Source organism: Lissotriton vulgaris, chromosome 4_1 (assembly GCF_964263255.1).
Source record: "Lissotriton vulgaris chromosome 4_1, aLisVul1.2, whole genome shotgun sequence".
Lineage (NCBI taxonomy): Eukaryota > Metazoa > Chordata > Amphibia > Caudata > Salamandridae > Lissotriton > Lissotriton vulgaris.
Genome location: NC_141691.1, coordinates 2,069,299,800 through 2,069,443,978, shown reverse-complemented (window position 1 = coordinate 2,069,443,978; position 144,179 = coordinate 2,069,299,800). Strand labels below are relative to the sequence as shown.

At 45.0% G+C, this 144,179-nt stretch overlaps 1 pseudogene; it reads left to right on the top strand.

The window, feature by feature from the left end:
- The first annotated feature begins 35,748 nt into the window (after positions 1–35,748).
- On the top strand, positions 35,749–95,678 carry LOC147725026 (uncharacterized; annotated as a pseudogene).
- The last annotated feature ends 48,501 nt before the right edge of the window (positions 95,679–144,179 follow it).

Below are 144,179 nucleotides of genomic sequence, written 5' to 3'. Positions count from 1 at the left end.
AGGCAGGTAGAACGTTTCATAAAAGTTCAGAAATGCCTCTTGAAAGACCTGGATGGGTTTTTCGACATTGTGGTCCCTGTAGACCTATGGACCGAATGTAAAATAGAAATTGATTGGCCTAATGATGAATATCCCAGAGATGAGAAAACCGGAGCTCCCTCACCTGATGTAATGAGGAAATATGACCAGGTCATACAGTACCTTAAGAAAAAGGTGCCTGCAAAGGAAACAGATTGGACCAGAATAGATAGAACCACCCAAGAACGCGATGAAACTGTCCATTCCTTTTATGAAAGGTTACTGCAGGTATTCAAAACTTACAGTGGTATTGATAATGTGGACATGAAAGACATGACCCATTTCAGTTATAGATTTGTGCTAGGATTAAGACCTGAAATATCACAATGGATTCGAGATAATAAAATCAGTTGGCAGGGAAAACCCATAGATGATGTCCTGAAGTATGCAAAATACTGCGAAGATGAGATCGAAAATAAAAAGAAGGCTCTCAAAGAAAAGGTAATGTGGGCACAGGTGAAATTAGCTGAGCAGCAGGAAAAACAGTTAAGTAAATTGACTTCTAGTAATAATGCTCAGAATACCACTGCTGGGGGAGGAGGAAAGCCCCGAGCTAAAATGAGTCGGGAAGAGGCCATGAAAAAGTTTCCGTGCCATGGGTGCGGCCAGATAGGGCATTGGCGAGACGAGTGTCCACACCTGCAGGCCGGTAATACCCCTGTAAATGGTTTGAATCCACAGGTGCCGAAAGAGGGGACAAGAAAGAACCAGCAACAGGTAAAATTACCTCCAGTACCTCGCGCTCCTAGACAGAATTTTAAGAATCAGGGTCAGCAGAATGAGAGGGCGGAAGTATGGGAATTCGAGAATGAAAGAGATGCAATCATTCCACAGTATTTGTTAAATGATACCTTCCTCTGTGAAAATCAAGATTGACGGGGCCTGAGAGGGGAGGATGAGGAGTGCGTACTTGGCGCCTCCTTACCGGTAGACCAGACTGGACCATACATTGAAGGAAAGGTTGAAGGAAGAGACGTCACCTTTCTGTTGGACACTGGTGCTACCAGATCTACTGTAAGAACAGTGGATGTTCCTAACCTACCCCTCTCGGGAGAAGCGATCCAAGTAGTGGGTGTCTCCAATCAAATAATAAGTACTCCAGTAACTGAACCAATGGAAATTTCTATAGGAAATTTTAAAGAAATGCACAGATTTGTGGTCTGTGATTCCAGTCCTGTGAATCTGCTAGGACGTGATTTGTTGTGCAAGATGAATTGTACCATCTATTGCACACCAAAGGGCGTCGAGATTCAGACCCCCGATGAAGATGGTCTGTACAAACTGATGTTGGTAAGACAAGATTCTGATATCAAACCTTTAACAATTGAAGATTTACCTGAAGAGCTCCAGTTAAGAGTAGTTCCAGAAGTGTGGGATTTCACAGGAAAAGATGTAGGCTTAATGGCAAATGTGGACCCAGTTAAAATAGCAATAAAAACAAATGCTGTATACCCCAAAACAAGACAGTACAAAATGAGTGCAGAAGTAAAAGCAGGGGTAGCGACTGAGATTACCAGGCTGCTCGAAGCTGAAATAATAGAGGAAGTGATGAGCAGTCCCTGTAATTCGCCTATCATTGGGATCAAAAAGCCTAGTGGAAAATACCGGGTAGTGCAGGATTTGCGCAAGGTAAACCAAATTGTTGTGCCTTGCTGTCCTGTGGGGCCTAACCCTGCAGTGATACTGTATCAGATTCCCTGGAATGCAGAATGGTTCACTGTCATCGACCTGTGCCATGCATTCTTTTCCATCCCATTGCATCCAGAAAGCAAGTTCGTTTTCAGTTTTGAATTTGACAGTCATATCTATGTCTGGAATCGTGTCCCCCAGGGGTACACCGAAAGTCCATCGATTTTCAACCAGATACTAAAAAAGTGCCTTGAAACCCTAGTGCTGCCAAGAGAGTCTGTTTTGGTACAATACATAGATGACCTGTTAGTGGCATCTAAAACCCAGACGGACTGTGTCACTGACACAATTGCCTTGCTGAATCACCTAGGAAAAGGAGGACATAAAGTGTCACCTGACAAGTTACAATTTTGTAAAAACTCAGTGAAGTATCTGGGGCACCAGATAGAAAAAGGAATCAGGAAAGTTACTACAGAAAGAATCAAAATAATTAAAGCAATGGAACTGCCCAGAACACAGAAAGAGGTGAGAATGTTCCTAGGAGTGGTGGGTTACTGCAGACAATGGATTGTAGGATTTGCGGCTCTAGCAAGACCCCTGATAAAAATGACAAAGAAAGGAGTAGAAGACCCCGTAAGTTGGGACAGTGAAAGCATGAACGCTTGGGTAACTTTGAGAAACTGTCTATGTACCGCTCCTGCATTGGGTATGCCTGATTACTCTAAGCCCTTTGAGCTATTCTGTGACACGAGAGAGAATTGTGCTCTTTCAGTCCTGACCCAGGAGCACGGATTGATTAGACGACCGGTGGCCTATTTTTCAGCCACCCTAGATCCGGTGGCTGCTGGATTGCCTGGATGTCTGAAAGCAGTGGCCGCTACTTGCGTCAGTCTGGAACAGAGTGAGAACATTGTCATGGGACATCACGTCACTGTATATGTTCCTCATTCTGTTGTAATCCTACTGACAAGAACTAAGACCCAGTACCTCACACCTAGTCGGCTGACTAAGTATGAGAGAATTTTGATTGGTGCTGAAAATGTAACCATTTCCCGGTGCAATGTCCTAAACCCTGCGACACTGTTACCTGTTCCTATGGATGTAGAAGTTGAAGAGGGAGGGGAACATAATTGCATCGATTTAACTGAGTTCAGTACTAAACCCCGTCCGGACATACGTGAAATAGCGTTACTTGATGGGGATAAGACAATGTTCGTGGATGGCTCATGTTTGAGACATGAGAGTGGGAGTCTGAGTGCTGCCTATGCTGTGGTCACATTGACGGAAACCATAGAAGCATCTTACCTGAGCGAGGTGAAATCTGCACAAGTGGCAGAGCTCATCGCGTTAACCAGAGCATGTAAAAGGGGTAAGAACAAGAGAATAACTGTTTACACTGACAGCCAGTACTGTTTCGGGGTTGTTCATGACTTCGGCCAATTATGGCTGCAAAGAGAATTCATGACTTCCTCAGGCACCCCCATCAGAAATGGAAAGGTGGTGCATAACTTACTGGAAGCTATCCAATTGCCCAAAGAATTGGCTGTGGTCAAGTGTGCGGCTCACCGATCAGGAAATGATGACGTGACCGCCGGTAATAGGTACGCTGACCAAATTGCACAATTTTGTGCCCAATACCAAATGTCCCTCCAAATTGCGTTGTGGGGTGGAACCAGCTGCCAACTTATGTTGTTTGAGAATGTGTCAACATGGGAAGAATTAAAAGATTTGCAACAGGCAACAGACAGGCAAGAAAAAGGCAGGTGGGCAGCAGATGGATGCAAATTGAGGGATGATGGTGTGGTGGTAAACTCGACTGGAGTGCCTGTTCTGCCTGATAGCTTGATAGACCCCATGATCAGAATGATACATGAACCAACACATATGGGAAGGGACGCAATGTGTCGGGTGTTTGACAAAGTGTTCTGTAATTCAAAGTTCAGGAACCAGGCGGAAAGGCTTTGCCAGAGGTGCCTAGTGTGTCAGCAATTCAATGCAGGAAAGAGGACTGTGGTAGAACAGAGTACTGTTGGAAAGGCAGTAGGTCCCTTTGTCAGGATGCAGGCAGACTTTATAACAATGCCTAGGTGTCAGGGGTACAGATATATCTTAGTCATAGTTTGCCTATTCTCCCGGTGGGTGGAAGCGTATCCCGCAAAGAAAAATGATGCCCTAACTACAGCCAAGTTATTGCTCAGGGAATTGATACCTAGGTACGGAATTCCAGAGACAATCGAAACGGACCAAGGTGGGCATTTTGCCAACGATGTCCTGGAAGAACTCTGTAAAGCATTCAGAATGAAGCAAAGACTGCACTGTGCCTACCGTCCAGAGGCTTCTGGGGTAGTGGAGCAAATAAATGGCACCCTGAAATCCAGATTGGCCAAAATGTGTGATTCCACAAAGATGAACTGGATAGAGGCTTTACCCCTTGTGCTGATGAGTTTGAGAAGTATCCCGAACAGAAAAACTGGCCTAAGTCCCCATGAAGTGTTGGTGGGAAGAGTGATGCGACAGGCATGGGTACCCGGACACAAACTGCTAAGCATTTCTGATGATATGGTATTAGAATACTGCAAGCAGCTGGGTGACCAAGTGCGTTCTCTCTCTCAGCAGATTGGAGAGACAGAAGACGAGTGGCCAAAGACTCCAGCACATAAACTGCAACCAGGAGATTGGGTGGCGTTAAAGAAACACACCCGGAGCAGTTGCCTGAAACCAAGGTGGGGAAAGCCACGACAAGTGATCCTCGTCACTACAACTGCTGTAAAGTGTGCTGGTGTACCGAAGTGGATCCACGCCAGCCACACGAAGCGGGTAACTGGAGAAAACGCGACTGGAGCTGAAGGCAGCGCAGCTGAAGAGGCTTCCGAGGAAGAGAGCCCGGAGCTAGCTGACATCGAACTGCCGAGCACAAGTCGAGACGTTGAATGGTTCCCCGCCGACGACCAGGTTCATGATCCAATACGAACCAGGAAATATTCCTACTTAGACAGTAAGTGGGATAGTCCAGGTGAGCTAGAAATAGAGGAAGAAGGTCAGGTCAACGAAAATCACAACACACCTGATCAGGAAGTAGGCCAAGTAGGGTCAGATCAAGACATCGAAACTCCTCCTGAAACTCCGGAGACTGGAGAGGGACAGATAATAATTAGAGCTGACGTTCATGCAGAAGAAAACGAAGAGATCGAAGAGCATGAACAGGAACAGATAGAATTAGATCAACGTGCTCAGACAACAGAAATAAAAGCAACCAGAAATAAAAAGCAAGTACGATTTGAATCTGAGCAGGGTCAGATTAGGGACCAGGCAGAAGAAATAGATGAAAGACCTGGAACTAGTCAGACAGGCAGGGAAACAGAGGTGCCACAACAAAAAGTAAAGAGAGTGCACGAAGAAGGCCAAGTTTCCTCGACTACTGGGAGGCACGGAGGCAGAAGTGCACCCCGATACGTCAAAAGACTGAGGCTCAGACTAAAGACAGTCGAAGAAAAACTGAAAGACCGAAAGGCAGCCCAAGGCAAATCGCTAAGAAAGAGCGACAGAATAAAGAAACAGAACCGACTGTATCGGAGCCCTGAGTGGACTTACTTTGTGTTGGAGGAAATTGACGAGCCACACCACAGTGGCAACAGTGACGAAGAGTTCATCGCTGATCGGAGTTCTGACGAAGACCCTCCTTGAAAGAGCCCCGAAGTGAGCCTCTGGTACAAAGAAACGAAGAGGGGTAGCAAAAGCCACCTGTAAGCTAAAAATGTCTGATCCGAATGTCTCTGGAAGATCCAGATGTGGGTGTCTTAAAACTTGCTGTAAGATATGCTTGTGTAGTATAGCAATGCTAATAGTAATGTGGATAGGATTAACAGTTTTTCTACCTTTCATGATAAGTAAAAATCCTAACTTGTCCCCTACTGAACCAGAAGCAGTAGACGTAGGGGTTGTACAGACTGCAGAGACACCACGAAGCTTAGAAAGACGCGACAAACAAGTAAGACTGACACACACACGACCTAATTTAGAAGCATCAGATGAGGATGGACTTCACTTTCACAAAATGAGAAACAGGACACATTTAAATGTTTTTGCTAACTTGTTAGTGCATTACGTAGAAGCTATGGAAATAGAGGACTGTTATGTCTGCATGAAGCTACCAACTTCAGTGGCTGAAGGCGTGACATATCACCATCTACCTTTAACCTATGGAATTTCCTGTAGTATATTAGCTAGCTTGTTTTATAGGAGCACTTTACAGTACTATTATTCAAATGCTGACATAGTATTTTCTGAGCTTCCTATTAGAGGACACCTGAACCTCGTACATATTAAAAGTGACGTAACCCGTTATATGGGAGAATATTTTCTGACTATAGGTAACATAGATTTAGACGAAGCAAGACAAGCTAATCTGACCTGTTCTCTGCAAGAGCAGGAAAAGATGTTCATAAAGATGGCAGACAGAAGGAGAGAAAAGTTTCAGAAGAAAGCAAATGACGAAAAGGATAGAGTCCCTAAGTGGGCTGAGCACATGGATAACACCTCGCAAGGCGAAGCTAATCCTGCCTTGTTGTTGGATTTTGAACGAAAGGGGAAACTTTGTATCCATAGGGAAAAGACAGAGTACTATAACAATGTATTCATCGGTTCCAGCGAGTGTGAACATAATTACAAGGTAATTGGAGGTTGGGGTTTCAAAAATGGGTCAGAACCTGTGTTTCCCGGAATATATTATATATGTGGGAACAAGGCTTATTTCAAATTGCCGGATCACTGGTATGGAAGCTGCTACTTTGGCATTGTTTTCCCGAAAATATACCATGTGAATAACGCAGCTGGAAGTGATGAAGAGACTAATGGCTTAGTGCGTAGTAAACGTGAAAGTGTAGGTGAAATTATAGGTGATATTTTTAGTGCACTGATACCTGGAATGGGGGTAGTTCTGAACACTCATAGAATATGCAAATTGTCTACAGTAGTGGACCGGCTATCAACGGACACTGCTGCTGGATTCCTGATGGTCAATACTGAAATGGTTGCGATCAGATCAATGGTTTTGCAAAACCGCCTTGCTCTTGACACCCTATTAGCAAAAGAGGGCGGAGTCTGTAGAATGCTGAAAGCGCAACATTGTTGCACTTACATTCCTGATAAAAGTATCGAATTAAAACAATATGTGAAGAACATAACTAATTTGGAAAAATAACTCAAACCATTGGAGGTTGACAGTGCCTGGACGAGACTGACTGGAGGTCTCTCCTCTATAGGTAGTTGGTTTACTAACTTAGGTAGAAATATTTTGTGGAAAATACTGATGCCAATAGTTGTAATAGGCGTAGTTGTATTGATCATTTTCATTTGCTGCAAATGCCAGAAATGCAAAAAGAAATATACAGTAAATAAGAGGGGGGTGAAGAGAAATATTGATGAACTAGAATTAGAAGAATTAAGGAATGAAGTCTACAAAAAGGTGAAAAATCACCACTCTCATAGAGAAGCTGAAAGAAAACTCAACAATAAGTTTGTTGAAATCCAAATGAGTGATGTGGATGAATGAGAAAAAAGTTGGCATCTGTTTCCTTTTATGTGGTGATGATAGTAAATATCATCAAAGAGGGGATTGATGGAGCAAGGATTCGCATATAAAGCGCCTTGCTCACATACAAAAACCTTGCCTAAATGTATAATCATACTAAACCAGTTGTTCGTCATTTATTAAGCGTTTTCCCAAACACGCGGGTGTCCCCAGGATGCTTGCTTGTATGTCTTTTCCATACTAACGAAGCTTGCACTAAAGAAACGGCTGCTTCGCTGAAATTCAGTCTGCGCATGCGTCGGTCATACCCATGTGATGTGACGCACTCGCATTCTGGAGGGATTGTATTGCTCATGCGCACTGATGCAAACATGGCCGCTTGTCTCTCACCATGCTTTTCGCTTGCCACTGCTGCTTCAGCCTATCTGTCTTTTCGCACTAAACAGTAATGCTATAGTTATTATAAAGTAAGGGATGGTTAGAATTTCATCATGGTATACAGTGTGATCATTTTATATATGATTTTAATTTGTTCTCGCTTACTTTTCATGTACCGCGTCTCTGGGGCTGGGAAAATCGGGAGCGGAGCCATACTTGAGGCTCTGCTGGGCACCATCATGTGACCGGAGAGATACTCCACTGCGCAGAAGCTAAAACAAGCCAGCTGGCTCCTGAAGCTCGATGCGCCTGAGAACCCATCCCGAAGATGTAGTATTGCACCTTGAACCAAGAAACACTGTTGCTATATGCTGTACACTTGTATTGTATTCTGTATTCCTATGCCTGGGAACGTGAACCCAAGGGGCGGGTGTGCAAAATTGAATAATAATGATGGGAACACTGAATTTTAGGAGGTGGTAATGACCGCACCACCTCTCCTGACCAATCATAATGTGGGAAACTGTCACTTGCAACATTAGTGGGTGGTCTGAGGGACCCCAAAACAGTATAACTGCCCTAGTTTAGCTTAGGAAAATTGTCCGACTTGTCCGAGTAGCAGACCTGTCACTGACCCTACGAACTCTATAGGTGCTCAACCTGAAGTGCTGCGGAGCACTCTGTCCATACTTTCCACAATCTCCTAAGGGGTGGAAATTGTCCTAAGTGCTGGCGAAGCACTTTGCTGGGAAATTCGAAAACCCCAATCGGGGTTACTGGCGGATTACTTGCAGAGAGGGGTAACGCAGGCGTTGCTTCCGAAGCTGTGGGTGTTGGTCGTACCTTGGTGAGCCCAGTCCTGATCCCAAATCCTGAGGGGTATCCTGTCCTGACTGTCCGTGAGCTGTACCTGCTCGCACTTTGGCATTCCTTATCTGAGGGTCCTTGTCCCCGTCCTTCCAACTGACCCGTGGCCAGGGTTGGTCTTCATTCTGAACTAGGTAATTATTAGTCTGTGGGTTTGCGTCTCTCTCTCTCTCCCTCTCCATTTCCTTGATAAAACACTCTCGCCTGTGATATTGCTCTATCACCTTGAAAAGCAAGTTATATGCAATTGTTTATTAGAATTGTTCCACTTCTCTCCCCACCTTTAGAGAATTGCCAAACTGTTATTTTTATTAGTATGTTCCAATTTTTCCCTTTCCCTTAGTATGATTGCGGTGAACTTAGTAAGAATAGTTTAAAGCACTTAGGTTAAGTACATGTTCTTGGTCCCATCCATGTCCTATGTCCTAGTATAAAGTTGCAGTGACTAGCTCTGTTCTAAAATTCCTACCTTTAGTCTTCCCATATACTCAATGGTCCTAGTGTTAATACATAGTTACCTAATGGTTTTGATTTTGATGTTTGACGCATTACTCTGCATATCACTTATTGCCTTGTCATACTCTCTTTGAACTTCTATATAAAGCTTTGAACATCCTCAGGTGTCTGTGGTCATTTTACAGAAATTATGGATAAGTATGTACTGATTATAAAGAGTATTGTTCCTAGGCCCTGTCTACTATTTCCCTGATAGCTCCAGATCTGTCATAAGAATTGTACCTGTGGTAAGTCAGGTGCATGGTAAGCAGAGGTGAAACCAAACTTTAATTGCTCATAGCAGCGTGCAGGAGGAGAAACAAAAGTTATCATCACCCGGTTCACCCAAATGTCAGTGTAGTATTAAGATCTTGCACGCCAGGGCCCAGTGCGTGTAGAGAATTGGTAACCTCGGTGACCCGGGTGGACTGCGCGCTCTATCAGTATTAGGTGAGCGGCTATAGGAGATATTACAGAGTTATACTTGTCTCAGTAGGGGAAATTTAGTTATTAGTGTTGTGAGCACACCATAATCTTTATGAGTGCATTGCGCGTATTGACATGAACCATTAATGCGATATCAACTAACCTAAGAACAGCTGAACTGCACGGGGTCTGCGAGGTCGCTATTTTTATTTTATTTATTTATTTATGCGTTTTTACATAGCACAGACTTTACCAGAAGGCGTCAGAGCGCTTTACAATAGGAATCGTAATGATACATGAGGAGAAAATTACAAGTTAACAAATTACAAAAGCAGACGTTAAGTTACATGAGGTAAAAGTGACAATTGTGAGCAAACAAAATACATGAGGTAGCAAACTGTGCATTACAGGAGGATAAAGTGACAAGTAAACAGGTTACAAAAGAAAACAAAGTATAATTAGAGGTATAATACTGCAATATATGCTATACACTCAGGCACAAGAGCAACGTTACTTAGGCAATGGTGGCACCTGTGCAAGTGTCAAAAGCCAGCAAAATGTGAGAGGTAGCAAACAGTGTGTTACAAGAGAAAAGTGGCGTGTGCATGTTACAGAAGAGTACCAAACACAGGTATAAAGATAATACTGCAATAAATGGCAAACAATCCAACCACAAGAACACACCACACAAGAATCAAACCAGTTCAGATCCCCACAGTATCTGTTTTACAACCAACGAACTGCAGTATTATTTTCAGAGCTATTGACATACTGTGCAATACAATCATAATGTATAAATAGGGTGTCAGCAGCAGTGCTTCAGCATTTCGCAATAGTCTAGTCTCTGCTTTAATTCCACTACAGATGCTGGCCCCCACTCCCCCCACACCTCACCTCTTTATACTGCAGCAGGCAGCGCCATCACGTTCATCAGTTTCACTTTTGCGGCCAATGCTTGTTCTGTTGTGTTTCCTCGACCGTAGCTCCGACAAGCATTAAAAGTTGCATGTTATTTTGAAAACATACTGCTATCCTGTTTTTAGGGTGATTCACAGAGGTGAACAGAATATTTCCTGTGATCTCTGCCAGATTGTGCCAAAGTTCTCCTCCTTCAAAGACACTTCCAAATTTAATTCATGCCCGCATGGTACCTCTGAGTATAAGAGAGAAACTGAAAGCTCCCTTAGATACTTTATGCTCAGATGGTATTATTGAATCCACAGATAGTTCAGAATGGGTTTCTGCCATTGTAATCGCACTTAAAAAAAAAATCTGGATTTGAGATTATGTGTTGATCTCAGATCTCTTAATAAGAATATTGTTGTTGACACTTATCCCATGGCCCGTATACAGGAAATGCAAGCAGCCATTAATGGGGCAATTTTTTTTTCAGTTATCGACCCTAAATCAGCGTACCATCAGGTAGTTCTTGATGAATCTTCAAAAGACCTAACATCTTTTGTCACTCCTTTTGGTCTCTATAGATTTTTGAGGATGCCCTTCGGCCTGGCCTCAGCGGCCAGTGTCTTTCAAAAGCTTATTGAAAATCTTTTTCAAGGAATAAGGGGTGTTCAGTCATTTCAAGATGACATTTTAATTGTTGCGGACAATTGTGAACAACACAATTTAATCCTTGATAAAGTATTGAATATTCTAGGTGACAAGGGGATGACAGTGAGCAAAGATAAATGCAAATTTCTTTATGAGGAGATTAATTACTTGGGACACAAAATTACTCCAGATGGTATTTTTCCGAAAGAAGATCTTGTCAATACTTTAGAGAAGGTTAGTAAACCACAAGATAAGGATTATTTGCGTTCCTTTTCGGGGCTAGGTGAGTACTATTCTAGGTTTGTCAAGGGATATGCTCTTGTGGTTGAACCTCTCAGACAAATGTTAAAAAGGGGTTCAAAGTTTGTTTGGACAAATGTTCATGATGAGGCTTTTGTTAGTGTGAAGAGGCTTATTGCCAAAGCTCCAGGCTTGAATACGTTTGATCCCAAAGGGAAATCTTTTGTCACAGTGGATGCGAGTGCCATTGGGCTGGGTGCTGTGTTTACACAGATTGTTGATAGCAAGGAGAGAGTAATTTCATTTATTAGGTCTCGCACCTGCGATGCAGGGCGGAGCCCTGTCGCAGCTAGACCTATGTTCGACGGCTGTGCTTACAAGGAGACAAGAGATGAGCATGCCGGAATCGGATCAGGTCGCACGTGTGAAAACGTGCTCCGATTTCGGCATTCTGTTTCCAATCACAATGGATCAGGACACGCGCACATACACACGCGCACATACACACGCGCACATACACACAGACACAGACAGTCACACAGACAGTCACACAGACACAGACAGTCACACAGACACAGACAGTCACACAGACAGTCACACAGACACACACGCACACACACGCACACACACACGCACACGCACACAGACAGTCACACGCACACAGACAGTCACACGCACACACAGTCACACGCACACAAACAGTCACACGCACACAGACAGTCACACGCACACAGACAGTCACACGCACACAGACAGTCACACGCACACAGACAGTCACACACACACAGACACACTCGCACACACACACACATTCTGCCCCCCCCCCCCACACTCACCAGGCTCTTTCCGCGTGTCCCTCTCTCCCTCAGCAGCCAGCGGGTCAATCTCGGCAACAGGCGGGGCTCTCCACGAGCACGGGAGCCCCGCTAGCTCACACGCATATCTTCCGGCTGGCTTCACGGGCATATGAGCGCGGGGTAGGTTCCCGTCTGCTTCCTGTCTTTTTACGGCCCCGCCCCCGTCCCAACACAGGTTGCCTGGCTTCCTGTCCAAGCCGGGCTGCGTCGGTGAGTTTTTCAATACCTGCCTTGTTATTTATTTAATAGGGTGCCTGTAATGCTTGTTTTTTTTAGTTGCTGCTTTTACAAAGAACTGCCTACACACAGGTGTTTTCTGCCACGAAACAAAATCCACTGGGTACTCATGAAGGGCTAAGAGTACGCCTGGAAGTCTGACACCATATTCTGGATTTCCATACATACTTTCATAATGCATTCTCCCTCATCAAAATGTATACATTGATGTTGACTTTAAGCATACGCCTGCGATGCGCCGAATGTTTAGAATTCGAGCCCAAAATGGAGAAACAGTGAGCTGCATGTGCAGGAAGAATATATTGCTGACATTGCAGTAGTCATCACATTTCGTTTATGAGTGGATTTCAGTAGTGCTTAGAAAGTGTAGTATGAAGCGCGGTATGTAATTTAAATGTTATTATTTTTATAGGTATGACATGGAGGTAACATTACTTTAAATTCACGTTTTTCAGTGCAAAGATCACACCCTCTTGTGTGTTAATGCACCTGATTCAAAAGATTTGTAATCCTGAGCACGAATTTCAATGAAATACCAGGGTTGTGTGCAAGCTGAGCTTGAGCCATGTCTAGGTGTTTGAAGATGTGCTACCACCACATAGCAACATAACCAGGGCTTTAAGTGGGCCGGGTCATGCCGGTGCTTAGAACCAGCATTTCTAACAAGCATTTGCAATGCAATAGGTCTCGCATTTACGCGAGTTTGACTTATTGGCATTGTAAATGACAATGGCTTTTATTTATCTTTCAAAAACCAAAACCTATTGCATTGCAGATGCTTGTTTCTAGAGGGATTCGAGGTGCAGAGAGGCACTATAGCACCATTGAAAAAGAGGTGTTGGCCTGTGTGTGGGCAGTAGAGAAATGTAAAAGTTTTTTGTGGGGAAGACTATTTGTTTTAGTCCCAGTTCATAAGCCTCTTGTTTTTACGATGGATGGTGTTAGAAGTGGTAAGGATTCTTCCAGGCTTGTTAGGCTTATTGCAAGATTGCAAGAATTTAATTTTGAAATACAACATATTCCGGGAGGTAAGAATTTTACTGCGGACTGCTTGTCTAGGCTGCCTCCTCTAGATGAGTGTGACAATGAGATTGTTGATCAACAGGAGTGTGTTGTAGCATTTGTTGATTCTTGTAATGCGGCAGTTTCGGAGAAAGAGCGGTTGGATGCTATGACAAATGATTCTGTTTTGACAAAAGTGAAGCATTTTGTGGCTAATGGATGGCCATCTTGTAAAAATTTGGATGTGCATTGTGGAAGTTTTGCTCAGATTGCTGAAGAACTTAGTATTGAGAACGATATACTTTTGAGAGGATTTGTTTGTTCCACCCTAGGTATCAGGAATACACTTATTCAGTTGGCCCATTCAGGACATCCGGGGGTTTCTAGTACAAAACAAATTACATAAAGCACATTATTGGTGGCCTAGTATGGATGCCCGTATTGAAAGGATGGTGGACAATTGTTCTGTGTGTGTGAAGTCTGATAAGCATTGGAAAGTTTCCACACAATCATTATCTATTTAAGAAATTCCTGATGGTCCTTGGAAGAAAATTTCTATTGATTTTTCCGGTCTATTTGAATGTCTTGATGGGGAGAAAAGATTTTCCATTGTTGTTGTTGACAATTTTTCAAAGTGGATTTATTACACTTTCGTTGAACTTCCGGTAACTGATGTTGTTATTGAGTTTTTAGACATTTTTAGAATTGAAGGAGCTCCTGATACTATTTTGTCGGACAATGGTGTGCAGTCCATTTCTAACAAAATGAAATTATTTTTAAACAAGTTTGGGGTTCAGTCTGAAAAGGCACCAGTATATTGTCTTCGTGCTAATGGTCAAGTTGAGAGGGCCAATAGATTTTTAAAGGAGGGTATTCAAGCCGCATTGGAGAGTAATTTAGATGTTTTTTGAATTTCTGAAAGAAAAATTTTGGAGCTATCATCTTGCTCCAAATACTTGTACTGGAGTTTCACCTTATTTTTTAATGAGAGGGAGACGAGCAAAATCTTTAACACCTGTGTTTAAAAAAAGTAGCAAAATTGGATAATTTGGAGTCTTCTATTGATAAAGCGAAGAAGAATATTGCTGATTCACTTATCTCTGGCAAAAGTTATTATGATTCTTTTCATAAGGTTAAAAGTAAAAACATTAAAGTGGATGATTGGGTTTGCATCATCAAACCCACATTTCACAGCAAGGGTTCTTCTAAATTCACAAATCCTTTCAAGGTTGAAAGAGTTACCGACACCTCTGTTCTTCTTAAGGACAAGGGGTGGTGGAGTAAAAGTTCTGTTGTGGTTCTTAAACCTGGGCAAGAATTTTTTTTCATAAGGATTGTTGTAAATTGGCAGCTATTAGGTTAGCATTCGCTGAAGCTGCGTGAGTTTTCATTATTATGTTGATCGGTTTTCAGAGGCCATTTCGTTGTGCCGGCCTCCATTTTGAGTATCCACGCTACCTCGTGGTCACCATGCTCTTTGTCCTACCTCTTCGCTTGTCAACCGCATGGTCTGCCCAGCAACAGGCTATATTTAGCTTATGGTCAAGGTTCACGCATGTGCAATCAACCCACATCTGTTACTAATCGATCACTGTTGAAAGATGTTTCCCTAACTGGTCAAGTTGCTGAACTCTTCCCACATGTTGGATGTGTTCCAAAATTTCCTTATATGTACATGAAATAGTCTTGTGTGTGTTGCCCACTTTTCACCCCTTGTATGGGTATAAAAGGATCATGTAACTTCTGTTCGGGGGTGATACTTCTTGCATTACCGAAGGGTGCTGTTTGAATGTACCACCACCCCATGGGGTCTTAATAAACGTATCTTTTGTATTCCAGTTTCCGTGCCAACTTCTATTTTGATGTTTCGTGAGTTATTTGCAGTATATGTAGGTTCGTGAAAACTCGATACGACAGGATGGGGAGGGTGGCTCTTTATGGATTGATCATGATGGTAGTGGAGCTGAAGGTACTTGTGCTGGTACTTCTCATTCTATTTTGGGTACTTGTGCGAGTTCTTTGCTAACTGCCACATCTCAATCCAATGAAGAAGGAAATTCAGATACTTTGGTTCAAGAAACTTCTCTGCCACAAAAAAGAAACCATAGGTTGCCTAAAAAATGTGATGACTATATTTTAGATGCTTAAATTTACAGCTTTTGTATTGCATGTTTTTATTTTCTTGTTTGTTTAAAAGGATACATGTGGTATTGTGCCTTACTTTTATTTCTGTAGTAGATGTTGGAATGTAGATTTTCTTCTAGGTCATTTTAGAATATGATGTGCATAGGATTCTTTGAGAAGGGTTGGCTGGGAAAAACGGTTGGAGATCGGTCGAGTTTGGAGGAATTTCTTGTGCACTAGTGGGTCCTTATTCAGCACCTAAAAATAAATAGATGTATTTTTATAAAACACGTCTCCCTGTCATTATTACACCTACCTCCTGTATTTGTTTGCTCACTATTGTTACTTTTGTTACTTTTGCCTCATGTAACTTAGCGTTTGCTTTTGTCATTTGTTAGTTCTGTTCCTATTGTGAAGCGCTCAGACACCTTCGGGTAAAGTCCTCGCTATATGAAAACGCATAAATAAGCTCAGTTCCTGACTGGTAATAGCCCGCTGTGTCGAAGGAGATGTTGATGACCTTCCGTAGTTGGGGTGCGATGGTTGCGTCTGCTTTGTTGAAAATGTGGTCCGGACAGGGGTCTGACGGAGATCCTGAGTGGATGGAGTTCATGACCATGCGTGTCTCATCGTCATTGACGTGGGACCAGGAGGTCAGCTGGTTTGTGCAGGTGGCGTTTGGGGTGGGGTCTGTTGTGATCGGAGCGGGCGAGGTGTTGAACTGTCATGAATGTCCGCAATCTTGCGATGGAAGAAGGTGGCCAGTGAGTCGCACATATCTTGCGAGGGCGGGATGTCGTTGGTGTTGGTGTTGGCGCTGGGGTTGGAGAGTTCCTTCACTATGTTGAAAAGCTCTTTGCTGTCGTGTGCGTTGTTGTCCAGGCGGGCTTTGAAGGAGGATCTCTTGGCTGTTCTGATGAGGTGCTGGTGTCTGCGGATGGCGTCCTTGTGGGCTGTGCGGCTGTCAGGCGTGCGGTCGTGGAGCCATTTCTTCTCCAGGTTCCGGCAAGCACGTTTGGAGGTCTGCAGTTCGGTGAACCAGGCTGCTTTCTTGCTGGAGTGGTTGATGGGGGGGGGTTCTTGTGCGGGGCGAGAGTGTTGGTGCAGTCATTGATCCACTGTCTGAGGTTAAGGGCAGCGGCGTGTGGGTGGGTTCTGGGTGAGGGTGGAGGTCCGCTGCTCTTCGGTGACTTTGCTGCAGCAGTGGCGAGGCAGCTGTTGGGTGCGGTGGTGCGTGGTTGGTTTCTTGAAGGTGAAGTGGATGCAGCTGTGGTCGCTCCGGTAGAGTTCGGTGGTGTTGAAGGCAACGTGGGTGCTTGTGGAGAAGACTGGGTTGAGCGTGTGGCCGGCGGCGTGGGTGGGTTCGGTGATGAGTTGTTGGAGGCCGAGGTTGGCGAGGTTGTCGATCAGGGTGGCGGAGGTAGCGTCGTTGTTGTTCTCGAGGTGGAAGTTCAGGTCCCAGAGGAGGATGTAGTCGGTGGAGGCGAGTGCGTGGTTGCTGGCGAGGTCGGCGATGGAGTCCCTGAATAGGGCTCGGGGTCCGGGAGGTCTGTAGACGAGTGTACCTCTGAGGGTGGTGTTGGGATCGGTGTGGATCTGGAAGTGGAGGTGTTTGGCGGATTTGAGGGGGTCGTCTACAAGGGTGTGGACCTGGAGGGTGGACTTGTGGACGATGGCTATCCTCCTCCGATTCTGTTGGTGCAGTCTCTGCGGGAGATCTTGTAGCCATCTGGGATGGCTATGGCGATGTCCGGTGCCGAGGAGTTGTTCCACCAGGTTTCGGTGAGGAAGGCAACGTCTGGGGCGGAGGTGTCGAGCGGGGCCCAGAGCTCGACGGCGTGTTTACGTCTCGTTCTCAGCATAGGCTGACAGACAGGACAAGGAGGGGTGCTACATCTGACCACTTCTGTTATGTCCATCTTTACTTCCTGTCAATGGGGTGTGGAATTGCACAGCACGTTTTTGCACAAACAAACCTAGAATGAACATTTGTTCACGCAAAAAATGTGATACAAAAAAGGGAGTACGATCTCCAGGCCTATCTCTGCAAACATTTTGTGATTTTCTGAAAGTTGTAATTTACACCAGTGCAAAGACATATACCCACAGGTGACCTTTAGTGCCTTTCCTTATGAATAGAGAATGGAACGTATTTTCTTGTGGCCTGCGAGAAATGAGGTCCATCTATTTAACACCCCTGGATTGTTCACTTTTTAAGCTACCTAGTTTATGGACAAAATACCTCAATATGATCAGTCAACTTTTAGCCTCACCAACAGCACCATCCAAAGAGGTCCCTTATTGATGGGTGTGCATACCTTCAAAAGGCTTGTTGTCCGCAAGCGTGTAATTCGGAAAAATACACCACAAAGAAGCATCAGCTAATGATCATGAGTATCAATTCAATTCACTCATAAAAGACCCGTTCAGTATTGCACAATATGTGTCCAGGATCATGGGTACGCGTGCAGATACATGTGCACTTTACATTTCAAAATGGGACTCCTGAATATTTGGGAACCTGAAATATTTTACCCAGATTCAGTTTTATAGCACCTTATGTGACACAATCGACTTGGTAGCAACCAATACTAGCCCTGAAGAATCTCTCATTTTAATGATCGAAATGACTTGGCTGTAGTGTGTGTTTATTGATCAGTAATAGAAGGAGTAAATAAAGTTCAAGTTAATAGAATTCTGCTGCTGAAGGAGAATTTTTTTATAATAGGTGTATTTGTCTAGCTTATGGACGTGTGCTGTGAATCTCGCTACCTGAGTCTGACTCACCGCAAGCTTCGTTATAATAGATTGGGAGTGCTAGTGGCCAGTCTCCGCCTTTTAACATAAGATCCATTGCTGCACAGCTAGGGTAAGAGGCTCTGGGCTGGTTGCACAAGAACACGTGTACACTTGCACACGCGTGAGTGGAGAGTGAGAGACCGCCATCGAACTCAGCCCAGTATCTGCACCCACAGCCTGTCGCAGAAGAGGCTTGTCTGCGATTGGTGTTGACCTGGGCAGGCCAGATAATGTGACTGAGCATTAAGAGTGTGAATATGTGCATCTAAAGTGATTACTGAAAAGTGTGTGAGCTTCTCTGCAATTTTCACTGTGGTCAAAATTTGCACCATCCTACAGTTTTTGCTATAGTTCTGTCCAGAGACACTGTAGACACACCGATAATACTGTAAATCAAATGCAGATGTGTGGCACTTCAACATTTATCATCTTCTCTTTGACTTGACTCCAGGCCTTTGAATTACCCTGTTAGGCAGAGTAATTACTCTGCTGGCCAGCAGGAGAATCAAGGCCTCGCCACACAGTAGGACCAATAACCAATAGAACTGGTCCTGGGAAAGGAGAGGGCAGGAACTGAATCTGAGAGTGCTATTTACTTTTCACACTTCAACTGGCCTGGGAAATTCGACCCCACATAAAACAAGCATTGGCATAGCCAATAGGTCTCGCCTTTGGGACCTTATAAGTGTTTAGCCATGCAACGGTTGATATTGTTGCACCAAGGAAATTGTTTTGCATAACTACATTTTTATGCGGTCCCAAAAGCGAGACCTATTGGCTATGCCAATGCTTGTTATCTTAAGTCCCCTCCGCACTCCCACTGTTGGGGTAAAAAAATCATGGGATGGGTCCAACTCGACGTAGCCAGTTCTCTTCTACCCCATCCCTAACCCTACTGTATAGTATTACACAAACATCCCATCTTCTGTCCATCCGTGACACTTCTGTCCAAAAACACTTTGTACACCCTAAAGCATCAGTGCTGTATTATCCTCCTTCGTTTGCACCTGGAAGCGTAAGTGGTTGTTTGTTTCACAGTAACCAATCTACAACTACTTCACTTTACAGAATTGATGTACACGTAAAATCCTGATTATGTACTTTGTCGCACCCCCTCCGTCTATCGAATTAATGTTTCTTGCCAAAAATATACCTCCAGCTCCACAAACGTGCCTCTGGCAAAGATGTGGGCTGCTTAGCTTCCAACTATGCCTTCAGGGAAATTGTGACCGAAACGGTGCTCTGCCTGCTCCCACTTTAATATGTTTTTCACCCAGTGCAGCTCATGCACGCAACTAATTTTTTCAAAAACCCACTTCTTTTCATAGTGAGTGCATGTAACTTAATTCATTTCATGGAGTGTCACTTTAGCCATTGGGGTTAAAGGTGATCGTCACTTCGGTTCCGACAGGTTTAGGTAGATCAACCTTGCCTTTTTATGCAAATACTTGGCGCAAACTCCTTGTTCGCTTGTTTTTAATTTCTGTTTTAATGTATTATGTTGGCAGCCTTGACATTTAGAACAGAAATACTTTACAGGTACACATTAACAGTACACAGTAACTCGGATTTACAAGGGCAATTAATACAAATCCTATTGAGATTTTGAGGCTGCAATTCGTGGAGATATGTGCACTGTTGTGATGGGGTTTGCTAAGGTGTCCTGTAAGCGAGTAGGTTGGTACTCCTAATTGCCTCTTACCTTCGCATGCCGGATTAGCTGCGTACGCCTAGACACTCAAAAGATTTGGTTATGCTTCTTTAGTCTCCCTTTCTTTCTCGCACATTATTTCTGTTACTCTATTTCGACTTCCCCACTTCAAACACAACAATCTTACTTTCTTTTTTATACAACTCTCACCCTTATCGATCCACCATACTGCATAAATCCACTACACACCACACAATTTCACAAATGAAATTCCAATTCAAACCACATAATTACATTTCAAACAACATAGCCTCCACTACAAACAAAAAAAGAAATACAAAATATATAATTTACAACCCCCAACATCTCTAACTTTAACAAACGCGAGACCGATTGCATGCAAAGGCATGTTTGATCTGGAGTAGAGCGATGCCTTCTAGCAGATCTGTAGTGGTATAGCAAGTGTGGAAGAGCCACACCATTTTCTTAAGGGATATTGTTTTTTTCATCTAGTATAGCTGTATCTTAAGGTGACATAGTATAGTGGTCATCCATTTCATTTTGTGTGCACTTCCCCGCTCATAGTTGGGTGCATTGAAAGACACTGGATTTACTCCAATTCGCCCTAAGCCTGAGGCCATACTAAATAATTCCTGGGGCTCATTAGCTCGTGTGGTTTCTATGTGGGCATCATTTAAAAATAGCAGCTTGTCGTCCTTATAATGGTATGCATTGGAGCTTGCCACCCATAGCTATGATGTGAAACTGGTCCCTTGCAGCAACAGGTTCTCAAGCGGCTCAGTCGATGTGACCGAGGGTAGCAGGATGAAGAGCACCTTACATACGTTCTTTTACCTACAGACTATGATTTTGAAATCACCTGCGCCACACTATATAATAGCAAGGTTCAGCCTCGAAATGCATCGCTCCTCCCAATCTGTTCTATTACAATATACAATTTTCTCCAATGTAGTGTAAGAGAGCTTTTTCGACATCCATAAATAGCTCTGCCACTTTAGGGAGTGGATCCACCAACTCATCTGAAATATGTTGCACATACCTGGGATAAACCTCCTCTGATCTGCCAGATCAATTGCATCAGAAGGTGGTGTCCTTCTCAAAATGTAATATTGTGTGTTCTTCACCGAGATGGACATGTATCATACTATGTTTATCGCACCCTTTCTCAGTTAAGGTAGAATCGCCAATATAGCCTCTTGTGTCGTAGGGGTTAGGCATATTTCACTTCTTGGAGCATTGAACACCGCCATCATTGGCCAGCAGGTGTAAGTATGGTTCATAAAACTAAACAGGGAGACAATCGGAGCTGGTTTTTTTTTTACCCCTAGCCATCCCCTAAATACCTGGAGTTTTGTTTCCTTGAGATTGTAGTGTTTGTGTCTAGTGTGTTTTTTGGACTTTTTACTTTTGGAAGGCGAGACGTTGCCATCTGTGTGCTCATTGATGCTGGGTTGAAAGCATGACTGTTTTGATCCCAATGTTTGATCCCAATGTTTGATTCTAAATGTTAGGAGCTTGTCAAATGTATCTGAGTGAATTAGGATTTATTTTCACATGTTTCTACCCTTCTTACCACCTTCCTCAGAGGATTCTTGAAAATTGAATCTTACATCAATTACTTGATAAGTAATCAATTTACTCCAGTTAATTTTAAGCCCTGAAAATCTCCCAAATTGATTAACTAGATCAACAATCCATGGCCTTATATTATCCGAATAAAAGGATAATTATATCTCCTCTCCCAAATAGGCCACAGTTATCATCCTTACTAGGGCATCCCTTCTTATCAACTTTGCCAGGAGCATTGATATTAGCCCACACTGTACTAGAGAAATGAAGCCATCCCCTCCTGGTACCCGAATTGAACACAGTTGAATGATTAACAATTTTCGTTTATATGAATGTTTGTTTATGTGGATTTACACAAATGCGGAAGCTTTGGAATTACGTTTTTGATATTGCTAGATATTTTAAGGAGCTACTTTTGAGCTTTTGATTGGGTGTGCTCAAGAGGAGTCCATATATGAAAGGCTGTTTTTCGTTTTTTTTGTCAAAGCTTTTTGTGTCAAGTATTAGTCTTCGGCAGGGCTTTAAGTGTGGGGGGATGAGCCCCACCATTTTTTTTGGAGGGCCTCGAAAGGGGGCTCTATTTCCGACCCTCAAAGGACAAAGGTAGGGTGAGCAGACGTCCCGGTTTTTGTTTGATTTTACTAGTGTTGTTAACATGTCTTGATAGTGAAATACTGCCAATTTCGTTTTTCACTATTGAAAGGGTATCTTGCCCATAGGATAAGATGGGGAATGCTGTATGACATGTTAACCTGCATATCTTCCCATAACCGCAAAATATGGAATCTGGTATCCCTGAACTCAGGAGCGCAACACCCATTGTACTCAAAGGGCTTCAGCCCCCCCCGTCGTGTGTGGCAGCCCGGGATGAGACGCTCCCCGGGCACACACACAGCCGCACCCGAGCATTTCACAGGTCTTTAAAAGACCATTTGCATATTAATGAAGAATTGTTGTTGTCTCACCCCTTCTAAGAGCCCCTGCAGCTCCACTCTGACTATTGCTTAAAGATTCAGCCCGCCCTGAATTTTTTTTAGCCCCCCCCCCCCGAAATTTGGCTCTAGTTGGGCCTCTGCCTGAACTCAGAATTTAATAACACATCCTTTAGTGAAGATGGTTTTTAAATTCTAAGTTTGAAAATAGCAATTTTTTTTAAGTGTTTGGTATTTTATGGCTTATACTTAAAAAATATACCTTTTTGCATATTTTATTATCCTTTGCTGGATGCGACTTTATGATTTTCTTAAGCACACAATGCTAGTTGTCTTGATTTAGACCACGCCCCTACTCGGATAGGCCACACCCCTTTAAGAAATTTGTCACGCCCCTTTTAGAGCACCCCCAGTTTTTCCCCCAATTAAAGCCCTGGTCTTGGGAACAAAAAGAAATGCATCTCCCCGGCTATAAAATCCCTGAACTGGCTATCGTATGAAGCAAGAATTGAATACAAAATTGCATGCATGACTCATAAAGTGCTAGATTTCAATACCCCCAGATATCTGGCCCAAAATCTAGACAAATCTAGGGGATTGCAAACAGTCGCAAAGTGTGCCTACCCCTGCTTCTGAAACCCCAACGAAACCATTAAAAAACACAGGCTCCAGAGCTTTCTCGGTTGTTGCACCTAAGATATGGAATTCTCTACCACAGGATGTTCGTCTAATCTCAACTACAGCCTCCTTCAAAAAGGAAGCAACATCGTTCCTGCTGATGATGTTTTCACCCTAAGACAACATCTCTATGCCGATTGAAATGTAACCATATCAACTACTCTTTGATGCTTGACCATCGTATTACTGAGATCAAGCTTATTACTCCATTTATTTTCATTGCTATGTTTGTCATTCACACGTGTCTGTTTTACCAGTCCAACTGATACCCTACCTCTTAATGTAAAGCGCTCTGATACCCACTAGGGTCATGCTCGCGCAATACAAAACGTTATTAATACATAAGTAGCTTTTGCCCCCACACGTCCAGCACTGTTAAAATGAGGAGGTTGTTTACCATTTGTAGAGTGTGTGGCACACAGCACAGTGTTTCTTTTTGTGCCTTTAGATGGAGCATGTATTTTGGAACTTCATCTTTCTACTTAGCATTAGGTAACATAATTGATGAATGATTATGAAAAAGGCTAAGTGATCACATGAATATAACTTAGAAAAAACTTTTATTCATACAAATTGTCTAAAATCGGATGCATAATGCTTGTTCTGTTACATGGCGAATTTAAAAACAGCATACTTAACAATCTAAATGTCTCTCAATGCAAAACAATAACAAAATCCTGATTTCATGTATATAATTTCAACATATAAATTGATGTAAGAGTAATGCTTAGTAATAACCTTCAAATCAAGTCCTAAGTGTCTACAATGAGTATCTGAATGTTTATCAAAAAAAGATTGTAGATAATCAAAAACAGAGAAAATTGTTTAGTGATGCATATATCCAACTTGAGACACAATGAAGTGGCTTTGATCGCGGATGGATCTTCATGGAATCGTGTCGTATCTATCCGTGTTTCGGCGACCCAAGGGCCTTCATCAGAAATGCCTTTACAATTACAATGTATGAAATATTCAGCTCCGGTAACTATAACCCGATATGTAGGGAGAGGGGTTGGAAATGGTAACGAGATCAGCTAGTTAAAACTCAAATATTTCTTGTGGGGTGAAGTGACCAATCGGAGGATGGAAATTCCACTCAACCAGGTGATAAAGTGAAGGAGATAATCTATATGTGAACCAATCTTATGAAGTTAGGATGCAACAAATCTTTTAAACAATGGGAGCCTACTGCTGCTGTTAAGGTCTTGTATACATGTCTACTAACTCTCCCAATGTATGCAAGGGAATAGACCGTCTGGAAACATTTCTGCATTCTGCTTTACTTAACCGCCTATTCATAGTCCATTTTAACATCAGAAGTCTGCAAGAAGGTATCAACTTACACATTCGGGGTTGAGGTCTCCAGAGGGTGATATTTTATAGAAGTGACAAGTGAAAATGTTCTTTATTATGTAATAGAATTGTCAATGAAAATAAACATTTTACCTTATTTATTTGATTTTCAGGATATTTGCAACAGGAAAAGCTTGCTTTTACAAGCAGTGCTTTTATAGCCGAAAGCCCAGACCTAAAGGCATATGCACAGTACTGTACAGACGAGGGGTTTGTGCCTGGTTGTTTACTGGTAAGGAATTTTATTATGACATGTATCCAATGAATGCTGATGATTTTGAACGATTTGATTGAATTCTGTGCCTCCTTTGAAGAATTCATGATGTCTGCTATGCAGTGAATGGGAGCTTTCTCTGTCCAGTGTCCTCCAATGTGAGCAGTTAATGTCAGTTTTGTTGTCTGCTACAGTTCTTTTCAGCAGTTGTAGTTCTGGCACTGGAGGTACCTAGGTTTGGTGCTTTTATGATAAAGCAATATGACCACTAAATGATTGCTTTTCTTTTGAAGAAGGTTAAAGTTGTTTGCTTATCTCAATGTTTGGAAAGTACTAACCTGGTTATTTGTTTACTTAAATTTGTGAAGAGATAGCAGTGGCATTTTCATGACTTACTTCTGTACTTTGGCTAGCCGTTATTGGTTTGGATTGGCTTTTAATATTCCTATACTTGGAATTCAGTTGGTCATTCTGTGAATTTTGTGTATGGCTGCTCGCTTAGTATTGCTCAAATTCACTTAAGGTGTATTAACCTCTAGGCATCACCCTTCGACCTCCTTCTATAGTAGTGATGCCATAAAATCACTGCTGTTGATTATTTTTAATTCAGTGGCACCTTACAAGTAAGTCTGTGCGGTGAACTCTCCTCTGGTCACGGAGTTTGCAGAGTTTTCCGCACTCTGTGTTACACGGAGTTCCGAAAAACTCTGCTCCGTGTAGCAGTTTTTTTCCTCACTCTCGTTCATCAACGTCTAGTTGGCAAATGAGGAGAATCCACCTCCCGGCGAGATATTTCCTTCTTCGCGATTGTCAACATCAAATTGGTGAGCGCGAGTGTGGAAAATCAACCTCCTGGTGCGATTTCTCGACGCTAGCGGTCAGATTTCTCATTGCGATTGGTCGCATATGCCTGTGACTGCTCACGTTCAGAAACAGTCTTTCATGTTGAAAAAGCTGCTGTTCAAGTAAAAATCTACTTGAGCGGCAGACAGGAAGTAGCGCCTGCATGTGCTGTGCATGGGGCCATTCGTGATGATTGCACAGTGCGGAGAAGCACCTGGCACTGAAAATCACTGCGAATGTCATTTATCTAACGCACTCCGCCGCTTGCAGAGCTCCGCGTAGCACGGCTGAGTTTTTTTTTGCACTTCGCGGAGTTCCGCGTAGCAGAACTCTGCAAACTCCACCCAGGCTTAGTTACAAGCCATTCGTCTGTGAGCAAGTAGAGGGCTGCCTCTAAATTCTCCTTGTCCCTTTCCTGATTGATGGTGCATTCTACCCCTCCAGGTGTTGCCTCTGTTCACGTTCACAGATGCAACCCTCTTGCTCAGAAGCTCCTCAGCCAGTAACATGGGCAGTAGACTCCAGTTTATTGCTGATTAAGTATGGTAAAGCACAGTGCAGCTTCATTGAAGAGCTGAATCTATCATCTTGTTCCACGCCACACTCCCCAGTTCATTTGTTTTCCTTTCATCTCTTTACTGTCCCAATGCCTGCGCAATCAAGTGTCAAATATTTATTCCAGTGTTTGCTTATACATTGCTCAAGCATTGGAGGCACTCTTCCATTGCCATTTGTGACTCTTGTTCATGAAGTACATGTGTGTGTATATTAACCCTGGGCGGAGTTGGCGGAGTGGGGCTTCGCGGAGCTACGCGAAGTGGGCGAGAAACTACGCCCACCTCCGCACTCCGCGTAGCCCCACTCCGCAAACACCACCCGGCCGCCAGCCCCGCCACCCGCCTCCCGCCTCCCTCCCGCCCTCCCTAAATACTTTAAATTAAAGGAATAAATTAATTTAAAACGCACTTACCTTGCCGGCCGCTGCCCGCCGCGTCCCCGGGGCTCGCTATCTTCCGGCTTCTTTCGTAATGCGCATGCGCGGGCGGCCGCGCATGCGCATTTCTCACGAGAAAATGCGCATGCGCGGCCGCCCGCGCATGCGCATTACGAAAGAAGACGGAAGACGGAAGATAGCGAGCCCCGGGGACGCGGCGGGCAGCGGCCGGCAAGGTAAGTGTGTTTTAAATTAATTTATTCCTTTAATTTAATGTATTTAGGGAGGGCGGGAGGGAGGCGGGTGGCGGCCAGCTACGCTCCGTCTGCGGAGCGTGCGTAGTGCCGCCTGGCTCCGCCGGCTCCGCAAAATGCGGAGTAGGCGGCACTACGCACACTCCGCAGACGGAGCGTAGCTGGCCGCCCACCCCTAGTGTATATGTGTGTGTGTATGTATATATATGTACATATAATATATTCACTGAAAAAAACCATAAGTTTCAGGGACGTTATAGTTAATTGGACATTTCACGCGTACAAAACCAGAGACATTCAAACGTTGTAGTTAGCAGAGCCAACTATAACTCGCGCCCCCTCAATGCACTGCTGATGACGTCCCATATTACATCACTCATGGCCTGGTCAGTGACATCACTATACAAACGCTACCTACCTGGAATCCAGACATTGCATTCTTTGTGTTGCAGTTCATTCAGCTTTGTGGGCTGCAACAGGTGGACTGTCCTCATCGTTGGGGGCGGAGCAGTCTTACTTTAATAAGTGGGCGGCAGGACTAACACTGTCTGACAATGGAAGCCTCTTGAAGAACCTGGGCGCTGATAAAGGCAAACTACGCGAAATGCATTCGCCAATTTCAATGTCAATAAAGTTGCTTCCTTGGAATTCTGCCGATGTGGCCTCTGCTCTTTCCGTGTGAAGGAGGTTGGTGTGATATTGTCTGCATGGGCCAGAGACGCAGTACAGAGTCCCCCGCTTCACAAGTCTGACTACACTGGCTCTGTTTCGGCAGTTTGTGGTTGTTCTTAGGGATTGGATTGTTACGGGGCCCGCCACGCTGTTTGGTGAGAAACGGAGTGGTTGGGAGGTATTCAACCTTACAATGGGCGGTGTGAACGGCCATGTCTGCCCCCGCTGTAATTTGTACCTGAACTCTGTGGCTGAAGCGGTGCGGGGACCCGAAGGAGCACTTTGTTTCATTTTTCAAGTAGTAACATTGGGATTTTAACATCGTAAGTCTGAATTCCGCCCAAACCATTTGGTTTAACATTTACTCCAAACGCTACCTACCTGGAATCCGGACATTGCATTCAGGGTGTTGCAGTTCATTACAGCTTTGTGGGCTGCAACAGGTGGACTGTCATCGTTGGGGGCGGAGTCGTCTTGCTTCAATAAGTGGGCGGCAGGACTAACACCGTGTCACAATGGAAGCCTCTTGAATAACCTGGGCGCTGATGAAGGCAAACTATGCTGAAATGCATTCGCCAATTTCAATGTCAATAAAGTTGCTTTCTTGGAATTTCCCCGATGTGGCCTCTGCTCTTTTCGTGTGAAGGTAGTTGGTGATCGATAGATAGATATATCCTACTGGTGGATGTAGTTATAGTTAGGACCTAGTTTCCATAGGAAATTCGCAACATTCTATTCCCAATAACTTTGGCGCCAGTTGACGAAATTTTCAAAACTTTTGGCCAGCTCCGCTCCTATCCTAAAAGTCTTGGGGTGATTCTTCAAGCGGGGGTCGAGAAAAAAGGGGGGATCCCAAAACGTGTTTTCCCCATGCAATTTTCTATAGGAACATTTAGTCGCAGCTACAGCCCAAACTGCTGAACGGATTTACACCAAATTTGGCTAAAAGGTAGCCCTTGGTTAAGAATCGTGCCTTTTGGTTAAATGGTGTAAATCCGTTCAGTTGTTCCAGAGAAAATCAAAAGTAAAATCACATATCTATGGGCGCGTTGAATCAGCGCACCCTGCCGAGCATGAGCTGTATGCCAATTGGCTGTCAACACTCCAGACCAGGAAGTGTTGGCAGCCATCTTGAAAACGAAGCTTCCCACACTTCGTTGGTAATTAGCCCCCGGGGGGCCAAATCCCAGGGGCAAGATCAAAAACAAAGTGTGGGGGGGGCCCAATCCCCCCCACACTGCCCCGGGGACCGCCACCCCCAGGGGCAAAGCATTAATAGTTGCGGGGGGCACACAGCTCCCCCACAGCCCCTGGGACAGCAACCCACGGGGCTTTATTTTTAAAAAAAATACCTTTAGTGGGGGGTGGCTCAAGCCCCCCCCCCCCCACACGCCCCGGGGACCACCACCGCCGGGGCTCTAAATATTTAAATTGGGTTTCCGTGACGGACCCCCCAATCCCGGGGACCCGGGGCTTTTGGAAATGGTTGAGGGGGGCTGCAAGGCCCTCCTCATGGAGCCTTGTCATGGCCCTGGGGACCACCAACCCCCAGGGCCGGCTCCTGCAGTGTCCCAGGGTGCACACCCTCGGGACACTGTAGTTTGCTCTTGGAGGGCGGGAACCTCGCGGCTCCTGCCCTGCCATAGCAAACTTGGTTTGAATTTTAAAAGAGAGCAGGAAACCAAATTGCTTTTCCACACGGGTAGATGCATCTTAGCAGCTCCCCATGTGGAAAAGCAATGGCAGCTCCCGAGGGACGCAGGGAGCCGGCGGGACCGTGGGGGGAGTGGCCCAGGAGGGAGTCCAAGCAGCCCCCCTCCACAAGAATGTAAAAAAATAAACAAATAAATAAAAGTAGAAAGGCCGGCCCCGGGAGATGGGGTCCCCGGGACCATAAGTGGGCAGAGGAGGGGGGCCTTGCAGCCCCCCTCCAAAAATGTTTTATTAAATATAAAAATGCCATGTCCCGGGGGATGGGTTCCCCGGGGCCGATTAAGGCCTCGGGAGGGGGGCCACGCGGCCCCCTTCCCAATTTAAAAAAAAATAAGTTTGGGGGCAGGGCCTGGTGAAGGGGTCCCCAGGGCCAAATATATTAGGAAAAGAAGGGGGGCCACACAGCCCCCCTTAAAAAAATAAATTAAAGACCGGCATTGCGCCGGAGGCAACGCCCCCTCCTTTGAGCACTCTGCAAACACACACCCCTGGCGCGTTTGCAGAGGGGGAATGAATTTCCCTTGAATATTGGGGGTCCCTGGGGGCCAATTAGCCCACCAGGAACCTCCAGTATGAGCCAGGGGGCTGCATTGCAGAGAGGTGTTCTGAGGCCATGCCCCTTTTTACACCTCTCTGCAAAGTAGCTCTGTGGCGTTTAATGGAGGTAGCTGGTGGGCTGGTTGCACCCCAGAGAAACCTCAGTATTCAAGGGGAGTTAATTCCCTAACTTAAAACGCGCCATGGGATGCGTTTGCACAGTGGTGAAGGGAAGGGAGAGGCCTGAGTTGACATGTGTGCAAACACACCCTGTGGCGCACTTTAAGATGGGGAATTAATTCCTCTTCAATCCTTGGGGTCCCTGGGGGCCAACTAGCCCACCTGGTGCTTTCAGTAAGCGCCACTGCGCTGCGTTGCAGAGAGGTGGTCCAGGTCTTGACACTTTTTACACCTCTCTGCAACGCAGCTGTGTGGCGCTTACTGTTGGAACCTACTGGGCTACTTGGACACTAGGGAACCTCAGGATTCAAGGGGACTTAATCTCCCAACTTAAAACGGCCACAGAGCGTGTTTGCACAGTGGTGAAGGGAGGGGATGGAGCCTGAGGTGACGTGTGAAAACTACCTGTGGCGGGTTTTAAGAGGTAGTTTTAATCCCCCTCCCCTATTATATACAAGGGGCTTACAGAGGAGGTCATGCTAATCACAGGGGGACCCCAACACATAAGGTTCCCTAGTGTATGTAGGTGTTTTCACTGTATTATAAGTGTTTTTTGAAATAGCACTGGCTCTAGGACTGGTTAGTCGGACTCAGTTTCCACCAGTACCCATCTGAAAAAGTTGTTTATTCTTTCTGCACGTTTTCCTCCTTCCTGCTCTTTTCTTCGTCTTTGAGGACTACGGTTGCTTCTTTCTGCATTTCTTTTTTTTCTTCATGTCCTATCTCTGTAGGCATAGTTACAAATTAGCATTCAAAAAACCTTTGAAATTCACTGAAAAAACCATAGGTTTGAGGCACGTTATAAATAGGAATTAGCATTTAAAAAAACCATACAAAGTTACTGAAAAAACCATAGGTATCAGGGGCGTTCTAGTTAGTTGGACATTTCACTCGTACAAAACAGTAGAAATTCCCCTGTTAGTTCAGCTAACTGTAACTCGCCCGCAATGCACTGCTGATGACGTCACATATTACATCCGTCATGACATGGCCAGTGATATCACTGATGACATCATCCAGTGAATGTGTTTTTCTGAAAATTTAATCAAAATTAAATAACTATCTGCCTACTTAAACCACCACCGAGAGTGCGCGCCTCGTTTCATTGCTTTTTCCCCACTAGTTTATATAGCGTAAACCCGACCCAAAAGATATCTTAATGCTTTACATGAGAACCAGTTACATTACACAAGGACACATTCATTTTTTTTTTTAGGCATAGGAAGGTTGTTATTTGCTCAGATTCAGCTGATACCAAGACTCAAACCCAGTTCCAAAGTGGCAGCTCTGGCTGTTGCACCACATTCTCTCCAAAAGCCTTCAGCTTCTTCTCTTTCCAAGTCTACCAGAATATATGTTATGAACCACAGACTGCGCTCGTCAACTCTGCCTTCACTGCACAAGATAGTACTAGGTTCTCCCTCGTTGTGGGGGCAAGCGACAGGTTGAGTATTGGAACTTGGCATTTAGAGTGCTCTCCTTCCGCCACTCATCCTCGAAGTGCTGTGATATATGGAGTGTGCCCTTCCGCTGTATTGTGGCGTTTCCCGAAGTGTGGACTTTGCTTAGGAGAAAGGAGCTTCCCTTCTCGCTGTGCTTGTCCTTCAGCTTGTGTCCTCCTTTCTTCCTTCCTCAGTGTCGGTGCCTTACTGCCTGTCTACCACACACCAGTGTCTCTAACTTCTAGAGTCGGGACATCTGCGTCTTGCTGTCCTTGTGTCCCTACTACAGCAAACCAGAAATGCGTCAAATGTCAACACATGTAGGCGCTTGCAAATATTATGGCAACACATACTGCAGTTTAGAGACAACGATGTATATCCACTCCCTCACCTTCTAGGGATGTGCCCCGGTGTAGCGACTAGAATAAGGCGTATAAGTGTCAGAAAGACTCTTGCCTGTCAAAATGGGATATGCATAAACAGGGGTACCAATACATAAGCAGCATTGGCAATGCCAATAGATCGCACCTATGAGAGATCTGTTGGCTTTGCAAAGTTTCTTAGCCATGTTGCAACATGTCCGAAAGTAAAGAAAAAAAGCTCCATAGCACAGCCAGCTTTGAGTGTGTCGTAGCGCTTGTTTCCCTTTTACTTACAGCCATGCTGCACTGAAGCCTGCACTGCTGTACAGTATGGCTAAAAAAACACTGACAAAGCCAATAGAAGTCTCATAGGTGATACACATTCCCTTTGCCAATGTTTGTTTATTTAGTTGTCTCCTTATTGGCTGATTCAGAGACTTATCCTTGCATGATTATACACTTCTACTTTTTTGTGGTTTAAGTATGCGATTTGTCACAAAACTTACAACTGTTTAAATCTGAAACTTTATCGGTTATATTTTTCAGTTATTATTTGGGAAAAACTTGAAGATATTTCTTGAAGAGTATGTTTCCATGAAAGTAAAAGGTAAGCCTAATTGTTAAAACACACACTGGTGTGTATTTCTACAATCATTTGTGCAGACAGCACATGCAAAGCCAAGTGCATTTCAAGTTGTGTGTTTCAAGGATATTTTGATTGTTGCAATGGACGAATGCTTTACTTGCATTTATTCCAGTGGAAAGAACACAAAAGCACTGATTTGACAACAGTGTAACAGTTTCATATATGACAACGAGTCTGTTTGTGCCAAAGCAAATGTGCGAGTTGGGAGTCCGAGCCCATTTCTTGATTAAATCTCCCCAATCCTTATGTAAACTAAACACAAGACAGGTTTTTTACGTTTCTAGTGCTACGTGTACCTTTAACACCAACCCAGTTTCCTTGCATGGAACCCTCGCTATACAAACGCAACACAGGCACTCCGGATAACTTACCAATCTATTTGAAACCAGTATGAGCTGGAATCTGGCCTAGATCCGGGAACCGGCTTGCTGGAACCGGGAGGACGGGGGAGGGCGGTTTTCGGTCAGTCCGTGGCTGCCCTGCACAAAAGGGGACACCCATACCTGCCCTTGCTCCTGCCGTCCCACAGAAAGGCAAGACCTATTGGCTATACCAATGCTTGTTACTATTGTATTGGTCCGATTACTTTTCTGGGCATTGGTATCTTTTTCAGTTCATTCATCAGCACATCAAAATAACAATCTGCAGCACTGTTTAAAATGTTAATGTCCTTTATTTATTTTATATGCGTAATTACACTTCATAACGCCTTTGCCGCTTTCGAAATGTTCCCAGTTTGGATAGCGTTTACATGCGACTCAGGGAGGTAACCTGGTTTGACCAGGAGCAGACAGTGCTTTCAAGTGGAGAAGTCCAAATTAGAACACAGACCTTCTGGATTCACAATCAGAAGGGCCGCCAGGTCTTCTCCCTCATGGTTAATGAGTATGACCGTCTCTCCAGCATCACATTCAGAATATTGAACTATGATGGCTGTGCGATAAATTTATTGTGAGGTGTGAGTGCGATTTGCGAGATGCAGCTAGCGACTGAAGACGAATGTGAGTGACCAGGTGAAATGAGACTGATATTTTTCATGCAGTGCACCAAAATAGATCATCTGTAACTGCTTTGCTCCGATTCATGTCCGGTGCACTTTAAAGCACCATTAAACCAGCCTGGCTGTTTGCATTGTTTGTGGTGGAAGGTATCTGTAGGACTTGAAATGTTGATTCATTGCTCTGCATTGTCCTATGTCATGTGTTTGTTAGACCAATCAAAGATCCAACTAAAAATACTTTGAGTTTCTGAAGTAGAGGAGATTCAACTAGAAGTGGCATACCTTCCTTGGTGTATTACTTTAGAATGCCTGACTTTGCAGCATGGGGACATTCAGCATGTTTGTTTAAGTTACACTAATATAAGATACATCTCTGCAGATTTTGAATTTCTGAATTAGAGGAGAATCGACCAGAAGTCGAATGTATTCTGTAGTATGAAGTGTATTTCTATAGCGCCTAACTACCCGGAGGCCTCGTAATATACCACTTTAAAAGGCCCAGCTTGTTCGCGCGGGGACATGCAGATGTGGTATTTGGGTCTGAACATCTTCTCTGTCCCACTGCACGTATGAGACTATTAGCAGCTAATATCATCAAGATCTGTAGGTGGATGCCTCTGGGTGGGTCCCTGCTTGTCCTGTGTGAGTCTAACCTCATCTCTTATCCTATATGGGCCAATTCACAAACTGTGGAAGACAGATGAGGGAACTCTAGCTCAGGGAGATAATGATATTTACATGATCACTATGAATTGGGAAAGCTAGAAAAGGAAAACTCCACGTCTGACTATTTATGCCCCAGATCAATTACCACTACCTCTTTCCTAATGGACCATACAAATAGTAAGCAACCTGTTACAGCTGTATTGATCAATGCACTGTGAATCCGTTTCATGATCATGCCTGCCCTTGTATGTAGCAAAATGTTTAAATGCAGAAGAAATAAAATGGGGATAGTTTATGTAGAAAATGATTTCATAATTTGGATTTCAGGGCTTCAAAATGATACGCATTGACAAAGCCAGTAGGTGTGACCTTGGCAGCTGGTGTGGTGATTTTAATTTTTTTTATATATATGTTGTATGAATATTGCCATATCATAGTAATATTTTTTCAAACTTTCAAGCCGTACTGCTGTGCAACAAGGCTAAAAGACCTTTTGAACGCCATTAGTTCTTGCCTGGGTGAGACCTATTGGCTATACCAGTGCTTGTTAAACATGAATTTAAACACATTCCTGCTCCCCACTCTGACAGTGCCATTATTAAACTGAGCGGCAAGTCAATTGTTTTTTGTAAAATATATTTGGCCTAGAGTCTTATTAAATATGCAAAAGGTGATGGAAGGAATGCTTGCAATTATCTAACCACTGACATTCCCTCAGGGTAGCATCCCAACCCAGCGTTCTTTTGCTGACCATGCCACCACGGTTGGGACCTATCCATAAGCAAATGAGCCTTTACCCTGGTCCTCATGGGAACAGTCAAGCCTGATTTGCTAGGCCAGGTTGTCACTTAACTGGGACACAAGCAACCTAGGACTGGTTTCCCCAAGATAGGGACTCCTCAGCCAGGTATAGTTTGATTCCACTGTCACGGAGAGTATGGGACCCACGTCGGGCATATACTCTTGCCACTTAGGGCGGTGCATCAAACACAAAAGGTGATGGGAAGAATGTTTGCATTTATCGAACCATTGGCAATCACTCGGAGTAACACCCTAAGCCATCATTATTTTGCTCACTGTGCCACCCCAGTTTGGACCCGGCCATATGCTGATCAGCCTTAGTGGCTTCTAGCGGCAATACTGCAGTCGGCTCCTTTACATCGGTTATAATTTAAGCATCTGAACAGGTGTTGCATGTTCATCTGTTTCTTCTATTCAACATAAAACCTACATATTCAGGGTGTATTAGTGTGGATATGGCCTTTCTAATTGTTGTTGCCTATATCTTTGCCAGTGTACTGTTCTCTGTTTAAATATGAGATGGGTCTATAGGACTCACGTTTTTCAGTGGGCTTGTGTAGGAGGCTGGTTTAGTATATGGAGCACACTAATTCAAATGCTGCACCCTGAACTAATCCAGACAACCCTAATGGTGGTTTTACTGGTCTTTCATAGCCAAAGAAAGCTGTCAGTCTAGCTGTGGAGAGCAGCCTTCAGGTTTATCTTGTAATGCAGCTCCTTCTACCATATTTAATAGTCAGTGTAGATGAGATAAAGAACCACACAATGGTTTATAAAAATTAAGTCTGTTTTACACAACACATTCACTAACATATTTGTATATCTCCTACCCGGAGATATCAACACATCACAAGAATACTTCGAAATAATTAGGTAAGTAGCACAAATATACAGTGGTCCCCACGGGGAGACCAAGCCATACGTTAAAGTGGAATATGAACTGCAAAGGAAAACGGGACTTGGACCAGAAGGCTCAGAGGAGATGGGGACACAAGGAACCACCCAAGGTAAGTACCCAGGAACCCCACGGAGGCTGTGTGCAGAGTGGAAACACAGCTGCATGCCCAATGGAAGTCAATGGAGAAGTTGTGGTTTCCGTTTTAAAGAAGGACTCTTTCCGGAGGACAGAAGAATGGAGTCACCCCACCCGTGGAGACCCCAGGAACCAGGCTACCTGCACCAGGGACGATGGGTGCATAGAGGTGAAGGGAAGTCGGAACCTCCTGAAGATGACAATGGGAGACCTTGAAGAAGATGCCTCTGGGGAAGACTGTGAAGAAGTTCGGTGGAATCCAAAGGTAGATTCCTGAAGTGAAGAACCTGCAAGCAGAGGGGACAGAATCTATGCCACTCATAGGTGACAAGGAGGGACGGAAGCACAATGACCACCTATTTTGAGAGGTTCAGAAGAGATGACATTGACATTGTCGCTTCCGCTATGAGGACCTGGCGATGCTGAGGAATATCAGGAGCCTTGCACGGGCTTTCCCATGTCCGTAACTAGGTTGTCGGTGTCCGTGGGAGCACTGACAAGCTTTGGCAGCCGCAACTGGCCCGGAGAGTGAAAAAATGCTCTTGTTGGAACCTGCAAGGTCCAAGGGACTCACGAAGTGCAGGAGAGTCAAAGCAGGCCCCGTGCAAGCAGGGAGTCCCACTGAAGCAAGGGAAGACCCTCAGGAGGGCCCACAGGTCGAAGGCACAGGAGTTGCTAGAGGACCTCAGGCAGCTCACCATAGATGGAGGCCCATGGTGCAGAGGATGCCGATAGGACGTGTATCTTCGGAAGATGAGGTGCTGAGAGCTGGAGCTTCGTGTAGCCCAAAGATCCGTAGAGTGCAGAGACAGCAAGCCTTAGCACTGGCAGGTCGATGCAGTGTATAGGGACGGGGTTTGGTCCCAGCGGCCAGACGAGGGATACTGTCCTCAATATGACTCAGGAGACCAGTCAGGCCTTTAGGGAGCTAAAGAACCACCACCTGTGTTGCTGGGCCTCGGAAAGTCTGTGGGAGCAGAAGACCGCTCAGCTGCGATGCTGCAGATGCAGGAGAGTGACTCCTTCATTCCAGGGGAGATTACTGAGGATGTCCTTGATGTCCACAGGCCTTTTGGAGAACCTGGATGAAGCACAGACATAGACGACGCAGAAGACTTGAGGAACAGCGCGGCCAGGAGCAGTAGGAGTCTTCCTTGATGCAGTCTCGGTTCCAGTCTCCAGGTGATCAAAGAGTGTCTTGCTTTCAGAGGTGAGTCTTGTTCCACGAGGAATCTTCGGACCCCCCCCTGCCGCTCCCCCCCCCCCCCACCCCAGAGGGGAGGATACACCCCTGTCCTTTGTCCAGTTTCGCTCCAGAGTGGAAATCAAGGATTCCTGAACTGGCTCAAACCGGAGTATGCAGGGAGGGCACCAAATGTGCGTTTAAGAGCAGTTTGGTGGCGCTGGCAAGCGCTTCCATCCCAATACACGAAGTCCTGTCTGACAGGAAACGTATTGTTCTGCCTTCCCCTGCTAGAGCTCTGCTCATCAGCAGGAGGGCAGAATCATGTCTGTTGCCGGCAGCAGCACTAGCTGGCTGACAGACCTGAAAGGCTGTTACAGGGAGTACATGGGAGTTCTCTAAGGAGCCCCCCATTACTTGAGATTGTACTTCCAGTGTCCGGAATCGGCATTGGGGTATGATTTCAACATGTTTGATAACAAACATGACCAGGTTCATAATCTTTTTCTCTTCAATACCCCAACATATTGCTATACTCCAAGAGACATAAACATGAACCGAAACCCTTCATTCTAGATTGCCTATACTATCTAGAATCGATAAATACAACCGCTAGCTAACCAACTGTACATTAGTAAATGTTGTCTCTCAAACATTTAAAGATGGCGGCCATCATTACGAGGTCGGATTAAGTCAAAATTTTTCACTCGTTATCACAATATCGTGTCTACACTAAGTTCACATCTGTTATGCTTGAATTGTATAATCGTCACAGAGAGCGAGAGAGAATTCGTTATAGTATAACAGGTAATGCTAGAGTAAAGCGCAAGTCCGTTTTCAATAGCTATACACGGAGCTCTAATAATAACAAACGAAGGACTGCGCAAACACACACAAACACTCGGCAAAGACGCTACGACGGGTCATCACGGTCTCCCGCCTCGGTAAGGATTGCTAAAATCCCCTTTTTTACTTAAACCCGATTATTTTACACGCTGGCCAGCGTCTGATAGTATATTATTCTATTGACAGATCCGCCCGAACTTAGAGCACAAGATGAGTCTGATACACATCGCTTAAGACTCACAGGTAAACTTTGCTTCTAACAATCGGAAATTGTTAATAAACGCGCATATCCGCACTTTAGGTAACCGATGGCAATCTTTTCTCCATCCACACAGGCTCTAGATTTAATGAAAATGAAAATAAGATGAGCATCATCCAATATTATGTTTAGCACCCAGATTAATAGCTGCTTGTGCTTGAGTTTCCCACATAACTATGCAAAAAATCCCCCCTGACATTCTCCTATCATTCTCCTTTCTTCATAGACTCTAAGCAGTCAACCATACAGGTAACACTAGGTTTTGTAAAGATAATGATTGCTTAACAAGGCCAACAATACAATTTCATGTATTTAAAATGAGACTCCAACCCTTTTTTCACTCAGGTTATTTTAAAAACATCCAGGATCATCACAATTACACACTTTATCTCATCAGCGGTAAGGAATGTACATAACATAGAGATCAATTTTCATATATAGTTGTGCATCATTAGTAATAAGATTCCTTTCTCCTCTTTTTTTCACATACAGACCCCTGACGAAGGGGCTCTCGCCCCGAAATGCATTGGGTGTAGATGAAATGCAATAATATCTAATTGTATGAATTATGCATGTGAATAATATTCTGATGACAAAGAATATGTTTTCATAACAAATGTAAATTGAAAATGAATGTAATAATATTTTTTCGTTGACTGTTTCTGAAAAAATTAAAGAAATGTACTAACGTTTATATCAAACTGAGTAGTGCGTACTGGTGTCCTGGTTCATCGCCAGGCCATACACGCATGATACTTCATAGTTTGCAGGCTTTATACCGGTACTGCACACATATCGAGCAAACGCCTCAAGTTCTAAATAAGTGAGTGCAGCTACCCCTCCAATATTCACCACAGGTCACAGCATTCCAGTTGTTTGTTTTCAGTTGATACTGTACCGGTTTATCTATGAAAGAGTTTCTCCAGTGTCTGTATTTCTCTGGATGTCTGTTCCATCCCTATTTGATCTGAGTTTTTTTTTTTGGCAGCTTTATAGGCTACTCTTACTATCACCCGAGTCTTAACTGGGGCTCTCTTTTCTGTGAAATATATCTCTGTGGCTTCCCTGTCTTTCTGCATTTCTTTATGAGCCAAGGATCTAGCCTACATCCACTCCCAATTGTATTCTCTTCACCCCAAAATTCCACCAATAGCGGGTAATGATCTGATGTGCCTCTGGCCAGACAAATGAGCAGCCCTGACTTTGCCTAGTGTATATCTATGTGTAGTAAAGCAATGTGTACGTGAATGGCAGTGATGGACCGTGGAATGGTGCAAGTATTCTCTTTCGTGTGGATGCTGGATCCTCCAAATATCTGTTATTTCAAAAGCCTGCAAGAATTTTGTGAACTTGGTACCGGTCTCTCTGGCCACTTTGGGATCTGTCCACGTCGATTGTTTAATGTACTCTATAGAGGCATACTGACCTCAGTCCTATGCCACATCTATAGGGTATATTATTCCAATGCACAGCGCCTATCAGGGATATAGGAACTACACACAATTGTTTCTCAACCTTCAGCCGCAGATGACTCTGATATGTTGAGGAGTACGTACGGGCAACCTGATGGTACAGGGCTAGTCGTCTCCCAAGCAGCAGCTTATCCACATCATTATGCTGACTGGTGTTAAGAGAAGTTCGGTTAGCCCTTTAAACTTTTCATAAAGCACTTTACCAAAGTGATCTTGATTCAAAATGACCACACAGTACTACATGCACATACAAGATACACATTCTACACAACTCTGTGCTTGCCACAGCAATTTAGATTTGGTTGTAATGGCATCACGTACACTGATTGACAGCACATGCCCAGGGATGGGCAACATCCTTCCCAACCTCCTAAGCAGGGTGCATCGGGAAAAGCACATATGGGAGCTCAGCTTAAAGGTTCTAGAACAGTACTTCTAACTTTGGGGTGGTGGAGGGTTCCCACAGTAGACTAGTTTGTCTCACACAAGAGATCAAAAAGCCAGCGCCTCACCTCTATTAACCCATGGTCCCCAGATAACGTCCTGTAAATAAGCTGGTAGATATTATTTGGTTACACTTTGCCCACCTGCCACTTATTCCATATGTTATTCGAAAACATCAGTGACATTAATTCTCATTGGCCCAGGTTGGCTTGCTAACCCTGGAACTCACTACTGTTGGACAGTTCCATTCATCTTTATAAAAAATCTAGCTTACCCGTCGCGCATTGCTGCGATCTCAGAAGAAAGGAAATGTAAGGAAACTTGTTATGATAACATTCAATTTACATTGTGTCATTTTTATTGAAACTTATTCATTTTAATATGGAACACATTTTAAAGTGTTTTAATTATGCTTATTTATGCATGTGCTTGTGGATATTTTTAGTTTTTCCGTCTGGTGCGTACACAAATCAGGTTTTCCGACGCGTTAGCTGGCCACATACAGTTGTCCATGTGAGAAGCATGGATTCTCTAAATCTAGTCCACACACTTGCAGCGATTGTCCTTGTGCTTTATTGATGGTCATTGCAAAAGCGAGTCGCACCGGAAACTGTAAACGTTCAGTTTTGGAAAGATTATGAGGGCCCTGGAGGGCCGGGGGGCCGATATTTAACAAATTCTTTTTATTTTTTATTTTTCTAGCCAGAGACACTCGCGGGAGTGTACTCAACAACTTCCCAAAGTTTCATGCCGATTGGATGAATGGTGTAGTAATGCATAAAGGACAAACAGACAGGCATACTTTCGTTTTTAGGTCTCGGCTAGAAGCGAGCGAAGCTCGCTCTCGCCAGAGACCTATAGTTAGCGGCTCAGCTTCCCAGGAGGACAGCACTGGCCGCGCGCGGCGATTTGTGAAGGCCACGCCCACGAGATCGCGCTCGCGGCCAGGTGCTGTCCTCCTCCAAAGCTGCCTCCCTTCCCCGTGCAGGGCGGGCCGCCGCGCTGCCTGCGGCGACCCGGAAGCATTGCCGGCCATACCCGAAGTAGGTGCTGTCCTGCAGAGCACCGCTTTTCAACTCTCTGCTCCTCGTCGCAAAGTGAGTAGCTGTACTACCTTTTCATTCATTGTCATGCACTTGCTGAACTATACACGAGAGGGCCATCTTGATCACATATGCCAATCTGCTTCCACACCGACCTCGTCCTCCCTATTCATACTGTCCGACTTGCACACCGTTGTATGTTTTATTCCCTTGTTATAAATGGTTGTTGAATATCATTTGATTTTCTGCTGACGTAGATGTTTTTAAACATATTGTTGGGACAGGACGGTTATTCTTTTCTTTAGAATTTGATTCCACGATGCTTAGCCTTCCATCGACTAACACGTTCTTTCTCGTGTAGTATTTTTTCTATCCACCCTTCGGGGCTATGGTTAATTGAAGTATAGCACCGTAGTAAACTGCCAGCTGTATTGTTTAGAAGCACCCACACCTTGCGTGCCCGATTCCTGGTGCTCAGATGCTGTCATCGCCCATGGGGAATAATAGCGTACATCTCTTTGACTACACTCTTTAATTAGATGCTTAATGGTGGCTATAATGACAGGAAGAAATTTGCAATGCTGGTCTCTCGTGAGTGTTATTTATTTTGACACCACTTTATTGTCTTTATTGTACACGAGAGAGTTAAATCTCCTGTTAAAGGCCTACCACGTCTTTTTGTATAACACACGTCTGACACGTGGCTCACTCAGCCTCCTGCCGTTTCTCGCCATCTGTAACTGAGATGACCAGCTTGACACCCGTCCACAAGGTTCTGCTTTACATTTGATTTCCTTAGACTTTTGCCATCCTTTCATCTAGAATCAGATTTCCAAATAAAAGCAAGTATTGGCAAAGCCAATGGGGCTGGATATTATGCGCTAATGGGTTATATGTAAGTTGCCACCTGACCCTTTGTCTTAATTATGACTGTAAGCCAGCCGTTGATTTTGCAACAACAACAATGAGCAGGGTGAGATTTGCAGTCCAATTGCTAAAATGAAACAAGCATTTGCAATGCAATAGGTCTCGCATTTGCGAGAGTTGAACGTATTGGCACTGTAAATGACAATGCCTTTTATTTACGTTTTAAAAACCAACACATAAATAAAAGGCATTGCCATTTACAATGTCAGTGGCTCTAACTCTAACAACTGCGAGACCTATTGCATTGCAAATGCTTGTTATATATATGGCCTACAAACCCGCCTATGCTAAGTTTGCTTCACAGGCAGCAACTACATCCCAAAATCCAGTCTCTCAATACTATGAATTGATAGCGTGAATCTTAGAATTTAGGTATTTGCAGTTACCAGAGGAATTCATGTTGATTCTCAAAGAAGTTAAAAAAAAAACCTCCTTATACATGTTATGTTGTGAAATGGAAATGTTTTGCTATGTACCTTTCCAATCACCAAATTGAAACTTTAACAGCAACAATCCAACATGTTGTCTGTAAACCCTCAGACAATTTGCAGCTGTGGCTGCATATCTGCTAAGCCACAGCTGTCATTTTGTCCATTTTGATGATTTCTATAATTAAAGCATTTATGGCAGAGCTCAAAAGAATAATCCCAACTAGGCTGCCCTCGTTCCCTGTTGGAACCTTAGCATTGTTCTCACTTGATTTACAGGTTTACCCTTCAATCCAAAGTACTTGTACCCACTGTGGTTCATATCTGAGAAGGTAGTTTTTCTTGTGGCCTTTAAGTCTCTTAGAAGTTAATTAATTTAAGCTTTGTCAGTTGGAGAACTCTTCATACAGGTTCACAAAGACAGAGTTGCGCTTCACACTCACCCTTGTTTTTGGCAAAATGTGTACTGCCTTTCCGTGTTAGTTGGTTGAATTACTTTGTTTTTTCCCCTTGGTCAGGGTTGCTAGTGGAAAAATTATTACACACACTAGATGTCTAGAGGGTCATCTTGCTACTATATTGACTGTGCTTGTCGCAATAAAAACCAAAACTCTTTTTGCTTGTTTTTGCACTGCCAAATCTTGGCGATTTTATATCAAAGGCAAGACTAACAAGCTGGATTGTCAGATAAATTCAGCTGTTACGCGAAAGCCAACACCACATTGGGCAACATACCAAGAACACATTCCAGTCGTAAGAAAGATGTTGCATTGGCATTTATAAGTGATAATCCAGCAGCAGTAATTTATAAAGCTTCTAATGAAAGTTCAATCATGAACCAATTACTAAACACTTTTATGTGGACATTTACACCTGGCAAGGAGCTTTCAAATCGTATGTAAAATATTGTTTCATAAGTCTTCCACATCTGCTTTCAAGTCAGCACATTAGGGGTTTATGCATTGTCACTCAGTTTGTGCACAGCTTCTGATCTACAGGTAAATGTTGCAAACAGAAACTTTACTTATCTCTAGCTATGTTTGCAGCCTGTAGTGCTGTAGATTCGCATGCACCCTACCCATCTGTCATGAAGTGAGCACATACAAATATTTGTAAAAAGTATACATACAACTTGCAAGTTTGCCAGTACACAAACATCATAACGCTTCACTTTATATACACACATATACTTATGGAGTGGTGTGGCTCACTGGTTAGAGGCGGCAGACCCGTAAGCAGAGAACGGCCCGGGACCAGGGTTAAAGTCCCGACGCGGCAGGGTTGTGGACCAGGGTCAAAACTGACTTGATAATTCTCGCCTCGGTGCCTACTCTAACCAGGGAACACACTCGGCAACTCTGGGCATTAAGCTTGCCTCATCTCTACAACGGCCCCCCACAGACGCCGGGGATGCCTGGTTTCACCTTGGAGATACCCAGAAGGGACCATCTCACAGGGAAAACCAGGACGGGTTCCCCACCGGTCTTCAGCGCCAGGATACTCCATGGAGTAGCAGTGCGCCTAACAACTTTTCCCCCCTCATTTACATTGACATTTACATATACATTTACATTTACTCATGTGGCTAAACCCCAATCTAACATGTAGTCGGTATCCTGCTGCCTCATGGGTTTCTGGAGATGAACTACAATCACCTTGAATCCAAATCTCCTGCTTTGAAAAATAACTTTTAATGTTCAGAGCCCACTACTAGAGAGCAGAAGTATGCACAGCGTCTGACTCACCATTAACAGGCCGCAAACCGATTGTTACATTAAGTAACTTTTTTGTTCTCTTTTAAATCTCCTACCCTTTTCCTGCTTACAGTGCTCTGCTGCTTGCAAGATAGATGGCTGAATGTACACAATTGATGACTGTTCACACTTCCAGAAAGTGTGGGTCCCTCTCCTTCAGTAGCCATTTTGAAATGCTCCCGACATCTTCCAAACGCTGCATTTATACGACCTCACTCAATACTTCATTTAGTGAGACCATCTTACGGTTCCTGCAATGACCATTTTGTGCATACAGTACACTTTCATGGAAACAGTTGTTTGATAGTCAAACAGCCTGTAAGCAGTCCAAGCAGCGGAGGGAAAAATCTTTATCTCTCTCTTTGAAATTATTTCTTTGAAAATGTTATTTTCTATTGTGTTATTGCTTGTTGGGTCTGATTACTTTTGATCTTTATGGTTTCTGGGATTGAGGAGCATACAGAGAGGAAGGCCTCTTTGCCTGTGTGCATCTCCAATGGCTCTCACATAAATTGTACTGCTTTGGAGTTATTGTGCTCACTTCATTGTTGAAAGGATTTTCTACAATAGAAGTCGTGCCTTACGACCCAGAGAACACCTCTCTCCCTGTAAACGAGGAGGCTATTCCCTAAGCAGCCGCGGTAGTCACCGATGCCCGGCAGAAGCGGAGGAACCGCACAAATCCAGTGGAATCAGCTGCAGTGGGCTGCGGCCCGCACACTCCTGCCGCGAGTCGGCTCGTGACGATCACCGAGTCTGTTGCAACACTCAGCATCTGGGGTGAGACACGGCCACTGCTGAGCATGGACCTGCGGGGGGGCAGCAAAAAGTGCTAGTGAACTGACAGCAGCACTCTGCCGGTAGCGGTGAGCCCTGGCCTGGAAAGGCCCAGCGGAAGCAACGGGAGCTCCCGCCTACCATTGGAGACCCACAATCCTTGCCCACACACAGACAAGTACCACGCAGAGGGCAACACGTGTGGTGAGCCAGAGATCCCCATCATAGAAAAGCTGCGGAACCTCATTGCTGTGTGGGCGGAAACGGGAAGGCACTGACAAAGTGAATAGTGGTCATCGGGGGTCACTGCTTGGGCTCCTGCCATTGCCTCCTTCAAGTGGGTCCAGGAGGACCACAAGCACCATCATCATAGGCGCGTGGACGTGCTGTAAAAGAGGGATGCCGGCCCGGAGCATGTTGTCCCTGGCAATCACTGCTCCTGCCATTGCTCCTGCCACGGCCTCCTTTAAGCGGGTCCAGGAGGATTACCAGTACGATCATCCTTAGCGCGCGGACACGCTGTAAAAGAGGGATTGCTTTGCTCCCTGTTGTGCTGCCTATTGGCCCTGCGGGAGCCGTGAGGACCTGGGGGGGCGCAGCAGGAGCTACGGATCGCTTTGCCGACTGATGTGCTGCCTGTTGCCCTGCGGGAGGAAGAGGAGGAGCCACACGCTGCTACTGTTGCTTGCTGCCTGCCGCCTTGTTCGCTGTCTGCAGCTTGCCTGCCCCGTTCCGCCGCCTGCCGCTTGGTGCTTCTTCTCCCCTGCCTCCCGCACCGCACTGCAGGCAACCGGGAGGGGCGGGAGTGCCGGTAGTGGAGCAGACTCCTAGAGCGGACTTCTGGAGCAGAGGTGAGAGCCGCGGGGCCGCTGTGATCCTCTCTGAACTGCAGGGCAGCTGTGCATCTGTAAGATCATCACTGGGGTCGGCTATAGCCCTGGTTGGCCCAGCAGCAGTGGGCGAATTGGCGTAGCGGCAGTCTCTGCTAGTTGTTGAGGCTCACACTGGTCGTGCAACTCACCGCCGGAGGAAGTGAAGTGCCTCGTCGACACCCTGTGTGCAGCAGAGGCGGCAGGAAGGTACGCCGAGGGACAGAAGGGTGACTTCCTTTGGCCCCCCCCAGGTGAGAGGTGACTTGCTGATTTTCTGAAGCCTTTCTTTCTGGTGATCAGCTACCCCCAGAGGAGGGTAAAGTTTACCGGGGTAAAACAGTCATTTGCAGCTGGGCCTCAACCACAGAATACTTAAAAAAAAAAAAAAAAAAAACGCTTCCCAACGTCAAGGAAACATCCTTGTAAAATCAAACTCCTCGATTTAAGTCTCACCCAGAAACTTAAGGAGTTCAAGGAACACAATCCCTGGCCCGAAGTCATTTTTAAAGTCCCCAAAAGCAGGCCTTATCACTCACAAACGTCATTTTAATGATCAGAATCTCCCCTTCCCTATTGGCTTACCAGTAAGGACTAAATCCAGCAATGTCACAAACCCCCTCCTGGAGAAATCTCACAATATTCAACCCTCTGCAATATTAGGCCAGAGCACTCAAACTGGGAGACACCGGTGCCAATCCTGCACTTTGCCCGGGAAATTAATATAAACAAGCAACTGATCTATCAGATTTACCTGGGACCACCTCTGCTCCAGTCTGTGGAAAACATGAGCAGGTTGTTCCAGTTCAAATACACTGCCACCCTCAAGCAACGTTGCAGTCCCCCATTCTGATGTCCTCCTTAGAGCCATCAGGACTTGGCTCAATTAAGACTGAAACACCAGCACAACAAGGAAACTGCAGGTTCCTATCAGCAATATTGCTACAGATTTTGGAAACAAAGCTACAAAGATCTTCGGAGCTTACCCCAAAATTCCTTAGAATGACCAACGATACTCTCTTCTTCACCAACCTGGCTCTCTGCTTCATCAATCCAAAGCTTTCAAAGCCAAAGTCTACATAGTAGCAGCTTCATAAATGACCCTGGTCCTACTTTAACGGGCGAAACGAACCAATCAACGGCAAGGTCCCTACTTTGGCAGTCCAATAAAATGGAGCTGCAAATTGATTTGCTATCTACAATAGCACAACGCTTGGTGGAGCTGAACAACAAGTTGGATTTGATAGAAAACAAGCTTGGTGACCTGCAGGACAATTAACACTGCACGTGCGCTGAACTCGTTGATAAATCGGTGACACTCCCTAAAATCCAAACAGCTTTGGTAGCCTCATTGAAGGAACAAACAGAAGGAACTACTTGCCAATTAAATAACAGTGGCAAGGCATCCACAACAAACAGTGAAGAGCATCAAACCAATTAGGTTCCAATTTCCCCGAGTAATCCTAGAATAAAGCTCGACAACCAAGTGTTATCCTTATCCACCAAAGTTCACATCAGCTCACCAGTTCTCAACTCCAGCCCTGGACCTATACACCTAGCCAAAGCGCTTGAGAGCAACGATCTCACCCAGGGAGGAATGGACGCACCTCTCTCAAGGAGGGCCAAAAAAAGTGAAGGAAACTATAGAAAAAAACGATGGCTATTTAAAAAGTTGCCAGCTTGTGTCAACCTGCAATCAAATATCACAAGCCGACAATGGGAAAATCCGGAATTTTCCAATATTCCCTATAAAACACGCTTTGAGTGAGGAAAAATTGCGATTCTCCTATTACCATGACCAGAGAATCTGGATTTCATTAAAGAAACGGAGGCTGACATTATGCATTAATCTTTTAACACAACTTCAAGTACAGCCACTTAAGTTACATCATAAAGGAAAACTTCCAGAACAAAATAGTGTAACTAGGCAACAGCAGCTCAGATAACAGCCTCTTTTAAATGCAATGAGAGCGAGGTAACAAATCTTCCAGAGGAAAGAAGTCCAGAAGTTGGCATCGTGAAGGGAAGATCATTCCATGGAAAAGAAGAAGGCGTAATGTCGAGTGCTGTTTACGACTGTTGTGAAGAAGAGTGAAATGATGATGGTACGAGGAATTGTAGTTAGAGAAGGGATGATTTATTCAACAACTTAAAACATGGTCATTATAACGAGCCTGGGTCTTAACTGTCTTCCCTGGAATCTGGAACCCAGCAGTGTTCCCGATTCCAGGCATGACACGGCAATACCACACATTCCCCTTCGTAAAGAGAAATAAAGGAACATTTTAAACCGAACATGAAAGAACAGAAATTGATATACAAAATACAGTTTGATTATAGAATATGCAAACAAAAACATAAATAATGAGAAAGCACATTGTATGAGAAACAAATCGGATTATCTATAAAGATGATAATCCTTAAACCGCACAGGAGTGAGACATTTCCTCTGTGTTCGTTGAACAGTATTAGAGTCAGGAGAACAGGCGAACTTATTTTCAGGAACATTGTGAAGTGACGTTGAACCCGAGAACTTCCTCCAATTGCTAGCACTGTTGGAGGACCTCGAGTTGGATGGAATACTAGACTCCGGAGCTGCTTCCTTAGGCCACAACCACATGGGAATTTTTACCACCTTGGACATATTCCACACATTAGCATCTGAAAGTTCAACAACCTGTCGACCAACACGCTTGACCATCAAAGGATCTAAATACAGTGACTCGCCTGACCTGACGAGTCTGCTCTTCTTAACACGCACCCAATCATTGACACTGAACGGTGAAGAATTGTTACCTGAGAAACCATCACTATCTATAGCCTTTTTTGAATCAAGCATTCAACAACTTAAAACATGGTCATTATAACGAGCCTGGGTCTTAACTGTCTTCCCTGGAATCTGGAACCCAGCAGTGTTCCCGATTCCAGGCATGACACGGCAATACCACAAAGAGCCAATCAAGAAGGGTTATCTGAAAAGGGAGACAATACTAGGAAATTGTACATAAGACCTTATGTAAAGGAGAAAGGGAAAAAAGGTGGTAAATGATATTATAACACATTATAGAATTAAAATGTAAAATACAGTTGAGAAAAAACGGAGTTATACTGTAAATAATTCGGAGCATTACACATGACAAATGATGTAAAAATCAATTTAAAAACAAAGCGATACACATGACAATTGCAGGGATGTTAAATTCCACTCCGGGGAGGAAGGGTTGGGATAATGTCAGCCTCCGTGTCTTTAATGAAATCCAGATTCTCTGGTCATGGTAATAGGAGAATCACAATTTCATTATAAGACCGGAGGCTGCCATTATGCATGCTAGTCAAGAAGAACTACATCTGACATGTGTTCAACAGGTTTGCAGTAATGTTTAGCAAAAGTATAAGAGCTTGACCAGTCTGCTGCTTTGAGGATGTCATCCAACTTGCCTCCTTTCCGAAAGGACTGGCTAGCCATAGCCCCTCTTAAGGAATGTGCTTGAAATCTATGGAGATCGATGCCTGCTAATTGCATAGTTAGTTTAATCAAACTAGCTATGGTAGAAGAAGAGACCGGTTTGAAGGGCTTAAAGGATATAAGGAGTTGAGTTACACCAGTGGTGCGAAGAGGGTCCATCCTTAAATCATACTCTTTCATGCAATCCACCACACTTAATTTTTTACAAGCGTCAAACCTAGGGTAAAAAAATCATATCAGACATCGTTTTAGTTCTCTTGATTTCGGATCTGACGTCAAATGCGTCATAGGATCTGTTGGATATTTCCAACATTTTAACGTCTGAAACTCTACTGCAGAATATCAGACAAAGTAGAGTAGCTAGTTTGATGGAGAGAGACTTTATTTAACAAGTTATTATCTGGCCATCCAGAAAAAAGGTCAAGTATTAACCTAACATCCCAAAGTGTGTCATATTTAGGTTTGGGAGGTCTTTTAAGTCTGATACTTTTCATAATTCTGCAAATAGGGTTCTTGCCAATAGTTCTACCATTAAGGAGGGAATGACCAGCGAAAATGGCAGATCTATAACAGTTAATTAATCTATAGGAAAGACGTCTCTCAAATTGTTCGACAAAAAAATTTGCTGCATGCACAATAGGGGCCTCCACGGAATCCAGGTTCCTTTCCAGGCACCAACATACCCATCTTTTCCAGATGTCGTTGCATCTATAGTGTGTACCAGGTGCCCAAGATTCATGGAGGAGAGAAGAAGCTTGCGCCGAAAGTCAGAGATTTCATTGGTTCGCCTGACACTTTCCAGGCAAGAAGGTTCAAAGTCCCGTTCGGAATGAGCGGGTGATCCAAGTAGTCTATATCTCTTAGGAGGCCCAAGGTTGTTGGGAACCACGCTTGGGAAGGCCAAAAGGGAGGTCACTAGGACTGTTGAAGATAGTTCTGTCCTCAACTTCTGAAGGACGCGTTGGATAATCTCAAAGGGGGGAAAGGTATATCCCTGAATGTCTTTCTAATGCTGGAGAAAAGCGTTCACTGCTAGAGCACCCGGGTCTGGCAACCAGCTGAAGTGTCTTTGAATCTGGGCCGTGAAGAGGTCTACCCCTAGGGGACTCCAAAGATAATCTCGACTGTTGAATACGATTGTGTTTAATTTCCAATCGGTGTCATCTACGAGGAACCTTGAATTCCAATCCACACATACATTTTTTAGGCCGGGAAGGTATTCTGCTCTTAATGAAATTTGGTGTTCCAAGCACAACATCCATAGTTTTTTGGACAAGTTAGAGAGGTCTGGTGACCTCGTGCCCCCTAAGCGATTTATGTAGGCAACAGCTGATATGTTGTCCATCTTGAGGAGGACCGACTTCCCTTGAAGGGATTGCCTGAAACTCATTAGGGCATAAAGTCCTGCGGGTTAACTCCAGAAAGTTTATATGGTGTAAACTCTCTGAATAGGACCATAAACCTCCAGTGCTCTGATTCTGAAAACAAACACCCAGCCTTGAAGGCTGGCATCCGGTTCCAGTATGTAATCAGGGAAGTCCCAATTATGGCTTTCTCGTTCCATGCATCTAGATTCTCCAACCACCAAGTCCGCTCCTGTTTTGCTTCTAGATCGAGGTGAACTTTGTCTCCGTACCAAGGTCGGAACGGAGTGTCCTGCCTTTGAGTCTTTGGAGGGCTGGGTAATAGAGAGGGCCCGGAAAGATAGCTTGGATAGATGATGACAGGAGGCCCAGAAGTCTGGCTAGTTCCCTTAAGGTTAGGAGATCTGATTTTAGAACGTAGCCTATCTCCTTGTGAATCTTGGATATCTTCTTGTTGGGAAGCAGAAGCATAGACTTCATCGTGTCTACCGTGAAGCCTAGGAGCTCTAGAGACCTCGAGGGAGTCATGATGGATTTCTCCCTGTTTATAATAAAGCCTGTGCTCTCTATCAATTCCACAGTAGTGTTTAAGTCTTTCAGAATTTGAGAATGGTCTTGAGACGTGATTAAAATGTCGTCTTGATAGATTATCAGACGGACACCCCTCTCCCGAAGAACCGTGGTAATGGCCTTCATAACTTCGGTGAAGCACCAGGGGGCCGTAGATAGGCCAAAGGGAAGAGCTTGAAACTGGTATAGATGGTTGTGCCAAGCAAATTGAAGGAAGGATTGAGATTCCTCTGGCTAGTGAAATTAGATCTAAAAGAAGCCTATTTCACCATTCCTATGACAGTCTTTCTCTAGAGCATGTCCCTGAGGAGATGGATACCTTCCATCTTGAAATGATTGGAAGTGAGATACTTGTTCAACTCACTTATATTTATAACCGGTCCCCACCCTTTGTCCTTTTTTTTTCGACCAGGAAGATATTGCTTATGAAATTCTTGCGTTCCCAAGGAACTTCTAGAATTGCACCTTTCGATATCTGGAAGTTTTCCTTTGATTTAACTTTTAAGTGGCTGTAATTGAAGTTGCATTAAAAGATTAATTCATAATGTCAGCCTCAGGACTTGTAATGAAATCTACAGTATCAATTCCATCAGAAGCAAAACAAGCGACTGAAAGATCATTACAGTCAATGCCACGAACGGGGAATTCGCACAGCTTAAGAATTCCGGCAATAAATACTCAACCAGTTCCCTCACCAAACATCAACATCAAGAAGTCTGAGCACAAAGGTCAAGTAAGTTCACCCAATTAACAAGGATCTGATTTTGGGATTTGTGCCCCCCCCAGGGCCCTCTCTCATCGGCTCCTTTGAGGACCAGTCCGCTAACACATAATCCCAGGACCAGCTCAAAGACCTGTCAGAGTGACATAGGCCCAAGAGCCAACCAAAGTACCTTATACACCGGTTTAAACCTCTATCACAAAGCAGAGCAAGTCAGCAATCTAAAGTCTGCAAAAAAAAACATGAGGTAATCCTCACGCCTAGATATCTCATTAAAGACCAACATGACATCTTAAATAGGGGCAATATGTTTAGTCTATTTAAACACATTCCGACACTGTCAGGAACATACTCTGATGAATTAGTCTGGGTTAAGTTCCTTCGTCTTACCAGTGACACCCATGGGGAATCAACCTCGATCGGGCTGAGTCGTCACACCAGTGTGGGGTTAACTCCAGGTGAAATATCGCAAATGGCAGACTGGGGCATTGATATTGCTTTTCCTGTCCCAGAGAAATATCTGCACGTGTTAACTGCACCATCACCTACTAAGGAAGTTTACTCAGTCCTAAAAGGGACAGTGTGCAACCCACAAGCGAAAACATTTGCCGCAGAGCCAAGTCTGTAGAATGCATTCAGGATTACAAGTATCTCTGAACATAGGACAGTGCACACAAGTAGGCCAAGCCGTTCCCTGGGGTGGGCATTAGGTCTCGTCCAGCAGAGCAGCAACTAAGACGGCACCTTTAACATCAAAAACCCTGCACGCCTCTGTTCAGCACCAGAACTCCGGGAAATAACATTCAGCTGTCCATGATCTCCTGGAATGTAGCTGGGTTAAAAAGACTGTTTGAGTAAAGTTCAGTCGAGTAACTATTTTCATGGAAATTACATCCTGTGCCTACAAGAGACCTGGGCCACTGAACCATTAATTCCTCACGGCTTCTATGAATTATATACCACAGATATAAAACGCAATCTCTTCGGGAGAGCTTCTGGTGGGCTGTCAATCTACATAAACCAAGCACACAGACTAGAGACCACTTTTATTGAAACCAACACCCTAGACATGCAAGCGGTCCTAGTAAGCGGAGTGAAAATTAAAAATCCCCAAACTTGTCTCTTGGTAATTCAACTGCTATGTAAACCCTGCCTCCCAGCAAAAAAAAACATGTTCTAAAAATACTGACAACAAAAATGGACCAGCTCATAAATAAATGTTTCACGCCTCCCTGTTATCGCTGGAGACCTGAACACTTAGGAGTTAGGGAAGTCAACCGTGCCTATTCTACCACACATTGATGGTGTCTCACTGCAGCAGTTTTTTTCTAAATCATAGTCTGGTCTCGGCTCACACCATCAAAACAGCTGCGGATCCTCCCTGGCTCCCACTCCCCACCTTCAGGGATAAGTCTACAATAGACTATATCTTTATTTTGGATCATCTAGTACCACACTTTAACAACTTTGAAGTGGACAACAGGGATGAGAGCGATCACAGGCCACTGAGGATAACTCTGCAGCTAAACGGGGAATCCGCAACACAGCTGGAAATACTGGGGGTTTCAACCGGCGAAGAATGCTACGAAGTCCTGAGTAGAATAAAATTGACTATTAATCTTGACCCCAAACTCCTGGAGTGGGTAACTTACAAAGAATCAAATTCCATAGTCATGAGCATAGTCTCTCCCCAAGTGCACTGGGAAGCACTCTTAGTAGAATTAAAATCTGCCCGAGGGGTACGAGCTGGAGGCACCCAAGCGCAGGAGACCCACTCTCTGGGACCCCCGCAATGTATTAAATCAAGAGACCTAATTCACACTAAACGCAGTCTTTCAAGGGCCTTGAATGCAAGAAAGAAAGGCATCAAAAATCCCCAAACTCAGGAAATAACAGCTCTCCGTGCAGCACACAGGAGGAAAGTCTGGGAAATACGCTCCAAGAAAATCGAGGCAGAATGGGTGAAAAGTTTTACCTTCCTCCATGAAAGGGGACACATCCAACTTTGGAGATATATTAAGCAATCCACTTACACCGGTCAGATAAAAGAAAACTGAGTGGCAGCCTTGGAGTGGGTTAAACATGCAACTCAGCTGTACTCAACCCACCAGTATATCATTCAAACTAATTCCCGTCAACAATCTCCAATAAAAGATGGTCATCAAAACTACTAATATCACAGTGGCCGAGGTAAACTACCCTTATCAAAAAAATGAGGTCAGATGGTGCTCCAGGATTCCATGGAGTTTCCGCATCTGTGTTCAAAGCTTCGCAGGGATTCTGGGCAGAAGAGTTAACGACACTTTTTAAGCGTACATTCGCCACTTCTGCTGTTCCATCATCCTGGAAAGGCTCAATACTTTCCCCAATTTATAAAAAAGGGGACAGCACAAAACCCGAAAATTACAGACATATTGCTTTATTAGATGTTGAGGTGAAAGCATATGCCAGAATACTTTTGAAAGAACTGGAAGCCTGGCCAGCAGATAATAACATTATTCCCATTTTTTAAACAGGATTTAGGGTCCAAAGCTTTATCACAGATAACATCTTAGTACTGGCCCATCTGTCTAATCGCGCTACCCAGTCATCTGTTACCACTTTTCTGCTGTTTTGTGGACTATAGTGCAGCTATGATCGGGTCGATCATGGGAAGCTGTGGGAAAAACTGCATTCTTGGGGAATTCCCCAACAGCTGCTAGGGGCCATAATTTATCTATATCAGGGGACCTGGGTCCGTATTAAAATCAGTTCAACATCAGTCACGTTCAAGGTACCAACCAATAACGGTCTAAAACAAGGGTGCACACTTGCCCCTATACTTTTTAATCTGTACACAGCTGACCTGGGGAAAGCGCTGGAGGGGGCAAGTCTACTGCCTCCAAGACTGGGGAATAAGCGGCTTCAAATACTCCAGCATGCGGATGACATCGCAATAGTGGACCACACGAGAACCGGCTTACAGAAGGCCCTAAAAGCTTTGCACAGATATAATCAATAGAATAAACTCCTGGTGATTCAGGAGAAGACCAGGATACTTCTATTCAGGAAGTACCAACGATAGTAGACCATACATTGGCGACTTGGGGTCCTGCAAATCAATACAAGTATGAGGTGCAACTATTCGGCTTCTAACTATCGGAAAGGGTAACACCTACAGCCCAACTGAAACATCTGAGAAGGAAAGCGGCAGGCATAAAGATTTCCTTAAAAAGCCTTAGCCAGCGACTTCACAGTCCTCTGCTGAACACATTGTGAAAGTTCTTAAGGCAAAATTAGTGCCCTCTCGTAATTATGGCCATTTAGTTATTCCCGGTGCCTTCAATAAGTTCCTCATGAGCCATCAAATTTTGGCTTATAAAAAGGTCCTAGCTCTCCCTAGACAGGCCAGGGGAGCAAGAGTAAGGCTGAAGTTAGGTCTCACTAGTCCGGACATTACTTGCTCAGGTAATGTAATAAAATACTATATAAGGGCTACGCGAGCTCCAGATTTCTCATTAAAAAGACAAATTAAAACGCTCTTCGAAGAGGAGGGTTCCCTATGGCAGGTACACTTGGCAGCAGCCACTAGATTACTGGACATGGATGTCCAGAATCTGCACAACCCTGTCATCCCAATAACAGCCTGGAGGAAAACAGTGAATACTCAGGCAAAGAGAATATCTTTTGAAAGGGACCTGGAAATCCTGCATCACCAATACAATCTTTCCTCACTGGACTCCTCACACATCATGGGAAAACCACAGCCCTACCTTGAGCAAGCTCCGACAGTCGTCGCTCGGGAAAGAATCACCCACATGAGACTTTTCGCTCTGCCTATCACAGACTTTAACTAAACTTGGGCCCGGCAGGACAATTCAGTGGCCTGCCGACTCTGCAACTACCACCGTGAATCGTGGTTCCATCTGTTGTGCTGCTGCCCAAAGTTAGTCAGTGAGCGGCAGCGCTTGGTTCTCCCCATCTGCAGGTTGCTTGGCCTACAAAGATGCAGGGAAGTTTCGGACCTGTGCTTCTCCGCTAAGACACCTCAAATTGCGGCCCGACTAGGAAAATTCACAGACTCAATCTGAGCCGCACTGAAACTGAAAACTGAGTCATAACAGCACTCCGTCGGCCATTAAGCAAGAGAGACTATGATAACACTTTTCCTCAAGTCCCATGTACAGCACCTTACTGCCAGATAGGACAATAGTTCCAGTAATAGACCTTTTTACTATTTTAATATGTTTTAAACGTCTTTTCATTCTTATCTAACAGATTTGAAACAAGCTTTTGTTCATTGATAGAATATTGTAACCATTTTAATTAATTGAACAAAGATTTATTCATTCATTAATCGGAACTGATGCACAGAACATGAGTATTTGACAAGCTGGTGTCAGACGTTTTTGCTTTATTTGCCTTCTAATAGGTAAAAACAAGGACAACAAAACAACAACTGAAGAACCTTGTACTCACCCTGAAGATATTGTTTATGATAGTACGTTGGCGGAAGATTGTCCAGACTCTGTGAAAACGTCCTTGCCTCTACAAAGTGGTATGAGCTGCACATTCTGAACAAGTAGTTCAAAATACAACCTAACTGATATTCATTATTTTCTTAGAGCATATAAAACATATCTTTATGTGCATTAATAACCTCCGAATGCTTCTATTTAATGTATGACTTTTGTTTTAATTGATGATTGTTTTGATTAATTTAGTTGAAGTAACCTAGCAAGCATTGTTATGTTCTGCTTATTTATAAAGCTCACTATCACCTGTGAGGGTATGATGGCGCTTGAAACATTCATAGATTAAAAAAAAGATTAAATATATAGAATTGGTTTCTAAAATTCCATTACATATATATTCTTTTCCACATATTGAGTGGGATATTGTGACCATAGATAATGTAAAAACCTTTGTGTCCTACTATAAATGTAGTTTGTTGTGCTTAAGATGTGGCATCTCCCCTGCCCGCTTTGTCCATGTGACCTGGGACTGCCCCAGGCTCTGCTCCTGCTGGTGCATACTGCTGGGCATACTGTGGAGAGCAGCAAAGCTCTCAATTAAGTCCTCAACTAAACAATGTCTACTGGGGGTACTCCCGACCCCCAAGGACCCAAATCGTACGCAGCATAAATTCACTATGATCGGGCTGATATTGTCGAAACGCCGCATAGCTATTCATTGTGCTTTTTTCAAGAATTCGCCAATTACCACCAACTGTAAGTTGGTGCTAATTTGCGATTTCTTATGCCAAATTCACACAACGTAGGTGCTTTCTACATCGCATTTAAGGAATCGCAATTTACGATTCCAAAAATGCAATCTCAATATTCCCTATTTTGTGAAGGCCTTTTGAGACGATACATCCCAAAAGGCCCTTTCCTGTTATCAAACGGGCCGATTTTGAGACTCTGCCTGTTTGTGAACGGGAATTGGGCTTCAGATATATGCCATAGTGATAATAAATACAAGGCTCCCACCCATGCTGCGGTAGCACCCATGAGCCCCATACAGTCATATGCCCATGTCCAGCAGACTCTCATACCAATGTCTGGGAGACCCTGCAGATGAGCTAGGCCCCTATTGCTGGTTCATCATTGGCGTGTACCTCCCCCACTCGCGCCCCCTCCCCCTACCCAGGTACACCCCAACGGGGTACGGGGATCAGAGGTATGGGACGTTGCACCACTTAAAAATCTTGCCTAAATATCAAATAAGGACATGCAAATACAACTTATGGGAGAACACATAGACCGCCAGATGCTGTCAATAGCAATAATACATTTATACGTTTTGTTTCTTTTCGAAAATAAGTAAAACTAAAAGTAGTAATGTTATCACAGGATGCAATTGCAAATACACTACCTTAGCTGCAGGACATAAAGGGTCCTAGAATGTTTGACCCGCATTATTGCCGGGATTACAATGTAAGATTACCTACTGTATGGCACCTCCTAAGGGATGCGCTCCATGATCTGAGAATTGTACCAAGATGCTCTCTTGGCCGGGCAACAGTATAGCTCACTGATGTATATAATTTAATGTCCGTATATTGATTTTGATCCTCATGCTACTAATAAAATAATGATTAAAAAAATGCTAAAATAAATGTAATTTGCTAATGCATCAAATTGAGTGCCTTCATTTCTTTATCGCCCAGGTAGGGGAAAGGATGTCACAAATGCTGCCAGGAGTTCTTCCACTCCAAATGAAGTTCCAGTAAACAATATTAGTGAGGATAACACTCCTCCAGGCACCTTTGAAAATTCTTTGCCCAAAGATGGTAAGAACTAAGTATCTTACAAAGCATGACCCAGGGAAATGTACCGGACGTTCTAAAATGTTATATATATCTATGCTTTGTCTATCATATACTATTCCATGATTTAGATTCTTGAAATCCTTTTTAAGCAGGTATTGTATTACGTAAAGCGTTAGAATGCATGTTGAATTGGTAGGAGTTAAATCAATCCAAAGAAGAGTTTTCTAGAAATGAGGCAAGGATGAAGTTTGCATTGTAAATGGGGAACTTAAGGCATAGATGGGAAGATAATGGATAGCAGCTTCTTTTAACAAAACACTAGTGTTTTCATTGCAAAGGCTAGGTATGCACGGTTGTTTACTTTGTGAAAAGGTAAAGCTTTAAAACCGACACAGGCCGCTTCAGCAGCAGTCTCGGCGCGGACTGGGGAACCACAGAGGCGGTTCAGGGGGCCAGCGGGCAGGTCAGTCCACTTCCAACCCAGCCACTACAGCCCCAAAAACTTCTAGTCCGGCCTTTCAGGCCCATCAATCGCCAGTGGGCGGCAGGATTCACCATCACCTCCCCCACTGGCTCACCATCACTTCGGACAGGTGGGTTTTAGACATAGTCCGGGGGGCTACCCCCTCCCCTTTGAGAGTAGCCCTCCAGCCATGCCACCCGGCCAGTACCACTGCATATCGGGGATCACTTGGCACTTCTTCAACAGGAAGTCGTGGCACTCTTGGCCAAGGGGACCGTAAAGCGCGTTCCTGCGGCAGAAATAGGATGTGGTTGTTAGTCCCGCTACTTTCTGGTGATTAAGAAGGGCAAGGGCCTGCATCCTATTTTAGACCTCGGGGGTGTCAATCACTTCCTCCGGAAGGAGAAGTTCAAGATGCTGACTCTGGCTCAGGTCTTATCTGCTCTCGACCCTGGAGACTGGATGGTAGCTTTGGACTTGCAGGATGCATATTTCCACATCCTCGTCCTGCTGGCCCACCAGTGTTACCTGCGATTCACGGTAGGCCACGAGCATTTTCAGTTTACAGTGCTCCACTTTGGCCTTACCAGCACCCCTCGGGTGTTCACGAAAGTGATAGCGATGGTCACAGTTCATCTGCGCAGATCAGGGGCTCCAGTCTTCCCCTATTCCGACGACTGGCTGTTGAAGGCGGGCTCGCCCAAGACAATCGTTTCCCACCTCCAGACTACGGCCGACCTCCTGCATATTCTGGGGTTCTCCATCAATGTGCCGAAGTCGCACCTGATTCCCTCTCAGAAGCTCCTCTTCATCGGAGCGGTCTGGACACTACGCAGTTTCGGGCCTATCCTCACGAAAGGCGAGTACAGGATATTCAGGCTATGATTCTGATCTTTTGGCCTCTGTCCTAGGTTTCGGTCAGGATGACCCTGAGGCTGCTGGGCCCCATGACCTCCTGCTGGTCACTCATGCCAGATGGCATATGCGGGTTCTGCAGTGGGACCTAAAGTTCCAGTGGGCGCAGCATCAGGGGAACCTGTCCGTTTACATCCAGATTTCGGAGGGCACAGCAGCTGCAGTGGTGGCCCATGAACCGACATTGGGTCCAGGGCAGATCCCTCTCCCTTCCCCAACCGGAGCACGCAGTGGTGACAGACGCGTCCCTCCTGGGGTGGGGGACCACATGGGAGAGGCGGATATCAGAGGCCTCTGGTCTCTGGCGGAGTCCAAGCACCATATCAACCTTCTGGAGCTTCAGGCGATCAGACTTGCACTGAAGGCATTCCTTGCCTCTCTCGAAGGGAAAGTGGTGCAGGTGTTCAGACTACACCACCACCATGTGGTACTGCAACAAATAGGGTGGGTGGGGTCGTGGACCCTTTGTCAGGAGGTTCTGCGCCTCTGGACATGGCTGGAACAGCACAGTATTTCCCTGGTGGTTCAACACCTGGCCGGTTCACTGAACTCTAGTTTAGTTTAGTTACTAGATTTGTAATGCACAACAGCTACCCAAAAAGGGTTTCCCGGCGCGAGGAGTAACTCCAGGGCTTAGATGAGACAGGAGAGGCAGATTATCTGTCAAAGTCATGTTTTTAAAGACTTGCGAAACTGAACGTAGTCTGTCTCGTTACAGAGTGCTGTGGGTAATGCGTTCCAGAGCGAGGGACCAAGTTAAGAAAAAGACCTTCCGCCCATCCGAGCTAATTTGAATTTAGGGATGATGAACCTCCCTTGAGTGGCAGAGCGAAGGTTTTGGGAGGGAAAATAGGGACTGACCAGGGATTGAAAATAATGAGGGGCATGACCGGTTCTGATTTTATGCATATAGCTCAGTGCCTTGAATTTTACCCAGTTTTCCACCCTGAGCCAGTGCAGATTACGTTGATAGGTGGAGATGGAGGTGGCCTTCGGGACTCCGCACAAGAGTCTAACCGCTGAATTTTGTACTGTCTGTAACCTGTGGACTAAAGTTTTGTTGGAGCCTAGATACAGTACATTTCCGTAGTCAAGCCTTGATGTTGTTAAGGCATTGACCACGGTTTTTTGGGTAGATTCAGGTAGCATCCAACAGATTTTTTTTAACCATTTGAGGATGGCGAAGCAAGTTGCTGCAACTTTAACTGTTTGGGGATGCATGCTGAGTGAATCATCAAACATGATGCCCAGACCCCAGACTTGGGGGGGGGGGGGGGGGGGGTGGTGGGTGGGAGGGGAAGGAGAGGGAAGAGTTACCATTTCACATGGCCAGTGTTGAGGGTCCCAGAGATCTTTGTTTTTACCTTATAACAGTACCTCCGTTTTTTCTCCAATTAGCTTAAGGAAATTTTGCTGCATCCAAGATGCTATTTTGTTAAGGCCAATTTTAAGAGTAGAAGGGGTATTTGTAACATGTGAGGAAAGGGAAAAAATGATTTGAGAATCATCGGCGTAAGAGAAAAGTTAGCTGTAACTCCTGAACATGTTGTGCCAGAATCTGACCATCCTCAGAGTGCTATGGTTGAAAGAATGAGTCCAGTCGAAGTAACTCCCAGTACTCCCATCTCATCTATGGTGGAAACACAAAGGGAGATCGTAATGAAAACTGAAAAGGAATAGTCAGTCTACGAAGATTTCTCCTAATAAACACAGGCTTCCTGGATTGGGACTTAGTAAGTCTGATGTTCCAAAGCATTCACTAGTTTTGCAGCGTGAATCTTTCTGGACTATGCTGTGCATTATTATGCCATCTAGTGGTTCGGTCCGGAATCGAAGTATACTCTTTTGGGTTTTTTCGGGACCCATGTGGGCGTCGACATACCACCATTTGGTGTCCTTCTTGAGGTCGACGTGCTTCCTCTGGAAACTCCCACCTTTGGTCGCCATCTTCAGATTATTATTTTTTTTCCGTTGGGTCTGGTTCGTTAAAGACGAGGTTCCAGAGATTTGGAAGAATAATCAGCAAAAATACGACTAAAAACCAAGAAAGCAAGAGTTTTGCAACACCCTACTACGGGAGATAACCGGGCGACAAAGGAGAGGAGATTTCAGTGACATCTCGACGCCCGATAGAAAATGCGCACACAGGAGGATCCCTGAGCGCTGTAATGGACAAAACACCCTTCAAGTATTGCACCAATTGCCACCACAAATACTCCCAGAAGGACCAGCACCCGGTCTGCAACCTCTGCCTGACGCTCAACCACAACAGCGACGACTGCACCGCGTGTTCGGCGTTCCCCCCCCCCCCAAGACCCTCAGAGTGAGGGAGCGGCAGTGTAGGGCTAACCTCATCACGCAGGGGCAAGGAACACCTCTGTCGCTCCGAGACTTGGGCCTCTCCAGTGGAGAGGAGGACAACATTGCAGAGGGGCCAGAGGACACCGCGGCCGTCAGAGTCTAAAAGAAGACATCAAAGTAGGTAAGAGATGTCGATCCCCAAGGCCCACACTGACACTCGAAGGAGTGACACAAAGTTCTCGAAGGCAGCTCTGCAGACAAAACACTTGGCGAAAGCAACAGCACCAAAGCACAAACAGCCCAGCGGATCCTTGGAAAAGGATTCCCCGTCCAGAAGGACACCTCGGCGCTGAAGAAAGATGGGTCCACAACCTCGACTTCGACGTAGACGACCTCAAAGCGAACAGCCCAAGCCCTCAACGCCGAACAGACAAGAAGAAGTGGAGGCTTGAGGCCGAGATTGCAAGTATCCTACAGAGGAAAAGGTACTTCGATGAAAAGATGTGCCAATACACCATCCTGCCGAAGCCCATGGTCGGAGTCGAAAGGGTCAGTGAAGATCTGCTTAAAAAACCCGAACCCGCCGAGGAACAGGAGAACTACTACTATGTCGACGAAGGCAATGAAGTTCAACAGATCTACCAGGACTCTACATCTTCGGGGGCACAAGATCTAGAATGTCACCATCTCGACGCCGAATTGCCGGAGGAAGGCGTAGATACCTACCCTTCGAGGCCCTCACCTCCAGACGACATTGGGATCTACAATATCATCATTCAAAAAGCTGCAGCATCATATGGGGTGAAAATGGAGGAGGAAAAGCCCAAGGCATGTTTTCTCCTAGAAACTCTACAGCCTCAAAAGACCAGAAGTCAGTTCCTGCCCATGCTCCCTAGTGTGCTGGACCAGGGAAGGGAGGCCTTCAGGGAGACAGCAGTATGCAAATCAGTTACCCCCAGAACTGAAAAGAAATACAAGCATTCCTCTAAAGACCCTGCTTACATCCAGGGATCAGTGCCTGCAGACTCCATAATCACTGCAAGGGCTAGGAAGAGGGCCAATCTGCCCACAAATGCCGGACCACCTCCATACAAAGAGTAGGAGGATGGACCTTGTTGGAAGGAAAATAGAGCGCAGCAATTCAATGGTTCATCGCCAACTCCAATGCCCTAATTAGAATGGAAGGGTGATACACCCAGAGCCAGAGAGCCTCAGCCTGGCGGCATGGCTCCTGAAGACCTGGAGTTTCACACCTGAAGCTACCAGCAAGTACAATGGCAGGACTCAGGGAGGCAAGGAAGCCTACCACTAGAAAGTGCTACGTAGCAAAGTGGAAAAGATTCTCTGAATGGTGCATTAGGGAGAAACTACAAAGGAAAACCACAAGTGAATCCACAGTACTGAAATACTTAACGCATCTACTTCAAAGCAAACTAAGCTGCACTTCCTTAAGGGTGCACTTCGCGGCAATAGTGGCCTACACAAGAGGAGAAACCGGGAAAAGCTTCTTCACCTCACAGGTAGTAAAACGATTTCTAGAAGGAGAAAAAAGTATCGCAGGGCCAGCACCAGCATGGAACCTCAACATAGTACTAATTCAATTGATGAAGGCACCATTTGAGCCTATTCACAAGGCCACGCTGCATATGCTCACGCTGAAGACCGCGTTCTTAGTAGCAATCACATCACTATGAAGAGTAAGTGAGCTGCAAGCGCTAACACTACAAGAACCCTACATCCAAATACACAATGCCCGCATTGTAATGAGGACTGACCCTCACTGCCATGGCAAAAGTGGTGTCACGGTTCCACATTAACCAATCAATACAAATTCCAAGTTTTTTCCCAAAGCCAGCCACGAGCACAGAAAGGGCGCTACACACGCTAGACGCCAGAAGGGCTGTAATGCACTACATAGAAAGGACAAAGGAGTGCAGAAAAACAAAGCAGTTCTTTGTTTCCTTTGCCAGCAGTTTTTTGGACGACCAGTGACCAAAAATAAAATTACACGGTGGATTGTACAAACAATTCAACCCTGCCACAAGCAGGCAGGACATCTATCCATGACATTTGCCAAGCAGCAACATGGTCTTCAGTGTATACTTTCACTAAGCACTGCTGTGTGGATATTCAAATGAACAAGGAAGCACAAGTAGGACAAAAGGTCTTACAACACATCTTCAGTACCCAGAGCTCATCTTCCACCCAACCACCACAATAAGGACAAACCGCTACAACGTCTATGCACTGCATAGTGAATCCAGAAAGATTCACACTGCAAAATGAATAGTTTCTTACCGGTCAGTGTAGTTTTGCAGCTTGAAGACTTTCTGGATTCACTAGCGAACCCACCCGCCTCTGCCAGAAAGATGAGACCGGAGGAAAGGGATTAAAGATGAACAAGACATTGGAAAATAAAAGGAAAAATGAGATGACACAAGACAAGAAAAAAGAGTCCGAAGATGGTGACCAAAGGTGTTAGCTTCCGGAGGAAGCACGTCAAGGTCACGAAGGACACCAAATGGTGGTATGTCGACGCCCACTCTGATTCCGGATTCAACCACTAGATGGCAGAAAAATGCACAGCGTAGTGAATCCAGAAAGTCTTCCAGCTGCAAAACTACACCAACAGGTAAGAAACCATTTGTTACTGCAAATGTTGAAATGGAAGACATTTCAAGTAGCAAATGTAGGAGACAAGACCGCAAGTGTGAACCCGATATATTAAACATAGCCCCCTTATCTGAAGAGGCCTATGCAAAGCCATTTGTGTCCGTGCCAGTGAAACCGTTTTTAGGAACAATGATAATGAAGGTAGCACTGTGCCGTGCCAGTCCTCCGACTGTAGTAAGGAACACACAACTTTGACTGAAAATGCCTCAGTGTCACCTCGTAGCATTTGCCCGATTCCCCGCGATCCAGTTGATGTCCATAATATTTCTGCTGGTTTAAGTCCCTCACTGAAAGGTCCTCTCGCCAGCCCAGTGCAGAAGAAGAGCAGCATCAAGTTGAGCCTGAGCCACTCGATGCCCTTAAATCCCCTGTAAAGTATGTTGATGTTCAGGCTGCATCTTCCAAGGCAATTGTATCTACTTTAACAGTTCCAAAAGAACAAGTGCCTTCTGCAGCAGCCAATATAGATACAGAAAATCCTTTAGAAGTTATATCAAGCATAGAGAAGGGAAACATAATGACCTCTACTCCAAGTAATACTGTGGCTACTGCATCATTCAGAGATTTTGTTCGCGGTTCAGAAAGCGTATTTTCGGTCATAGACTCTAGCCCTGTTCAAACATCTGCTGGTAATGTTCCTTCCAGCAGCATACTCATCCGAAGTAGATCCCTCAAGCATAATGTCCTTAAACATCATAATCCGTGATGAAACATCTCATTTAGGGGATCCTGAGCTAAGCAATGCTGTGTCTAGCGTCAGCGGAGACAATGTACCAACCTTAATATTGTCTTTTCCAGGTAAAATACAAGTCCAAAATGCTGGCAGACCCGAGAGTGCATCTGCGGAAGAGTCTGAAACCTCAAATAGCATCAGCACTTGCATGACTGATAATGGAACCTGCCGTGCTTACGCGAATCCGTTTTTACATCTTCCATCATGGCCTAAAATTACCACTGCCATGAATCCATTCCAAGTTCAGACCCCTCCTCTTCCAAGAAACATGTTTTCTGGTGGGCTGGCTTTAGCTCCTAAAGGTAAGATATATTAAGTAATTAAGTACATGTTTTTCAGTACGACTTTGGTCCCCGATCTTTAAAGTTGTCATTTTATACTGTGATATGCCGATTTACTATATTGTTTACTATAATCCAGTCTTGTAATCTTTTGGTAAATTTTCAACTGTTGCTAAAAGTAAGATTCGATGAACTGGGCTTTGGTAGGTTGAGGTATGTGACAATTGGTGGGGAGAGGCCAGCCTTCTTTTTTGGCTAGCCTTACAGTTAGGTTTGCTGCCTTGGCAAGGGAATAATGCTGATGGTGCTATAATTATATGATCGGAGCAATGTGAAGAGCTCTTGTTTTCGAAAAGCAGAGTCGACCGCTTTAGTCACTGCGCATGTGCACTGTACTACAAAAAGGGGTATTCGAGCAAAATTGATAATCCAATGACGGGAAAGGAGCGAAAAGCATTGGGAAGGTTGAATGTGCTTTCATTTTTGCCTGCGGAACCCCAAACTTGGTGAGGGATTGAATATTACTACCTTTGCAGTTGAGCTGTGTAGTGAGATGGATTGAGGAAACCTATTGATACCCAGAAACAGTCTGTGCACAATGGCAGGATTATAGGCCATGTAATTCACGAGTAGGAGAAAAGTGGCGTGAACAGGCGGTTGAAATTGTTTAGTGGGATTCTCCATTGTGCGCGTGCTGGATCATTAAGAGCTCCTGCATTATTTTTCTGCACCGTACACTATAAGGAAGTTGCTTTTCAAGCAGTTTTCAGCAGTCATTCATAAGGTGGCAACTAAATGTAAGCTGCTGATTCTGTGATGTGTAAATCTGCTTGATGTGACTTGAGCTTAGCAGTATCATTTCCCAGCGGAGACTTACTGTGCAATCCAGTGGTTGCATTTCTCTGCACGTAAATGAGCCTTTGTATCATTGAGCGGTTGTAAATTTTGTTTTTCCAGTATTGGATTTTATATAGATTCTTTTGTTTGTATAGATTCCCCACGGCCGATTGAAATCTTCCAGTAGTGGCTCATTTTTACAGTAAGCTGTGCTCACTTTAGATCCCTCCCTGCAGCGCCGCCCTTGTCCAGATAGATACCACACATGCGTATGCATGGGATAGACCTCTGCCACTTCATCTACTTAATCTAAACTAAAGGGCGATCATGTCTCCACATGTGGCTGGAGACTTGTAATGCATCATGAACCTGACCGAGTGTACGTTTCAACATCATGATGGAACCTAAGATCCAGGCCTTGTTTTGGGCTTCTGCCAACTGTGGTTATAGGAACATGTCTAAGGGTGACCCCACCTGCTGTGGGTATACGGTCTGCATTCAGGCCATGCTGTGAAACAAATGAAAATGGAGGGAGGTGTATTTTGTATTGAGCAGGAATATAAAAGGAAAACTGCCCCTGTGGTTTACTACACAGCGTGGACATGGAACACTGCAAAGGTGTTGACAAGTGCAGAGGAAGATGCGGAAAGATGAAGGAAAGGCCAAATCGAAGTGAGGATAGTGAAACAACTAAGCTGAAAGAAAGGCAGTGCTTGAGTGGGACAAAAGATATTGACCAAGGGAGGAGAGCCCACACTTGACATGGAATGTCTGAGGACTACGCTAGAATGTCGAAGCAGATCCTTATTGAATGCAAGGAAAGGTCTCCTGGCACTTAGGAGTCTGAAAAGGACTGACGAATATAGGAATCGGAGTTAATCCATTCATACCTGGGCATCCCACAGTATAGGGAGTGGGCAGGGCTGTGGAAATCCTGATTGTGTTGTATTACCTCATGCCTGAGCAAGAGCCCCTATAAGTAGTCAAACCCCAGTCCGTGGGGCCTGTATGAGTTTCCCCCAAGGATGTTCAATCTCCTGACCCCAAGGCTCATCACCATCCGAAGACGCGGAGGACCAGTGTGGTTCAGGGTCAGTTTGACCATGCAATTTGAAGAAGAATATCCAGACTTCCTCTTCGTACTGGTGAGTCTGAGCCCCCCCAGGTATTTGGGACACGCGAGTTCGTTACATTCAGTTGATAAGAACTCTAGTGTGGATCACCAGATTTTATCAAAGTGGGGGAGCCTGCGCATTATGCTAGCTGTTAACTTTTCCTTTCCTTCTACCTCCCACAGCTTATGTAACCAATCCAACCTGGTCGGGACACCCTCTGTACCCCACCTAGCCCGTATCACCTGTTTGGCTGCCCCCAAAGCCAGCGTAAATGCTCTTCCCTGACATGATCCCAAGGGGAATGTTAGAGCGTTGGGGAGCCCAAGTAGTATGTAGCTTTGGAATCTCTGCATATCGGTGTTGTAGGTAGCATTTTTGTCGGGTAGTCTGGAATCCCAGAAGGGCTGTATCTTAGGGCATTGCCACAGCAGATGTGTCAGAGTGCCCAACTGACCGCACCGGCTCTAGCAATGAGTGTTTCCCCCCCCCCTCCACCCCCCCCCCTCTACTTCCAGCACGCCACCCTGTCTGGGGTATAGTACCAGTAATGCGCTATTTTGAGTAATATCTCCTTTCCTGCTGCACTGCAGGAGGAGGCTCTGGCTCTGTGTACTATATCCTGCCATTCTTTTGGAGAGTATTCTCGCGTGCATTCTGTTTCCCACCTACGTTGTGCTGGAGTTTTACTTCGCTGTGTGGTTGCAATAAAAATTGTGGTTTTATCTCAAAGTACGCGTTTGTCTGAGTGTCTAGTTATAAACCATTTTTCAAATTTCGTTAAAGGGCAGCCTGCGTGTACGCTTATTTGCGGTTGTGTAACCCAGTGCCTTAGGGCCAGGTACGGCCATTACATTGTTTTAGGTAGGCCGTAGCCAGCTATCAGCTGGGAGAAGTCTATTCCTGCCACTTTTTTAACACCTCTAATCTGCAGTAAAGTGCTCAGCATATATACTGGGCCAATAGAAATATCTTAGCACCGTCTGGGTTGTTTTTGCTGTACCGCTATGACCGTCTAAGATGTGAATGAGAAAAAAACATGATTTGATCACGAAGCCTTTGGGGAAATACCAATTGTGAAGGTTCTTCGGGCTTTCTTACTCAGTATAACAAACCATTCTTAATTTGAAAAGCAGGGTAAGAGGGGAGTGATGTGGTATCTCTGGCTTTTTGCCATGCATTCTGGAGGGTGGGATCTTAGTTTTGTGCAAAGCGGAAGGTTATCTAATAAACATGGGGTTTGCGTGAGAAGAACGGAAAGGCGAGTTGGAGTCTTCATCGAAGAATGTTTAAGCAAGACATTAAACACAGGGTTGTCTGTTCCTAGAAGTAACTGTTCTGGGAGGGTATCCATCACCCCTACCTTTCCCTGTATGGTAACTCCATTAGGCGTTGTAATAGGGATATTGGCTATGGGATAAATACGGACATCCCTGTGCACACAGCGAATAGGTATCTGTTTGTTAGGACAGAGTTCTGATTCCTTTACTAACATGCTGCGTATAACAGACTGCCTACATCCGGAGTCCAAAAGGGCCTTGACTGTTTGTCCGTTCACGGTAAGACTAACAAAAAACAGGAACCACCTTCCTCTGTATATAGGATGGTTTGCGGAACAAAACTAACGTCCATCGTTTCATCGTGGTTTTTCTTTTGGGAGCAAAATCTGGCTATATGGCCCCACTCGCCGCATTTATAATACTGAGGGGCTTTAAATAGAGTGGCTTCACTTTTGGGAATACGATTCTATAAAAGGCTTTCTTTTCTTCTCGACTGGCCCACGTCCCGATCTGAAGCGTGTGGTTTTCTCTGGTTTGTATGATAATGGCTTCGGTTGAGCCGGGGCAAAGGACGTCGCCAAAGCCACTGCTTGCTCTCTATAGAGATTGGTCTGTTTGAGCCATCTTTGGGTAGGTGCAGGCAAAGCCTCCAGGAATTGCTTTAAATAAATCAGTCCAATTGTTTCCTTAATAAATTCTTGAGGCCTGAGACATTTATCAGTAGCTGTTTTTAATCTGAAAAACAATGTCTTTGGGGTGTCTCTAGGATGACCCCGTTCCTTCTGAACCGCACCCGGAATGCTTCCGGATCCACCCCCAGGTGGCCAGTATGACCTTTATTGCTTTATAATTTGTAGTACCTGTGGGGTTTGCCCCAGTCAGCAATGGTGCCAAAAAGAATGGCCACTTCACCTCTGGGGGCCCTTTCAAAGTTCAAAAGGAATGCATCCGGGTCCTCGACAGGCTGATACTTTTCTAGTGAGATAGTGGGATAACCGGCATGTACTCCTGGTCGGCTCTGTTGACCTGAGGACGAGAGGGCCTGTCCTTCATCAACCTTCATCAACCTTCTGAATACAGTCCGCTTGTTGGGTTTGAGAGGCCTTGAACATATCTCTATCAGCTTGAGCAGACGTCATTTGTCTCTTGATGGCCCATTCTAGTTTTTCTTGTCTGCGTATTAGTTGCTGTATAAAGTTCTCCATTATGCCAGACTAATGGAGCGCTGCCCGCATTCTCCACCAAGTGTCATGTGAAATTGTAATCTGTGGGGACCCGAAAAAGACTTGTACAGCTTTGGAATGGGTATAATAGTCCTTTATTGAAGAACAGTATGTCCACAGTCTTCTAACGGCCTTTCTTTTCTGGTGTTTGTCTCCTTTTCTCAGATGCGCCATTCCCGTGGACGACTGACAAGTCAATGATCATCGTTGGACGGAATGACGGCCCAGGTAAGTATTTCTGGAATTTTCTTACTAGTTATGTGGAGAAGGGCGTGGGGGACCACCAATACCAAAATAAGAAAAAGAATACTAACCAAGCAAAAGTCAGGAGGCCGGGAGCATTGACGAGTGCACTTTCATAAACGCCTCCCCTTTATTCTGCGATCTTACCCTTGCCCTCCTTGTCCCTCCCGACCTCTGTTTGTCTCTCCCCACAAGTAACCCCGTAGGCGCCCACACTCCTGCGAGAGCCTTGACCCTCCGGGGCTGTAGCAGGACTCTTCCACTCAGCTCTGCGGCGGCTGGATGTCTTTGCCTACTTCTCCGGTCTGGACACCTGCTCTCCTCTCGTAATTGTCCCTCTTCTCTGCAAGGAACTCCTCTCGCACCAGGCGCACCACTCCTTTTCTTCTCCATATATCAGCATTCTTGGCCCCGCCTCCTGTGCTCTCTTGTCGTCCTTATTCCATCGTTGTCCACCCCTTGTGACCTCCTACGCAGGTTGTAATTGAGACCGTCTTAAAGGGCCCACTGTCATCATGCTCATCTCCTGTGTGGATGGACTGCCGCATTCCAAACTGGTTTAAGCAAAGAAGGGGGGACATATAAGACGTAATGTAGTCTTTACCTTCCGTTTCTGGAACTCTCCCGTCCTGGCAAGTGACTTCCTGACAGTGCTTTAGATCCAATTGCCCCTTTGAATCAACAATCTTTTCTGAGGCAGAAACCATCTGCTGAATGTTTTAATGAGGAATTCTATTAAAAGTTGCTTTAGGGTACTGGAAGAGAGCGCTCCGCTACACTAAGGAGGTACTCCCATAAGCACCTAACATCCCATTACTAGGACTCCCCACCCCGACTAGAATAACCACATTGAAATGTATCTCCAAGTGGTTGGAAGCGGGTGTGAATTCGGTTGGGATGTGTGCTGATAATATACTAATGAATCACGATATGTTTGTAAGGGAGCAAGGAGTCCCCGGCACCTTATATTTTCTCTACGCTAGCATTAGTAGGTATTTTAGGAACACTTGGGCCATCGCGAGAACGGAACCCCCAACGCACGAGCTAGTGCACTTGCAATATCTAATGGGAAACGGGGGACACCTGACCAAATGGTTGTATAGGGGTATACGTAATCACGCTGCAGTCTCATTACAGGAACTCAGAGATAAATGGAATGTGGATTTAGGCCCTGAACAAACGGACAAAGAATGGGGGTGATACTGGAACACCCAAAGAAGATATGTCACAACCCTAAGTTTAAACTTATACAGTACATGGGGGTGCAAAGAGCATACCTGACTCCATCTAGGCTGCATAAAATGTTCCTGGATGCGGCGGATACATGTCCCAGGTGTTATGTGCCACAAAAGGACCTGGTACTCATGTTGTGGGCTTACCCACAATTGATACACTTCTGGGCAGAAGTGCAAAGTATAATAAGTGAAGTAGCACCAGAAGGGGGAGAAGATACGCTTGACTATTGCATTTTAGGACTCTGGCCCAGGCACAAAAAGAAGGGACCACAGCATAGGTTTGCCAACATAGCATTGATCCTGGCCAAACGATGGATCATGATGAGATGGAAAGCTGCAAGGGCACCGACAATATTGGGATGGTTACGAAGAGGTCGTTCACTGGGGCAGAGCAGAACATATGGAGGTACAAAGAGAGGAAAACAGGGGGCTGAGAAAGAATCCGATCTCACTGGAATGGAATGCGATACTAGAGGGGTTCATTGCCATGGACGTACCCGTGCAGGAAAATGGATAACTTAATACACTGAGCGGCACACTTCACTGGATAAATATGGGGCAGATCCGATTGTGGCCCACAGTGATAGACCGTAATAGGCACAAGGAACCTTCCAGGAGAAATGATAAAGAAGATGGAATAGGTTTTCTGTGTAGAGACCTAAGTATATTATCATATGCTTCTGTGGTAGGGGGGTAGTGGGTGGGATAAATATAGTTATGTTAAATATGTTGGGAGGTGGGTGGGTAGTATTTCATTGACTCATACTGTATAACATTTGCTGTAACTGCTTATGTACTGAAAATATTTACAACAAGGGGTGGTGAGGGACAGAGTCTCTGAATCAAGCAGAAAGCTCTCACCCAGTCAAGAGATCAGGGCTAGATCCAACACCGTTTTTTAGCTCACTGCACCATCCCAGTTTCAGAACCTGGCTGTGTGCAAATTAGTCTGTTCCTGTCCCAGTGCATGATGGGAACAGGGCAAACCAAACTACAAAAGCCAATTCTTACACTGGGAAGGAAACAAGCTCCCGGGGACCGGTTTCTGGCATTACAGCCGTCTTCGGCCCGGTTTGCTTGAATCCTGATGGTGCAATGAGCAAGGGTCTCACATCTGAGAATACCCTTCCACGCTTAGGGTGGACAAAAATATTTACAACAAGGGGTGGTGAGGGACAGAGTCTCTGAATCAAGCAGAAAGCTCTCACCCAGTCAAGAGATCAGGGCTAGATCCAACACCGTTTTTTAGCTCACTGCACCATCCCAGTTTCAGAACCTGGCTGTGTGCAAATTAGTCTGTTCCTGTCCCAGTGCATGATGGGAACAGGGCAAACCAAACTACAAAAGCCAATTCTTACACTGGGAAGGAAACAAGCTCCCGGGGACCGGTTTCAAGCCCTGATCTTTGGACTGGGTAAGAGTGGTCTGCTCAATTCAGACACTCTGTTCATCACCACCCCCTTTTGTAAATCGATTTTGGCCACTATAGGTGTGGCAGGGTATACTCAGACATGAGTCCCTTTCTCACTGCTCCATCAGGATTCAAGCAAGCCGGGCCGAAGAGGCTGAAATGCCAGAAACCGGTCCCCGGTAGCTTGGCTCCTTTCTGGTAAAGAATTGGCTTGGTAGTTTAGTCTGCCCTGTTCCCATGATGCACTGGGCCAGGGACAGACTGATTTGCATATAGCCAGGTTCTGAGCTGGGATGGGGCAGTGAGATAAACAACGGTGATGGATCAAGCCCTGATCTTTGGACTGGGTAAGAGTGGTCTGCTCAATTCAGACACTCTGTTCATCACCACCCCCTTTTGTAAATCGATTTTGGCCACTATAGGTGTGGCAGGGTATACTCAGACATGAGTCCCTTTCTCACTGCTCCATCAGGATTCAAGCAAGCCGGGCCGAAGAGGCTGAAATGCCAGAAACCGGTCCCCGGTAGCTTGGCTCCTTTCTGGTAAAGAATTGGCTTGGTAGTTTAGTCTGCCCTGTTCCCATGATGCACTGGGCCAGGGACAGACTGATTTGCATATAGCCAGGTTCTGAGCTGGGATGGGGCAGTGAGATAAATAACGGTGATGGATCAAGCCCTGATCTTTGGACTGGGTAAGAGTGGTCTGCTCAATTCAGACACTCTGTTCATCACCACCCCCTTTTGTAAATCGATTTTGGCCACTATAGGTGTGGCAGGGTATACTCAGACATGAGTCCCTTTCTCACTGCTCCATCAGGATTCAAGCAAGCCGGGCCGAAGAGGCTGAAATGCCAGAAACCGGTCCCCGGTAGCTTGGCTCCTTTCTGGTAAAGAATTGGCTTGGTAGTTTAGTCTGCCCTGTTCCCATGATGCACTGGGCCAGGGACAGACTGATTTGCATATAGCCAGGTTCTGAGCTGGGATGGGGCAGTGAGATAAATAACGGTGATGGATCAAGCCCTGATCTTTGGACTGGGTAAGAGTGGTCTGCTCAATTCAGACACTCTGTTCATCACCACCCCCTTTTGTAAATCGATTTTGGCCACTATAGGTGTGGCAGGGTATACTCAGACATGAGTCCCTTTCTCACTGCTCCATCAGGATTCAAGCAAGCCGGGCCGAAGAGGCTGAAATGCCAGAAACCGGTCCCCGGTAGCTTGGCTCCTTTCTGGTAAAGAATTGGCTTGGTAGTTTAGTCTGCCCTGTTCCCATGATGCACTGGGCCAGAGACAGACTGATTTGCATATAGCCAGGTTCTGAGCTGGGATGGGGCAGTGAGATAAATAACGGTGATGGATCAAGCCCTGATCTTTGGACTGGGTAAGAGTGGTCTGCTCAATTCAGACACTCTGTTCATCACCACCCCCTTTTGTAAATCTATGTACTGAAAATAGCATGCTGCTGGCTTCTAAAGAATAACTCCACTCTCACTTCCTTCCAATTCCACTCGCATGGTAAGACCATCTGGTCAGACCCATCTGGCCATCCCTTTTTATGTCTTATCTAAAACCAACTGGGTCTCTTTCCCAGGCTCAATCTTTGCAAGTGCGCCAGTGGGCGAAAGTGACCATTTCTAGTTTTACTCCCGCTCTAAAGAATAGCAGACCGTTTGGCCTGCTGTGCTGATGGAGATAATCTCTGTCTGGAAAATTGGATTGTTGGTGCTTGTCAGAAATTGTAATCTGTGGGGACCCGAACCGACTTGTACAGCTTTGGAATGGGTATAATAGTCCTTTTTTTAAGAATAACAGTATGTCAAAACAATTTTCCAATGGCCTTTCTTTTCTTGTCTTTGTCTCCTTTTCTCAGGGTCTTATGGAAAAGCACCCAGGGAGACTGACTACAGGCCAAATATCTCCATTGGACAGAAGGCAGGGCCAGGTAAGTATTTCTGGAATTTTCTTACTAGTTATGTGGGGAAGGGCGTGGGGGACCACCAATACCAAAACACGAAAGAAAACTAACCAAGCAAAAGTGAGAAGGGCGGGAGCATCGACAAGAACCAAAGAAGAGGTGCATTCATGAAAGTAAAAATATATGTGCACTTTCATAAACTCCTCTCCTCTATCCTGCAATCTTCCCCTGGCCCTCCTTGTCCCTCCCGACCTCTGTTTGATTGATTGCTGCAATCAATCAATCAGGACACTTGTAAAGCGAACTACATACCCATGAGGGTCTCAAGGTGCTGGGGGGGGGGGGGGGGGGGGGGGTCAGGGAGGGGGGTGCTGCTACTGATCAAAGAGCCAGGTCTTGAGGAGTCTTCTGAAGGCCAGTACGTCTTGGGTCTGCTTGTAGGTTGATGGGGAGGGTGTTCCAGGTCTTGCCTGAGAGGTGGGAGAAGTATCTGCCGCCGGAGGTCATTCTTCGGATGCGGGGGACTGTGGCAAGGGTGAGGCCAGCGGAGCTTGTGGGTGGGGGTGTAGAAGCTGAGTCGTCTGAGGTATGTTGGGCCGGCATTGTGGAGGGCTTTGTGTTTGTGGATGAGGAGCTTGAAGGTTATCCTCTTGCTGACGGGGAACCAGTGTAGGTCTCTCGTGAGGTGTGATGTGGCTCCGGTGGAGGATGTCGAGGATCAGACGTGCCGAGGCGTTCCTGTGTAGAGGGAGTTTCCGTAGTCCAGCCTGCTGGTGACGAGGACCTGGGTGACTGTTCTTCTCGTTTCGGTGGGGATCCACTTGAAGATCCTGCAGGGCATTCGGAGGGTGTTGAAGCAGGACAAGGAGACGGCGTTGACCTGCTTAGTCATGGAGAGGGTGGAGTTGAGGATGACCCCTAGGTTGCGTGCATGGTCGATGGGTGTCGGGGGTTGTTCCCAGTGATTTCAGACACCAGGAGTCGTCCCAGGCTGAAGCAGTGGAGCCCAAGATGAGAACCTCTGTCTTGTCCGAGTTCAGCTTCAGTCGACTGTTCTTCATCCATTCGGCGATGGCCTTCATTCATTCATTCGTGGAGGTTGGTTTTGGTGGTGTGAGGTTCTTTGGTGAGGGAGATGATCAGTTAGGTGTCTGCGTAAGAGATGATGTTGAGGTCGGGCGACGTGGGCGAGGGATTCCATGTAGATGTTGAACAGCGCTGGACTGAGGGATGAGCCCTGGAGTACTCCGCAGATGATCTGGGTGGCATTGGAGTGGAAGGGTGGGAGGTAGACGCTCTGAGTTCTGACGGAGAGGAAAGGATGTGGTCCAGTCCAGGGCCTTCTCTTGTTTCCCGGCGTTGTGCAGGCGTGTTCGTAGTGAGCGCTGGCAGACCGTGTCGAAGGCAGCTGACCGGTCCAAGGGGATGAGGGCTGCTGTTTCTCCATTGTCAAGCAGGGTCCTGATGTCATCGGTGGTGGCAATGAGGGCAGTTTTGGTGCTGTGGTTGCTGCGGCAACCGGCCTGGGACAGGTCCAGGATGTTGTTGTCCTCGAGGTAGCGGGTCAGTTGTTTGTTGACTATTTTCTCTGTGACTTTCGCCGGGAACGGGAGCAGGGAGATGGGTCCGCCTTGGGTTTCATGAGTAAGGCGCTGATCTTGGCGTGCTCCCAGCTTTCCGGGAAGGTTGCTGTCTCGAAGGAGATGTTGATAGCATACGGAGATGTGTTTTGGGCATGGGTCTAGCGGTGATCCGGAGTGGATGGTGTTCATGATCTCGCAGGTGTCCTCGTCATTGATGCTGGTCCAGGAGAGCAGGCGGTTAGTGTGGGGGCGGTGGTTTTCGGGCGGTCATGGCTTTGAAGCTGTTGTGGATGTCTGCGATCTTGCGGTGGAAGAACGTGACCAGTGAATCGCACATGTCCTGCGAAGGCGGGATGTCATTGGTGTTGGAGCTCGGGTTGGAGAGTTCCTTCACAATGTTGAGCTCTTTGCTGGTGTGTACGTTATCTAGGCGGTCCTTGAATGAGGCCCACTTGGCAGTCCTGTCAACAAAGTGCTCCAGGACTGTACTTGCCTTCCACAATGCTGGCTCCACCTCCTGTGGGGTGTCTGATCTTTCACAGTGCCGGGCAGAAAGGAAAGGAGAAGTCTGGTAAACGGAGTGCTTCAGAACTGGTTTGGACTGGGCAAAGGCCGCTCTCCCCTCAGAGAACAAAGGGTTTTGGTGTATAAATATTGGGACCCTGATCCCATGAAATTAGATCACTTTTGGACTACAAGAAGAAACCTTTACTGAGGAGAGGAACCTGAAGAAACAGAGGCTAGACTATTCCTAAGCTGAAGTGCTGCTTAGGGGATTGGCCTGCAGTGGTTACCTGACTGCCAAAGGAAGGAGAAATGAACTTTGTGTACTTTGCTTTCAACTTGTGAATGATCTCCAAGGGTTTGGAAAAGAGCTTGCCCCCTGCTGAAGTCTCGGGGACAACAGACTTCCACCTTCAGCTCCCAAGAGTTTTTTTGGAAGTGCCTGCTGCTGTTTTGGGCCTTCTGAGGGACTGCGTTTCGCAAGGAGCTTGAAGCGCGACTCAACAAAGCTGAAGCGTGTCGCTGCTGCTGCCGTCACACTTCTGAACAAGGGTGTCACCGTTGAAGTTGTCGCACTGCACCGCAGGGAAAGAAGCGTCCTGCAACGAAGAGAAAGCGTGTTGCCGTCGCTGCTGCCTGCCGTCTCACTTCTGAACAAGGGTGTCGCCGCTGGAGTTGTCGCACAGCACCACATCGAGAGAAGGGTCTCGCAACGAGGAAGAAGCGTGTCGCTGTTGCTGCTGTAGCATTTCTAAACAAGGCTGTCGCCACTGGAACGTCGCATTGCACCACACGGAGGAAAGTGCCTTCTCTCCCCCGAGAAGCGCGCCGCTGTCGAAGCTGCTGCCTTCGCATTTCTGAACAAAGATGTCGCAGTTGTAGTGGACGCATTGTGCGGAAGCTTCACGCAAACTAGGGAGAAGAGTGTTGCAGCTGAAGCTGTTGCTACTGCAGTCCAAGCATTGAACCGAGAACTTCTCGCATCCCCAGAGTAGCGTGCCACATCTGGAAGATCTTCACGTCTTTTATTGACATGAATGGGTGATGAATCAATCAGATTCTAAAAATCTGTAAAAAATGGGCGACTCCGTAAATCGACCTATTTGCAACACCCCAAAATGCCAACACTTCGCATCCAGACAACCATGCGCACAGTCCCTAGGGGATGCGCTATGGATAGACCGGTCAGGGACATTTGCTTATGCTTTTACCCCCTGGTATCCACCCCGCTCCCGCCTTCCCAGCTGACCCTCCCTCCCACGAACAGTACCTGCGCTGCTCTGTCCACATCGCGCTGTGACCGTCCCTGCTCTCTGCAGACGAGGTCGCTCCCCCACGCTGCTCCCTGACCTACCTCGCCTCTGATTGGTATCGTAGCGCTTTGCAGAAAGAGAAAGTGACGAGTGAATTTGCTGCCTGCATTGTTTTAGCATTACCGTATTGCGCTCTGTGTTAGTGCTCAGACATTGATTTTTACTGCTTAAGGCAGAGCTTTCCAAACTCTGTGTCCCGGCACATTACTGTGTCGCCTGCTACTGGTGGGTGTGTCGCGGGATGCCGCCAGATATGTGTGAAGAAAGGAGGAGACCGTGAGGCGAGCGTGTGCGCCCGGCACATATGCAGTTACAGAATGAGGAGGAAACGGCAGGCTCGGAGATCAATGTATTTATCACGGCGTAAGAAGGCCTTAACATTCTTGACCTTCTCACAAGTAGGGTGATTAAATACGGTTGTGAATGGGAACTCCTGCCAAGATGCAGATAATTGGAGCTGGTAAATTCTAGGGTAGCTGCAGGACTGATGTGTTTCAGTTCAAGCACTAACCCACCTGACTTGGAACCTCCCAGCATTCCTCTTTCTGTTTTGCATAATTTATGCACAACTCTAGGTTTCTGAATAGCCGGGTTTCAACAGGTGAAAATCAATTAAGAGCGTCGTAGCATATGTTTAGACCCGTTTGATATTTTAGTTTGTCTCCAGCAGCATTGTAAAGGCAGGGTCCGTGCGGGTGGCATTTCGAGTCTGTCCTCAGTGGCCCTGTTGGGCTCTGAACAGAAAGGGTGAAACGAGAAGCAGTTGATGACCCGGGCTTTTAGCAATCTCTGGCACCCAGAACATCATCCAGATGGTGACAGAAAAACGTCAATTATTTTTCGAATAAGTAAAACAATAATGTGATTTTTGGAACACCAGTTTTGGAAGTTTCGTACACTTTGTTCAGAAGTTGAAAGTTGACAAAATTTAGATGGCAGCAAAAGTCGCGCTTATGAAGTCTTCCGTTCACACTGTGTAGAAATCCCCGACGCGTGGACCACACCAAATGAATCGTTTCTAGTGAAAATGCACTGCATAGAACAGACTTTCCCAATGTCGCACCTCCCCACTCTGATTCAGGAGGTTCATTCCACAATAAAGAAGACACAAGCCACAACTGTTTGTCTTTTTTGGATGCCAACATGTTCGGCTCCCTCCAGATGTAGTTTCTATTTCTCACGGTTCTTCCCACCACATCAGTCATGTTCTCATTTTGCATATGGCCTTCCTATGCAGACCCAAGTCGGGGTTTGCAGAATATACAACTCGGAAGGAGCAGCAAATACTGCTGTTTGCCCTGTAAGGCCTGTGTTTTCTTATTATTCAAATGACGGCAAGGACCCTCTTTATTACCAAGGTGCACCCGCTCCAGCAGCAGGCATGGGGCAGAGCCAGCCTTTGCCAGGATAGCGCCCTGTAAGTGGATTGTAGCTGATAAAGACATATGGCTGTTTACTTGTTTTATTTGCTTGAGTTCTTGAAGAGGTGACATAACATATTGTACATTAAACTGCTTAAAATAAGTTTCTCATTGTGCAAATGGTTGTAATTTGGGATATTTTATACGTTTCCCTTCTCTCCATTCCTTCATTTTGCTTGTCACTCATACTCGATCAAATGTCACTCATAATCGCACTAAAATCATGAAAATGTCACACCTGCCAATCTGAAACCTTGGTAGCTATGTTTGTGTGGGCTGTGTGTGCGGGGGGGTGTGGTGTGTGTGTGTATGTGTGTGTTGGGTGTGTGGGGCATGTGGGGTGTGTGTGTGGGGAGGGGGAGTGTGTGTGTGGGGTGTGTGTGTGGTGTGTGTGGGGTGGGTGTGTGGTGTGTGTGTGTGTGTGGTGGGTGTGTGTGTGTGTGTGTGTGGGGTGTGTGTGGGGTGTGTGTGGGGTGGGTGTGTGGGGTGTGTGTGTGGGAGTGTGTGTGTGTGTCTGTGGGTGTGTGTGTGTCTGGGTGTGTGTGTGTGTGTCTGGGGTGTGTGTGTGTGGGGTGTGTGTGTGTGGGTTTGTGTGTGGGGTGTGTGTGTGGGGTGTGTGTATGTGTCTGGTGGGTGTGTGTGGGATGTGTGTGTGTGTATGTGTGGGGTGTGTGTGTGGGGCCTGAACCGGGGTTCGGGCTCGCTCGCTGCGCTTGCTCACGTTACCGTGTCCCTGAATTTCTTTTCACAAAAAGGTGTGTCACCAACATGAAAAGTTTGGAAAGCTGTGGCTTAAGGACATCTGCTGGCTCCGTGGAAGGCCGCCGGCCATTTTGCTGTTGTTGTTGTTGTTGTGTCGCCCTGCCCTGGTATCCACCCCGCTCCCGCCTTCCCAGCTGACCCTCCCTCGCCCCTCCCCCTCCACTATCCATTAATGACAGATGACTTTGCGTGCAGCGTTCACGCGCAGCGAAAGCGCCCCATGCGCGCCAAAGGTAAGCCCGTCTACGCCCGTCCGCGCCTGGACCGCGCCCAGCGTTGGTCCCCACAACACCCAACCCACTAGAGTCACTTATGATGCCGCAACTCTCCTCGCCCTCAACCCCGGACGAACACCACTATGCTACGAAGCTACTCCAGGACGTACCCACGGCCCATTCGCCTGCCTTTCCTGCAAATTCAACTGCTTCAGAACCCTCACCAAATCCTCGTTCTCCACACACAGCCCCGAACCTAACCGCCTGAAGTGCATCCTGTTGAACACCCGCTCGGTCCACAGACATGCATTAGAACTCTGGGACCTAATCGACACTGCGTCACCTGACATCGTCTTCCTTACTGAAACATGGATGAACACATCATCTGCTCCCGACATCGCCATAGCCATACCGGACGCTTACAAGAATATTCGAAAAGACCGCACCAATCAAACAGGAGGAGGCATCGCCATCGTCCACAGAAACACCATCAAAATCACTACAAGGTCCAACGACAATCTTGCAACCGCCGAACACCTCCACTTTCAGATCCACACCGACCCTAGGACCACACTCAGAGGCACCCTCATTTACAGGCCTCCAGGCACCCGCACTCAATTCAGCGATGACATCACAGAATTCATCACCCCACATGCCCTCGCCTCCGAGAACTACATTCTGCTAGGAGACCTCAATTACCACCTTGAAAACAAACACGACAGCAACACCACCACCCTTCTGGACAACCTGAACAACCTCGGACTCAAACAACTTGTTGATACCCCACCCACATAGCCGGACACACGCTCGACCCTATCTTCACCTCCAGCAAGCACATCTTCTTCGATCGCACTACAGATCTCCACTGGACGGATCACAGCTGTGTTCACTTCAGCTACAAAACCACCCTGACCCACATCCGTCCACAACCTATTCCTCGGAGAAACTGGAACAAAATCACCATCGACCAACTCCTCACATCACTCAACCAAAACCCTCCCACCCTCTCAATGGACCCAGATCAAGCGGCCACCAACCTCAGGCAATGGATTACCCACAGTGCAGACGAACTAGCACCCCTGAAAAAACACCAGATTAAATCAGCCAGCAAAAAGGCTCCCAGGTTCAATGATGAACTTAAAAAATCCAAGAAACTATGCTGCACCATGGAGAAGAATTGGAGAAAAAACCCAACCTCAGACAACATGGCCTCCCTCAAGACAGCCACCCGCAAACACCACTAACTGATTCGATCCGCCAAGAAATCAGCATTCAAGGATCGTCTCGACAACAACACTCATAACAGCAAGGAACTCTTCAATATCGTCAAAGAATTCACCAACCCCACCGCAGCATCTAACGACATCACTTCCTCCCAAGACCTCTGCGATGCGCTATCCTCCTTCTTCTACAACAAAATTGCTGACATCCACAACAGCTTCGAGAATTCTCCCAGCGATCAACCCGCCCCACCCCCTTCAGATCCTACTCCTCCAACTAACAACCTCAGCGCCTGGAACCTAATCACCACTGAAGACACCATTCGCCTCATGAACTCAATCCACTCTGGCTCGCCTTCTGACCCCTGTCCCCACCACATCTTCAACAAAGCTGACTCCATCATCGCACCCCAACTCCGCGATGTCATCAACTGCTCTTTCAACTCTGCCACCTTTCCAGAAAGCTGGAAACACGCCGAACTCAGCGCCCTTCTGAAGAAACCCACAGCAGACCCCTCAGAACTGAAAAACTACCGACCCATATCCCTCCTCCCTTTCCCGGCCAAAGTCATCGAGAAAGCCGTCAACAGCCAGCTCGCCGCCTTCCTTGAATCCAACAACTCCCTTGATCCATCTCAATCCGGATTTCGAGCCAAACACAGCACCGAAACCGCCCTCATTGCAGCGACCGACGACATCCGAGCACTCTTGGAAAACGGAGAAACAGTGGCCCTCATTCTACTCGACCTCTCCGCCGCTTTCGACAGTCTGCCACAGCACCCTTATACAACGCCTCAGCAACATCGGCATACAAGGTAAAGCCATGGACTGAATCATCTCATTTCTCACTGGGAGAACTCAAAGAGTCCGACTTCCCCCATTCTACTCAGAGGCCACCGAAGTCATCTGCGGCGTACCTCAAGGATCCTCACTCAGTCCCACCCTCTTCAACGTCTACAAGAGTCCTCTCGCCTCCATCGCGCGTCAACACAACCTCAACATCATCTCTTACGCCGACGACACCCAGCTAATCCTTTCCCTCACCAATGACCCCAACACCGCCAAAAACAATCTCCACGAAGGCATGAAAGAAGTAGCCGAATGGATGAAACCGAGCCGCCTGAAACTCAACTCAGACAAAACGGAGGTGCTCATCCTAGGATCTTCCCCCTCAGCTTGGGACGACTCTTGGTGGCCTTCCGCTCTGGGCTCAGCACCCACACCAACAGACCATGCACATAACCTTGGCTTCATCCTAGACTCCTCTCTCTCGATGTCCAGACAAGTCAACGCCGTCTCGTCCTCTTGCTACAACGTACTTAGCATTCTCAAAAAGATCTTCCGCTGGATCCCCCTCGAGACAAGAAAGACTGTCACCCACGCACTGGTCACGAGTCGACTGGATTATGGTAACACACTTTACGCCGGAATCACAACAAAATGACAGAAAAAACTCCAGCGCATCCAAAACCCGTCAGCGAGACTCATATTAGACATCCCGCGCCAAGATCACATCACCGGACATCTAAAAGACCTCCACTGGCTTCCCGTCAACAAAAGAATCACTTTCCGCCTTCTCACCCACGCACACAAGGCCCTCTACAATCTAGGACCCGAATGCCTCAACACTCGACTGTCCTTCTACATACCCACCCGCCAACTAAGATCGTCCAATCAAGCCCTCGCCGCAGTCCCGCGCATCCGGAAATCCACCATGGGTGGCAGATCCTTCTCCTTCCTGGTGGCCAAGACCTGGAACTCACTCCCCACCCACCTCCGCATTACTCAGAACCACATCTCCTTCAGAAAAAAACTGAAAACCTGGCTATTTGACAAATAATGAACCCCTTCCTCTAGCGCCTTGAGACCCTCTGGGTGAGTAGTGCGCTATACAAATGCCCGAACTTGAACTTGATAACACTGCTACACAGGGTACTCAACAAGTCCAGGACTAGCCGTATGACTCTAATACTAATAGCACCACAGTGGGTCAGGCAAACCTTGTTCTCACTGATAATGGAAATGTCGCAAGGCACAACGCACACGCTCCTCAACAGGAAGGACCTTCTAACTCTGCAAAACGTGGTTTCTAAGTTCCATATTAACCAAACTATACAAATACCAAGCTTTTTCCAAAGACCTAATCAGAAAGAGCATTGCATACCCTAGTCACCAGAAGGGCGGTCATGTACTACATTGAGAGAACAAAGGAATGCAGAAAAACAAAGCAATCCTTTGTTTCACTTGCAGACAGTTTTCTGGGACGACCAGTCACAAAGAATACCATGGCTAGATGGATCGCACAAGCCATACAATTGTACCACAAACAGTCAGGTCAACCCTTGCAAGCAGCACCGCTTGCTCACTCAGCAAGGAAAAAAGGAGCAACAGTGGCTTTCCTAGCAAGACACCAATTCAGGACATTTGCCAAGCAACAACATGGGCTTCAGTGCACACGTTCACAAAGCACTACTTTGTGGACATTCAAATAAACAAAGAAGCACAAGTGGGACAAAGTGTTACAACATATATTCACAAACCAGCGTTCCTCTTTCCACCCAGCCACCGCTGGATTAGCAAACCGCTACAAAGTCTATGCCGAGCATAGTGAATCCAGAAAAGATTCACGCTGCAAAACGTATAGGTTCTTGCCTGTTGGGGGGAGTTTTGCAGCTTGAAGACTTTTCTGGATTCACTAGCGAACCCACCCACCTCCACCAAGAAGATGACACAGGAGGAATAAGCAAACAAAAATAAATCCGAAGATGGCGACCAAAGGTGGGAGTTGACGTCACAGACGGACACTAAATAGTGGTATGTCAACGCCCACCAAGCCACGGAAAAAAAAGAGCAGTAATACTATAATTCCGGACCCAACCACTAGATGGCAGAATATTGCACAGCATAGTGAATCCAGAAAAGTCTTCAAGCTGCACTGACAGGTAAGAAACTATACGTTCAGTTTTTTAGATAAAGTAGCGATGATTTAGGGTTCTTTCCCAGTGGAGTTTAGAGCTTTTGCCTGACAGAATTCATGGTTTGAAACCAGGGAAGATAGCTTAGGGCTGCATCATTTCAAACTTATTAAACTAGAGATGTCTGCTTTGCTGAAGTCTGTAAAATCAGGCTTTCTGCTTGATCGAGTTTCACCCTCTATTCTGGAACGAGGAATGGAACCTATGTTGCCTGTGGTCCACGAGCTTCTGAATAGCTTCCTTGTAGCAGTACAGGTTACGAACAAGTGGAGGCAGGCGATGGTAGTCCCCTTGGCTAAAAAGCCATTGCTGGATCCTACTAACCCAGAAAACTACCAACCCATTTCTTTGCTGTCATTTCTGGCTAAAATTATACGGAAATATGCTCTAAGAGCTTAAGTGTTTAAAGTTGAACGCAGGGAAGACAGATGTCATGATTTTTTGAAAACAACCCAACATTGGTGGCCCTCTGGGTAGCCCCAAACCTTCAGCTGGCTACCCGGCCCTAAGATCAAGGTTAAAAACATGGGTAGAAAGTTTGATCAGAAACCTTCCTTTGACAGCCAAATCACAACTCTGGCGGGGAAATGTTTTGGAGTCCTTAAAACCTTGAAAAATATCCTGGGTGTGCTACTAGAAATGGCGAGAAACTGTGGTCCAGGCCTTGATTATTTCGAGGCTGGGCTACTACAATGTGTTAAATCTAGGTGTCGCAGCCTCACATGGTGCATCTTTGAGTGCAGAATGCAGCGGGTTTGTCTGCTGCTTAATCTTCCGAAGGGGGTCTCCATGGGTTCCTCACTGGCCAAGTTGCATTGGCTCTTGGTGAAGTGGTTTAAAGCATTATGTTACTATTATAAGGCCTTGACGAACAATGGTCCTTGGTATATGCAGCCTTTCATCCACCCCCATCTTCTCTGAGGAATCTTCGATACACTGGGGTGAGTGGGGTGTGTATTCCGAGAGGGAGAAGAGGGTGCATGGATGGCAACTCCTTTTGTTTTTTTAGCATCAAAACTTTGAAACTCACTGCATGTATCTGGAACTTCATTTTAGAAAGAGATTGAAAACCAAGCTGTTTATACAGAATTGATCTGCCATTGTTGTGAGTGCGCATCAGAGCCAGGAGTCCAGCGCTGGGACACCTTGTTTCGAGGCAGCCCTGCACTGTTCTACTATTAATATTTTTATCATCTCTGTTTTGGATGGAAGCTCTGGTTCCAATGCTGATAGTCTTGCATCTTCACAGCTGTAGGAAGCTGGCACTTCATGTGATATACTAATAATTAGTTGTATCATGTGAAGTCCAGAGATTCCCCCAGAAGTGTACAGGGCTCAATGTAAACCCAAAGTGCTCTATTGTGATAGTGTGGTCGAGCAGCCTTAGGGTTAAAACAGAGGAGTGTAAGACATTTGTTATAAACCCAATGACCAATAAATGACACTACCCAAAATGGAGATCCACACCAATTTTATAAAAATAAGACTTTCAGAGTGTATTTTAAGACCAAGATGTACGTTAAAAGGGAAGTACTTTTTTCATAGGAAATACTTTTCACTTTAAAAAGTAGATACAATTTTTCAGTTCAGCAAAGTTAACCTACAGAAGGAAAACAATAATGCAATTGTGAAGGTAAGTACACTACTTACAAATCCATTCTTCATGGTTTCAGGTCAACAGCAGTCATGGTTCAAATTAATACTAAGACTGCACCACCAGCGGCACAGGGGCGGACAAGTGCAAAGCTCAAATTTGGGGTCAGGCGCCCAATGTTAAGCAATGGAGTCTGGGGTTGATCAAAGGTGGGCTGCCCACTGGTGACTAAAGCAGTGTCGGGGGTCGATCTCCTGGAGTTAAGGTAAGCGGGGGGCACAAGTCCGCACCAAACTTACACCCTCAGCGCCACGGGGGGCGGCTGGGTGCAGAGTGCCAATACAGTGTTGGGCGCCCAATGCAAATCAGTGTGGGAGATTGGTTTTGAAAGGAGTCTGCAGGCGCTGGCCACGAGGCTGAAAGAAGAAAAACCACAGCTGCCCAAGTAAGTTCTGTTGCTAGAGGGCGTGCGGACACAGTTGGTCAAGCTCTGCAAGGTCCAGGGTCTGCGGGTGCAGGGGTGTCCTTTTGCGCTGGAACAGCTTACCGGGCAGGTCGCAGTTGTGTGGGAGTTCTTCTCACTGAGGCTGCAGACGTCGAGGTGGAGTCTGGCAGGGGGAGGCACACGATGGATCAGTATCACTGGGTAACCTTCGCAAGACCGGCGGAAGACCTGGACTTGGGCTGTGGGTTTTGGCTGCAGACGTGGGTCCGCAGGCAGTTCCTCAGGGCAGAGCTCTTTGGCTTTAAAGTGGTTTCTTCTTGGACAGGTCGGCAGTACACATGAGTTTTTTGATCTTTATAGAAGGCAGGCAGCCCTCCCAGGGTTTAGGAGGATGCTTGGCCTGCAGGACGAGTAAACTTATGTACTAAAGGGCGAAAGGCAGCATACAAGCCGGCAGGGCTGGGGTCAAGTCAATCACTGGCGTCCTTCTTTCTTCCTGGTGTGACATCCAGGCTTTGTAAGTCACCAGAAATTTGATATCGGGTTCTGTGGGTGGCACCTAAATACTAAATTTAGGGGTATTACTGGGGAGCACAGGTAAGGAGCAATGAGTTCCTTACCTGGGGTGTCTACACAATCTATTATGCTACGCTCCTCTTCAGTACTAATGCCCTAGGTACCAGGGGTACCATTTACTAAGGACTTACTGGGGGGGTCTGAAGTTGTGCCAATTATGGTACAGTTTTAGGGAAGGAGCTCCGACACAAGGGACATGGTTGGTAGGGATCCTATTCATTTTCAGTTGATACCACATACTTTTTCAGGCACAAAGTGGGGGGCTAACCATTTCAAAGCAGGCATTTTCTCACAACAGCCTGCTGGCTTCTTGCATCCTCTTGATCACCCACGCCTGTGGGCACATACCGCCAGTGGTGCCTCCTTAGGCTGTGGGTACAACATCAAGGCGATGTGGCAGTGATTGTCGGGGTTCAGGGCACCAGAGTGGTTTTGAGACGTTTTTAGAAACAGATGAGAACTGACATGTCCCTGGGGAGTGCTCTATATGGCTTTGGTGACGTCACCATGTCCCTGTTTCTGATGTAAGGTGTGAGCCAGCGCCCTCTACCGGCACAGGAGAACTACATCAGAAGTATTCAAATCCAGACTGGCATCTTGAATATTCATAGGTGAGGAATCTGCAAGTAGACCGAGTATCCACTAGAAAAAGAGTTCCCAATGGTAATTAACGTTTTCTTCCTGCCAAACCACTAGTTTTGCTCCTACTCGAGATGGGACACGCAAGGGGACACCAACAGTAGACTCACCAACTCTACTGCTAAATCTCTAGATCATATTCTTGCTCCTACTCCTATCCATTTGCCTCATTTCCCATTGTGTAATAATGGTGCTACTTTGTGATTAGTAGTGTAGGATATGCAAGGGTTACACACAGTGAGGCGAGGGAGAGCGCACTCTTGCAGCAGCATTTTCCAAATGTGCATACTTTAAAATGCATCACACTTCATCCCCTTTTGTGCAGTAGCTCGTTCATATCCCAGATATTGTCTGAGGATAGCTTTCCACTTTGAGTAGAAGAACTGCCCCTATCCCAACAGCTCTGTGTTCAAAGCTATAAACCCACATTCACGATGGAGCCTGAGCAAACCACACTCATCCCATTGTCTCAGCAGACCTCATAATGATGATACATACTGGAGCTGAAAACAATTCTTGTTCCACAGTACATTAAGGCTTCTATTCCACATCATTTATTTCTCCTTTTATCTGGTGAAGTCTTGTCCGGATGTTTAGTTCGACATTGCGTGACATAAGGGATCTATTTTTGCTCTCAAATGTCATTATAGGTTTTGTTGTGTGTCATGGAGCAGACTATAGTTGTTCACAGGGACGGCTTTAGAGCTGTTGGTGTCAGTGTCACAATCATTTGTGCCCCCCACTCCCATGACCGTATTCTCGAATTCCCTCTCGACCCCCAGGCAAAAGTGTCCCCCTTCGCTCCATAGCCCCTCTCTCACATACTTTTCATTTGTTATAAAACACTGATAAAGGCTGACTTTGCTAATACACATGTATATCTACCCAAATAAACACTTTTCATCAACTTTAGGAGTGGAGAATGATAAATAGAAGAGAGTATAGTAGGCAAACCAAGCTCTGAGACCATTGCGGATTTCGTACAGTTCACGTGGTGGACTCGTGCGAAACATGCGTCAACATCAAACCCATCAGCCTCCCTCCCACAGGCATCTGAAGCTTCCCCAGCGTGCGCTCAGCCTAAGGCATTCACCCCAGTGCGCGCTCGGCCTCACTTCTTCTCCCCCCTAATTCAACCCTGCAGTTTCACTTTCGCGTCCGCGAGGCCGAGAGCATTTCCCGGGCGCTTTTAATTTCATTCCCCCAAGCCGCATCTTGTTCCTCGCACACTCAATGGTGAACGTGCATGTTGCGTCTCTCTTCCCCATCCCGATTTCCGTGTCATAGAGTACGTGCCTTTAACTTGTTGTTTTTTTATTTTGGATCCATTTCACTCCTGTCTCTTGCCCCCTCGTTCACTATCCCTCCAACATTTCCCCATTCCATCCCATCTCTGCCCTCCCCATCTCCCATCCAATCCTCTTTCTCACCCACCCGATTTTCTTCTCCTAAGCCTCGCCCATGTTTCTTCCGCCCCTCTCTCTCCTCCTCCCTACCATGCCACCCCGTTACTCCTCCGCCCCTCTTTCTTGCTTTCTATTGGCATTTCCCCCCAATAGCTTTTGAGTGGCAGACTGTTGTATCTTATGCCGCTTTTACTTTGACAATCCGCCAGGCTCCGGTTTTGGTTTGTGGTTTCTAAACGTTTAAAATGCTTTTGTTTTACCAGCAGCAAGTTCACTCATGCTACTGCTCTTGCCAAAACCACTAACAATAACATTACGGTTCGGAATACCTTGCCACCCCGTTACTCCCCCGCCCCTCTTTCTTTCTATCTGCATTTCCCCCAATAGCTTTTTAATGGCAGGCTGTTGTATCTTATGCCGCTTTTACTTTGCCAATCCACCAGGCTCCGGTTTTGGTTCGTGGTTTCTAAAGGTTTAAAATGCTTTTCTTTTACCAGCGGTACAAAAGGGGGTGGTAATGGACGGAGCATCTGAACCAATCAAACACTCGCACCCAATCAAAAGATCTGGGTTTAATCAATCACCGTTCTTTAGCCCACTCTGCCACCCCAGATCAGACATGGCTATATGCAAATCCTGTGCCTCATGGGAACAGTCCAGCCTGAACTGCCAAGCCATGCCTTCCCAGGACCGGAAACAAGCTTCCGAGGATCGGTTTCTGGCATTGCAGCCGTCTTCAGCCCAGCTTGCTTGAATCCAGTGGCAAAGTGAGCAAGGGACTCACGTCTGAGCATACCCTGCCACACTTAAGGTGACCAAAAGCGGTACAAATGGGGGTGGTAATGGACGGAGCATCTGAACCAATCAAACACTCGCACCCAGTCAAAAGATCTGGGTTTAATCCATCACCGTTCTTTAGCCCACTCTGCCAGCCCAGTTCAGACATGGCTATATGCAAATCAGTCTGACCCTGTGCCTTATGGGAACAGTCGAGCCCGAACTGCCAAGCCATGCCTTCCCTGGACCGGAAACAAGCTTCCGAGGACCAGTTTCTGGCATTGCAGCCGTCTTCAGCCCGGCTTGCTTGAATCCAGTTTGGGCTGGACTGTGGACCACCCCCTTTTGTACCGTTTGTTTTACCAGCAGCAGCTTTTGTCGCAGGTTCACTCATGCTACTGCACTTGTTTTAGAATTGAAGATGTTGGGTTTACTTTTTGTGAGATTCATGGAGTGGTGGTAAATGTAAGAACTTTTGGCCAGGCTATATGACTGTTGACTTGAATGGCAAAGAAATGATCTTTGGACTAGACTTCTAGGATGTCACATATTTCCAGGAAGCTTCTAGAGGAGGCAACAGACTTATTCTCCAACGAGACTTTGAAGTCCTAAGTTACTAGGAGGAGGTTGTGGTGAAGGGCAGGCATCTGAAGCTTCCCCAAGCGTGCGCTCGGCCTCAGGCATTCAAGCGTGAAGCTTCTCCAGCGCGCGCTCTGCCTCACTTCTCCTCCCCCCTAATTCACCCCTGCTGTTGCTTCTCAATATTCAATGGCCTGGTGATTATTATTGATTGTTCCCGTTACAACCGAACTATATTTACATTTTGCCATTAGGTATATAAAACCACAAAAACATCTTAAAAACTTAAAGGCAAGCAGGACTAGCTTTGTATAGACTAACGTTCTAGCAGTTTATTTTAAGGCTTATATGTCAACTCGTACATCAAGTGTATATCGTGTTGTGTGACTATTGGCATTCTGGGACCCCTTCCGTTATATGACTCACTAATGTGGTCTGATCGGTCGGAGGCTCCCTCTGTTGGCTGAAATGACACTACAGCACCACCACAGCACCAATCAGCACCACCACATTATCACTCAGCACCACCACAGCATCCCTCAGCACCACCACAGCATCCCTCAGCACCACCACAGCATCCCTCAGCACCACCACAGCATCCCTCAGCACCACCACAGCATCATTTAGCACCACCACAGCATCACTCAGCACCACCACAGCACCACTCAGCACCACCACTCAGCACCACCACTCAGCACCACTCAGCACCACTCAACAGCACCACAGCATCACTCAACACCACCACAGCACCACTCAGCACCACCAAAGCATAACTGAACACCACCACAGCACCACTCAGCACCACCACAGCACCACTCAGCACCACCGCAGAAACACTCAGCACCACCACAGCATCAATCTGTGCAACCATTCAACAACAACTGGTTCAAATATGTTCTCTCAATTTTTCAAGCTTTATTACAAATGTCACAAAAAGATGTTAATATTTCACTTCTATTCTTGGATTTTCGTCACAATAAAATACACTGAACATAATCTTCACAAAAGTTATTTACAAAAGTTTAAGCTATTGCCATTATAAATTACAATCACTTTTATTTAGGTATTAATTATTTTAAAAAATTAAAAGCCATTGTTATTTGTAATATCAATACATCTAAGTCACGTAAATACAAAACAGATTGCATTACAAATGCTATAGGTGTCACATTTGCGGAAGTTATAACTATTGGCATTGTAAATGACAAAGCTATTAATTTAGCTATTTTCAAAAACAACACATAAATAAAAAAATACCAATAGCTCAAACTTTCCTAATGCGAGACCTATTGCATTGCAAATGCTTGTTTATGCAGTTTGAATGCAGCTTTTTCATGACAGGATTTTACAGTAACTGTTGTATATTAAGGTTTTATCTTGTGAACTGCGGCAACAAAAGGATCTCTGTGACAAAAGCAGTAATCCACTTAAAATACAGATATGTGATCTGCACGGTACACATTCTTTGCAGCAGGCATATTAACCCTCTCTGCTACTTCATGGAGAGTCAAAACTGCCCCATGACAAAACTCTAATCACTCCCTGGCAGGAACATTAATCCCAAGAGTTATCTTGACATTTTAATGCTGCCTGAACACGGGACCCACGGGGAACTCAGCTGTTGTTGTTTTTAAATCGTAATTTATTGCTGAACACGGCCCCCCATCCACCCCCCCCCCCTTAGGACAGCGCCCAGTGCGGCTGCACCAGTCGCACTGCCCTAAAGCCAGCCCAGAGTGTTCCGTTTGTCTCCCAGTAGTTGCCATGATTTCAGACTGGCGTAGGGTAAGATGTCATGTATGTAAAGATTCCAGTGTCCAAGAGCCATGCTGAACCCTCTCCTGACAAAGCATGTATTATTTGCAGTGTGGTATCTTGTTAAATAATATTTTACACCTATTTATTTTTAGGACTCGCGGCAAAAAGGACACTTTAAATGATCCACCACTGTTTCAACCTCAAAGGTTAGAAAAGTATTTTCTAACTGTTCCTGTTTTTTAATAGAACATTGCTAGTTTGCCTGTTTTTATGTAATCTCTCAAGTGTGCTGTATTGTAGTAAAGTAAAGATTAATTTTCAAGGTTAGCAGTAGAGAATTGTAGTTGAATGAAAAGATGACACTTACATGAAAATCATGACGCTTTATAAATCTCTTTTAAAATAAGTGGATCTCTTAAGAGGCACCAAGTAATGCAACTTCCAAATATACCACAGGCATGCAAGTGAGCTTGAGTGAAAAGAAACTCTGCCAGACAGCCATGGGATCTTGGCAAAATCTGGAAGACTCATTCACTGAGAAACTGACTCCACGGCTAAAGCCACAACATTCAGGAGCCCTGCAGGTTCATGGCAGCACCTCCCGCCTCACTGGTTTGTCAGAGGCCTGCGGCATCCCAGTTGTCCACTTATGATCTTTGGCGACAGTTCCATTGAACAATACCCAGATATAAGAGTATAGTAGAGCAGCTCTGTTATACTCCCACTACATATATAAAATGCCCATCCTTACCTGGATAAGGAAATAAGAAATAGCAAAGAAACAGGCCTTGTTGGAAGATGAGGGGACTGTTACATGGTTGGTTATTTAAATTTGCCAAAGCTTTCTTGGAAATACATTGTTTCATGGTATTTTTATCTCTTGCTGCTGTGTTTTTCATTAAAATATATATCATTATCCTTGCCTTTGGTCCTGACAAAAAATGTCCCCCCAATACTTCTGAAAGAGCATATCCACCATATTTAATGTCCGAATATCACATTTGTTAGGATCAAGATTGCCCTTTGTTTTGCAAGCTTTCTAGAATTTATCAGACTTTCTTGCATCTGTTGCATGCAGTCTAATTGAATTGTAGTCACCTTTAAAGTATTCTAATCGTGAAGGCACAGAATCAAAATAGTGCGAGAAACTGCCAGGAAGCTCTCAAATATTTTGAGAATCTCTCTCAACCCAACTGAGATCCATCACAGCCTCACACATTACTTGAAACTTGGACATCCTTTTTCTTTTAAGTTGACTTAATTAGAGAAGTGCCATGGCCAGGAGTCAAGAGTAGGCCCAGCATTGAAAAAGATAGGGTAGGTGCCCAAAAGTATGAAGTTATTTGCCTGCATTACAAATAAAATGTGTCTCAATCAAGGAGTGTGAAATTTCAATCAGGTCCTGAAACCACAACAAACAAAAAGGATTTATTCTGCAAAGAGGAGTTATGCTGTGTCAAAGTGTAGGTGTGAAGGATCTACCCAGGAGCTGTGCTCCCTATGGGCTACAGATGACCTTAAAGACTTTCAGCAAGAAATGGGTAGGGTGGATTGTTTGAAGCTTCATACACTGGCAACAGCTTACGGGACCCCAATGGGATTGGTCACTAGCTGAGCCCAGTGTGTAGTGTTTCAGGAGGGCAGTCATGGGAGGTGGTCTGCCTATCTGTCTTTCCTTCTCTCCCTTTGGTTCTCCAGCATTGCATCTGCAGGAAGAGGACCTCCATGCTTAGATTTTGCCATTATTCTTTGGTATAGTTACCAAGGGCATACATGTAGGAGATGCAACAATCGCTCACCTTTGAAGGTGGCCAAGTCTTTTGTTTGTTCGGTGCAGGGATCTGTTTCCTGACCCCGTTACCTCCTCTTTGGATAGTAACACAGACCTCCCCATAACTGACCCCTCTACCTTGCAGCACCAGTGTGGCAAGAAGGCCTACAGATTCTGGGCTTATGCCTCCTCCTCACAGCACTGTGGGGGTTTAGTTTCAGACTCTACATACCTCACACATAAGGACTCAGGATGTGTCTCCTCAGGCATATGCCTGAAAGCCCTAAACCCTGCATCTGGATTACATGCCTTGAGGAGTGGAGCTGAAGCCCAAAGTGTGCATGGGTGTGGGAGTGTGTTATAGGTGAATTAAGGAGCCTGATGGAGGCCAGGGCTGGTAGCCACACTAGTCTCACTGCCAGGGAACCCTCTGTCCTACAGCAATCCTGGGATGCCTATTGGTGTCTGAGAGAACATAGGGTCTGTAGCAAGACTGAGATCATATTCGTTCTATAGAAGTACTGGGATGCTCTTGGTACGGGGACTCTCTGGACATATAACTGATGTAGTCATATTTGTGGTCCACAGTATTAGTCATTGAGAAGGTCCAACAGGACAGCTGCTTAGTGTGGTTTGTTATAGTGATAGAAGGATTTGGTAAGCTTCCGAAAACAGGCTGCCTCTAAAATCTAAGTGGTCCTCTGTCTAAGAAGCAGGTGGGTGGTGTTCCATAGCAAGTATCATTATCTGTGGCCACTAGTTGTATATAAGACATGAATGTATACATTTAAGGATGCCCTAAGGAAAGCACAAGGCTTAATGTATCTTCTAATGTTATCTCATCTTTTTTCACTGGTCTATTTTTGCAACCAAAAGTGTTATGCAACAGCATGTAACGTTGCAGGTTATTTGCAATCATTTTATGTTTTACTGAAGGAATTGTATCAGCATGTGAGTTTGTATTTTTAGATTGCGAAGCACTACTTTCCTCCGAGTAGCATGTTCGCTTCTCAGTCCAGTCCTTTTCAGGTTGATGCTAAAGTTTACTTGATTTTTTTTTTGTTTGCAGGTCTGAAACTTCTGTCGCTGTTCTGCCCTCTGATGAACAAACAAAACAAGAAGATATTTCTCTTCTTCCAACGCCCAGTGATCAAAATTCAAAGGCACCCAGAGCCTTGTTTCTCCCTGCTAAACCAGAGATGCAAGGCTGCAGTCCAGGTAGTGAGAGCAGTGTCAGTCTGGCTGCACATACCCAGAGGATGCTGTCAGGAGAATCTATTGCCAACACTGGTAGTGCCACTCCTCTGAAAGACAACACCCAGCAAATGAAGTCGAGGAGCAGAGCTAAGAAAATAAAACGAGAAGAGACTGAGGAATGTGAAAAAGACACGCAGAGCCCACCAGCACCACTGAAAAAGGAGAAAATATAGGTGAGTGTTTCAAGTTTATTTTATTTAGCAGAGTCACTTAAAACCATTGCTACAAATAAATCATTGCAAGTTCAAAAGTTAAAATCTATTAAAATACATTATAATATTTACAGTCCATTAAAAAAGCAAGTAATTATTCTAGCAGCGTCAGTCTCTTTCCTTATAGGTGAGTTGGAATGCTACACACTAAATGCTATTTTGTGAAATGATTGTGCATTATTGCTCATGTTTTGTTTGTGTCTGTTAGCAAACTCTCTAGTAATCAACTGCAGCCTCATCTCGGAGTTCTAGTGCATTAATATTTTATTTGAGACAAATGTGAGGCCCTCCTGAAAATCATTTTATTGGAAGAGGAGCTGTTGAATCTAAAGTCTTAATTGAGGAGCAGGTTGAAGTAAATGAAAATTGAGATGTTAATGCAGGCATGAAACCATAGTATGTTTTTTTTTCTTGTTTGTTTTTTTTCTTCTTTTTTTTTCTTCTCGTTTTTTTGTCCTCATTTGCCACAATGGTTTTGTTTCCATGATGAAGTCGAGTGGTATACGAGCGGGTTGCTGTCTCAGCTAATAATTAGCTGGTAGGGCTCAACTTAACCCTCGATACTTAGCCCTCAGCTCCTCTTTCTCAACCAACTTTATTTCACCAGACGAAAACCAACCAAGAAGAGAGTGGATATTTCCACAATGGTATCCGGCCGGGGTATGTCCTAGTGGCTTAATCATTGGACCCGGGAAAATTTAAAAAAAAACGGACATTCAATGTGCCCAATTTAATAGATGCCAAAACGCCTTTTTGTTTGAATTTCCAGACCTACCCAGGTCTAATCTGGAGACAGTTAAAATAGAGGTGTACCAATCTTCAATAGTAGCATGTTTTTAAAGAGCGAGAAATAGTTGAGATGTCTGCAAAAGTACAGCATCCCCATTCCACGTCTGTTTACTTAGTCTAATAATCTTCCTGTCAATTAACAATGCTCTAATGCTCAAAAATAGGAAAAACTGCCTACACTTTAAGGTATGTTTAAAAAAACAGACTTTTGCTGAAATAACCCAATGATTGAAGTGACATTATAGTTGGGTGTTGAAATGAGTCAAGAGCTAAGGTAAAACACCAGTGAAAAATACCATTTAAAAGTTAAGTGAACTAACTATAATTGCACCCCCACGTTGCAATGCTTATGATGTCGCATATTGCATTGCTCCTGCTACCTCAAATAGCACCATCAATGACCTCTCAGTCATTGCCTCAAGACAGACCCTGCATCTAATCTGCATTAGAACTTGAGCTCAGTGACTAGTCACTGGCAAGGGCCGCCTGCACCCAACCCTCCCTAAGCATCAGACCACCACTGCACAAGGTCTCCAGCCATGCATAAGACAGGTTTGACATAGAGATTAGCCTAGGGCCAGGATTTGCACCCCGCCCCTCCACAAGCTGCCAACCCCTCTATGCACAAAGATGGACATACACAGTCGGGAGGTTGTCTGCAAGGCTTAGTGTCATACCATACATGCAAATTACAAAAGGGGTTGAGCAGTGGGCTTCCCCTAAGGGTAGGACCAGTGCCAACCCCTCCATGATCACCTAACACTCTGCTTTCTCAGCCTTCACCCTTCACAGCAAATCGTGATCAGAGGGTCTATTGTTAAATGATGTCCTCTGACCAGCTTTCCGCAAGTGATATACTCCCACAACACCCATCCTTTGGGTGAATACATGTAAAACAATGACATTCATAAAAAATGTTTGACTTATCAAATACCTAATTGCTTTTGCATCTTCTGAAAGCTTACAGACAGGCGTATTACTCTTAGTTCACAAATCCTATAGCACAGTGTGGAAATCATTGGTTAATTTCATTAGTAATTTCAATAAAGTTATTTAAATGCAATCAGTGATGTCATCAATGATGTAATTTAACATTTCATAAGTGATGTAATATGTGAGGTCATGAACAGTGTATGATGGGGTGCACGTTATAGTTAGTTCACTAAGATGGTATATTTGAGAGTATTTTTTTTTTTTTAACATTTGTTTCATTTCAGCACCTACCTATAATGTAAATTAACCATTAGTTTTTAAGTGGAAACTATATCTGTCACCTCATCCATTGGTTGAGGAAAATGCGCACTCAGGTGTGTTGTGTCAAGGTGTTTTAATACCACCCAAACTGACTGTTTCTAAACCCGTGGATGAAGTTAATGTGACTTGATCGGCAGCTCTGCCGATGGAATGCACCACCTTGGCTTTAAGCACGGACCATGAAAAAACCTGACAAACACTATATTTGTGAGGACTGGTCCCCGTAGTGTGTTTAGGTGCTTTTGAGTGAGTGGATCAAAAAACTAAAAGTGCAGTTAGGTTTGCTTTGGTCCGCTTTATAACCTTCCCTTCTAATAAAGCGTGTGTGGAGTTACAATAGTAAATAGACACTTCATTACGGTCAATGGCCGGTCCTCGTAGTGATATATATATATATAAACAATGTTGTTTGTGTGTGTACACACACACAGAAAGCTTGCAGTGGCGGCTCCTCCATAGGGGCGTTTGGGCGTCGCCTCATAGCTTTCTCGCAGTGCGAGAAGCAGAAACATAAAATGGTAAAACTACCATTTTATGTTTCTGCTTCTCGCACTGCGAGAAAGCAGAAGTGCCTGGTTGGGGGCGTGCGGGTGGGTGGTCCTCTCGAGGGCAGGGGGAGTGGCTTGCCCAATGCTATGGACCCCGACTGTTTGGTTGGCCCTGCAGCCGACCAAACAGTCAGTACCCACAACAGTGAGTAAGCCACTCCCCCCCCCCCCCTGCCCTCGTACAGGACCGCCCACTCTCCCTTTTTCTCCATGCAGAGAAAATGTCCCGGCTGGGGAGCTCTCCTGCTGTGCCTACCAATCACAACGCTACCATTGCAGCATTGTGATTGGCTTGCGTAGGGGAGGGAAGCTGCCTGCTGGCTGCTCCCTGTTCCTGCAGGAGGAACACGCAGGAGTGCGAGCTAGCTGCACCATTATACCATGACCCTATCGGCTTAGCCAGGAGCGGAGGGGGTACGGTAACCGGCTGTATGATCAGTTTCTTTTTTTATTTTTTATATTCTCCCGCATCCTCCCCACCTCCCTCCCGCGAGCATGCCGGCCGCGGCTGCTCTAAGCCCTTCTCTTCCTGCTAAAGTTGCATGCGACACTCCCTCCATGCTGTCATCTAACCCCGCACAGACTGGAGACGCAGTCTCTCCTTCCGATGATCCACGCCACGAGACACTTACACTTCCTCCCTTCAGCACTTAGAACCGCACTTCTAAGGCATTCCTGCATGGCAGGTTACGTTGCCGAGCAGCCGGGGCGGCGACCAGTGCGAGGGTGTTATGGGGCGCTATGGGGCTTTGAAGACCCGGAGAGCAGTTGGCTGCCAGCAGCTGTCTCGGCTCAGTGAGAGGGTAACTGCGGGGCAAGCGTGCTTTTCATAACATTTACCAGTCAATAAGGTTGCCAGGGATTTCATAAGTAAGGATCTGCATGGGACTCTCTTCTCTTCTCATGCCTATCACTGGCTTTCCCTGTCCCTCCCTCCCTCTCATCTCTCCTGTCCTACCTCGCTTGCCTGTCTCATGCTCTCGCTCCAATCCTTCCCCACCCGGCTGTCCTCCCCTGCGCCCTCTCTTCGGCCCCTCTAACTTCCCCGTAGTGTTTTATCAGCTTCTTCGAGCCACATTCTATTGCTACATTCTCATGCCAAGCTTCTATGACACTACCTCTCACCCAGGTGATACCTGGGTGAGCATAGCAACCCCAACACACACAAGACCCTGTGTTTTGTTGTGTGAAGATTGCCCTGGGTTTTGCAGCAGGGGCATCTGTGACAATTAATGCCCCCTCGCAGAATTTACAGAAGCCAAACCCAGGGCTATATCCGGAGTTGAGGCTAAAAGTACTTCAGTTCATGCGCTGCAGTTTTGGGGGTTCTTGTTCTGCTTACGAGAGGTTAAACCAGATCCAGTGCTACTAACTGTGGGTATCACCTGGCTCCATATCATCAGAGCCGCGTGTTTTAAGGTTTGAGTTTTAATCTGACAGCCTAGTGCATTCTGGGAGCCAGTGTTCCAGCGCTGTAGTATAGCTACATTGCATGAACACACCTGATGGCAATCACCTGGAACTGAGCAGGGACACTCATATGCCATTCCAGGAGTATGGAGGCACCCAGGTTGGGATTGGAGAGGACCTTCTCACAGCGCTGGACAAGTAGTAGAAGACCTATAAGACCCACCAGTGCCCATGACACAGTGGACCGTAAAAACCTGGACAGACTAAAGACACACTTGGAGAAATATGACTAACCCTTGGATAGTCTTCAACAAACCGGGTCAGCTTGCCTAAGTTCTCAACATAAATTGTTCAATTGGTGCTTTTCAAGTCTCTTTGTTGCCAACAAGCATTTTCAGAGAATAACAGCGACCCAGAGCAGATTTGATCAGTCACCACCAAATCCATTTCTTAACTGTATTAGCATTACAAAAAACAACTGTTGTTAATGAAAGAACCAAGTGGCATATCAACAAGGCCAGCGATAAAATTATCACCGCTTTAGCGTCCGTTTTCGGGCGAAAAGCGGCGATCATTTTATTTCCCTATCAGCAAAGACACGCTATCGCGTGTTTTCATGCTTCTTTGCCCGTTTCCTCAACACCCAGCTTTGCATCGCTAATGAAATGCTAAGTGGGCGTAACACACAGAAAATACCAGAAAAATGTCGCTAAGCTCCTATAATCAATCTACACGCTAACCTGCACAGCGATAAGAAAAGTAGTGCCAACTGCGCTTATTGCTACTTTCCTTACGCCTGCTTTCTATCTGACTTAGCCTTTATATCCAATGGAAGGTGGATATTATGGCTATGTCTTCCGTGCCCTATCATCAAGCTATCGCCGATAGCTGTGCGATTATCACTGGATTTCCAGCGATAACCAGACTTTTAGCAGCTATCGCTTAGATTTTTATCGTTTTGGAGATGTACGTCGCTGATAGCACGTTATCTCAGCGATAAAACCCAGTGATAGCTGGCAATAATAATCCTTGCGCTAAGCGCGCTTAGCGATAATTATCGCAGGCTGTTGCTGATATGCCCCTAAAAACCTGCTGAACATCTATGCTTGGAGGAAAAAATATGTCTGCCTGAACAGATCCAAAATGTTAGTCTGAATTATAGGATATGTGGCTAGGAAGACAATACGGTTTGCTTGGCAACAAGTAGTGAGTGAGGCACCAGCCCCCTCTCAGAAAACTAAAGCGCTGTGGGGGGCAGTGGAAGGGGAGGGTGATCGCATTCAACCCTGATCTCCCTTTTGCGCCTCAAATTTCCACATTCCTCAAGAATACAACATTTTATTTACCAAAGCTGGTTACACAAAACATTCCATCTTCTCATTCTCTTCAACCTACAGGCATTAATTCCATCAGCAAAAGCAAAGTAGAAAATGCATCAAAGTTTACAGCAGTGGCTTGTGTAATTCTCTTGATCCTAAGCTGAGAAAGCTGACTAATCTCAACTCTTTCAAGAAGAGGTTACTTACAGACCCTCTGCCAAATGGAATGGTATCTCACAAGGCAGGCCACTGATTTCACACTTGCAAGGTACTGCTCAACAAATTCCGGAAGACTACGAGATCACACAAAAACCATCCACTGAGATAACATAAGATGACTCAGGATAAATTTGTGCTTAGTCCTAGGCTTACAATGGTTGCAAGTGTGTCTCGAGCAGCTTGAAAAGAAATTATCTACATTCTCCCAGCCATTCTAACTTTGCAGGAGTAACTGTTTATAAACTTTGCAGAAAATCATGGTGACTAATAAATCTGCACTGGCATAAAAGCAGGGGAAAAGGATTGTAAACCTTGCATAATAGAATATTTAAAAAACCGACTACCTCAGGGAAACGTATTCTGTTTTACAAAATGAGGGACCGTAAAAGTGGGGTGGGGGAGGTGATAGAGGTTCATGCCTTACTTACACTGGTGATGTGAACTTTAAGATTTTAGAAAAAAATGAAAAGATGATATGAGTCCTTTGTTTTGAACACTGACTGAGAAGAATGTGAGATTAATTTGGACACTGACAATTACAAGCAGAACACATTTTTCCTGTACATTCTTACTAAAGTTTCAGTTTGCGTTCTAACATCTGCAAGGCCCTTGGCTATAAAAGCTTGTTCCAAAAAATTGACAGCAATATTTTCAACAATTTATTCCCAATACCTTTTTGTGATACTGTCACAGGAACAACTTCATTTACAAGAGCTCCTGATTCCCAACATGTTCTACTTCTGGTGTATGAACTTATGGCATATGCATCTTGTTCGTGTGATTAACTTCTTAGCCGTATTCTCAGGACAATTACCCTAAAAAAAAAAAAAGATAAGAACTTTCTATCATGGTGGACAATAAGGTAGATGAATGCAGGAACTTGCAAATAAATTTGCGATTATACAAATATAATATTTTTAGCCAAATTATTTCCAACTTTCTTGAGAACAAATTTGCACTACTTCTAATAAAGCAGTAGTCATTCTCTCATCAGCATTGTTGTGTTTGGGTTTTGAATGATTCTACCTTTAGATATCAGAAAACTAAGAATTTAAGGATCAGAACTACTAACGTGAGGTTACTAGCAAACTAACTGTGGGATAGGTAGAGTCTCCTGTATTTCACTACCAGGTGTTTGTGGCAGGGACCAGACTCAGGACCAGGGTGCTACTATTCCTATGACCAACACCCTGCATCCACAGTGGTTACTATTTATTTTTTCAAGAGAGCAATTGTCACCTTGAGCTTCTTCTAAGTTTGGATCATCTCTTCATTTTTTTAAATTTTTATTTATCACTGGACAAATATTTCACATGACCAGTTAACTTGACAAAATATTATTTGCCATCCAAGCCATTACTTCACAATATATTGATGTTCGCCCTGTCTCTACATGTAGTCACTAACAATCCTTCGGTTTCCCTGTGGTCACATGTCTCCAAGGGCTAAAGGAAAGGGAAAAGAGGGTAGGGAGGGAGGCAGACACTGTTGAAATATTTGGTGAGCCATTGGACTGAGTTGGCCTTTGCTCCTTCTACCCTTCCAGATGTTCGTCCCGACATTTTGCACTACCCCCTGGCTATAGCAGAAATAGGAAAGTTCATAAATGGTCTCAAAGGTCTTGTGGTCTGATGGCTGGGTGAACAACAGCTGAATAAACCTCCACCATTTAATTACAAAATACCATATCACAAATCCAGCGTTTGTGTCTTGGGGACAATTTGCTCATTTTTTTCATGGCCCGTGCATTTTGATTGGAGAATTTGCCACCGTTTACAATGTGTTGATAGTGCTTAGGGACTTTGGCGATCCACTGATTGTATTTCTGAGGTATGTAGCTAATCAGGACCACACCTGTCACCTCGTAAAGAGTTTTAAACCCCTCTTCCCAGTATCTCTCAAGTCACAAACACTGATGCTAAATGTATAAACTGCACATCCTACATCTACGGCAGATGCTTGGTGTTTGGTTGTAGTACTGGTAAAGGTGTAACATATAGCCTATGAAGGTTTTTAAAATGTGTTCATTTGTGTAACCTAATAAACTGCACCCGTTTCACTTGTAATCAGCAGTATTTTCACTTAGCTTTCGTTAAGGTGGACACCAAGTCCGTCCTCCACTGGTGTTTAGCCTTACATTCGACAGGGGGTGGGGTTGAATAATCACAGCATAAATACATACAGACAACTCATGTTTTTGTGATCTATCTATCTATCTATCTATCTGTTATCCTGCTTAGGATTTTACACTCTAGTGGGAATGCCTGCCATATTACTTTTGCAGAATGTCAATACAATAGAATGGCCAATTATGTGTTTCTTAGGTCTTCTTTAAAAGTCTGTAATGACAAGAACAATCCCCACAGGAATAGGTCTTCCTGTCTGGTGACACTCATCTTTACAAGAATAATTTTAAGAGCAGTTGTCTAACTTGGGCATTGAGAAAGGATTGTCAAGTAATATTATTAATGGGGAATGTACCTCTAGTTCGAATGTAAATTCATTTTTATGTATTTATTGTAAATGTAGAACACTATTAACTTAATTTGGAATTCAATCTTTTATTAATGTAAATATAGTAAAATTATCTTAAAATAAAAAAGTCCCACCTTAAAGGTAAAAAAACCTTTATAATGCATCATTAATTATCAAAAGTTATGTACAGAATTAATTACAAGCAATTTCATTATATTTTAATAACAATTGTTACGTTTATTTCTAAATTAAACAAAGGTTAATCTATTTTATAATTGAATAATAAAATTTTCTATTTTTGTACTCTAACATTAAATGTAAAGTATTTATATTTTAAACTATTTATAATAATTCCATTTAATTCAACATTATTTCCTTTGCGGTTTCATTTTAAGTCCCTAACACCATTATTTTCTATTGGAGGGTGTTGCAGTACCAGTGGTTGGACAAGTGTGGTACTGGACTTACTTCATCTCTGAGGTCGAGTAATTGTGTGTCCCTTTTTTTATCTGTACTAACTTTTGAAGTGCAGTTTGAGAATAGGAATGGGCTTAGTCTTTTGCGTGCAGTTGAACGTCCCTACCTAAAACAGAGAAATTTCCTAGTTAGCACGAAGGAAAGTTTGAAATTCTATTCAGGACACGGAGGCAGGTATTATGCATAACCTTTCTTCATTTTATTGACCGCAAGTTCAAAGGTAAAACAAAAAAACATTCCTTGAACTACATGTCCCATGAAACCAAGCGGTAACAATGGGTACCAAATGACCAATCACAGTCCATCAACTAAGTCCATATCAATAAACCGGCATAGTCCTTCCTCTTTTGCTGCTGCAGGAAGTTAAACCATCTGCATTCTATTCCGCTTTGGGCTCAGAACCTAGGAGAACAGAAAACACTATAATCTCCCGTCCCGGCAAAACACATAAATAAGAATAGCAAGAACCATCAGGCAATAATAGCATGTAATCCAGAATACAATCACAAATTAAGTACATAAGAACATATGTAGGGATGTAGCAATGCAAGGAGAACAAGAACCATAATGGAAATGCTGATTGTACAAAAGCTGAAAGCAAACAATCACAAAATTAACAGTACTTCCCTAATACGTAGGAAAAATTTCAGAACATCCAAGAAAACAGACCTATCGTCAGGGTGGAAGGCAAATAAAGATTGCCAGGGGGGGATAATCCTTATCTCCGCATCCTTAATATAATTGAAACTTTCCTTCATGCTAACTAGAAAATTTCTCATTATATGTCGGGAAGCAGAGGTGAGGATTATGCATGTTCAAAGCTTACTTACCACCAACGCAGCGGCTTCATGAATTGGTATGAAATAAAACTTCTTTTAAAAGTGGATTCCGAAGACCAATCAGCCGCGTTCATAATATCTTCCAACCTGACACCTACCTGGACAGCCTTGGAAGCCATAGCCCCCCTAGTAGAATGTGGACCAAATTCCCAGACATCAATGCCGGATTCCGACATAATCCTTTTGACCCACCTAGCAATGGTCGGAGAAGATACCGCCTTAAACGGTTTCTTAATGGCAATCAAGAGTTGTCGTTCACCAGGAGGCCTAACCGCCAATGTCATACCCTCGTATGATTTTAAGCATATAACTACACACAATTTTGGAGAATCAGGGAAAGCAGGACAAGTTACTGACTAAGTAAGGGGCGAAATTTGCTGATCTGCAATCCGCAAATTTGCGAGAAATCGGCAAAAAATATCCACAAGTTTGCGGGAAAATCCGCGAACTCGTGGATTTTTAGAGTAGAGTACTTTCTGGCTAATCAGTAAGTGCTACCTCGTTGGGTAAATGTATAGTGCTTTTCCTAACACTACAGCTGCGTAAAGTGCCAGAAGAGTTTTCTCCAGTGACCATGTGTGTGTTACTATGCCATCGCGCCGAAGGGTGCAGGGGTCCCTTGAGTGAGCTGTCCATCATAGTGGGTAAATGGCGGGAAGACGGTGACACCACAAGTGTGTAGGCGGGGCCAAACAGGTGGACGAGTTCACATGTGTTAGACCTGTCAGCCCTAGGGTGGTCTTTCCCTGTTTTTTTCGTCCTTGCCTTATTTTTAACACCCTCTTTTTCGTTGGCCTTAGGTCTCCGAGCGCCTTTCCATTGCTAATCAGTGCTAAGGTGCAGGTGCCAACATGGCTGCCACAGGCCCCTGCTACTGCAGAGTGGTCTTTTTAATAGCACCCTAGTTGCCAGGAGCTGGCTTGGACCCTAGATACTGTTGCAATCCCAGCCCGTCTTTTTCACCCAAAGCTAGCCAAGGGAAGCTCCTGGAACCTTCCAGAACAGGGGAGGGGTCTGCTTTTGCCGCCTTAGAGAGTGGCCACCTGACCTGGGCATATATAAGGAAAGGAGGGAAACATTTTAGTCAGTTGGGGCATCACTGACCTGGGGGAACCTACGCAGGAGACTTAGGCGGTAGAGCCTAGAGGGGAACCTATACCAATGGGAGTGACGGGGCTTAGGTGCTGCCTTCCAAGCTGTGTAAGGGACTCTGGCCTAGCCCACTGATCTTGCCCAGCGGGAGGGGAACCCGGGGACCACCTGCAGTGACCTACTGAGACTAACCTGTCTCCAGCCACCAACTCAACCCCCCCCTCTCAAGAAACTACCTACCAAGGGGGCAGGAGCCATCTAGTGATGAGAAGAACAACTACCTGTGCCAACAAGGACTACTGGGGATCAATCAGGTACTGGTGCTATATTCATCTTGCGCTCCCCTGCTCAGCCTGTGTGGTTCTGGACTGCCTGCTAAGCGCTCTCCCTTCTTAGCGCTAGCACCCTGGACTGCCTAACTGCTTGTACTGCTTGTACGAACTGTGCTGCCTCTCTAGCGCTCCCCTGCTGTGCCCTGGAGAAGCGCTGAACCCCTGCACACTGCTGCCTGTCGAAGCGCTGTGCCCGGTGACTGTTGTGGCCCCCGAGGCACTATAATTCACCAGCGCTGTTCTGCCCGCACTCACGCTGTATCACCCGAAGCGCTGTCCTGATCACTGCCCCACATCGTGTGGCACTCAGCGATGTGCCTGAGAAGCGCTGCGGCAGGGCTAGACTCACCGCCGCGACCCGGAGCTGTCGTGTCATCCCTAGGCGCCTGGAAAGCCGGTCATCGTTGCCGCGGCCACAGCGCTGCTCGCAGAGATCCCCGCAGCCATCTGCGTCACCCCGACGGCTCTCGGACCCAGGAGAGGGCCGCCGCTGCACCAGGGTAGGCCGCACTAGGCCCGAAGCAAGGATCCTGCACCACGTGACGGGGGTGCCTCCTGGACTCCGGCCCGCCAGCGCCGCACACTCATTGGGCCTTGGAGACGCGCTCCGCGGCCACACTGCCATTGGTGGCAGCGGGTGCATCTCCACTGAGGCGGTCTCTGATTGCTCCCCGGGCCCCAGGAGTCATTGGGAGGCCCGGGACCGACTCCTGCACGGCGTGGGGGGCTCCCTGGAGATCGAGCACCCCAACTGGCCCACAGCAGCGCTGGGCTGAGTGAGGCCTGCAGGAGGAAAGGAGCCCTCCCATCTAGCCGACAACCACCGCAAGGGGCCCGAGTAGGCCCAAAGAGAAAGTAGGGCAGGAGGCCCGAAAGAAGAGCGGGGCCCCCGAGGAGAGTGGAGGGAGCCCCGTGGCCGCCCCTCCCCCACGGGAAAACTTTATTAGGGCCCCGTTGGCCCCGTTAAACTGATAAGGGCACTGAATGGGGCTGGAACATGGATAAAGCCCTTTAGTGACTGTTTGGCCGTAAAAGTTAACCCCTGGCTGGGGAATAGTTCTTTACATACTACTGCTAGGCCCGGCTTAATGAAAAGTTTATTCTTGCCCAAGGAAATGTTAATCCCTGATTAATGAAATGGTTATCCCGGCTTATTGAAGATAAGGAAATGGTTACTCTGGATACTGAACTGTTTACTCTTGATTGATGAAATGTTTATTCTTGATTGGTGGGGGTAATGCAATGTTTCATGAATGCCTACAGTTACCCAATGAAATGTTTCCCTGGCTGCCCTAATAAAATGTGCTATTGAGTTAATGCTACCTTGATTGCCTGATTGCCCTGAATGATTTGCCAACCCTGCTTTCAATCTAGATAAAAGAATATTGATTTTAATCAACCTACCTGGTGTGGTGTCCGTTATTGTGTGCGTTTACTGGCTCAGTGGATGTGTGTGCTGTAGGGTAACTTTACACCTAAGCTTTTGCACCAAGCTACCCCTTGAGCGATTGGAGCCCTCATTTCCTACAACATGCCTCTTGTGTGTAAAAAAGGTCAAAGCAGCAGATGACGAGAAAGAAGCTCCTGGTCACAGAACCTGCACTGGGATTGCTCTCGTGAAAGTCAAGGATGCAAAGGCCTCTATCCAGCATCACAGCTAATTTTTGACGGTAGATATGGGGAGAAAGCACACCTGCCCTGCCTCGACAAAGCTCACAATTGTTTTTGGGCTGATGAATGCGTTACTGACCTTGAGCTTCAACTCGGTCAAATGCTGTAAGTGCTTTCTGTTGAGGTTTAATTTTTGTGACCGGAGCATTGTGCCGGAATGAACCCTGCCCTTCATATTTATCCAAGAAGACGCCACCGTTTTGTGCGATACCTCTACTCACCTGGAGTACTTTCTACTGGCTAATCAGTAAGTGCTACCTCGTTGGGTAAATGTATAGTGCTTTTCCTACACTACAGCTGCGTAAGGTGCCAGTAGAGTTGTCTCCAGTGACCATGTGTGTGTTACTATGCCATCGCGACGAAGGGCGCAGGGGTCCCTTGAGTGAACTGGCTATAAAAAAAAAAGAAATCCGCCCGCTCGCGAATTTGCAAATATTCGGCAATTTCGCGAGATTCGCGGATTGAGAAATTGCCAGATCAGAATCCGGCATTTCACAGGACACACAATGGGGTCTTAGTGATGTTGATGCTCTTTTCTTCAGCAGGGGGCTGCCACAAAAGGATCATCAACAACATTTTCTGATTACAGTGACTGATTCCCATCTAGCAGGAAGATTAAATATGGCGGCACGTAAATGAGACGGAAATAATAAACAATACATATAGAATAAAAGAGAACACAGAGTTTGGCGGCCTGGAGAGATTATTTTGGTAGGAAAATATGGATGTCCAGGACGCATTTTGTTTAGCAGACACTATTTAAAGAGTGTAGTCCAAGTAGGCAACGAAGACCATTAGTTCGACAGAGGTAGGGAGACAGAGAGAGGCAGTCAGGGGGAGACAGGGTGAGGGAGACAGGGTGAGGGAGACAGGGTGAGGGAGACAGGGTGAGGGAGACAGGGTGAGGGAGACAGACAGGGTGAGGGAGGGAGACGGAGGGAGGGAGGGAGACGGAGGGAGGGAGGGAGACGGAGGGAGGGAAGGAGACGGAGGGAGGGAAGAAGACAGGATAAGGGAGGGAGACGGAGGGAGGGAGACCGAGATAGAGGGAGGGAAGAAGAGGGAGGAAAGGGAGAAAGGGAGAGGGAGAAAGGGAGAGGGAATAATAAACAATACATATAGAATAAAAGAGAACACAGAGTTTGGCGGCCTGGAGAGATTATTTTGGTAGGAAAATATGGATGTCCAGGACGCATTTTGTTTAGCAGACACTATTTAAAGAGTGTAGTCCAAGTAGGCAACGAAGACCATTAGTTCGACAGAGGGAGGGAAACAGAGAGAGGCAGTCAGGGGGAGACAGGGTGAGGGAGACAGGGTGAGGGAGACAGGGTGAGGGAGGGAGACAGGGTGAGGGAGGGAGACAGGGTGAGGGAGGGAGACAGGGTGAGGGAGGGAGACAGGGTGAGGGAGGGAGACAGGGGGAGGGAGACGGAGGGAGAGAGGGAGACAGAGGGAGGGAGGGAGACGGAGGGAGGGAAGGAGACGGAGGGAGGGAAGGAGAGGGAGGGAGGGAAGGAGACGGAGGGAGGGAAGGAGACGGAGGGAGGGAAGGAGACGGAGGGAGGGAAGGAGACAGGGTAAGGGAGGGAGACGGAGGGAGGGAGACCGAGATAGAGGGAGGGAAGAAGAGGGAGGAAAGGGAGAGGGAGAAAGGGAGGGAGAGGGAGACTGAGGTTGACCGAGGGAAGGAGACAGAGAGGGAGAGAGAGGCAGTCAGGGGGAGACAGAGGGAGGGAGGCAGAGGGAGGGAGGCAGAGGATGACAGAGGGAGGGAGAGGGAGACAGAGGGAGGGAGGGAGGGAGGGGTCAAAATGGAGATGGACAAAGGATAGAGGGTGAAAGAGGGAAGGAGAGAGAGGGAGACAGGTTGACAGAGGGAGGGAGACAGAGTAGGAGAGAGAGGCAGTCAGGGGGAGGGAGAGGGAGGGAGACCGAAGGAGAGGGAGTGAGGGAGACAGAGGGTGACAAAGAGAGGGAGACCGAGAGAGGCAGTCAGGAGGAGACAGAGGGAGAAAGGAGGGAGGCAGAGGGAGAAAGGAGGGAGGCAGACGGAGGGTGGAAGGGAGGGAGACAGAGGGAGGGAGAGAGACAGGGAGGGAGACAAAAGGAGAGAGAGAGAGACTGAGGGAGAAGGAGCGGGAGGGAGAAGGAGCGGGAGGGAGAAGAAGCGGGAGGGAGAAGAAGCGGGAGGGAGAAGGAGCGGGAGGGAGAAGGAGCGGGAGGGAGAAGGAGCGGGAGGGAGAAGGAGCGGGAGGGAGACGGAGCGGGAGGGAGACGGATGGGGAGGGAGACGGAGCGGGAGGGAGACGGATGGGGAGGGAGACGGAGCGGGAGGGAGACGGAGCGGGAGGGAGACGGAGCGGGAGGGAGACGGAGCGGGAGGGAGACGGAGCGGGAGGGAGACGGAGCGGGAGGGAGACAGATGGGGGACGGAGACAGATGGGGGACGGAGACAGATGGGGGATGGAGACAGAGACAGATGGGGGACAGAGACAGATGGGGGACGGAGACAGATGGGGGACGGAGACAGATGGGGGACGGAGACAGAGGGAGAGGGACGGAGACAGAGGGAGAGGGACGGAGAGGGACGGAGACAGAGGGAGAGGGACGGAGGGAGAGGGACGGAGACAGAGGGAGAGGGACGGAGACAGAGGGAGAGAGACGGAGACAGAGGGAGAGAGACGGAGACAGAAGGAGAGAGACGGAGACAGAAGGACGGAGACAGAGAGACGGAGACAGAGGGACAGAGACGGTGACGGAGACAGAGGGACCGAGAAGGTGACGGAGACAGAGGGACCGAGACGGTGACGGAGACAGAGGGACCGAGACGGTGACGGAGACAGAGGGACCGAGACGGTGACGGAGACAGAGGGACCGAGACGGTGACGGAGACAGAGGGACCGAGACGGAGACAGAAGGACGGAGAGGGAGAGGGAGACAGAGGGACGGAGATAGAGGGACGGAGATAGAGGGACGGAAATAGAAGGACGGAAATAGAGGGACGGAGATAGAGGGACGGAGACAGAGGGACGGAGACGGGGACAGAGGGACGGAGACGGAGACAGAGGGACGGAGACGGAGACAGAGGGAGAGAGGGCGACAGAGGGAGGGCGACAGAAGGAGGGCGACAGGGAGACAAACGGAGGGAGCCAGAGAGAGAGATGTGTGTATGCCGGGTCTGGTGGCTCCGTGGACGAAGGTGTCTGCTGCAGGGACCTGTGTTCAACCTTATGGTCACAATTATTTTTGCTTTAGCCCCGCCCCCTCCCCTTCTGACCCCGCCCCCACCGGTGAGGGCCTCAGCCACGAACTACGCTATAAATTTGGCCCCCAAGAGGAAGCCATGCACCAGAGGAAGACCCCAAAGGCTCGTATTTCGAAAGAGCACCGCAGGGTCCAGCCTTCAGTCGCTGGCATCCCTGAAATGTCTGGAGTTCCAAACCGCCACACAATTCTGATTCCCTGGGAGGTACTCTGCCGGCACCGAAATCTGACGCTGAAGGCAGTCATGCCAAAAATCTTTGGCTAGCTCCACCAGAATTTTGGAGTGAGTACCCCCCAAACCGTTGATGTATTTCACTGCTGTCGTATTGTCCATTCTAAGAAGGACACAACAGGAGACCCTGTTCGTCGTGAAGGAGCGAATGGCAAAGGAGCCTGCCAGGAGCTCCAGACAATTGATATGAAGAAGAAGTTCCTCCTCCATCCATCTGCCTCCCACAGAGAGAGTCCAGCATCTGGCTCCCCAGCCCAGGCGACTGGCATCCGACTCTATTACCAGATCCGGACGGGAACTGAAAATCGCTCTCCCGTTCCAAGCCTCCTTGTGATCTATCCACCAATGAAGTTCTGACCTGACTTCCAAGGTTAGGGAGATCAATTGCGAGTAGGTGAGGCCCCTATGAAGATGCGAGGCCTTCAACCTCTGAAGAGCTCTGTAATGCAGAGGCCCTGGAAAAATGGATTGTATCGAAGACAACGACAATCTCACAATCCTGGCCAACTGTCATAAGGAGATCATGTCTCATCGGAGAACATTCAGAATCTCATTTTTGATCTTGGAAATCTTCTGGGATGGAAGATTCATGGTAGCATTCCTCGTGTCGATGCGAAAACCCAGAAAAATCATGCTCTGTTGGGGAACAAGATCCGACTTCTGAGCACTGATGGCAAAGCCCAGATTCTGCAGAAGGGAAACTGTCAACCGCAAGTGGAGGAGAAGCTGGTCCCTGGACTGATCCATCAAAAGGATGTTGTCCAGGTAAATAATCAATCGGATGCCCTTTGTGTGGAGATGTTCCACTACTGGTCTGAGAAGTTTGGTAAAGCACCAAGGTGCTGAGGAAAGACCAAATGGAAGAGTTATGATCTCTAGTATCTGGTCCCTCCACTGGAACTGAAGGAACCTGCGATGCGGAGGAAAAACGGAGACCGAGAGATACGCATCTTTGAGATCCAACCGAACTAACGAGTCGTTCTGGAGCAGGAGGTCTCTGAGGAGATGGATCCCCTCCATCTTGAAGTGACGGTAAACCAGCCACTCGTTGAAAGACCTGAGGTTGATAACCGGTCTGAAGCCTTTTTCTTTCTTTTCTACAAGGAAGATGTTGCTTAGAAAGCCTCGCAAAAACCTTGAACTGTCACCAACACCCAAGGGTCTGAGGTGAGAGCCGCCCATTCTGCTAGAAACAAACAAACAAGAGAGAGGAGATTTAGGCTTACCATTGAATCCTCTGGAATTGACCTGGCCTCCACCACGGCCACTGTTCTGTCCTTTGCCACCATGGGAGGGGTAGAAGGTGCCTTGTCGACCGTCATTCCAACCGTTGTTGCGTTTGACCACTGTGCTCTGTTGGGGCCTTGATTGTATTGGTGGCCGGAAGAGCGACCCCTGCCTCGTCCAGCCCTACCAAAAACCTTTTTTGGAAAGATCTTTTTCATAGAAGCCTGTGCCTTAACAAGGGCGAAAAAGGTGGCAACAAACTTTCCCAGTTCCTTAACAAAAGGATCGCCAAAGAGTGAGCCTTGCACCATTGGTCCAGCGTCTGAAGAAAACAATTCCCAAAGTTTGGGATCCATCTTTAACAAAAGAGATCGGCAACGTTCAGCCGAGAGGGCGCAGTTGCATTGTCTAAAAGGCACATAGCCCTCTGTGCCCACCTCGCAACATCATCCGTAGAGAGAGGTTGTCCAGAATCCCGTGACCGTTCTGCCTACTCTATATTCTTAGTGAGGGGGTCGACAATATCCAGAAGCTTGTCTTTGCAAGCCCTCCAAGACCTACCTATACCCTTTTTTGGATCCTTCATATACTTTTCAAAAAAGGTACAGAGCTTTGGATCAATCTCATCAGTAGCGGTGACACCATGGGGAAGGGAACGCCTAGGGCACTCTGACCGGAGACGGGATCTCACTTCTTGGTTAAGGGGCTGCCGAATCTTAGCGGCTACGTAGTCAGCCGTCTTCTTGTCAGGGACCCTGTCTGCTGAACGCGGATGAAAAATGCATGTGGGGTCAAACATGTCAGAAGGAAGTGACTCCACATCCCCCATTTCTGAGCAGGAAGCCTGGGGATGCCACGATCTGCTTGAATCTTGTAAATCATCAGAGGAATCCTCAACGTCATCACCCTCTCTGACATCGGGAAACCCGTCTTCAGGGTCAAATTCTGGGTTGACATCGTCACCAGTATTCCCGGGTAAATCTTCCTCCCTGTAGGGTGCGCTTCGCAGCGTGCGCCACTCTTATGAAAGACTTCAGCCAACCAACTGAAGCCTTCGTGGTGCCCCACGTCACGCTTAACAGCCTTGCGTGGCATCACAGAGTGCATGCCACTAGGCCCAGCTCCTTCGTCACACAGGATGCCAGAACTATTTTTAAAAACGTTTGCAGACAACTTATTGACGCTATCCTGCAGAGGTGCAAGCACCTGGGCAATGGCCGAAGAGCTTGTCCACCTCTGCAGGAGGACGTACTTGGAAGGGCTGTTCCACATGTGAGGGTACTGCGACATGGTCATGCTCGTTGCAGGACTTCATTTGGATTGAGGTTCGGGCACCCATACAATGTAAAAACAACCTGTTAAAATATGCAAGGGTTTCCCCACACCAGTGCCCAGTAATAGCAGTGCTCTGATAAATTGCAGCACTTGCACCAAGATAAAGACCAAATATGAGCAGAAAATATGGGCTAAGCCCATCAATCCTACCGCAGCGTGGAGTCCGGTGAAGGGGAAAGGGACAGAAATGCCTGTTAAGGAAGCGCTGAGTCCCTACACGTTCCTACCATACGCGCGCAAAGGGCGCTGTGGAGGAACTGAAGCGCCGGCAGCGCGAGACTGCACTACACAGCACACTGGTGCTAAAGTTAAAGAAAGACGCTCTGGCCGGAGCCTACCGCGTCAAAACACAAAAGGAAATTAAAACAAAGTTGTACAACTAAAAAAACAGAAGGATCGCAATATCAACCAAAACTCACATATCAGTCTCATCTGCAGATTTTTACAGGGGAAAATCTGTTTACGCTGCAGGATTTCCTACACTTTTTCAAAACATTCCAGTCACGAAGCCTATTGGCCCCAGGCGACTGCCAGTGGACTAGTCACCATCAAATTCACATCTCAGAAGATTTTTGTACATATTTCTAATCTTACATTGAAATGAAACCCGTTTAAGTGGCACAGTGCGGGAATTAATCATCCTTAACGGATGATCGTGTCCCATGTTAAGGAAAAACATACCAAAGCAAGATTCTTTTAAATGCCTTTAAATTTACCAGCAATGTGCATTGTGCTTAGGAAATCAGGACCTCAGATAAATGTAAGAGAAAAATAAAGTGCGGGTATGTAGAAGATCCTCTTCTGCTTCACACACTCAACCCCACCAAATATGCGGATTACTGAAACAATGAGATATTTTTCTTACTGTTTGTGTTTAAGAGAGTGAATCATTTGTCAGTGTTTCAAGTATGACAAGTGTGGCAAACCATGTGCTTTTGTATATGGGGCGGTAAGCTTATGTGGCTTCCCAAGGTCATTGACAGCCTCACTAAGAGCCACTATCAACTCAGCTGCAAGACCCATCATCGGTTATAAGTGAAACTCTCACATATCCCCTGACCTCAGAGCCCTCAATGGGCTACCATTTGAAGCTAGAATTCATCTTAAAATCGCTTATATGACTCACAAGGTTCTTCACCACAATTCCCCGCACTACCTAGCTCAGAAACTGGAGCTCTCTGCTGGCAGCAGAACCTCCAGGAGTGCCAAGACGCTTCTTCTAAAACCACAATGATTTGCTAAGAAAAAAACCTATATTCGTTCATTCTCTGGGATGGCTACTAGGATTTGGAACGCTTTGCCCACTAAAACAAGAACGAACCCGTACCCTGCCTCCTTCAAAAAAGAAGTGAAAGCGATCCTCGGCTCAATTTATGTAAACTTTAGCCGTTTTGCTAGTTTTTCTGTATATTATACCTATCTATGTCTCTGTGTTCAATAGCTGTCCTTTGGTCTTTCAAGATATTTGTACCTGTATAAGCTATGTACCGTTGTTTCACCTATTTCTTGTTTTGCTACATTGTGTTTTCTTCTTACATTTAAAACAGACTTGGGCGTCCCCTCAACAAAGAAACCACACAGGTTGAGTATTTTACCCAAGAACCAGCATGCCGTTATTTCGGCGGGAAAGGTAAAGTTACAAGATTCTGGATAATAATCTCTAAGAGCAAACTTCAACTGGGGAGGCAAAGCCTATAGATCAACAATCTTATATTTCGGCAGTGACCAAGTCTTCAGTGAATTGCGTATATAGGAGTGTATTTCTTAAAAACATTTTTAAACATAAGCATTTTAAAATTCAAACATAAGCATTAGTTTCTACGAGAATGAATAACACAGATAAAACAATTTAGAGTGATTTAAAAAGATATTTTCCACACCATGAGTTTCGTTAACCTCTGTTATACATTTATTACATATTCAAAATTAATTTTCATACAGTATACAAATTTTTAAAAAAACATCATTATACATTTCATAAAAAAAAAAATTTAAAACAAGAATCACAAGTCGACGCGGCGTTTCGGTATTCTGTATTTGTACCTTCTTCAGGACTGATTCTAGACAGATTTAAAAAAATTTAAAAAACAGGGTTACATTTCTTACATTGATGTGGATATCTAATCAATCAATTCTCTATGTGGTCACAATTCATGGTCACTGTAGTATGCTCTTTTTCTCATACATATTTTTATCATTTACATCTATTAAAGTCGTTTTCCCTTTTTAGCTTCAACTACTCCCCTCAATCCTAAAACACATCTAGCTCTATTGGTATACATTCCTATGCTTGGACAAAACTAATGGTGTTTACCTTTCCCTTGGACTCAAAAGTCCAATGCTCAAGAGGCCAATTTTAGGACCTCAGTCTCAAAACATATTGTTTATATAGGTTTATTATTCTTACGCATACCTTTAAATTAGATAGGGCAAGTCGCCCACTGGACACAGTTTACTTCAATTCTGCACCTTGTAGCCTTCGGATTATTTATATCTCCGGAATATTAGTTTTCAGCGTTTGATGTCACTGGTTGAGATAAATAGATAATAATGATGTTTTCAATACATCACACCACTTTTATTACAACCTTGTTTTAACTTAAGGATCAGCAAAAAGTGTGTTTATTCAGTACCTGGCGCCAGTCACCCAATGTTGAATGGTGAGTGATCCGGTAATTTTTTAAGAAACATTAGGATCTAGTTAGATCAAAATAGAGTGAGACTAATGTGTGCTAAAAAAATCCCCCAGGGTCATTGATGAAACCCACAATTAGGAAGACGGTGGCTCCTCCTGGCAGTCCAAGACCAAGCCAATTTACCTCAAATACCAGGTACTGAATAAACACACTTTTTGCTGATCCTTAAGTTAAAACAAGGTTGTAATAAAAGTGGTGTGATGTATTGAAAACATCATTAATATCTATTTATCTCAACCAGTGACATCAAACACTGAGAACTAATATTCCGGAGATATAAATAATCCGAAGGCTACAAGGTGCAGAATTGAAGTAAACTGTGTCCAGTGGGTGACTTGCCCTATCTAATTTAAAGGTATGCGTAAGAATAATAAACCTATATAAACAATATGTTTTGAGACTGAGGTCCTAAAATTGGCCTCTTGAGCATTGGACTTTTGAGTCCAAGGGAAAGGTAAACACCATTAGTTTTGTCCAAGCATAGGAATGTATACCAATAGAGCTAGATGTGTTTTAGGATTGAGGGGAGTAGTTGAAGCTAAAAAGGGAAAACGACTTTAATAGATGTAAATGATAAAAATATGTATGAGAAAAAGAGCATACTACAGTGACCATGAATTGTGACCACATAGAGAATTGATTGATTAGATATCCACATCAATGTAAGAAATGTAACCCTGTTTTTTAAAAAATTTTAAATCTGTCTAGAATCAGTCCTGAAGAAGGTACAAATACAGAATACCGAAACGCCGCGTCGACTTGTGATTCTTGTTTTAAAAATTTTTTTTAATGAAATGTATAATGATGTTTTTTTAAAAATGTGTATACTGTATGAAGATTAATTTTGAATATGTAATAAATGTATAACAGAGGTTAACGAAACTCATGGTGTGGAAAATATCTTTTTAAATCACTCTAAATTGTTTTATCTGTGTTATTCATTCTCGTAGAAACTAATGCTTATGTTAGAATTTTAAAATGCTTATGTTTAAAAATGTTTTTAAGAAATACACTCCTATATACGCAATTCACTGAAGACTTGGTCACTGCCGAAATATAAGATTGTTGATCTATAGACTTTGCCTCCCCAGTTGAAGTTTGCTCTTAGAGATTATTATCCAGAATCTTGTAACTTTACCTTTCCCGCCGAAATAACGGCATGCTGGTTCTTGGGTAAAAGACTCAACCTGTGTGGTTTCTTTGTTGAGGGGACGCCCAAGTCTGTTTTAGAGTCACTATCCCCCCAGTCCCCAATTAACTTGTGCGGGGTCCTCCTTTCATTTCTCAAAAATTCTTCTTACATTTGACTTGTAAAGCGCTCTGATACTCGTATGAGTTTTGCCCACGCTATTTAAAACCCTAGAATAAATAAATAAATGGTAGCCTTGAATGATCACACATTACTGCTCTACAGATTTAAAGAACAGGACTAGAGAAGATGATTGAGCCCGTGCAAAGCCTTTGCAGAACACGTAAGATAGTTCCAACCTTCACTATGCACAGGATAAAGCCCTCGGAGGATGCAAACACTTCTGAGTATGTTATTGTGATATGTGGATTTTTTTGTTTTTCAATAAACAAGCTAAAGACTGCTTATTCTTCTTTAATACGGAATATTTAATAAATTGATGTACTCAAACTACTCAATCATATTGTGGTTGTGATTCTTTTGACATGTTTGGCACATAGGTGTCAATTGTTCCCCAACTTTTAGATAAGCAATACGTGGCTTTGCAAGTGGAATTTGGAACATTAGTATGAGTCTAAATGGAAACGAGAATTAAAAATACAGATTTATGAGATTCAAATGTGATTTTATTTTGTTTCCTGTAACTCATTTCACATATGTATAGCCTTGAGAAAGTCTCAGGACCTAACTCACAAGAGTGAAACATGTGTTGGCCGCAAATCATCACACATGCCTACCCCCCCCCAGTGTGTGGACTTACGATTACTACATGAATATAAAAATAATTTACTTTTTTCTTTGTTTACAAAACAACTTTGAGAACTGATTTTACAAGTAAGAGAATTCTATTATCCAGTGGGAAACTGAGCTTTTCACTGGAAAAGAGCCGCACTACCAGCAGGGCTCTCAGCACCTCGCATGCCTAACAAAAGTGTAGCATCAACTAACAGGTTAAGTCCATACCAGCAGCTGATTACAGATGCTAAATCGATGCTATATCTGAGGCCAATTTGACGTAAAGTCCTTAGGTCCGACTTTTTGTGTAGGCCCAGACTCCAGTTTAGGTACTGTAAGTCACTATTAGTCCCCGATTTATGTAAAATCCTGGTCATGTCTGCCATTGATGCAGATGTCGTCTGACCTTATCTTTCTAAGAACTGTGACCGTGTCAAATAATTCGGCTAATGACCGATTTTACATCCTTTCATTTTATATGTTCATAAGGAAGCACCTGAAACCCAAACCTTGATGTGCATAATCTGTCAGACATTCCTAAACTTATGTCAGAAATTCCAATCTCTGTTAAGATGTAGTATACAAGGACTACTTGACTAGGGGAAGTCCTTCGCCCAGATTAGTGCATGAGATTCAGCCAACTTCTGTTGATAATGACAGCATTTGCTGTCAACAAGGTATGCAGTGCGTATCTTCTCCCTAATTAAACTCTAGGCTGCAAGTTATTCGACTTTCCATGCTCTGCTATTGCAGTGCATAGAAATAGGTTTAAGATAATATTTTAATCATGTTAGAAATGTTAATTTTATTCTCGTTGTTAACAACGTGCCTTCCTCTGGGTTTTATGACATCTTGTGTTGTTATTTTAGGTGTACTAAGAAACCAGTTAGCCCTGTTGTAATAAATGATGTTTATTCTTCTTAGTGAAGTATGTGAGTGTGATATTGTGAAAAGCAAAATAGGTTTGTTTCTGTTACCACAGATCCTCTGGTCCCATTTCCCATGGATTGTTAGTAACCCAAAAGCAATAATAATGTATTAGATGGCGTTCTGCTGGGCTAGAATAACCAGTCTTACACATTCAGTGCTGGTGCTCTGAACTGAGTTCACATTTGTCACCCGTGGGTGGGAAAGCAAGCCTTATAGAACTATGCCAAAGTCATAGATTATGTAACAAATTACTTCTGGCTGCTGTAAAGTGGCATGCTGCTATGCAGGCTGTGCAACTGCAGATTTAATCTCCCAATAATGTAAAAAGGCAGCATACCATGTGAAGTTTGTTGTAGACGTCTGTCAGCACATCTTTGACAATTAGATCTTCTAGTTTTACTCCTCCATACGGCGTAGCTCCTCTGCTCATTACGTATGGAATATTAGACATACTCTCCATTCCTCCAGCCACCATCACCTGCTGCTCAAATAAGAACAAGCACATAATGTCAAAGGTGCACAGAGACAATGTAGTAATGTTTCCTCTGAACAGATAAAAATGCATACTTTCTTCTTTAAATAGTTGAAGGCTAATTCATAAACAATCACCATTGTAAAGCAGATCTGGTAGCAAACTGACAATTTTGAGGATGAAAAGGATATACAATGTTCTCACCTGATGCCAACACATCAAACTTTGAGCTGCCATCATTATGGACTTCATTCCAGATGCACATACTTTGTTGATGGTTGTGGCTGGGGTTGGAACAGGTGAGCCTAACCAAAACAGCCAAAACTAATTGCTTCAATTCTATAAAAAAAAAGAGGGTTTCTTCGTTTACATATGTCAATGTATTCTTCATACAAAACATTGCTTCCTGTACCATCTACCTTGCACACAGATTCTTCACTAGCCCTAACATGGTTGTCCCTCACACCTACCAAACAACCATGTTTACATTTGGTTTTGTGGCCTCAGCACTTTCCTGGTTCACTCAGTGCTCTGCTCCTACTCTATGGCAAAGTGCACCCCAAAACTCCACAGCCACCCTTCTACTTAGGGACATCTTTTACATCTATTTATTCATCGAGTTTTGTATAGGGAGAACTTGACCCCAAGGTATCAGATTGCATAATAGCATTTGCTCATCAGCAACTGCAAGAGGTACATTTGAAGTAATTGTAGATACATTCTGACCATATTTAAACAGAATATACAATAGACATCAGGATATAAAGATGATACAGTTTTGAGGAAGATATAGTTTAAGCGAATATGGCACTTCATAGTTAGCACTGCATCAAGTACATCGGGTTCCATGTGGAGTAAATAAAAACACATATTAATTAACCAATAAAGTTTGCAATTAGAGTTTTGCTTTTTGTCCATGCAAAACTCTAATTGCGAACTTTATTGGTTAATTTGTTCATTCGAAACTTTATTTGTTTTAATGTTGAAAGACATGTTACAGGCAGTGTACGATGACATTGAGCCAATCGGCAAGCTCGTAGTAGCAATTGGCGATTGCTTAAACCAATGGATGCACGGCTATCAATGTACAGCTTGCATTGTAGTACGGGCGGTATTTGCACAATATTTATGTGTTTAGAGACAAGAAACACGATATTAGTAAGGTTATTAAAATTAGACATTGCAATGATGTACAACAATGCCGGTTTGTAAGCACTGTGACTACGAGCAATAATGTATTTTGTGGGCTCTCGTTTTGCCGATATCAGTTATGTAGGATGCATATTTTACAATCTGCAAAGACGTGATTTATTGCATGTATAGGCTATGATTACGGATGGTATTTGAGATATGTATGCTTTTGTAAATGGCTGCCATATTTGCACATTTTTCTCTATGGACGGTGTATTGTTTACTATGAACTAGAGGTGTATTTAAGATGGCGATGTACATTGTTTGACGAGCGTGAAAAAGCCGTAATGGCAAAACGCGTCACTTTTGCATTTGCCGAATAAAGAATTCTGCAACGAGCCTGAGTCTGAGTATTTCCTTGGAATCAAGTTTTTTTGGTGCTGATACGAAGGATTGCCTGTATCCTAACGTCGGACTGCCCAAGACAGCCCGCATTTCTGTAACCGGAGCTTGTGGATTATAAAATTGAAGGTCGGGCTGACCCCTGTTTTGTCTTTTTTGACATTGGCGGATTGGTCATAATTATCTATTGACCATTGGATTTGGCATGAGTTACATGGGCAGCTTTGAGACATCTGCCAGACACCGGTGAGCAGCCGAGAGAAGTATTGCAAGCCGGGTGTGTTTTGTGTGTGTAGACTGGGTCTCCCTTGCGAAGTTCAGGAGCACGCTCTGGGAGTTTGGTGGAGGTGCTCCGTGCTTCGCGGCTGGCGACTCGGATCAATACACACGAGCACGCCATATGAGCTCGTAAGCCCAGGGGCAAGGGAGCGTGTGATAAATATATAGACAGGAGAATCTATGCGCACGCACAGGTCTCTTGCAGAAGTACTGAAGAACTTGAATAATGGCAAGTGGATTGGATGCTAGTAGGAAACAGACTGCAGATAAATTGTTTTTCGCCAATACAGGACCTAGCAGTAATGAACTAGAAATTACACCAAGTATAAATGCAGAAATCAATCTACAAGCCTTGTTGAGCAATCTGGAAAAACTTTACAGAAAAGAGTTATCTATATGGTGGGAGGCAGAGTCTTTGCAGCGTTGTATTGATGTGAAATGAGTTCCCAGGGGCCTCCAGATTTTTACAATTCCCACATATGAAGATCCTGACACAGATATGTTGGAAATATGGTCTAATAACTCATCAGCGTGTTCAATGACCATGATGCGGATACTTGTGAAATATGCACTAAAGGACCGTGCTAAGTTATTGCAAGAAATTGACAGAATAACATTGGAAATAAGTCAACTGATGTCAAAAGAGGCTCTAGAAGAATACATCAAGAATTTGTTGATAAAATGGACAAATTGGAAGAAGAGATTACCGCCCAAAAAATAAGAGAAAGTTCCTAAGGAACTATAAGGACCATCAATCTGGATGAACTCTTACATTCCAAAGAAAGTATGACCATCTTTTCGATAAAAAGATTGGAACAGTGGCCACAGTATCCAGCATTGGAGGTCCAACCAGAGAAATTAGTTAAAGTGACATCTCAGATGGGAATTTATCTGATGCCTCTACTTCTGGTTTGAACCAGGAAATAACAAGTGAGCCACAGAAAAGAGCAAGTCATTTTTTATTACAAATAATCAGCCAAAACAGGACAGAATTTCAACAGGATGGGGGAACCCAAAGAGGACGGGGTCGAGGAAACAGAGGAAGAACAGGCAGAATCAACAAGCAAAAAGAGGAGGAATAAACGCTGACAAAGCTCCAATGGGTAATGGAAACAAGGGGCAGGAAACCGAAAATATGACTGTAGTAAACCTATCTCAGCGGTCTCTTTCACAGGATGAAATAGAGACCCTATCACTTGGCCTTTCATTCTGTCCGTCCCGGAATATGAACTTTGCTCAGACAAGAATTTATCTGTTCCTGTTCGCTAGTAAATTAAAATTGTAGAAAGGGTTCTGTACAAAACCCAGAGAGCCAGGAATTGTGAGTAACCAAGAAAGTCATACTAATTTAAATATGTATGATGTAGAAATATTACATGATCTTAATGAAAATACAAATGAAATTTGTTCTACACCTGATTCGGAGGCCTGGGGTGAAGACCTAGGTGTTAACTCAGGCAGTACATTTAAACCCAAATCTGTATTTTTGCCAACCTTCAATGTGAAGCCATTGAAGTTTTTGAAAAGGGAGTCTTGCAGGATCTACACAAAATTCGATCTAGAAAGGTACCAGGTAACAAGAAGAACCACACAGGTGATCAGATTACTGACATTGATAATCTTAGTATATTACAGAACAGGGTTGAACCCGAATAGTCAAAGGGACCTGGGTATTTAATTATTATAAACAGAGGGGTCCCCAACAGATATGGAGTAAGTGAAAAACAAGGAAAAATCAAGAAATTTTTCAAAAAATTAAAAGGAAAAAATCAAAATTGTTCTAGAAATGCAGTGTTTTATTCACCATGCATTCATGTCATCATAGTCGAGTTATTCAATAAAGAAGATCAAATTACACACTTAATTGTAATTGGTTCATGTGCCCATAGAGAGAAAGAGGAGAAAAGGGGAAGTAGTAAAGTTAACAAGAAAGTTGTGACTCACTTTACATTCAATAAGGACAGAAAACATACATTAAGATTCTGGTATAAATTCTGAATGATCCCTATCCAAACAGGGTCATATACAGTATCAAAAAGTTCTGGAAATTTTCAAAAGAGTCAAGCTCCTATGAAGCCGTACAAATCACGCCGGTGATAGGAGTTGAGAGTGAGTAGATGAAAAGTCTACGTTTCGACCCAAGGTATTGTAGGATAATTGATCCTTACAGTGCGGGTCTTCTTCAGGACAGGCGGGGGAGGGGGGATGGGCAAACCTCCTAGGGTTAAAGAGAAAATTAAAATTAATTATCACAGGGCAGTACGTCCCTAACAGAACCGTAGCGGGGAAAATACCGCCCGGGAACAACGTTAAAAACCCTGAGGGCTAACCGTGAGGACATGTTATCTGTGAGGTCATTACCTGCTGAGAGTTCCAGGTCAGAGTGTGACCAAAATGCTTAGAAAAAGGCCGTGGGTTGCAATCTGAGGGTATCCAAGCTCTTTTAGGGTATTAGGAGTCCAAGATGGAGCTACTTTATTTTTAAGATCAATCCGTGTCTGGAAAGAAACATGAGGATCTAATGAGTTTGATCGTCCTGAACACGGGTACAGCTCTAATGTTGCTTTGCTGAACAGGCTAAACAATAGCCAAAAGGTCCTACCTTATTGTGATGGATGCCTCGAAGTTGAGTAGTTGCAACTGATTAAGGGTCTGGGGGGAGAGCTGCATTGTTATTCAAAACGGCTGGGCTAGTACAAAATCCGTATCTAGATAGAAGACACGGAAGACTAATGAGAGAAATTTGGAAACACGTCCCATAGTAAGCGAAACTTAGATTGTCAGGACGAGCTTACCCAAAGGCACCTGTATTGCCTTGTTCTTTCCAGACACGGATTGATCTTAAAAATAAAGTAGCTCCATCTTGGACTCCTAATACCCTAAAAGAGCTCGGATACCCTCAGATTGCAACCCACGGGCTTTTTCTAAGCATTTTGGTCACACTCTGACCTGCAACTCTCAGCAGGTAATGACCTCACAGATAACATGTCCTCACGGTTAGCCCTCAGTGTTTTTAACGTTGTTCCCGGGCGGTATTTTCCCCGCTACGGTTCTGTTAGGGACGTACTGCCCTGTGATAATTAATTTTAATTTTCTCTTTAACCCTAGGAGGTTTGCCCATCCCCCCTCCCCCGCCTGTCCTGAAGAAGACCCGCACTGTAAGGATCAATTATCCTACAATACCTTGGGTCGAAACGTAGACTTTTCATCTACTCACTCTCAACTCCTATCACCGGCGTGATTTGTACGGCTTCATAGGAGCTTGACTCTTTTGAAAATTTCCAGAACTTTTTGATACTGTATATGACCCTGTTTGGATAGGGATCATTCAGAATTTATACCAGAATCTTAATGTATGTTTTCTGTCCTTATTGAATGTAAAGTGAGTCACAACTTTCTTGTTAACTTTACTACTTCCCCTTTCCTCCTCTTTCTCTCTATGGGCACATGAACCAATTACAATTAAGTGTGTAATTTGATCTTCTTTATTGAATAACTCGACTATGATGACATGAATGCATGGTGAATAAAACACTGCATTTCTAGAACAATTTTGATTTTTTTCCTTTTAATTTTTTGAAAAATTTCTTGATTTTTCCTTGTTTTTCACTTACTCCATATCTGTTGGGGACCCCTCTGTTTATAATAATTGATAATCTTAGGGCAGATAAAACCATCGTCATACGACAATCTGATAAAGGGGGAACGTTGTTGTATTAGACAAAGTGAAATATCTGGAAGAGGGATTGAGACAACTAGGTGACACAACTTGTTACTGCAAGACTGACATGGCAGAAATACTGAAGTCCAACACCTTGTATAGGGAAACACTTGTGGAGTGGAGAGAAAGAGGGTTGATGGAATGGGAGGAATACAATTATTTATATTGTGCTCATCTTAGAGTCCCTATTCTTTACCTACTCCCGAAATTACATAAAGATCTGTGTAATCTGCCAGGGCGACAAATTGTATCCTCAATAGGTTCACTATTGGAAAACACATCAAATTCATTGACCACTATTAAGACCTTACGTCGTGGCTTTACCTTCCTACCTGAGAGACACTACCCATTTTTTGACCATGATCTATGGGATACACTGGGAGAGCAATTATATGCTTGTCTCCCTAGATGTTAGCAGCCTGTACACCAGCCTCCAGCATGATCAGGGGCTTTATGACATTCAACATTTCCTTAAAACCAGGTCTATCTCCATATTCCATCATTCTCAGTTGATCATGTCTATGATTGAGATTTCTTTGAAGAATAATTTCTTCATCCTTGATAACACCATATATAAACAGTCACAGGGCACAGCTATGGGAACCTGCTTTGCCCCCAGCTATGCGAATTTATTCATGGGCTGGTGGGAGGAGCAGGTTGTCACTGAAATTGCAGAATTTAACAATGTGGCCCTGTGGCTGAGATACATTGATGACATCTTTTTTATATGGTGTGGGGATGAGGCCTCAGTGAGAATATTCATTGATAAGCTCAATAGGAATACTTTGAATTTACACTTTACAGAACACATCAGCAAGGTGCAGATGGAATTTCTTGATATGTTATTGGAAGTCAAAACAACTTACTACTAAACTGTTCCGCAAGAGCACGGCAGGCAACAGCATCCTTAGTGCTAGCAGCTGTCATCCGCGCAATTTGGTGTATAGCATTCCGTATGGTGAACTGCTTCGCGCCAAAAGGAATTGCAGCACCATGACGGCCTATAAAAGTGAGAAAGATCATGTGTCAAAGATTTTTGAGCAGGGGATACAGGAAAAAAACTATTTCTGAAGCTCTTTCCAGAGTTGAAACGAAATACAGAAAGGTGAAGGAGGGCACTGAATGCATCAGGGTTATTGCCACATTTTCAGGGCAGGCAAATGAAGTTCAGAGAATATTTAAAAAGCATTGGCATGTCCTTATGACTGATGACCATCTGAAGAAGAATTTAAGTAGTAATCCTCAAATCACTTTTAGGAAAGGGAGATCTTTGAGAAATGAATTAAGCCATAACCATGTTATGACACAAGAAACCGTGATAGGTGCTCGCTCACCTGGGTTCAGGTGCTGCCGCCACTGCAAAGCATGTAAGAACAGTAAGGACTGTCAGAAATTAACAGTACCGAACTCTGAGAGAATTTGTCATCAAGAAACAACTTACTTGTAATACCCCATACAGCATATATGTTTTGATCTGTCCCTGTAATATGTGGTATATTGGGAGTACCAAACATGAGGCAAAAAAACAGGTGTTAGAGCACCTACGTGGAACACGCAAGAATAACACACAATACCCGATTGCTCGCCACTTCTATGATAAGCATATGCAAGATGACACACTTGTTCGCATGGTTGTACTTGATTGTGAGATCTTGGTGTCAGCGGAGGTAACCCGGAATTGTCACTTACAAAGTTGGAGTCCCTGTATATTATTGATCTGAAAAGCCTGGCTCCAAATGGATTAAATATTAGCAAAGAGTTCACTATTAGACAGTGCTGTACCTTTGCGCAGCTCTTGTGAATTTTAAAATTCCCCGTTTTGTCTTCTTGGTTACTTTTACTTTGTATCACTTATTCCTTGGTTTTAAATTGCCGGCCACGCTTAACCTGCACCTCTGACCCGCTCACCTGCACTATAATTGGAAGAACACCGCACTTTGCGGGTCCCTCGCCCCGTCTCGTTGGCGGCCATCTTGAGTGAGGGTTGAGGCTTCCAGCGGTCTAGTTCTCACTAGGAGGCTAGACCAACATAAATACAAGCCATGCCGACGCGCAGCGGTATCGCGCAGCGGGATCGCCGGATGTCCGCCGGAGTTACGCCTGAGTTCAGCCCGTCTGAGCCCGTCCGCGCTGAGGACGGGCTGCAGGACGGGCTGGACTCGGCTTACACTCCTCCTCCATCTTTTGAGGTACTAAGGCAATATTCTATTTCTGAGCTGTTGGCTCTTAAACCGTCAGCGCATTCTTGCTATTATTGCTTTACTCCAGAGGGGATATTACATTCCCATTTTTGTCTTGCATGCAGAGCTCCCCTTCGCTTCCCCGCTCCCGTTCCTATAAGATCCCATTCGCGCCTTGAAAAACATCTTACCATCCCTCCTAGAACGGGTTTCCTAATAAACGCGCGCTCGCTCATTAAAAATGTTGCCTTCCACGAGTTCGTGGAAGAGAGACAGCCAGACTGGGTCTTTGCGACGGAAACCTGGGCCTCGGACTCCTCCGGTCATGACTTACTTCTGGCCATTCCTGATGGCTATTCTCACCACAGGCAGGACAGATTGCGCCGTAGATGTGGAGGACTTGCCATCCTCTATAAATCCTCCCTTTCTTGCACCATCAAACCCCTATTGATGCCCCAAGACCGTTTTGAAGCATTATACTTCTGCATTCTGTGTGCCCCATCTGTCTCATTCACCGGGATACTTATATACAGACCGCCTGGTCCTAGAGCTAGTTTTTGTGTAGATCTACTTAGAATCCTTGAACCCTACTTCGGAAAATTTTGTCTCTCTATTTTGGGCGATTTCAATTTCCACCTTGATGAAGTTGGTTTAAAGGACACCTCTACACTAATTGAGTCACTTGAAGCCTGTGACCTCGTTCAGATGGTGAACAGCCCAACACATAAGACTGGCCATATTCTGGACTGGGTATTTTCCAGTGACTCAAGATTATCTACTGGCCCCCCTTTGCCGCTGGTCTGATCAGACCATCTTGCAGTGCCGCTACAACTTGCTCTCCCTGCCTCGGTCACGGAAAACCAGGTCGCCACCACATATGCTCTCAGGAGAAATTATAGAAACATTACCGACGAAGCTCTTGCCCCTTACGTTTGGGCCACAGAGCCCTCCTCCTCAAGGGAGGTGGGTGAGGCAGCTCAAGAACTCGCGGACTCCATCACTACTGCAGTTGAGAAGCTTTCCCCCGCCTCTCTCTGCTATGTGGCGAGGCAGAAGCCCACTGCTCCCTGGTTCTCTGAACATCTGAGACTTCTGAGGCAGAGCTGTAGGAGTAAGGAGAGAAGCTGGAGGAAATCTTGGGATATGAAGAACCGGGAGGAACACAAGTCCGCTTTGCGGGAATACAAACAGAGTGATCATGGAAAAGCAGGAGTATTTCTCCAATCTTACAAGTTCTCTAACTTCATCTAGAGAACTCTTCAAAATTTCCGATTCACTGTGCTCTATCCAACTTCCAGATCCAGTGGTGAGCTCACAAGATCTCTGCAATAACATCTCGGATTTCTTTTACAGTAAAATCGCGGATATCCACACTTCCTTAGAAGCTCAACGCCACTCCCTGGGCGATGATGTTCCTCTCACTATAGCCAACCTTGATACTTTGGTTGAAGGCCCCTCCGAAACCCTCCGAAAGCACTCTCACTGGAAGGACTTAATCTCCTGCTAAACAGGACCAATTCCTCCTCCCCAATGGATCCTGTACCGCTAAAAAAGTTAAAGGAGTGTAGAAACAGCATTCTTCCGCCTCTGCTCGAAATCATGAACGAGGCTATTGTCCAGGGTTCTTTCCAGCTGGTGTGGAAGAAGGCTATAGTGAAGCCTCTCCTTAAAAAAACCGTCCCTGGACCCGGGCCTCCTTAAGAATTTTAGGCCGATCTCTTTACTTCCAGCCCCGGCAAAAATGTTAGAAGCGCACCTTAATACACATCTTTCCACCTTTCTTTAGTCTAGTGAGTATCTTGATAGCTCGCAGCACGGATTCAGGAAACATCATAGCACCGAATCCGCTCTCACTGTTGTGGTGGATAACATTCACGGCAAAGTTGACCTTGGCCAAACCACAGTGCTGGTCCTATTAGACCTCACAGCTGCGTTCGGTACTCTGTCTCCCGCCATTTTAACATCTCGGCTCAGGGAGGCAGGGGTTACTGGACCGGCCCTGAGTCTTCTTAACTCCTTTCTCCATGACAGAGAACAGAGAGTCATGCTCGGAGATTTTCTCTCCCCTGCCAAGTCATTGCAATGTGGGGTGCCACAGGGGTCGGCCCTGAGCCCGACCCTATTCAACATCTACGTGGCTCCCCTTGCTAGACTAGTAAGATCGCAGGGAATGGAGGTGGTGTATTACGCCGACGACACCCAGATCATGGTGTCGCTGGCCCACTCTGTCAGTACATCCGCATTCAGTTTTAGGTCATGCATGCAGCGTGTGGCGGAGTGGATGATCCTTAACTCCCTAAAGCTGAATGGCGACAAGACAGAGGTCTTGGTCTTCAGTAAAGACCAACACGTGGGGTCGAGCGAGTGGTGGCCTTCATCTCTCGGCACTGCCCCACTCCCTCCCAATCGGCCAGAAACCTCGGCGTCATCTTTGACACTTCACTCTCCATGATGCTCCAAGTGAATAGGACTGTGGCCACTTGCTGGGGCGTCATCAAGATTTTAAAAAGAATTCTCCACTATCTCTCCTTCCAGGCGCGCAAACAGATTACGATTGCTCTTGTTGGCTCCAGGCTTGATTATTGTAACTCTCTTTATGTGGAGTCCAACAAGGGCCTTATCCATCGACTGCAAACTGTACAGAACGCCGCAGCGCGCTTCGTCCTGGCCCTTCCCATAGCATCATCTGCCACCATTGCTAGGACAAATCTTCACTGGCTCCCCGTCCAGTTTAGAATCTCCTTTAAGCTCCTATGTCTTACATATAGAGCACTTGCAGCTGGCCCTGCGGACGCACTTGGCACCCTGCTCACCCGCTATGTACCCACGAGATGCCTACGATCGGCCGGGCTACACCAATTGGTAGTGCCCCACGCTAGGTTGACCAGATGGGGAGCGAGAGCTTTTTCTGTTGCCTCTCCTCAGCTTTGGAACTCCCTTCCGGTGGAGATCAAAACCTTACCTTCCATCGACCTGTTTAAAAAGGCCCTTAAAACCTGGTACTTCATCAGAGCCTACCAATGAGATACTGCTGTCTGACCTGGCTAGTTCCTTTACTTGATGTAGGCGCCTTGACGCCCATTGGGCTAAGTTAGCGCGGTATAAGACACAATTCATTAATTCATTCAAGAGTTGGCAATTCATCTACAGGAGTAATTGATTTGGAAATTTTATATCTGCAATATAGTCTGTGTTTTTAAATATTTAATACTGTTAATTTTTTACAGAAGGGGCCACCTCTTTATGCAACTGGTTGAAAACTGGATAAGTAATGAACACTACTGAAGTTTGTATGGACATATATAATTAGTGCATTATTATGTGTATATACTTAGCCCACTTGGGCAGTGATGCGTTGGCCAAACTTGGGGTAGAGGCTGCAGCTATTGGTGCAGCATGCGAGGTTCATTGCCCTCTTGGGCTGTATTGGTTTGGTTTTTGTCCATGCAAACCTCTAATTGCAAACTTTATTGGTTAATTTGTCCATTCGTCAATGCACGATGACATTGAGCCAATCAGCAAGCTGGTAGTAGCCATTGGAGATTGCTTAAACCAATGGATGTACGGCTATCAATGTACAGCTCGCATTGTAGTACGGGTGGTATTTGCACAATATTTATGTGTTTAGAGACCAGAAACACGATATTAGTACGGTTATTAAATAAGGACGTAGAAATTATGTACAACAATGCCGGTTTGTAAGCACTGTGACTACGAGCAATAATGTAGTTTGTGGACTCTCGTTTTGCCGATATCAGTTTATGTAGAATGTGTATTTTACAATCTGCAAAGACGTGATTTATTGTATGTAAGGCTACGATTACGGATGATATTTGAGATATGTATCCTTTTGTAAATAGCCAGCAGATTTGCAAATTTTTCACTATGTAGGGTGTATTGTTTACTATGAACTGGAGGTGTATTTAAGATGACAATGTACATGGTTTGACGAGCGTGAAAAAACGGTAATGGGAAAATGCGCCGCTGTTGCATTTGCCGAATATAGAATTCTGCAACGAGCCTGGGTGTCAGAGTATTTCCTTGGAATCAAGGTTTTTTGGTGTTGATACGAAAGATTGCCGGTATCCTAACGTCGGATCACCCGAGACAGCCCGCATTTCCGTAACCGGACCTTATGGATTTTATATATATATATATATATATATATATATATATATATATATATATATATATATATATATATATATATATATATATATATATATATATATATATATATATATATATATATATATATATGTATATATATATATATATATATGTCCAATGCCTGCTCCCAGAAAAGGAAAAAGCGCGACACAACTCCGAGGATAAAGGCAAGTGGCTTTATTGATTTTGTTTTGCGCCTGGTCCTAAGTAGAAGAATCTCACCCCTACCGACACCCACCCAAAGGGGGAGAGGGAACCGAGGAAGCGGACGAGGAAGAGGGAAGGCCAGAGCAAACAACGAAGGAAAAGACGGAAGCAAAGAGACAAGAAAAGAAAAGGAATCAGAGCCAATGGGAACCAGGCGTGGGGGCTACAGAAAGCGCAATCAATAATGGATGAAACTGAAATGGAAAATAAAACTATCATGAATTTGTCCAGCAGGGAATTGTCATATCTAGAAAAGAAAACCCTCTGCCTGGGCCTGTCATTTTGTCCTACTGAAATTTTCAACTATTCTGAAACACACATTGACATGTACAAATTCATTAGGAAACCTAAACTTACCAAATGGCATACGCTTAAAAACAACAGAATTCAGGACATTCTGACATTTGCTATACCGAGTCAACCCACAATCACAGTAAGAGATGCAAATACTCTCCAGACCATGGTAAATCTAGTGACAGGCGAGGATAGGGTAGAATTAACGGGCAGCCCTCGTGACATAGATATCTGGGGTATAACCACAGACAGAACAGCGAACACCGGTTTCAAGCCCAAATCAGTATTCTATCCCATCCTTCCCCATGATAACCTGAACACATTCCAAGAAGTAGTCCCCAACTCACTATTAGAGTTGAAACACAAACAATCGAAGTATAACCAGAACAGCAGTAATCTCTCCTTGAAACAAAGAAATGTTATATCATCCCTTGCCACAGACAGAAACATAATAATCTGTCCTGCTGACAAAGGGGGGATTGTGGTCATTCAAGGCAGGGAAATGTATATAAAGGAAGCCATGAGGCAATTGAACAATGAGACGTTCTACTGCAAAAGTAACACTAAGATATACAATGACAATATTGTGAACAGGTGGAGCAGTTTATCAGAATGGCAAAGGAATGGGATTATCACGTGGGAGGAATATCTTTTCCTCAAAAAAGACTGTCCCAAATTGCCCTTGATCTATTTCCTGCCAAAAGTACATAAGAATCCACTAGCCCCACCAGGGAAGCCGATTGTATCATCAATTGGAAGTGTATATGAGAATGTATCAAAATATGTGGATTCTTTCTTGCAGGATTACGTCATGCACCTTCCATCGTATGTAATAGATACAAAAGACTTCTTGAGTAAAATAGAGAGCATAACATGGAAGGAAGAATACATGTTTATCACACTAGATGTATGTTCGTTATTTACGATTATTGAACACAAACGGGGCATAAAAGCATGCATGCATTATCTAGCAAAGAGAAACCTAATGTATCTAGAACACACAAAAATCTTGTTGGATATGATTGACATATGTCTTCAGAACAACATATTTGTTTAATGGTGATTTATACAAACAAACCACTGGTACTTGCATGGGTATGAGCTTTGCACCGAGCTTTGCAAACCTATTCCTGGGACCATGGGAAGAGGAAATGCACAGAGATGCAAAATATTGTGTCCACTTCTCTAAAGTAATAAAAAGGTTACCTTACATAACTACCTTTTTCATAATATGGAAAGGCACAGAAAAAGAGGCTGAGGAATTTGTCAAGGAGTTGAACCAAAATGATTACAACATTGAATTCACACATAACATGTGTAGGGAGGAGATAGAATTCCTAGATACTAAAGTATCGGCAACCAACACCTCCCTAGACACTAAACTTTTCAGAAAAGCAACAGCAGGCAATAGTATCCTTCACGCTCTCAGCAGCCACCCAGAGACTCTCAAATGGAGTATACCTTATGGTGAGTTGCCTAGAGAGCGAAGGAACTGCAGCAACACCACAGACTATCAAAAAGAATCAGAGGCCAAGCTGAAAAGATTCAGAGAGAGGATATCCCGAATGGGTTTTGAACCGACCATGTCCAAGATGCAAACAGTGACTAAAGAGAAAACACTCGAAGAGTAAATACAAGTGGAACATGAAGAGACAAACACCAGAGTAGTGCTTACATACAACAGGGAGTCTCATAAAATTCAAAAGATATTAAATGAAAATTGGAAAATTTGGAAAAGTGACTCTTATTGTAGGCCCTAAACTCAGAGATAGACCCCAAATCACATACTGCAAGAGCAGGAACTTGAGGGACATACTCATTAAGAGTGATATAACCGAATACAGTGACCGCAACAGACACAACCTGAAAGAGTTCTATCCGTGCGGACACTGGAAGGCTTGCAGAAACAGCAGAATGTTGAAGGAATTCACCATCCCTCACAGAACTCAGAAAAAATAATTAACCCAGTTTCTTACATGCAGCACACCATATGTTATCTACATACTAGAATGTCTCTTGTGACACGAGATGTGGGAAGCACAACCCTCATGGCCAAAAAGAGTGTCATGGAACATCTTAGAGCTATCACAAAGAAAGATCCACAGTACCCAGTAGAATGTCATTTTGCAGAATTTCCCCTCTCTAACTGTAGCCTGCTTAGATATTTTGTGATAGAACAGGTACACGCGGGCAACAGAGGCGGAAACCGTGAATTAACCCTCAGAAAAAGGGAATCTTAATGGATTCTAGAACACGAAACTAAACAGCCGACCGGGCACGATCAGGATGAGGAATTAGCAACAAACCTGATAGAAACATAAGGAAAGCTCTCCACGTCTGCTCCGTTCTTACTGCTTGTTCAAATGTAAATGTTTATTGATGGTTTTTGACATAATGAAGTGTAACACATAATGTCATTATATGATTTTATTTTGTAGAAGATACAAGTGCTGTGTCTCTAATTTTAATCATACTCTCTTATCTTCTCTTTGTCCTGACAGGAAGAAAAGGGAGGGACCCAACCACTGCATCACGAACACTATCACGGTCACCAAGGAAGATTTAGATAAGAGACTTTTCACTGTAATCACGTTTTTCACTTTATTCACGTTTTTTAACCTCCATGCTGCAAAGATAGTCTGCCTTGAACGGATAGTATGGTACTTTGCAAATGTTGTACAGGAAGGTGTTATTGTGCTAAGCGTTATCGGCATGGCCACTTGGCGTTAGTATTGATGGCACAACACAGAATGGAATCAGGTTACTCCTTTGCAAAGAGCCACTTGGCGCCTATTGGCATTAGATAACGGGGGTTCCAAAACATAAGGAAGGTTAGATTAGGGTATATCTAACACTTCAGAAAGGATATGGTGTGGACATCGTCCAATAATGTGTGAAACACACGAGAACTCAATATGCTTGAAAGAAATTAAAAAAAATATTGAACATGCGATGTAAAATGTATAATTTTACGTAATATGCATAATTCAATCCATGTTATCATATGAATTTTAATATGATGACAATGTATTGTACAACAAAACGGAATGTATTTACACAGGCAAAGATGGCGGCCATTCAGATAGGCACAGTCCTCTATCTATGCAAACTAATAGACGTCTATGTAATGCAGGAAGTTAATCACGCCAAGTATGTGAGCAAGGGAGCTGGGACTCCCGAAACGCGTTACGACTTGAAAATAAAGACCTGCTTATCACTCATATCTGCCGAGTGTGCGCATCTACTTTGCATTTTGCTGGAATACATATATATTATATATATATATATATATATATATATACATATATATATATATATATATATATATACATACATACATATAATCTATATTGTGCTCCAAATTCTTCCCAAACTCGTAAAGAATTATCCACACTCACGGGGCTGCTTCAAGAGGTTGTTTATTTCCCTACAACAGACAGACGCGTTCGCATTTCGACACCCAGCCTTTCTCGATGTCAGTAGCCACTAGACATCGGCATGCATTTAAAACATTTTCCCCGCAATAAAGGAAGGACCATAGCATACTGACATTAACCAGCGCCATCTTGGAGTGATGCATATTATCATGAATATGATCTATCTTACACATGTTTTTTGTGTTTTTACACGTATTTTTACACTCCATTATCCAAGTATAATCAACTAAGTGAGACAAAAGCACGTTATCACTGCCCCACCATTTAAAACTTCTCATTGTTTTATATTTCAAATTACTTGGTCTCAAAACAGAATTACGCCATGTATCGGCCATTATCCTCCCTTTTATGTTATTCAAGTCTGTGTTTGAACAAATCAACCATTGGTTTGCCATCTTTTTTATGTTTACATTTCTATACATTTTTTTCTTTTCCTTTTTCTTTAATTGCATGTTCACCATGGTAAGCAATATGTTAACAATATTCATATTATTCATATTACGTTGCCCACTTTTTTCTCTCTTTTCAAATTCTTAAAACCCCACGAGGGACACTTCTTTACTTATAATTCAAATCCAAAATCGGAAATTAACATCAAATCCAAAGAAATAACCTTGTTTTATCAAAGTTGTATCAAACCCTGTTCTTTTTAAAGCTGTCACAATCACTTCATCCCTAGCATTATCACAGTTTTGTCGTTACCAAATGCTTACAGTCCAGTATGTACCATGAGATCTTCCCCACTGTTCATGCCCCATGGGGTTTTGGTATGGAGGTCAATAATATACCTCGATTCCAATCTTTGAAGTTTTCTTAATCGATCCCCACCTCTGACACTATCAGGGACTTGGTCAAGTCCTAAACAGGTTAACTGGTTCCGATCGCTTTTGTGTTTCTCAGCAAAATGTCTTGCGACCGGATACGATTGGTCCACCTTATCTATTGCCCTCATGTGTTCAAGTATTCGTATTTTGAATGGGTGCACAGTGCTGCCTATGTAACGCAACCCGCAGGGGCAGATAAGACAGTACACCACATATGGCATGCTGCAAGTGATGAACTTACTGGTTTTCTTGACCATGCCAGTGTCTTGAATGGTATATGTAAGCGCTCTTTTGCTGTTACAACACGCTTTACATTTGTTACAGGGGAAAAAACCCTGAATATCTTTGAGGGTATTAGTTTTTGGTAGTATTTTTTCCAGATGACTCCGTACCAACTGATCTCGAATGGACCTAGCCTTTTTAAATGTAACTAACGGGAAATCAGGAACATTCCCACCTATGATGCTATCCGTTTTGAGGATATGCCAGTTTTTCTTCAGCATGTGTTTTAAATGATTTGCCTCTGCTGAATATGGGGTGATAAGTCGGAATTTTCCTCATTCTGTTTTCCTGTCCTTACTTTGGCCCAATAAGGTATCTCTCGCGATTGCTCTCACTTTACACAGTGTTTTATTCAAGGTTACAGGATTATAGCCCCTTACAATGAATCTTGCTACACTTTCGGATGCTGCTGCTTCAAAGTCACAATCTTGTGTGCAGTTCCTCTTGAGTCTAAGTAACTCCCCATAGGGGATACTTTGCACTAGTTTAGGGGGGTGGCTGCTCGTTGCGTATAATATCGAATTGCCAGCCGTGGCCTTTCGATATGAAGAGGTCTCAATTTTCTCCCCCTCAACATGCACTCTCAGGTCCAAATAGTCCACTGCCACTGGACTAATTGTCCCCAAGAAGTGCAGGCTGTAGTCGTTGTCATTTAAGTTGGCGATGTAGTGACGTGCAGTCTCCTCTGTCCCTTGCCAGATGATAGATAAATCATCGATGTATCGATGCCATTTTATCACCGAGCCACTTGATATGTCATCTTTGTAGGTTCTCGGCACCTGCTCCTCCCACCAGCCAACGAACAAGTTTGCGTAGCTGGGAGCGAAGCTGGTGCCCATCGCCGTACCAGATACCTGTTTGTAGTATTCATCTTCAAAAAGGAAAATGTTTTGTCAGGCAAAATTGCAAAAACTCAATCAACATACAATTGTGTTGGGCATATCTTAACTGTCTTCTCTTTAAATAAACAGTGACCGCCTCTATTCCCTTTGAATGTGCAATGCAGGTGTAAAGACTCGTAATATCAAGCACTATAAGTAGGTAATCAGATTGCCATTGTACATTTTGAATTTATTCAGGAAGTCCTTGGTGTCTTTTACATGGGAAGATAACTTAATCACCAATGTCGCAAGAAAATGATCAAGGAACTTTGAGATGTGTTCCGTCAGTCCCTGAACCGAAGAAACAATAGGTCTCCCAGGAGGATGCAGGTTGTCTTTATGTAATTTGGGAATATGATAAAATGTTGGGGAGGCGGGGTTTGAGCTGCGTAAATATAAATGTTCTTCATTTCCAAGCATTCCTTTGTTGTACCACTTACTTATGAGTTCATCATATGCTTGGATGCTTTGTTGGTATACTTTGAAAGTGGTTTTCTGATAGCAGCTGCCATCTGATAGTTGCCTGATGGCCTCCTTATGATATTGTTCCCTTGTCTACACTACCACATTCCCCCCTTTGTCCGAGGGTTTAATGATAATGGACTTGTCCTTTGCCAGTGTGTCTAATGTGTTTTTCTCATCTTGTGAAAGATTCCTACCACTAATATGCGTCCTCTGTTTCTTGCGAAACTGTAGGAGATCTTTCGTCATTGCCTCTGAGAATGTATCTAGGGCGTCAAACGGCATTTGTGGGTTGAAGGTAGAGCACGGCTTGAATGGACTCTCTTCTCGATCTTGCTCTATTCCCACATTTATTGCACGTTGTACTACATCCTGGCTCATCACATCATCCACCATTACTTCAGTTCTTAAATTCTCCAATGCCTCTATGCCTGGAAGGTCATTGACAACGAGATCATCAGTAGCTGTTAGTCTTGCTGTTGACTTTTTGTTATCCTTCAGATGTGTTCTGAATTTGAAATACTCATGTAGTTTCAGCTTTCTTACGAAACTAAAAAGATCAATCCTGGTTTGTGTATATTCTAGACGGGCGTCAGGGCAGAATGTCAGTCCCAAACTTAGCACCCTATGTTCCAAATCAGTAAGTGGTCTAGCTGTTAAATTTACCACCGTGAGATTGGTGGTTTCCACTGTCTTCTGTTCGTTCTTCTGCAGTTGGTCCATGTTGTTTTTTTGGGCTTTCCTACCGCCACCGGATCTTCTTGTCCTCCTTCGTTTGTTTCTGGGGGCTTGTTTTTCCCCCCTCGTAGCCATGATTGCCTTATGACTTGAAACTCGGTCTGAAAAGGGGTTTGCTTGTTGGATCCACTTGCGACTTGCATCACTGGTTCATCGCTGGATTCATTCCCCGTCAGATCAGATTCTGATGTCGCGACAGTTTGTACCGGCATTTTTGTTTTAGAGCTTAATTCTTTTCGTGAGACATCAAATTCCTTTGCATAGGTTAGCACTCTGCCCTGCGCATAATCCCTTTCGTCTCTTTGAAACTTCTCTTGTTAACGAGATTTTATTTTCTGTTCATATTTCAACAATCTTATTTTCATCTGTTCCATTGATTGTTATCTTTTTCCCATCTTCCTCTTTATGCAGGTCTTCTTCCAGCTGCTTAATCTCCGCTAATGTTTTGTCGCGGTCGCTCCATGCGTACTTTACCAACAAACCCAATGTTCCTTTACAGTAATGGGCTGTGTGTTCTGCCCAGTCGGTCAGTAGTTGGGGGTCTGGGTTCTCTTATGAGGGGCCGTATACACCCTCAGTCCTCTCGGGACTCTGTCCACCTCAATGTATCCCTGTAAGCTTGTAGCCTCCCACCACTTCCTAATCTCGCGTTCATATAGACGCTCCAGTTCAACATTGTATCATTGAACTTCGTTTTGGGTTGTTTAAGATCTGGCATGCTGGATTGGGCTCCGCCCACATTTTGTTTTTTAAACATGTCTTTAGCATCTTCATGCCTGGTTGATTCGCAAAACATGCTGTTGTCTACTGGCTGTTGTCCAGGACACTTTATTATTTTTATCTTGCAACCTCTTATGATATCGCCCCTTGCGTCGCGCTGCTACACAACTGTTTTTGCTTTTCAAAACAGAAGGAGATTGGTAGCTCACCCACTCGCGGTTTCCTCGATTCACTGTGCCTCTTCCGACGCGATGCTCGCCGTGTCACCGCACTCAGTTCCACTTCCTTCCTCTCCTTGTGGTTTGCGCGGTGCGACCGTTTAATGCCCATTCAGAACACAGCTCCAAGTTTCCACAGTCATCGGCAGACTCTTTGGGTGCGGATAGCGGTCGTGGACGCCGCTAATTATTGTGCTCCAAATTCTTCCCAACTCGTAAAGAATTATCCACACTCACGGGGCTGCTTCAAGAGGTTGTTTATTTTCCCACAACAGACAGACGCGTTCGCGTTTCGGCACCCAGCCTTTCTCGATGTCAGTAGCCACCAGACATCGGCATGCATTTAAAACATTTTCCCCGCAATAAAGGAAGGACCATAGCATACTGACATTAACCAGCGCCATCTTGGAGTGATGCATATTATCATGAATATGATCGATCTTACACATGTTTTTTGTGTTTTTACACATGTTTTTACACTCCATTATCCAAGTATAATCAACTATGTGAGACAGAAGCACGTTATCACTGTCCCACCATTTAAAACTTCTCATTGCGTGCATGTAAAGCATAAATGCTTTATTAGTATGCTTTACATGCACTCTCACTTACGTTAACAAGGCTTCTTGTAAGCCGAAACATGTTGGAGTAGGTGAATAAACACCCTTGAACTTTGGACTGCCAGGCGTGCCTTTGTAACTGAGAGGGCATTTACTTGGGAACTTTGTTAAGATATATATATATATATATTACCTACTGGCGGTCGCCAGTAGGTAGTTATAGTTAGGATTTTTTTCAATGTTAAATCTCAAAATTCTATTTGGAATTACTTTGGCACCGGTTGACGAATCTGCCTGAAAATTTCCAGAAAATGGCCTCTTCGAGCTCCGGTCCTTCCTTGAAAGTTTGGGGGGGATACGTCAAGCGGGGACTGAGATAAAAGGGGGGTCCCAAAACGCGTTTTCCCCATGTTAATTTCCATAGGGCGGTCGATTTCACTTTTAGCCCGAATGGCTGAATGGATTTCCACCAAACTTGGCAAAATTGAAGGGACTGGTAGCCTGATGTGCCTTTGCTATGTCTCAAGATGTGTGCTGCAGTGGATTTTGAGTAATTTAGGTTCAAAAAAATATATATATCTATAGGCGCTCTCCGGTGCGCGCACCGGAGAGCGCTCCAGGCGCGACACGCGACTTGCGCGCAGGAAGCTGATTGGCTCTTGGGTGTCTGTAAACATTCTAAACAGTCTGGAGCGGCCGCCATCTTGTGTCTCGGTAAAATCGAGACACAAGGGGTTTGAAAAAAAAAGGGGCAAATGACCATAAGGGGGAAGAGTAGACCCCCTCTGACCCCCTAGGTTTGATGTGGGGGCTAAAATAGGGTCCTGAGGGGCATTAATTTTTTTTTTTTTTTCGTTTTGCGCGGAGGAAGCGCATGGTACGCGCACCTGGAAGCGAAGCACGGGGAAAATCCAGGACCATATTTATGAAGGCCTTGCGCTGCCAGTTTTGCGCCGCCTGTGCGTCAATTTTTGTGACGCACCAGCGGTGTAAAAAAATGCGCATTGTTACGCAATATTTAAAAAGTGACGGATCTATCTAGATGCGTCACTTTTTAAATATAGTGCAACGAGGCACATTTTTTTACAATGCTGGTGCGATGCGTCACTTTTCTGTGCGCACTCCTTATGACATTCCAGATGTGTCATATTTAATGTATGACGAATCATGTTGCAAGGAGTTACAGATACATCAGTATTTCTGACATATCTGTAAACATAAAAGTGACGCGAGGCAGGCGCAAGATTTTGACGCAACAGCATCCTAAAAGTGACGCAGAGAAATCTCATAGATTTCAGTACGTCGTTATTACCAAGCTTTTTGCGGGGGAATGCCCCCTCTGCATATATTATACCTGACGCAGATATAATGTGGCGCAGAGTTTTAAAAAGTGACCCATGTACCTAGATGCGTCACTTTTTAAAAATAGCGTCAGGTATAATGCATGCAGAGGGGGTGTTCTCCCGCAAAAAGCTTTGTAATAGCGACGCAGTGAAATCTTTGAGATTTCACTGCGTCACTTTTAGGATGCTGTTGCGTCAAAATCTTGCGCCTGCTTTACAGCAGGTGTTAGACTGACGCAAGACCTTTCACATGGTGCTTTTTCCATGTGAAAGGACACATTACTGGAGTTGCGTCACTTTTGTGACGCACTCCAGCAATGCGTTACTTGGAATGTCATAAGGAGTGCGCACAGAAAAGTGACGCATCGCACCAGTGGTGTAAAAAATGCGCCTCGTTGCGTTATATTTAAAAAGTGACGTATCTAGGTAGATGGGTCACTTTTTAAAATCAAGCGCCACATTATATCTGCATGAGGTATAATGCATGCAGAGGGGGTGTTCCCCCGCAAACAGCTTTGTAATAGCGACGCAGTGAAATCTTTGAGATTTCACTGCGTCACTTTTAGGATGCTGTTGCGTCCTTTAAATATAGTGCAACGAGGCACATTTTTTTACACTGCTGGTGCGATGTGTCACTTTTCTGTGCGCACTCCTTATGACATTCCAGATGTGTCATATTTAATGTATGACGAATCATGTTGCAAGGAGTTACAGATACGTCAGTATTTCTTACATATCTGTAAACATGAAAGTGACGCGAGGCAGGCGCAAGATTTTGACGCAACAGCATCCTAAAAGTGACGCAGAGAAATCTCATAGATTTCAGTACGTCGTTATTACCAAGCTTTTTGCGAGGTATTGCCCCCTCTGCATACATTATACCTGATGCAGATATAATGTGGTGCAGAGTTTTAAAAAGTGACCCATGTACCTAGATGCGTCACTTTTTAAAAATAGCGTCAGGTATAATGCATGCAGAGGGGGTGTTCCCCCGCAAAAAGCGGAGTCACTTTTAGGATGCTGTTGCGTCAAAATCTTGCGCCTGCTTCACAGCAGACCTTTCACATGGTGCTTTTTCCATGTGAAAGGACACATTACTGGAGTTGCGTCACTTTTGTGACGCACTCCAGCAATGCGTTACTTTTGTGTTTACAGATACGTCAGAAATACTGACATATCTGTAACTCCTTGCAAATTGATTAGTCATATATTAAATATGACATATCTGGAATGTCATAAGGAGTGCGTCCAGAAAAGTGACGCATCGCTGTTTTCACGTAGCGATGCGTCACTTTTCAGAAATGAGGCCTCCAGTTTATTCACTGTGTCATAACTTTCTTTTCTAACACTCACCTTCTTTCATTCCTCCTACTTCACTTCCTTTCACCTCTCATACCTTTCTGTTCTTTCTTACTCATTCTCCTTTCAATTATCAATGCACTATATTTCACTTACTCTTCATTTTTTTAAGAATATAGCTCTTTGATGAGAATTGGAGGTAGTTCTGAAAAGAACTTTTGGTTTTCTTCTTTTAACTGAACAGGAACAAAAACAGGGAATGGAAACTGCTCAACAGGAGCAAAAAGAAAACAAAAAAATTAGGGGTGGGAAGGGCAGCGATGGTTCTCCAATGCTCGAACCATGAGCTGGACACTTTGCTCCCCATAGGTGAGGAGTTGATTGCAGTATCTGCATCTGACGACCCCATGGTTAAATGCAGGTTGTATGTTTGGCACCTGCTCCTGCGATTGCTCTCTCCCAGAAGAAGTTGCTCTTCCGGTTGATGTAGAGGCCCCATCTCTGGGAACCTCTTGTGCCAGAGCCCTGACACTTTCCCGGGCAAAATTCTGGGGGTGCCTCCTCTCCACATGTCGGATCATGGTAAAGTTCCCAAAAGAGTACTTTTTTGGGGGGTTACCCCGTGACAGGACCTGTTTGCAGATCCTGCACTCCACTTTTGGTGCATTCACCTTCTTCTGGTCTGCTGGAAACTTAAAAAATTTCCATATGAAATGTTCCTTCACCTTTGGGGTAGGAGGCTCTTCATTGATGAACTCAGGTTCATCCTCACTGCTGGATTCTCTGGCAGCCATGGTAATTCACAAAAG